This window comes from Dreissena polymorpha, chromosome 5 (assembly GCF_020536995.1).
Source record: "Dreissena polymorpha isolate Duluth1 chromosome 5, UMN_Dpol_1.0, whole genome shotgun sequence".
NCBI classification, from domain to species: Eukaryota; Metazoa; Mollusca; class Bivalvia; order Myida; family Dreissenidae; genus Dreissena; species Dreissena polymorpha.
In genome coordinates this window covers 77374660-77486013 of record NC_068359.1, presented here as the reverse complement: position 1 = coordinate 77486013, position 111354 = coordinate 77374660, and the positions used below count along the sequence as shown (strand labels likewise).

The 111354-nt window shown below is 35.8% G+C and overlaps 3 protein-coding genes and 1 long non-coding RNA gene across 5 annotated transcripts; 1 reads left to right on the top strand and 3 right to left on the bottom strand.

The window, feature by feature from the left end:
- Positions 1-22778: 22778 nt before the first annotated feature.
- LOC127882041 (PCNA-associated factor-like) lies at positions 22779-58238 on the bottom strand. Its single transcript, XM_052430433.1, has 4 exons — positions 58076-58238; positions 31457-31528; positions 27322-27490; positions 22779-24699 (listed from the first exon to the last, which is right to left on the bottom strand). Exons 1-4 carry the CDS (start codon positions 58122-58124, stop codon positions 24651-24653), a joined length of 339 nt encoding a protein of 112 aa, XP_052286393.1. The 5' UTR covers positions 58125-58238; the 3' UTR covers positions 22779-24650.
- On the bottom strand, positions 38230-40491 carry LOC127882042 (uncharacterized). Of its 2 annotated transcripts, none has more exons than XR_008050385.1 (4): positions 40074-40491; positions 39599-39691; positions 39134-39300; positions 38230-38629 (listed from the first exon to the last, which is right to left on the bottom strand). It is a non-coding gene; the product is annotated as an uncharacterized LOC127882042 (long non-coding RNA). The 2 variants fall into 2 exon arrangements; XR_008050386.1 differs by having other exon boundaries at positions 39138-39300.
- A 946-nt stretch (positions 58239-59184) lies between the features above and the next one.
- Positions 59185-80829, bottom strand: LOC127882039 (type-1 angiotensin II receptor-associated protein-like). Its single transcript, XM_052430431.1, has 7 exons — positions 80714-80829; positions 74939-74973; positions 74465-74576; positions 70619-70718; positions 68547-68580; positions 66429-66559; positions 59185-65724 (listed from the first exon to the last, which is right to left on the bottom strand). Exons 1-7 carry the CDS (start codon positions 80738-80740, stop codon positions 65618-65620), a joined length of 546 nt encoding a protein of 181 aa, XP_052286391.1. The 5' UTR covers positions 80741-80829; the 3' UTR covers positions 59185-65617.
- A 570-nt stretch (positions 80830-81399) lies between these two features.
- Positions 81400-106995, top strand: LOC127882037 (uncharacterized). The gene is made up of 3 exons (XM_052430428.1): positions 81400-81418; positions 91119-91193; positions 105995-106995. Exons 2-3 carry the CDS (start codon positions 91121-91123, stop codon positions 106690-106692), a joined length of 771 nt encoding a protein of 256 aa, XP_052286388.1. The 5' UTR covers positions 81400-81418; positions 91119-91120; the 3' UTR covers positions 106693-106995.
- The last annotated feature ends 4359 nt before the right edge of the window (positions 106996-111354 follow it).

The following is a 111354-nucleotide window of genomic DNA, read 5'->3' as shown; positions in this document are numbered from 1 at the left end:
GAGAAGATTTTTTTGTAGCCGGTTGTAAGGCTCTTGGCCTTGCTTCAAAGCTTATAATCACTCCATTTTGGAATGTTATTGAGAACAGCGAAATAAATATTACAATGTTTAATTACCGCTTGAATGTACTGGCTGAATATCTTGAATATGTCTCGACACACGTTGAGGACTTTATATGTGGAAAAATTAAGCTATATGATGATGTTGCAGTGAAAGAAGACAAAATTTATAAATACCTCTTGGAAAGTTCTGCAATAGACAATCATGTTATCGTTATCCTGAGTATTATGTTGCCTGCATTTGCTAAATTAATTAAAACTCATTATAAAGACCATCTTCCTGGTGGAGAATTAACAAATCTTAATCTGATTCAAACAAAGAGTGTCGATAAACACAACACATTTCCTGAACGCGTTTTTTCATATGTTGACCATCTGCTATCAATGAAACCAAATATAAATACAATAACATTAGAATCGCACATAACATTTTCACTCAACAAAACGTCAGAATGGCTTTTTGAACAGAAAAATGCACATAAAATAATAAAACAAAGTCGCAAAGAAGTAAAAAATGAAAAATTTAAATTTAAACAAAGAGAAGAAACAATACATTATCAACGGATTGAAAAGCAGCGAGAGGATTTCAAGAAGAAAGAAGATTAGGAACGGAGAAGAATTGAACGACTAGAAAAGAAAACACTGGACATTACATTTTATGGATTGTGGCAGAACGAACTTCAGATGAATGACGCACTTAGTAAAATTAAATCCAAAACAGAACAAGAAGAAGCTTTAAGAGTACAACTAAGATTAAGGAAGAACGTATTCCAACAACAATGGCAGACGAATAATGTTATCTGTAGATGAACTAAATAAAAATGTAATATTACTTATGAATAAGGCACATGAAATTCCTGTATCTGATAAAACCCATGACTTGGTTGGTAGAAATGTTATGCACAAGTTCATTGAAGAAAGTGGAGAATACAGATGGTACAATGGAACAGTAATATCACAGGTATTCCTTAAAAACAAAACAACAACATTTGTCTGTGCTTTAAATAAAAATATTTGGACTGACAACTAACTGTTGCAACATAGATAACATAACATATAACATTACAGCACAAGTTTGTTCATAATAAATAAAGTTCATGTAATAAAATAATAATTATTAGTTTAGTTTAAACCTACTTATTTAAGCTCGATTGCATCCAAAGCCTATGGCTTAAAAAATGCTCTCAAGTTCGTTTCATTTATTATTTATCACTAGACAACATGTTTTTTTAATCATAACATCATAATACTAATTTCAAAAATCAAAATGTGTGTTTTATCTTTGCTATGTATTTAAATGACATAGAAGATAAATTTTTCTTAAAAGGTGCTGAAGGTATTGATATCGGTACTCTTAAGATTCTTCTGTTAATGTATGCAGATGACAGTGTGATTTTCGCAAATTCAGCGGAAGAACTGCAAAAAAAAACTAGATATTTTATCGACTACTGTAACAGATGGAAATTAAATGTTAATAAATATATAACCAAAGTACTTATATGTAGAAAAGGTGGAAGACTTCCAAATAATCTAAACTTTTATTTTGATGGAAACCACATAGAAATTGTGAATAAGTATTTTTATCTTGGTATAATATTAACATCAGGAGGTTCATTCACAGAATCACATGAGACATTGTCTGGTCAGGCTCTTTAAGCGATATTTAAACTCAGAAAATATTTGTATAGTTACGTTAATATTACTGTTGAACATATGTTAGATCTTTTTCAAAAAATAGTTAAACCAATACTGTTTTATAGTGCTGAGGTTTGGGGGTTGATTGAAAGAGTGCATACACAGTTTTGCAAGTCTGTATTAGGTGTTAAATGTAACACTCAAAACGATTGTATTTATGGTGATCTTGGCTGAATGGATTTACATTCCCAGAGGCTTGTTTGTATTGTTAAATTGTGGTTGAAGATCACTGGCTGTTGTGATAGAAAATATGTGTCATGTATTTACAATACTATGTTAAATGATGTTGATTATAACCCACATAAGCAAAACTGGGCTTCACTTGTTAAAGATACGTTGCGTAGATTGGGTTTTTATCATGTATGGCTGCAACATAGTGTTGGAAATAATAACCAGTTTATTATAATAATTATATTTAAATAATAATATAAATATCGTATGCAGTATTACTGTCATAGACCAAATATGTTTAAAACTGTCGAGCTGATTACAAATGATAAGTGTGAAATATTACGAAACCTAGCTGTATATGTAAGCAAAGCCTTCGAACTGAGAAAAGCACATTATACAATGCATTAATATTTATATCGTTATTGTATAGTATAAACTATAATTCACCATCAGTTACCTGATTCACCTGTCCGTATATCAAAATTGCAATCGTTGTCGGTGTTACTGAGGTCTCTGCATTGCAAATATATGCATAAATAATTATCCGACACCATAAAGCCAAATTATTAAGAGTCATACGTGTATTACATGACTACAGATAAATTTTAAATTTTGTATACAGTGATTCATAAAATAAGAATCGTTTTAACCCATGTCCCATGGTGATATATACATATGGTATAATATTAGTGTGGTAGGATCATATGCATGTTAAAAAAAAGATCCATTATTGGATATAGATGAAACAAGTTCAATTATTTCAGTAAAGTATATTGCATCAAGAGGATACAATCGGTGATTAAGATTTTAAATTTTTATCCCCACGCTTTTTGAAAAGCGTGGGGATATTGTGGTTATCTCCGCCGTCTGTCTGTCCGTCCGTCCGTCCGTCCGTCCTGGCCACTATTATCTCCTACACTATTAGCACTAGAACCTTGAAATTTACAAACATGGTAACTATGAGCATATGTGCGACGGTGCACTATTCGGAATTTTGATCTGACCCCTGGGTCAAAAGTAATGGGGGTTGGGTGGGGCTTGTAAAACGAGTAAAACGAGATTGGCCAGTCTGGTGTTTATCATTGAAATCTGTACATATTGGCTGCTTTCAGGGAAAACGGGGCTTAATGCATGTCAAATAAGATTAGCCTGTGCATACTGATTAGCCTGTGCAATGCGCACAAGCTAATCAAGGACGACATTTTACAACAGCGAACACCTACAGTGCTTTAAGCGCTTTGATTATAATAATCGCCATATTTCGATGATAACAGGGTCATTGATGAAATAGTTTATTCAAGTCTCATCACCTTAGAATTATTGTACTTATGTTATCGTAATATAATAGGAATATTACATCATGCTTATGTGAATATTACATCATTATATGTGATATAATATAATATGAATATTACATATATTAATAATTAAGTGATGTTAAGAAAATGTGATGTTAGTTGATATCAGGAAATAAGTTCCTGCAAATATTTGCATGTTTCATGACCGGCGCTCTGAGTATTTGTATTGAAGTACATACAGTTTGTTTGAAATTTGATATTTTGAACTTGATGTTAGATGTACAGTGAGATGTTTGTTTACGTTCTACGTAAAACGAATTTGTGATAATTATTTTGAAAGTGTTATTTTTTTATTATCACTATTTGTAGAACATGTTCTCAAATAGAAATATTGAAATATCAAATTAATATATGCTGTGTAAATGCTGTATGTTCCTTTAGAAAATTGATTTTGTATTTCCTCTGGATGCGAGATGTAGGATTTGTATCAGAAAATTATTGTTTATTCAACCATAACGTTTTTTATGCATCACCATGTTTTATGAATATATGAATGGTATGATATGTGTTGAACAAGGACCATAACGGTCTATCTTAACTGTGTAAATATGTACATGTATTTGTATTTGTCGAAATAAAGTTCTTTCTGTACTTGTTATGGCATTGCCTTCAAAATTATATATAACATCAATGGGTTATTGTCATTATAATTATTTCACAACTCAAAATGTGTTTTTTAGCAGAAAAATCACATATTTTGAAACTTTACAAGGGGGATAACTCCACTTATGTCCAACTGATTTTTAAAATGTTTTCAGTTTTGTACTTGTTGTGTGATTCCCTTCAAAATTGTATACAACATCAATGGGTTATCATCATAATACTAATTTCAAAAATCAAAATGTGTTTTGTATCAGAAAAATCACATTTTTTTTTAATTTTCGAATGGGGATAACTCCACTTGTGTTCAACCGATTTTCATTTTTTTCAGTTTTGTACTTGTTATGTCATTCCCTTCAAAATGATATATAACATCAATGGGTTATCATCATTATATTAATTTCAAAAATCAAAATGTGTTTTGTATAAAAAAAATCACATTTTTTGAAATTTTCCAAGTGGGATAACTCCACTTGTGTTCAACCGATTTTCATTTTTTTTTCAGTTTTGTAGTTGTTGTGTGATTCCCTTTAAAAGTATATATAAAATCAATGGGTAATCAAAAAATAATAATTTTTCGCTGCCTGAAGTCGCTATTTAAAGCACTTGATGTAAGCAGGCAATTCTGTGTGGTTACCGTTAGACATTCTTTGATTGACGGACAAAGGAACGACTTATTCATCAAAGAAATTACCCATTAATTCAACATCGATTTCCTTCGAACAGTTAAAGAACAATTCACTTACACTTTTCTTAAATCTAATCAATCAATTATTCAACAAAACATCGCGTTATTTGACATTTTAACGAAATCGAAAATGCAGTCTCACCAGTTTCATTCCAGTTTTATATCCCAACACTGTTATTCACATTCATAATATTGTAATAATCCATCGTAAACACACACACACTAATCGTTCAACGCTTAAAAAATATTTAACTGTTAAATAAAAACACTATAAGTCCGATTTGTTGTTGTCCTTTAATCCAAAGCGTCTAGCTAGTTTCGTCATTTAAATTACGTCACATGAGATACGTCATAAATTACGTAATCAATTCAATGAAAATATAAGTACGGAAAGCTGGTTCTTCATAAATTTTAGTGAAGGACCAAAATAGTATGATTTTATGACTCAAAACCTGTGCCCATCTTTAATTTAGTATAAAAGTAAGATATATATTATAGACGTTAATTCACGGCTGAGCCGGGCCGGGCAGTGATAATCGGCCCCAGGTCGCAAACGGCCCTCGGGCCGTTATGCTCCCTGCGGGCCGATTATCACTGCCCGGCCCGGCTCAGCCATGTATTATCCTCTAAATAATTATCAGATAAAACTTAAATGGTAGGTTTTTTCGTATTTTATTATTACCTTAGTATCGTTGATTCAATTGTTGTTTATGCTTTATTTCGATTTTATTTTGTTTAAAGGGACTGTCAACCGCGATTGACGAAAAAAGAAAAGTTCTAAAATACAGTATTTTTTTACAATTATTAGTTTATATTGATTTCATTTTATTCGGTAATAAATTTTACTGGGTATGTCTACCAGGTAACTACCAGTTAACTATAAATAATGCAAGTAGATTGATCATCATCGCCACGTGGTAAACCCAGGAATGCAAATTGTGCATGCGTAGTGAATCGTATATATTTTATATATAAAATTATCAATCTACTTGCGTTATTTATAGTGTGTATATCGTTATGTCACCTATTTTCGCGATGTACTTTCGATTTCACATCGCGAAATTTTATTACCGAATATACTGAAAATATGGACTTTTTTCAAGTAATGTAATATACCAGTCGTGATATTTTAACCAATATAAACTAATAATTCTAAAATAATACGGTATTTTATAACTTTTCTTTTTTCGTCAATCGCGGTTGACAGTCCCTGTTTAAAGTAGGTAACAACAAAACATTTCAAAAGCGGGTGGGGTATGGAAAAATATCTTATGTTTTAAGCTTGGGCAAATAAGAAGTTTGATGACATTCGTTTAAACACTTTTCTTTAAAAAGAACAATTATTTTAAAACAGATAACTTTGATGTCTTTAAATGTTATTGGATGGTTTATTGTTATAGAAACCCTTTTTTCATCACATGCAACGTTAACAGAACCTGGGATATTGTATCTCATTCTGCATGAAGCTAAAGACGTCTACACCAGGAAATTTATTGACTCTTGCAATAAATATTATACATCACCACAGTGACATAACTATGTTCTTTGAAAAAAATAAAATAAAGATACTTCAGATGTGTGTCTACTTCATACCCTTACATTAAGAAATATACAAATCATAGAATAGATAGTATTTTATAGGTCTTTGTACAAATTCAGAAATATAATAAAATGGATGGTGTTTTAAGTTGCTACACAACCAATGTTTAACATAACATGTGATGTGTTGACATGACTATTAACACTGCTAAGAAAACATTTACTTCGAATTAATATTAGTGTCCCCAGTCGATGGGTGAAACTTTCACCTGCATCACAGTCACCCATTAACTGGTTGGGCTATCCCAATTAACTACCTGTTAATGGCAGATTTGTTCAAAACAAGACAAGTATCAATGTTGGAAGTATTTCTATTGCTGTTACAGTCTTGACGCTAAACCCTAGCCCGACGGCCCGGGGCTAGTGATACGTATTAAATTTGGACTATTAAAATTTCCAGATTCATATAGTCGGGATAGTGGGTATTTTAATCTGTTCTATTAATGCATAAAGATTCGAGCTAGTTGTTCAAAAATGCTTAATTGAAGACTGCTTGTATATGCTGATTAGTCTGAGACATTCCAACAAGCAATAACTGTGACAGTCCAACAAGCAATAACTGTGACAGTCCAACAAGCAATAACTGTGACAGTCCAAATACTTGCTCATTAAAGTGTGTGTATGTGCAGGAACTTGTGTGCCTTGTGTACTGTTTGGTACCAGCTAATCTCAAAAACTGATTCACTATTAAGTTTTTAACCTAATAGAAATAAAACCTGAATGTAAAATGGATACTATCATTGTTAAGATTTTCTTTGTGGGATGAAATATTATAAATTGTAATCCCTATGATTAACACAGATAATATTAACCGAACGCTAATTCCTGTTGATGTAGCAGAGCAAAAAGACCTGGTAGTAGAGATGGTTAATGGTTGATGTTCCTTATGAGTAGGTTCCATTTGGTATGTCTTTTTGATACATCTAATATTTTATTTATAATTTTCATTTATAAAATGGGGTTGACTTAGTTATCCTGCTCAGTGGTTGAATCTACAGGAAATATTAACATAAGCACATACATTGTATTTGAAAAATGTATGCTGGTGACCCTCAACTGCAATTTGGGTTACAGACAGGGTAGCTAGGTGTTATTATTTCTAAGAGATGAACCCGAGTTGAGGCTCAAACTTACCAACCCATGAGTGAGTCAGAGATCAGCACTCAATCGGTTAAGCTGGCCGGGGTAGCTTGGAATCGGGGACTTACTTTTGCTTAATAATGATCTGAAATAATATCTTAGTTGTCAACACTATGTTTTTTTAAATCGCAACAAGTAAGGCTTGCAACAGAACTAATAAAAATAGTAAGATTATTATACAATTTACAAATCAAATATATTTGACTATAAAGTAGTCTTATGTTTACTGAAATGTGCAAATACCAATTGGTTTTCATTTCTGCAAATTTAGAAAACTGAGCTAATATAATAAAAATATGTTTATTTTTATTAAGTGGGTGGGTTTAAATTAACTTGCACTTAAACATTATAGTCTGGGGTTGTTTTAATCTCTGAAAGTTTTCTGCATACAGTACAGTCAGTTATTGTCTTTCTCATTAGTTAATTACAAGGTTCTGAACTGGTATCGAGCAGATGGTCATTGGACGTTATAATGAAAATTGTCTTTATTAGTTATAAATCGGCAGTTTATCGCTTTTATTTTATTTATAAAGTCATTATTTAACTACATTAGCGGATAGGGAGTGTGTGTACTGTAGAGCGAATACTGGCAGAACGCCCCCCCCCCCCCCCCCGAACCGTTAATCTCGGGTTATCTCGGCAGTCTCGTTACGCGTGATTTGACAATGACGAAATCGTAAATCATTTAGACAAACATTTTGACAAAGTTACATGAAGATTGGGCATCAAATGTGACATCTACAGTGTTCACAAGGTTTTGAGGGTTTTTTTACCTAGTGACCTAGTTTTTGACCCAGCATGCCCCAGTTTCGAACTCAGTCGAGGTATCAATGGGACAAATGTTCTGACCAAGTTTCATGAAGATCGGACAATAAATGTGGCCTCTAGAGTGTTCACAAGACAAAATGTTGACGCCGCACGACGGACGACGCACGACGGACAAGAGGCGATCACAAAAGCTCAACATAAGCACATTGTGCTCAGGTGAGCTAAAAATCGACTGCATTCATGGTTCGTTTGGTATGTGAGTGGTTACTCATGGTTGATTTACATGTATTAAGATTGCGAATCAGAAAAATAAATAAAAAGACTGGACACTTTTATGGAAAAACTGGAGGCGAGGTCTCATTAAAGACAAGAAATAACAATCACAATTGAAATATATATTTTATGTCATTCGGAGTATTTACCTCGTCATTAGACAATTCTAAAGAATATACAAAAAAACGGAAAATAAGGAAAATAACTTAGATGAATTTCGTTCTCAGGCACATTGTCAAGAACACATCACAGAAGTGTGATTGGCGTTTCAAATTCAAACAGCTAGGTCAACATTATAAATATTAATGATTTCCCACAAACGCCATTGCGACCAGTGTAACCATCATCGAAATCACGTGAATCCATTGCGAGGCGATCACGTGATCAGCAGAGTTCCCTGCAAAGATTGACAGATACAATAGAAAAAGCAAACGCGCATCGTTTATTTGAACGCTTATTGACTCAATAAACAAGAAACCGTCGGAGACAAGTGATGCTCCCCAAAGGTTTTTTTGTCACAATATTGCACTATATATTCAGATAAAAGGAAACGTCTTGAGGTCACAGTAGTTGGGGGGATAAGAACGTTTTAATAGAAAATTTCAAAGGTCCATAACTCTGTGAAAAATCATCCGACCAGAACCCGCTGATAATATGCACATCTCCTCTTGGTAGTGAAGCTTCCCATAAAGTTTCATTGAATTCCGGTCATTAGTTGCTGAGAAATAGCCTGGACAAAAATTGTGCACGGACGGACAGACAGACGCACACAAACACGCACGGACAGACGTAGCGGCGACTATATGCTCCCCCCAAAATAAATTTTGGGGGAGCATAAAAACTGTGCTGACATAAAATGCCTGTCAAGAAAAAATATATGGTAAAGCATAATGATACTTTATCACTGAAACAATTCGCACTTATTTAATGAGGGGTAAAAATGTTCATCAGCATGAATCAAAGGTGTTCAATTACCAGCGTCAGTCGTGGACGCGCTGTCGTTCCCAGTACCAGAGACATCTGTCGTGGGGTTGGATCCGGCGGAGCTGGCGGCGGTTACGGTGGTGCTGCTGGCGGCTTGTGCTGCAATTACGAATGATGTGAGGAAAATGTTTGTGAAATATATATGAGCCTTGTTCTGAGAAAAATGAGCTTAATGCATGTGCGTAAAGTGTCATCCCAGATTAGCCTGTTCAGTCCGCACAGGCTAATCAGGGACAACACTTTCCGCCTAAACTTGATTTTGTGTAAGGAGGGACTTCTTTGAATCTAAAAATACCATAAAAGCGGAAAGTGTCGTCGCTGATTAGCTTGTGCGGACTGCACAGGCTAATCTGGGACAACACTTTACGCACATGAATGATGCCCAGTTTTCTCAGAACGCGATCATATATATTTCTGACAAACGCATTTAGCTTATAAGATGATGCCATGTTTACAATATGTGTCGTTACGTATGCATACTTATAACAAGAGGGATAAAAACAACTCTACTTAAAACATGGATGCGAGATAAAATTGACTACAACATGCCAAAACACACATATTATAAATAAATATATATAAATAAATAAATAAATATATATATATATATTGTATTTTCATCAACGAACATCTGTTGTGGCCTCATGTGCTTCTTTATTTTTGTTATTACGACGTGTTAATTATCGTGTACGAAATAGGATGACCGTCAAGGGTTAATTGCAAAAAATATTAAATTGATCTTGTGTATATGAAATAGCATAATGTTTAAACGAACGCACGTTCTTTATTTTCGAAATAACGTGTGTTTGAATATTATTTAAAAACATTTTATATCGAAATTTTACATCTTATAAAAGAGAAACGCGATTTGTGGTCAGGGACATATATAAATTATCAGACAAAGGATTACTACATCTTTTTTGTGATTTTTACCTACGTCTTCGTTGAATCTTAATACATATTTGATTGAAATATAGAGTTAGTGCTATTTTCCTTTACTAATGCTATGGGGTTTTAACAAAATTACTCACCCACACAGCACGTAAAAATGAACAGGACAAAAAACTGAAAAGAAAAGAAACATGTTTATCTGCAAATGACATTTTAAGCTGCGAAACATGAAGGTTTCCATGGGAAAATGAGATATTATTATAGAAATTTATTTTACAAGTGGCATTTTAATTTTCAGAAAATTCTTTGACAGCCATATTCAAAATTGTATTTAAGTTATTTACATACACATATCAACTCTTGGACGATTATGAATATTGCTCTGTACTGCCATCATATGTGTATAAAAACGATTACACATTGCAGAATATTCTGATATTGCGTGTTCTTCTCCAGAAAACCTCCGAGACATATATGATTACGACAGGACTCACATTAACAAGCTCATCGAAGACTTTCAAAAGTAGGCCACGCCCGCCAAAAATCATATCTAGCCCTCGATTTGCATTACTTTACTGTAAATGACCATTCCCAAAGTGAAGTTAGGCAACTTTGGAAAAAGATTTTTATGTGCATTCTTAATAATTGCTTTCAAGAAAATTACTGCGAGATATGGATGGTTCGATATAAATTTCTACACAATAACACAGAGGATGTAACCGGCATGTTAAGGCGAAATTTACTATAATAAACAGTAATGTATATACTAATGTCATAGCATCTATTGTTGGAAACTGGTAAATGTGTCTCAATGTAAATATTACCATCCACACAAGTAGACTGAGCCATCCAATTATTCACTATTGCCCATATAACAACATGCCAAAATATTATAACAAGAAAGTTTGTAATAGTAACTGTCCTGGCTGTGCGTCGGTACAAACAGTATGATGCATATATAAGAAAGAGAACATTATAATACAAAGTTCTTCAGTTCTTACTGACCTTCTTAGCATAATACATCGACAACTAGAGGTTTTCATATCTCCAAAGAAAAATTCCTCGCAAAAAGACAAAACAACACACCAGATGCTACCATGTTGATAAATATATGTAAAATTGGAAATGGAAAGAAAGTCAAACTAGATCTACTATATCAACATTTTGGGTCTTAAAAGATATCTACTATGTAAACATTTTGGGTCTTAAAAGATGTTTCCATTCTAAATCTAATTAGTTGAAACTATCACTCTAGCCAACGTTTCTAAGGCAATAGTGTTAAAAAGATTCATGTAGTTTAGTTCATAAACGTCTTTCTTTCATTGGGCCTTTTTGTGGGCATGGCTAATCAGCCGTTTGCTGTCCATCGTATACACAGTGTTAATAGAACTATGACTTACGAATGACAGCATATGGATGACCATACTACCAGCAAAAGAAAGAACATGAGAATGCATGGCTGGTCTTCAAGAAAAGCCGAAAGCATAGTTATCCCAAACTTGTATTACATACAATTAAAAGAAGAAGAAAACCACATCAGAACATGATAATAGAAATAGAAAGTCCCATTGTCGGATACCCACGGCTGCTGATTACGCTCCGTCCATCTAGGAATGGAGAGTAACGTAACGAATAGACCGGGGGTGTTCGACGATGAGCAAGTCCTACCTTCGTGACAATATTTTATTTTTGAAGGTTTTGGTGCAACTCCGTGTTTCACATTCCAAGGACACTAGATATAGAAATGGAGCTGGTTTAATCGGACATGTTCGACGTCAGATAAAAGGAACATGCTTTGTTTCAGATGACATGCATGGTAATCGCTTTGTTTTCTTAAATAGGCCTTTTCTCGTTTCTGATATCACAGTATGTAGGAGTTGCCTCCCTTGAAGGAGGCTGACGATTTAGAATCCGTTAGTGTCTATAGAGACATTATAGTGTCCAGTGTATACCATGGTTAAAAAATTGTTCTTGAATGTGTCGTTAGACATTTTATTATCGGAATTATTCTACTTGTTTCCGATTCTGAGATTAAAATAAAAAGTTTATTTATAATCGAAACATAGTCTCTTTCAATAACGTAACTGATATGTGCATAATAAGTATTAAAATAAATTGACCACGACTTATTTGAAGTTATTTTATTGAAGTGAACATAATTATAGGGTTAAATAAACGTAAAATAGCCGAAGGCATACATTCATACATGATTTATCAATATAGCACTTTATAGTATGAGCGTCTATTTGGTTTCATCAATAAATTATTGCGTCGTTATCGTCAATAAAATTTGGAATGTGAAACCGGTCTTTTGGGAAAACAAGAAATCTGACTGCTACATGATTCGAAAATGTCATTTTAGTAATCAAAGTTTTGCACATCATCATATATACCAAACTGAGTTTAAAAGACAAATAAAACTGGCTTTTCAATAGTATGTTAACATGGAACAGTGTTATCATATTTTCACATTAATTTTCTATCAATGGTTTATCTGATTTTATTTAACTTACATTGAAATGTTACATTTTTATTCTGCTGAAAAAGCTTTTCAGGAAAATGTCCGTTTATGTCGTTACTTATTTAAGTTTCCAAGGAATCGTAATTCATATAAATATTTTTTTAAATACTCGTAATTGTGAAGAAATATTGATTTATTATAATCAAAGCATGATTTTTGGTAAAAATCTAAACTTCGGGGCCAGTTTTTTTCCATGGTTTTTAAACAAGATGTTGATCCCTTAGGACATTTAACCCCCAATTTATGTAATGCAATAATATAAGAAAAGTTAGAAATCACAAAAATAATAGTTATACAGTCACTAAATGGCGTAAATACTAAGGTACTGACGAACGAGTCTTAAACGTTAATGATTGAAAGAAAAACAAAACAATTACGCGTTCATTGTTTTTGACACAAATTATTATATTTAAGTACAACAAGAAAATGGCACTTAAACCAATCCAGATAATGTTTTGAACATAGTATATACCTTCGTCATCTTTCTTGTAAATGATCCAAACACCTGTTCCAAACTGGCAAGCTTGACGCAAAACTACGCACTTTGAATCCTCTATATGGATCTTGTTGTAGGCCGTTCATGAAGTTTTGATTCGGTTACAAATGTGAATGTGTCTTTGTTGTAGGTTATGTCAGGCTCAATGTCAGACTGAGCATGTCATGCAACCGGTTAATGCCCACATAGTTTTTCCTCGATGACTGTTAAATACTTTTCGTTTATGTAAATTTAGTGGGAACTTTCTTTTTTGAATATGTACGTCTGCTCGTACGTGATTATTGCCAATTAAATGTAACGATTGGCATGCCTTTTATCTGGTTTAAACCGTAAACGATTTGCACTGACCGTTTCAAGCCGGTGACCCCAGATTTAATCACGTTTTAAATTGTATTGCATGAATGTTTTATATAAAACAAGAGATGTGTTCGTCAGAAACACAATGCCCCCTACTGCGCCGCTTTGAAATTAAATTTCTATTTATCATTTGGCAGGTATAGAAATCATCTACCTTTAAAGCTTATTACTTCCCTTTGGTTTTGTCCAATCAAACCGGGTGGGGGGGGGGGGGGGGGGCTCTGTACACAGTCAAATATGACCAAGTCAGACATCACTGACAACCAAGGTCTGTGGTTTATCAAAGAGATCATAGCAAGAGTTCATCATGTATCTATGGACATAAGTCCACAGGTATGTAATGGACCCTATCATTCACAAATTAGTACAGGAAAGAAATGATAATTATATCATTTAAAAAAAAACTTTGACAAATCAATCATTTGAGTTATAAATAATCAAAAAAAAGTACAGTTACTGTGAAAAGAACTTAAATTCTTGGTAAGGAAATATATAATCTGAGATTTATAATTATATAAATTACTTCCATTGAAAATAATTGTCTCTAACAAATCTCTATTTTAGTAGCAACTAATTCAAAGCCACTACCGTGACTGTAGATTCACCAAGTGCTCAAAATGTGCAGCTCACTGAGATAAACATGCATGCCAAATATCAAGTTGCTATGTTAAATATTGAATAATTATCTCCCTTTAAAGCTTATTACTTCACTTGGATTTGTTTTTTTACCTTAGACCTTGAGGGATGACCTTGACCTTGACCTATTACCACGATGTGTTTGTCAGAAACACAATGCCGCCTACTGCGCCGCTTTGATTTATTTAACAAAAATATATAATTTGGCAGGTCAGATAATTGTGTCCATTTAAAGCTTATTAATTCCCTTGGATTTGTTTTTTCGACCCCGTGACCTAGTTTTTGACCTGGCATGATCCATATTCGAACCTGACCTAAATATCGTCTAGATACAACTTCTGACCAAGATTCGTAAAGATCGGATGAAAACTATTTGAATTAGAGAGCGGACACGAGAAAAGTGTGACAGACCGACAGACAGACTGACGGACAGTGCGAAAACTATATACCCCCTTTTCTTCGAAAGGGGGCATAAAAAATGGTCACTGACAGTAAAAACAACAACAGATTAAAGCAATGTAACATGACTTACTTCAATAGTTAATCATTATTATTTATCAGGCTATTGATCAGAATGATATCACATGTGGTCTGCTGTTGTCTGTCGATCGCTAGTACTGTTTCATCGCTTTATAAATCCCAAATATTTATGGAAAATTTCGAGCACACTTCTTCGCGCCAATTTAAAGGTCGCAAAATTCTATGATGTTCTTCGGATATAGACCTACATGTATTAGAAATTGTATGAAAATGTTGTGCTAATTACATATGCAAGAGTCGTCCTGAACTTATTTAGCCCCGTACTAGGTGTTTATGCCATGGACAAGAGTATAAACATTTTTAGTAGTTTCCAATTATTCAAAGTCCAACGATGAGGTTAATTGAGAATTTCTACATATTGTGTCCTATAATCGGTAGTTTTTCTGGCTGTATGATTATTCTATCAAAACTGTAGTATTGGTTTCAAATGACCAAATAGGATACAATTAATTCGAGTGCAATTAACCGATTACATTGCGAGTTCACATTGCTCACGATGCTTTTTATACACCCCTTATTTATCTGCGTATGGAAGAACTATCCTTTAGCGGGACATGCCCAAGCAAAAAATGTCGTGAAACGTGGGTGGTGTGCATTGCGTCATTCGTCTAGAAATTAGCTTTTCCTATTTTCCCATTAGTAGCATACGACACGTCACAATTTCAAGTTAATACATTTTGCTGTCCTTTAATCAAAAAAGTATGTGATCGGGGACCATGCAGATTAAAATTGTTGATTTCGCTATTTTCTCTACATGATATCTTTCAAAACAACAGGTCACTGTCATAATTTTGCATTGAAAATATCCTTTATAGAGTTCGTATAAAATATTTGAACCGTGCTCTGTGAAAAGGGAGTGTAATGCATGTGCGTAAAGTGTCGTCCCAGATTAGTCTGTGCAGTCCGCACAGGCTAATCAGGGACGACACTTTCCGTTTTTATGACTTTTCTGTTTAAATAAATTCTCTTCTTGGCAAAAATCCAGTTTCGGCGAAAAGTGTCGTCCCTGATTAGCCTGTGTCGACCGCACAGGCTAATCTGGGACGACACTTAACCTACATGCATTAAATCCCCTTTTCACAGAGCGCGACCCATTTATATTCGCTTATGATGCAGATACTACAACATATGAGTACAGTATGCGCATCAATGTTGTGTGAAATGTGTGCCCTTTAATTGGTTATTACGAAACAATTGTTGGATATATACATTCTAATCGGTTTATGGATCAAAGCGACACGTCCGAGATTTTATGTTGAAGAATTATACTTTATACTTTAATTAACCTCTTGCTGTTTATTAATTTGTGAATCTGTTTTCAGGCGATGTATAAGACATTTTTTTACGCAATTAATACTATAAATAGGAGCCTGCGTTCAAGTACACGCGATGACAACGTGTGGTGGCTTTTCCTTTAATGTAGACGCGAGAAAAAAAACGCCAACGTAGTCGTTGTTTTCGTAAAGAACAAAAGACCTATCATCTCAAGCAGCAAAACATTCGCACGAGCCATTTGAGTAAACAACACGTGATATTTAAAAGCAAGCGTCTGTAAGTTCAATGGAAGTGGTGACTAATATCATCGAAATGAAGGGCGCTGCACAATCTGAGAATGGTGAACGATGCAAAACAATAACAATTTGACATGTGTTTTATTTAGTGTATTGTGCATTTGTATTGACAGGAATATACTTCGAGATTCGAGAACACACACACACACACACACACACACACACACACACACACACACACACACACACACACACACACACACACACACACACACACACACACACACACACACACACACACACACACACACACACACACACACACACACACACACACACACACACACACACACACACACACACACACACACACACACACACACACACACACACACACACACACACACACACACACACACACACACACACACACACACACACACACACACACACACACACACACACACACACACACACACACACACACACACACACACACACACACACACACACACACACACACACACACACACACACACACACACACACACACACACACACTAATCCATCGTTAAAAACAATTTAAGACCATGGTAGCCATGGTAGTTGCATTCAAATATCGTCGGTTGATATTGTATATGTGACCTTTGAATATTATTACGTGGATCAGTTGCGATTGCAACAGCAGATAAGAGGGTTTTTCCAATATTTAGGTAACTCGGGATATGAATATGAAAAGATAAAAGCTTTCATAAAATTGACGTTCACATACAAACAGACACAGATCAGCTGTTTTCGAATCCACGGTGTGCTAAATATCTACACCCATCACGATTAGAAAGCGAAAAGAAGAAAAAAAATATAGTAGATGGGACTTTACTTAATGCCCCGTCATGTTCCGTAAATAAAGTGTTAACAAAGATCTATTTATACCACGTGCTGATATATCGTGAGTGTTTCATATACTTATCTTAATAACCCATAACAATAACAGGAACAGTCAAAACAGGAAGTGGTGACAAAAAAATGCTATCAATTGTTAATGCTTGTTATCTAAGAATGTGTTCAATTGGTTGTAATTATATAGGCCCAATTTACACGTATGATATTTAATGTTCAGATATATAATATGTATATATAATAGTTTAAGCAGTGTCTCCTCAAGCCCCATTTCTATCGCCATAGCAACTTTAATTTCGTACGCAATTAATTGAGAAGCGTTCTGTGAAAAAAGGTCATAATACATGCGCGTAAAGTGTATTTCCAAATTACCCTCTGCTAATAAAGGAAGAAAATTTCCGCCTTTATATAATTTTTCGTGTAAATTAAGGCTTTCCGACGAAGGTGGAATTTATCGTTGCTGGGTAACCTGTGCGAACGGCTCTGGATAATCTTGGATGACACTTTGCATAATCTTGGATGACACTTTTCGCACATGCATTAAACTCGGTTTTCCCAGAACGCGGCTCAATTTAAGAAAACGTGTCACACTTTCTGAACATGATACGGATCCACAACATAATTGAGTACGACGTCAATAAGAATATACTAGTCGCGTTCTGAGAAAACTGGGCATAATGCATTTGCGTAAAGTGTCGTACCAGATTAGCCTGTGCAGTCCGCACACTTTCCGCCTTAATTGGCTTTTTGCTAAGAGGATACTTCATTTTAACGAAAAATGTCATAAAGCGGAAAGTGTGCGGACTGCACAGGCTAATCTGGGACGACACTTAACGCACATGCATTATGCCCATTATTCTCAGAACACGACTTATACTAAGAATCTTAACCAATGAGCCTCGCTCAGAGGAAACGGGGTAAACTGCATTTGCGAAAAGTATCATATCCGATTAGCCTTCGCAGTCCTCACAAACTAATCAAGAATCTCACTTTCCGCTTTTATTGAAAGTTTCGTTTAAAGGAAGTAAATTCCAAGCGAAAATGCAGTTTACGCGGAAAGAGTCGTCGGTGATTAGCATTTGCGGACCACACAGGCTACTCTGTGACAACACTTTAGGCACATGCGCTCAGTCCAGGTTTTCAAGATCCAGGCTCAAATGCATGTACTTTCAGCGATCATGTACTTTCAGCGATTCAATCTATACACTTACAGATTACAAATGTTGTCAGGTTTTAAATAAATGTTTATGAATGAACCAATCCATGTCATTTTAAAATGCGTTATACTACTCGAAAATTACAATTACAAAATTAATATTATTTCTTTTTAGATTTAAGTCTAATAGCTGTTGGCGAGGACGAGCCCGGTTCACTTTTTGCAAAAATGTGGCATTCTTTTTTGTGAAGACATACACATGCAAACACATCTGCTATGTGGCATACGTATTCATTTACACTAGTCGACATGCGCATTTAAAAGGGTACAAATCTCAACGTCTACTTAACTTTTCTTATGCAATGGTCGGTGTGAGTAATAAACAACTATCAATTTTCCTAAATTACCTCATTACAGCGGCATCAAACAGCATACGTAGGCTAATTACAGCGGCATCAAACAGCATACGTAGGCTAATTACAGCGGCATCAAACAGCATACGTAGGCTAATTACAGCGGCATCAAACAGCATACGTAGGCTAATTACAGCGGCATCAAACAGCATACGTAGGCTAATTTAAAAAGATGTATCTAACTAGACATTAATCAACCATGGTTTTAATGAACAAAAGTGAAACCTTTTAATTTTATCATTATATAATTCAATGTTATACCCTAAATTGAGTTTTAAATCCGCCCATTTTAATCAAGACATGTTCACATAACAGAATAATCCTCATTTGACAAATTACTCCATTAAGTAAATTGGGCTTCAAAGAAACCGCTTTCTGACATATATTTATTTTGAAATTAAGGGCCTTCCCCAACCCAGAATTAAAATAATTCTGTAATCGCATGCAACAAAGCCTCCTTTGAAACCAAGTCTAACAAATTGTGGGATGGAAATTAAATGCATTGAACGCGAAAATGGAGAAATGGCATCAATTACATGATGCCTAGTTTATTAAAAAATCGGTAATCCACCCTTCAATATCGAGCATGGATGTTGAACTTACGTATCTATTCTAACAAAAGACCTGCATTTGAAAGCCTAGATAAGGCACGAAGAACGAAGTTCTCGAAGGCATAGCTATGATCATCTAATAGCGGATTCATTATTAACGTTGGCAAGAGCTACAAATATACTTACCAGGGTAGTAACGAAACCCCATAAGTGTATCGTACTTAAAGCGCCAAGCTCAAGTATACTTATATTTTCTTACTTCATTCGTTATAAGAAAAAAGTTTTCTTTAGTATTCATACAGCTGGCAATGAACACGAACTTGTATGTGGACCGAATATTAAAACTTACAAGACAATACATGCATGTATCTTTAGTAATACGACGCTATTTTTGCGAATCACCAGTGGCTGCGTTTTTAGCTGCCAGAACATGTTGCCTGTATTCTCGACACTACAGCACTTTTTTCGGAGGTTTGTATAAGCTACTGGTGGCTATGCTTCTGAACGGTGGAGCCAAAAAACAAAATAAGTCTAAAATTTGAGATCGAGTAGGAGAAAGTACCAGACGATGGAATTTTTTTTCCTGATTTGGGGAAAGGGCCTGGCCTTTCATTTTGGGGAAAACATTATAAAAACTGAAAAGGAGGAAGACATTTCCCAAATTAAGATAGAAATATTTGGGGGAAAATGTATTATTTTAAAGAAATTCTCTTAAGGGAAGGGGCCTATATGAGGCCCTTGCTAAAGAAGGAAAAAAGCCATGTGACGGGTTAATACAATAATCCTGTTTTTGATCATTTATTAACATCGCTCCTCGTAAGAAGACATCAACGTTAATGTTGTTTTTTCTTTACTGTGTAACGTGACAATAAAACAAACATGTGCTTTTAGCGCCATAGTGATCAAACGGCTCGCCTGGGTAAGAGAAAAGATGAAAAACAATTAAATATGCTTTGAGACAGGAATGTGGTGGTCATCTCTGTATATCAGTGTGAATTCTATGTATAATGTGGATATACTTCGAAACGCGGGCCGCGTTCTGAGAAAACTGGGCATAATGTGTGTGCGTAAAGTGTCGTCCCAGATTAGCCTGTGCAGTCCGCACAGGCTATTCAAGGACGACACTTTCCGCATAAATTGGATTTTAGCTAAGAAGAGACTTCATTTAAACGAAAAGTGTCGTAAAAGCGGAAAGTGTCGTCCCTAATCAGCCTGTGCGAACTACACAGGCTAATCTGGGACGACACTTTACGCACATGCATTATGCCCAGGTTTCTCAGAACGCGACTCAGGCCTGAGGCTGGCAGAGAACCTCGAGGAAGCCGTACCTGTTTAGGATGGTGTTCACCAACAACACGCACATGCTCAGTGAATCCGAGTCGCTGATTGAGAAGCCCGTGAACTCACCGAGGCGCGAAACGGTTAGCACTAACATTTATTTTACGCCCGTATCGACAAATATGTTCATGCGTCATGGACACCCAACATGTATGACAAAACCAACTGCAACAATATATTATATAAAACGTTATCCCTTAGACGCGGTCAGTTTGAAATACACCGGCATGGTTAAACAACACTTTATAGAGATCTCAAAGGTGTTGGCAGTTTGTAACCAATAGGGCATTATGTCAGAAAACTTTGTACTCGACTACTATACAATCTTGCATACACAATCCTAAATATGTCGACCTAGTGGTGTCATATTTTGTTATGGTAACTGCACAAATGGATTATCATGAGTTCGTTGGATCTCTATGTTGAAAGGGCGCATAGATTTGGCGCTTTTTAAATGAAGGACGACAACAAGCACACCAATCTCCCGAAGGAGATTTCGGTATATGTTTTCACAAACAATTTAATGTCACCATCTTGGAAGATATTGCAATCGAACATCCACAACTTCAAATCATGAGGATCAATGGCAGCAAGTTTGAATGCTGTACGTTGGAAACCGTAGGAGAACGCGTCCCGACAAGAATCGATATATTGCGATATCTGTAAACCCCCTTTACTACGTTACGAGGGTATGAAGTTCACTTATTGATACGTCATCATGGTCGTTAAACAACTGACACATGCAGCGCGCGCCATGCAGTCTCTTAAAAATTAAGTGTCAAATTACTTTTAATTTTTCCAGGAACACTAACAACATTCCAACGCAGACAATTTGTATTATCTCCTTATCTGACCTATGTGATCTTCACCTTAGGGGTGTTACATACGGCACGCCGACTTAAATAACAAGAAACCGTCGGAGACGGGTGATGCTCCCCAAAGGTTTTTTTGACACAATATTGCACTATATATTCAGATAAATGGAAACGTCTTGAGGGGCACAACTTTGGACAAAATAATACGATGGACGGTTTAGCAACTTAAAAATTTCAAAGGGCCATAACTCTCTAAATAAATCATCTAACCAGAACCCACTAATAACATGCGCATCCCCTCAATGTAGTTAAGCTTCCCATAAAGCTTCATTGAAGTCCAGTCAGTAGTTTGGGAGAAATAGGCCGGACAAGAATTGCACTATATGTACAGTAAAAATTTCAAAGGGCCATAATTCTGTGAAAAATCATCCGACCATAACCGGCTGATAATATGCACATCTCCTGTTGGTAGTGAAGCATCCCATAAAGTTTCATTTAATTCCCGTGATAAGTTGCTGAGAAATAGCCCGGGCAAGAATTGCACTATATGTACAATGGAAAATTTCAAAGGGCAATAACTCTGTGAAAAATCATCCGACCATAACCGGCTGATAATATGCACATCTCCTGTTGGTAGTGAAGCTTCCCATAAAGTTTCATTTAATTCCCGTGATAAGTTGCTGAGAAATAGCCCGGACAAGAATTGCACTATATGTACAATGGAAAATTTCAAAGGGCCATAACTCTGTGAAAAATCATCCGACCATAATCGGCTGATAATATGCACATCTCCTGTTGGTAGTGAAGCTTCCCATAAAGTTTCATTGAATTCCCGTAATAAGTTGCTGAGAAATAGCTCGGACAAGAATTGCACTATGTGTACAATGGAAAATTTCAAAGGGCCATAACTCTGTGAAAAATCATCCGACCAGAACCGGCTGATAATATGCACATCTCCTCTTGGTAGTGAAGTTCCCATAATGTTTCATTGAATTCCGGCCATTAGTTGCTGAGAAATAGCCCGGACAAAAATTGTGCATGGACGGAAGGACGCACTGACAGACGAAGCGGAGACTATATGCTCCCCCCCCCCCCAAAAAAAAAAATACTTTGGGGAGCATAATAAATAGTGACAAGCTTTTTGTAAATTCCCTGATACATTGAGGTTCCCCTTCTGTGAAGCTGTATATTGATAGGACGGATGCACGCACACGTGAGCGAACGAACGTAGAGCCGGACAAACTCGATAAGCTGCCTACCGTTTTAGTGAGGACATAGCATCATACATAACAAGAGATTAACGATTAAACACCGTGAATAGTATTTTAAAATTTTATTTCAATATGCATAATACATGTACTACACACAGAATACATAGTGGCCTTATTACAAAAATTACAAGACACATATATTTTCTATCACTATAAAGAGGAAATTGTCTGCAACGTTTTTTTTTCACACTTGCTATTTGAATTCAAAACTATGACTTCAAATAAATCTGAATACGCCCTAAACAATCTAGCATTTGAAGTACAAATGTTACATAGTATGACAAAGATCCAAAAATCTATACAAGAAGCATTGAAAACATGAATAACCTGACAAATCAGAAAAAAACGAGTTTTGGTATTTCATATTTGACATGTTTATATTAAATCTGAAATATTTCTACCATTATGTGAAATTCGAAATCCACCTTTCATACAAAACACAGGTAAATACAAACGTAAGAGAAACTAACAGCCAATGCATCACATGAGAAATAAATGTCAAAGAAACTGAACTAACTTGTAATTACTCTAAGTTTTCGGACACCCCCTTTTTCAGCCAAAATAATTTTTTTTTGTGACTCTAAATTTTCGGACATACTGGTTTTCGTCCATAATTAATGACTCCAATTTTTGGGACAGTATATTTTACAGCGCTATATAACTAGATTTTTGCCGTTTTGCTTATCTGGGACTATCATAGAGATTTACAAGGCAATAAAACCTGGCATAGAATGCCCCGAGCGCTATGGACCAGTACAATTGCATTATTGGGTAGATTACCATGTTATCCAATAATACACAATTGTTTAACCCAACAGCATTTGAAAGTATATGTATTAAGAAAGCAGAATGGTTGTTTTTTCTAACGTTTTTATATACCATTTCAGGGTAAGAGATTGCAAATAAGTGACGTTATACTTTATTTAAAGCAGAGAAAGGAGAGTTAAACACAATAAAACTATTGCACAGTTATTAATTGGTTTTATTTCAATATAATAATAGAAAAACAAACATAACATATATGTCTCTTAATTTTTGGACACTCGTACTATTTGAATATTTTTAGTATATAAATTTTCGGACACGAAAAAAAAGTATCATTTTTAAGTGTCCGAACACTTGAGAGTAATTATGGTAGGTGACGATTTTTGTAACACGGCCTTCTAGCATTGCCCTTAATTTACTTTCAGGGGAATCACAAAATGTACAAACTCAATACAATCATCTTCACACTAGCCCTTTAACTCTGCCACCAATTTATTTTTCGACCAAGTGAAATGAGTACACAAATTTATTACATATTTAAGGACTTATGTGAATTAATGACAAAAATAGTGAATGGATATCACTGTCATGAATTGATTTGGTGTAAAGCACTAAACAAGTGAGTAACATTTACGAAAACATATACATGTATACACAATTCAACCTAAGATAATTTCTAAGTGATCAATTGATAATTAATGTAAATGAGCAATATTATAATTATTAGCAAAAGACCACATAAAATAGATATCAAACTCTTGGCACAAAAACATGCCATATGGTGTGTTTGTTTGACATCTAGATGAAAAGCGACAAATGAAAAATTTTAAATCGCAATATCTACAATCATCAGCTGCCATTGTCTCATAATATACTTCTCATATAACATTTCTAAATGATACTAGCAGTGTGTCATTCAAAGCACAGGAATTTGTAAGAAAACTCAAATGTCAAATACACCATACCAGATTCATGAATATCAGAAACATCATATGAGAACATCTGTACCACACAAACATCATATACATTACAATTCATGATTTTTTCAACTCTTAAATAGGAAGTTATAATCCAAATAATTATATACACTTTCTCTCTTTCCAGCACATATATACTATTCACAAAGGTCCAGACTGTCCAGTCATGCACTCCCCTTAGTTGTCATCATCTTTACTGGATCCTGCAGCTACATCTTTGCTGGAACTGACAAAATATGGTCGATAGATATAAGTATTGTGCAATAGTGAAATACTTCAGCAAAAATTATCTCTATTCATGTTGTAAGAGAAACTCGAATCAATGCTCGACACTATCATACATGTATCAATGCTTGACACTATCATACACATATCAATGTTTGACACTATCATACACTTATCAATGCTTGACACTATCATACACTTATCAATGCTTTACACTATCATACACTTATCAATGCTTGACACGATCATACACTTATCAATGCTTGACACTATCATACACTTATCAATGTCTGGCACAACCAACTGAATCCCGGACAATCGCTCCTACGGACAATTGCTCCTACGCTAAATTTGACAGGATGAACAGTCGCTCCTATGCTGTTTTGACAGGGCGTACAGTCGCTCCTATTATGTTTTAACAGGGCGGACAGTCGCTCCTATTATGTTTTGACATGGCGGACAGTCGCTCCTACATTATATTGCCACTTGAGTCCACTACCGATGTGAGGACGTCTGGTGCGGACTGCTTCACATATGCCATCCAGCTGGCGACTTCGTCCACGGGTAGGAATGCAAGGCCTTCTTACATGCCACCAAAGTGACAGATTTCCTCATCCTGTCAAAACAGCGTAAGAGCGACTGTCTGCCCTGTCAAATTTAGCGTTGTCCGTATACCCAACCAACTTAGTCTAGACAGTCTTACAGATGAATTTGCAAGTCTTATGGGAAAACTGTAATTTCTCTGTTTCTGTTATGGACTAAGTTATGTTCTGAGAAAAAGCTTGAGGCAATTATTTCTTACATATAACATTGACATGTGACCTTGACATCTGACCTAGGGGGCTGGATTTTTTGTGCAACACGTTTTCTCATGTTTATCACTTCTGACAATTTGGTTGAAAATCTATGAATCAATCGGTTTCCTACATGTTTGCATATGCTTATAACTTGTTTAGGTTCAATGATAACAAAAAATAATTATTCCAATGAAATGAGTTGCAAAAAGTACATTAGATATTCAAATTTCATTGTAAAATGATAACAAATAAAAACAAACTGTGCACAATATAAATCTAAAACATGCAAAAAAGGTTCTGCTCTGCCTCGACATAATACTGTGACATGGATCAGAATTCTGAAAATTACCATAAAATTGTATGCTTCAAAGTGCCATAACTTTGGTTGTAATAAGATGTTTTAAAAAAGTAAAAAGTTCTTGGAAAGTCTTGTAAATGGCTCAATGGTTGTGGTTTTATTGTTATTGCAATACAATTCTATAAGAGCACAATAACAGGTGCCACACTCTGCTGTGGGTGCAGTTTTGAATAAATGAAAGCTTGTAAGAATTTTTTATTTATTCTTTTTAGAGGTCACAGTGACCTTGACCTTTGACCTAGTGACCCAAAACTAGGCAGTGCTTCAGCTAGGATTTGAAAAGGGCATGGGGCTTTGTTGTCAAAAGGGCACTTTCGACGCGCAGTATTTTGTGAAAAGGGCACTTTCGACGCGCAGTATTTTGTGAAAAGGGCACGTTCGAGCGTGCGGGTGTTTCTGGAATGCTTTCTATTGCATGTTCATTTATATGTTATAAATAATTGTATTAATCCCATTATTATTAAACCATTCAAATATAATGTCTACAATGAGGATTAAACTAATTACAATGTAATAAGAGATTTATGAATTATCATATGTAAAAAAAGGGGGGGGGGGGGGGCAGGGCGGAGGTTCGGGGGGGGGGGGGGCAGGGCGGAGGTTCGGGAGGGCAGGGCGCGACGCCCTTCGATTTAGGCCTAGCTGGAGAACTGTTAGGTGTGGCATGTAGAGCTAGTTTAGGTGCAGTTACATACAAAGTTTCAAAGTTGTAGGTTGAAGTACTTTGATTTTAGAGGCAATGTTCAAAACCTTGACAAAATGTAAAGATTTAGCACGAAGCTGACAACACGACGACAGACACGACGAGCTGGCTATGAAAATACCTCGGGTTTTCTCCGAAAACAGCTCTGAAAATGATCTGCGGTTGCTAATCTATCCCAAGTGGATAAAGCTATGCTTCAGACAAAAGCTTCAAATGTTTCTTATTTTTCACCCTGAATATTGAACTTCAGCTAGGTCCATGGGTCTTAGGCTTGACTTTGATTCTGTCTGATCTTGCTTACCATTCCTGCCATCTTTGATTCTGTCTGATCTTGCTTACCATTCCTTCCAAGTTATTTGAAAATCTACCTGACAAAACAATGTCCTGATAAAGACCTGTTAACCCATATGTCTGTCCCAGGCATTCGCACAATATAACTCATCTTTCAAAAAGGCAAATTTCTGAAATTTCACAATTTATTATTGGATATAGACAAGATAGTGTATTCAAAATAAATGTAGAAACCTCCTGTGGAAGCCTTTTCTGTATTGATTTATTAGCCCATTAGAAAAAGATCATAAGTAGGTCTTAAACACAAAATGAATGTCAGACGTCAGGCAATTTGGGTAAGTTGAGAGTGTTAAAAAAGAACACCCATGGCATAAGCCATTATCAAAGCTTTGTGGATTGTTTCATGACAATATTTGTACAAACGGACCGACCAATCACTCTATTAAGATCTGGTGCAAAAAAATTCTTCCTCACCCTGCGCTATCTGTTTCCATTACTTCTATGCCGTCCGTGTTGGGTTCAGAGTTCTCCTTGTCCTTTTTAGACTTGCCGGGTGAGAGAAATGTGCCGATGCCCTTCTGCCAATCTGGCGTAGGTCGTGGACACACTGGATTACCACCTGCATACTTCCCTGCTCCTTTACCTGTCAGGTATTTGAGCAAACAATATACAGCATGATCACAGGGAGGATAAAATTTCTTGTCTAAAAATGAAACATAATGTCCCCCTATATGATGTTTGACCTTGAAGGATGACCTTGACCTTGTGAAGGATGACCTTGACCTTTCACCACTCAAAATGTGCAGCTCCATGAGATACACATGCATGCCAAATATCAAGTTGCTATCTTCAATATTGCAAAAGAATACATAAAATAAGCGATTTAGGCCACATATATTTGACCTCTGACCTTGAAGGATGACCTTGACCTTTCACCACTCAAAATGTGCAGCTCCATGAGATGCACATGCATGCCAAATATCAAGTTGCTATCTTCAATATTGCAAAAGTATTTATAAAATAAGCGATTTGGGCCACATATATTTGACCTCTGACCTTGAAGGATAACCTTGACCTTTCACCACTCAAAATGTGCAGCTCCATGAGATACAAATGCATGCCAAATATCAAGTTGCTATCTTCAATATTGCAAAAGTATTCATAAAATGAGCGATTTTGGCCACATATATTTGACCTCTGACCTTGAAGGATGACCTTGACCTTTCACCACTCAAAATGTGCAGCTTCATGAGATACATATGCATGCCAAATATGAAGTTGCTATCTTCAATATAGCAAAAGTTATTGCAAAATGTTAAAGTTGGCGCAAACAGACCAACGGACCAACAGACAGACAGGGCAAAAACAATATGTCCCCCACTACTATAGTGGGGGACATAATAAAAATAAATTCGGATACAACCATTTCTACATTATTAAAAAAAAATAATCCCAAATTGAGCATTATTGTTATAAGAACATTATCCTTAGCAAAAGTGTTCTTTTGCATGCCAACAGTAAAGTAACAAGAAACCGTCGGAGAATGGTGATGCTCCCCAATTGTTTTTTTGTCACAATATTGCACTATATATTCAGATTAAAGGAAACGTCTTGAGGTATATAACTTTGGACAAAATAATACAATGGATGGTTTCGCAACTTAAAAATTTCAAAGGGCCATAACTCATCTAACCAGAACCCACTAATAACATGCGCATCTCCTCAAGGTAGTTCAGCTTCCCATAAAGCTTCATTGAAGTCCAGTCAGTAGTTGGGGAGAAATAGCCCAGACAAGAATTGCACTATACATATGTATGTACAGTTTATAGAAAATTTCAAAGGGCCATAACTCTGTGAAAAATCATCCGACCATAACCGGCTGATAATATGCACATCTCCTGTTGGAAGTGAAGCTTCCCATAAAGTTTCATTGAAATCCTGTGATAAATTGCTGAGAAATACAGTCAAATCCAAACTAGGCAAATATTTACTGGACATTAGGTCCTGTAAAATGGGAAAAAATACAGGACCTCCTCTTTTTTTAATAGGACCTACTGGCTACAGAATATAATAGTAAAATAACTTGGTTTCATTGCTGGGATCAAGGTGTTTATGATATAAAACAATAAAATTATTGAATAGCTATTAATTTCAAGGTCACGCATTTGCATCTGACTTTAAATAATAATACATGCCTTACATGGTACTAGTCTTGTTTAGTTAAAACTTTTTTTTTTTAATGCTGAACGCCTGTTAACAGTAAAGATCAACGGGAAAATCATCCGACCAGAACCAGCTGATAATATGCACATCTCCTCTTGGTAGTGAAGCTTCCCATAAAGTTTCATTGAATTTCGGTCATTAGTTGCTGAGAAATAGCCCGGACAAGAATTGCACTACATGTACAGTTAATGGAAAATTTCAAAGGGCCATAACTCTGTGAAAAATCATCCAACCATAACCGGCTCTACACATCTCTTGGTAGTGAAGCTTCCCATAAAGTTTCATTGAGTTCCGGTCATTAGTTGCTGAGAAATAGCCCGGACAAGAATTGCACTATATGTACAGTTAATGGAAATTTCAAAGGGCCATAACTCTGTGAATAATCATCCGACCAGAACCGGCTGATAACATGCACATCTCCTCTTGGTAGTGAAGCTTCCCATACAGTTTAATTGAATTCCGGTCATTAGTTGCTGAGAAATAGCCCGGACAAAAATTGTGCACGGACGGACACACGGATAGACGAAGCGGTGACTATATGCTCCCCCCAAAAAATTTTTGGGGGGGAGCATTATATAAATATTACATGGCTGACAGGGTGACAGTAATTTTGTCAACTTGAGGAAATACTGTCCGCCGAGGCGAAGCCAAGGTTGACAGTATTTTTCCGAAAGTTGACAAATTTACTGTCACCCTGTCAGACATGTAATATTTATTTTATTATACCGAATAAACTATTTAAAAATGAACAATTTATATGAACCATGAACAATTTTAATATTCAATAATTGAATTTAATTTCAGCAATGAACAACCATTAATATGTTGAGTGGTTCAGATTTACGGGCAGAGCAATATGAACTTCGCTTTATTCGGCACCGACCTAGTAATCAATTTATCCCATCAATTTTCTTAGTCGTCACTTATTTGTTTAAAAATATATTACAGAACCAGCTTTCCGTATTTTATTTTCATCACTTGATTACGCAATTTATGACGTACTTGTGTGACGTCATTTCGGTGACGAAACATTTTGGGACAACAATATGGACGTGGTGGGGTTTTTTTAACAGTAAAATATTTGTTTAAAGCATCAAACGAATCCAAAACGTATTTCGGATTGTGTGTTTGTCATGCATAACACCTTAAGAACAGGCACTGGAAGTGTATATCGTTGTAACTTTATTGTTATTAGCATTGGATTAGCTAAAGTTGCCTTTGAGGTAAGCGTGTCGTTTATACTAAATTGATTTTCTTTTTGACTCCTGTCAAAGCTTAAATAATGGCATTAATCTATTCTACAGCACAGTTTCAGCTGCAATCGATATTTTAATTATCCAAATAAAACGGACACGCAAAACTGCGTACTGCGCATGCGCGAATGGGACAGTATAATTTTCTAACATTCCGCACGTGATTGCTAAGGCAGCGGGATACAGTATTTTTTTGTCAGTAAATGTTTTCCCGCTGGTGGCACGTGATTGCTATGGCAGCGGGATACAGTATATTTTGGACAGTAAATTTATTCCCGCTGGGTCTGACAGTATTTCTATGTCACGATGGCCTATGGGAGTTTAGCATTGTAAATAAAAGTGAGGTATAATAAAATAAACTGTACAATACTGTGCGCACTATTTACATATTTATGTACATAAAGTCAAAAGAAGAGAGAAATAATGACTAGGTATATTTGATATTGATCAGGGATAAAAACAAGTGGTTGCCCTTTCGCAAAGAGCAAGATGATTAAGGTCTTAACAAGTAAATGATTAAATCACGACATAAATTGTATAAAAATGTCCGATTTTGTTCTGTAGCAATTAAGTTCAAGATAACTAGGCATAAGCGTTCTTGAGTTATCATCCGGAAACCAATTTACTATTTCGGGTCACCGTGACCTTGACCTTTGACCTAGTGACCTGAAAATCAATAGCGGTCATCTGCTAGTCATGATCAATCTACCTATCAAGTTTCATGATCCTAGGCATAAGCGTTCTTGAATTATCATCCGGAAACCATTTTACTCTTTCGGGTCACCGTGACCTTGACCTTTGACCTAGTGACCTGAAAATCAATTGGGATCATCTGCGAGTCATGATCAATGTACCTATGAAGTTTCATGATTCTAGGCCTAAGCGTTCTTGAGTTATCGTCTGACAACCACCTGGTGGACGGACCAACAGATCGACCGACAGACCGACATGAGCAAAGCAATATACCCCCTCTTCTTCGAAGGGGGGCATAATAAATATGACATGAACTTGGTTTTGGGCTGCTTACCATTTGGCTTAGCAGCCAAGAACTAGAGATAGTTGTATGTCCCGGAAAGCAACCAGTTACCTTAAAGAAAGTTTCAATTCCTGTTTTGTCTACTTTAGTACTGTACCTGAAGGTGATGCATCTGACGAACTGGAACTTGCCCCACCAAATGCCTTGCGAGGAGCATTGCCTCCAATCGCTGAAACACACGCACAAAATTGCAAATACACTTTGGCATTTTACATAGCAAGCCAGAGTAAACACCATAATAAACAAGAGCTGTCTTCATAGGATTACATATGCCCTCGAAAAATGCTCTGATAGAAGTTATGAGCATTTTTCGAAACCTAAAAGCAGATTTTGAAACCTAAACACGGACCTGTCGATAATACCCGAAAGGGGAGTTAGACAGTATATATAATCAGATAGATAGAAGTTCAAGGTCGCAGGGGTCAAAATGTGTGTTCCTATGAAAAGGCCTTGTCCATATACCTTATTTTCCCTTGTATAGCGCGCACTTTTTTACCTTCTAATTTCAAAATAAAAATTTGGTGCGCGTAATACATTGACACATTGCTTTCCTAATTGCTAAATTGCAAAAAATCCTTTTCGTAATTGTAAATCTTCACAATTGCCGCCATTTTGTTTATTGCAGAAAACTACACCCTATAATGTTATAGACTGAAGGGGCTATTGTCGAAACAACAAATAGCGGGAAAGGCAGGGGTTAACGTAAGAAATTGACACTCACTTGCACGGGGGGGCAAGTTACTTTGAACATCTACTTGCCCTCATTTAAATCTGGTTGCCCTATTTTGAAGTCAATTTTTATTGTCATTTAATCTTTAAAGCATTGATTCACATGCATTATTATGCTAGATTTAATTTCAGCTATATTCAATGTATCAAAAATAAAATAAGAATCATTTTTATAATATAAAGTTGTCAACAAAAACAAAATACGACAGTTTTATTTTATTGAATTTGTTTTGTCACTATTATTTTGAGCCTCATCCTTTTTTACATTCATGTATTGTGACTGTGAATCCTCATGTGCTTTAACAGAATCTTTTCGAAAAAAAATTGGAACCTGTTACGAAACTACATTTTTTTTCAAATTTGATACAAATCTTGCATTTCATCAATCGCGACTCTTTATCAAATTCAAGCCATGGAAATTCATCAAGCCACCATGTTTGAAAGTTACGCTTTCATGATTTTGTCACGTAATTACGTATCGTTCGTGGAAAAGACACATTAACCAACAAAGTTCATTTCTGATTTCTTTGCGTTTTATTTCTGCTTATTAACACAACACAACGTTTCCAAAATGTTTGTCAAATACAAGATACATGCGAAGCCCGCAATGGGCCCATCCAGCGAAAGCCAGCAATAATGCGACTTGTATGTTCGGCCGTTTAAGTAAGACTGTCTTTCATACAACGCAGATGCCAATTTATACAATAATGGACAAATAAATTGGGTGACGGCTGTCTGGATGATTGACTTTAACATGAGTTGAATTACCTGATACGGGATGGCTTTATGTGTGACTTACATATCTTGTGCATATATATGCCAATAATTAAGCGAGACCACGTTTTTTTAACTGTCACCTGTCATTTAACATGAAAATATACACAAATTAACAGTGCTGCATGTGTTTACAATAGACATAACAAATTAGTGAACCCAGCCATGGGCCATAACTTGGTGCATTTTTTCTCGTCTAATTTGACGATGACATATGATGCCCATTTATGCATTTCTTCATGAAGACAGATATTATGTTTCAGTTACACCGATCAAGGAATATACATGAAATACACCAATTATGCGACACACCTCATTTTCATTAAAGAAAGATTTTATATTTTATGATTTAAAATCTTTAGAAAGATCAAATCCTGAATGACAAGTGTCTTACAATATCATGTATCAATGTTAAATGACGTTGATCGATTGTCCACGTAACACTACAGGCGTTGTTTGACTAGTGACCTCCTGTGCTGTCCATTCGAAGTAGGTATTGCCCGGGTTGAATATGTACCTGTTGCGGTCATGTAGATGTCTTGGTTTGTTGTTTTCTGTCTATGTTGATTCATGGGTGATGTTATCTACCATTGCTGTCGTGAAGAAGCTCTATCTATCGCCAAACTGTGTAGGCAAATCGCACGTGGTCGGTTGCACTCATCTGCGTATCAAGGTTCACATCGAGGCTGGATATGTCATCGTGGTTTCTGTTGTTTTTGTCGCTGAACCAGCCGTCATCACGTCGTTGTTTCTGTTGTTGAATCCATCGTGATATTGTCTCTGGATATGGTGTTGATGCGTACCGCGTAGCTTATCAATTGTGACGTATGTTAAAACCTTTGTGATCGCATTGTTGTTTCTGTTGTTGTTGATTGTACTTTTGTTCTTGGTTCCAGCGTCTTCATTTCTCTTGGGACATTAAGATCTTCTATTGGCCATAATGCTCACGAGGTATTAACTATAGCAGTATTCTCCTTGATGTCTTAGGCCTCGGAAGTATCATTCCAAATGCGTTATCTACGCACGTCAAACAGTTGAACGGCTGCATCTACTCTATAGTGTTTAACGTCACAAGTATTGTGTCCAGTGTTGCGTCACTTGTTGTCCTTCGAAATCTTCTGGCGTTGGTCTTCTTTTAGTGATAGAACCAGGTATTCACTTTGAGAGTAAACGCCGTGATGTTCCATTCTAATTATGTTGTTTGTTTCTTCTATTCGTTGTGGAAGGCGTTGTCTCGCGAAGTCGCTCTTCTTCGGCGTTGTCTTCAAATCTCGATATTTTTATCTGCGTCGTGGTGATACAAGTATCAGTTGTTCAAAATCATGGCAAACATTTATAAATATCCCCTTAGTTATTGTTAAATATCGTCATGACAACTTACTGTGATATCTTATTCAAAAAAATAAATTCTTTACAACGAAAAAATATTAGTCAATTCCTCAAAACAAACTTCGGATAAGTACATGACAGTTTGACATCTGACAAGCCATTTACTTAATATGACTTGTGTACCTCCTTAGGCATAATCATTTTACGCACGTGCGGCCGGTAAATTTTTGACAGGCGCGCGCCACTTTATTGACCTAGAGTAATGGGTAATGATAGACGTACCTGTTCATATCATGGTTTCATAAACCTCATCTTTATCACTATAGTTTTGCCGTTGGGCATAGATTTATTGACATGTTTGACCTGTGCACTTGTAAAAATGCGCAAATATGACAAGGCAGACTTTTATATATATGCATTCATAATATAAGAACACGTATCGGTATACTTCAAAATTCAGGTCTTTGCTCCTAATCGAACTACTCAAATAATTCTTATGCGACATCGCATCTTCTGTCCATAGCGTAATTTGCTTCGATGGCACAGGGATAAATTCTCTTACTCATGAGGACGCTAAGGTTATCACAACCTCGGGCTCGGTATGTCCGAACGCTGATCAGTCAGCCGTGCTCATAAAATATAATTGTAACCCTTAAACAATTATATTAGAAATTTAATGCGTACATATCGTTATATTTTCACTGCGCTATACGCGTCAGATCGCATTAAATTCTTACTTAAAATTACTCAAGACCTTCAATATTACCGATATCCTACATATATTTGCAATCAACACAATGACGTATATACATATTTACATAATATTTTTTTTAAGTGTCTGCCCTATTCATATTCGCAATTACCATTACTGTTCTTATTTCCTATTTCTTTTACAATTCTGAAACTATTTTTAAATTTTCCAATAATTTTATCTATTCGTCCTCTTTAATTTTCTTTATCATTCTTATAAACAAAACCCGCCTTATTTTCTTTATTAAAATAATAAACGAAACTGTCTTAAATAATCTAAATTCCTAAATTCTTAATTCTGCCAATGTAAAATACTAGGTAAATTCTTTGAATATTTGTATCATCTCCGAGTTTTTTCTACTATATTAATAAATAAAACCACCGCCAAAGTTTCTTTATTAAAATAATAAACAAAACTATATAAGATATTATTATTTCCTTGTACGTTTTAATTAAATGGAACTTTACAAAAAATACCAACAATTTAAAATGGATTTGTGCGCAAAAAAAACGCACGTTCGTATACAATCTATATTATAATCATACACAATTTATTCAAAATTCTTTAAATATTCTCAATGATTTGTTCGCCTCTAATTTCATTATTTCTATAACTCAGAAAATTCTGTAAATTTAAATTACTTTCTTTTTTATTTATTTTATTCTTAATTACCCGATATTTTAGAAAAACTACAGATCAATGAAAAACTGTATGATTTTGATATTTGCATAATTTCTCCGTACATGATTAATTATTTCTTTAACACTTAACTACGTAAAATTCTTTAAAACAATTCTGAAAAATTTCGTTGTCATGACGCTTTTTACTTTCATTTTCTACTTTATAAATTTTGAAATTCCCTCTCCAAGTTTGCCATAATTTTTTTTAAACAACTGACCTGAATTCATGTCGCGTTGTGGTTGTGATGTTTTCATTTTTTCGGCACGTGATCGCACTTGTGATCGTACTTCGGTCGTATCCATGGTACACGGCTCCATAAAATGTCCTGTGTAGCGTAATTGCGTATTGTTCGTTGATATCACACAGTAATAACCAACAAAGTTCATTTCTGATTTCTTTGCGTTTTATTTCTGCTTATTAACACAACACAACGTTTCCAAAATGTTTGTCAAATACAAGATACATGCGAAGCCCGCAATGGGCCCATCCAGCGAAAGCCAGCAATAATGCGACTTGTATGTTCGGCCGTTTAAGTAAGACTGTCTTTCATACAACGCAGATGCCAATTTATACAATAATGGACAAATAAATTGGGTGACGGCTGTCTGGATGATTGACTTTAACATGAGTTGAATTACCTGATACGGGATGGCTTTATGTGTGACTTACATATCTTGTGCATATATATGCCAATAATTAAGCGAGACCACGTTTTTTTAACTGTCACCTGTCATTTAACATGAAAATATACACAAATTAACAGTGCTGCATGTGTTTACAATAGACATAACAAATTAGTGAACCCAGCCATGGGCCATAACTTGGTGCATTTTTTCTCGTCTAATTTGACGATGACATATGATGCCCATTTATGCATTTCTTCATGAAGACAGACATTATGTTTCAGTTACACCGATCAAGGAATATACATGAAATACACCAATTATGCGACAATTTATTTTCATATTTTCTTTTCCTTTCTTTTTCGGTTGTTTTGGTTTGTTCCTTTGAGTGTTTCGAGTTACTTTTATTAAATATAGAAAAGTTCGGCTGGACGCTACCGTCCGCCATGTTGAAACGTCTGCCGAGTAGAACTTGTTTTTAGCGTTTAGATTGGCTTATACAACGCGAGCAACCAATCAAATCTCGTTTTACTTGTACTTGATAAAAAATATATTGACCCAAAGAAAATAAATAGATACAAGGGGAAAAGTCAAAAAAATACCGCAATTATGCTAATACGAAACAGACTTGCCCGGCTTTGGAAAATCACTTGCCCGCGACGATTTTAACCCGGCACGGGCAAGCGAGTGTCCGCTTAAAAAAAGCCCTGGAAAGAGTAGGAATGAACGGGGTAGTAACAATTTTGACAAAAATTGAAAGATGAAAAAAATGTCTTTGTTGGTGTTTTCACACCAGCTTTCTGTTAGCTTTTTAAAAGTTGGAAGTCCTGACTTCCAAGCCTAAAATTTTGGACGTCCCAGACATAAATTTTGAAGTCCCACTTTTATTTTAGAATTTTAATATATGTACATGTTCCAACTCTATCAATTAACCGATAATCCAGTATTATTACGATTTCTATTTTCAAAACCAAAATACGGACAATATTGACGTCGGCTACCTTCCCTTCCCAAATAAGTGTGTAAAACTCGAGTTAAACACGAGTTTTATCCGTGTTAAACCAAGCGGTATTGGCAGTTGGTTTTTAGTGGGTTTTGGTATGTTGGTTTTTGTGAGTTTTGGTAAGTTGGTTTTTTCTGTGTTTAAAGTGGGTATTTTTACCAACTTGGTTAAAACTGAGTTAAACACAGAAAAAACTCACTTGTTACATAAATGTGGGCTTTGGTAAGTTGGTTTTTTGTGAGTTTTGGTAAGTTGGTTTTTTGTGAGTTTCGGTATGTTGGTTTTTTGCGAGTTTTGGTAAGTTGGTTTTTTCTGTGTTTAAAGTGGGTATTTTTACCAACTTGGTTAAAACTGAGTTAAACACAGAAAAAACTCACTTGTTACATAAATGTGGGCTTTGGTAAGTTGGTTTTTTGTGAGTTTTGGTATGTTGGTTTTTTGTGAGTTTCGGTATGTTGGTTTTTTGTGAGTTTTGGTATGTTGGTTTTTTCTGTGTTTAAAGTGGTTTTTTTACCAACTTGGTTAAAACTGAGTTAAACACAGAAAAAACTCACAAAAACCAACATACCAAAACTCACAAAAAACCAACATACCAAAACCCACAAAAAAACCAACATACCAAAACTCACAAAAAACCAACATACCAAAACTCACAAAAAACCAACTTAAACACACTTCTGTCTACAATAGTGTGTTTAAGTTGGTTTTTGTGAGTCTTTTGTTCGCTTAAGGGATCATAAAATTTTGCTTGTTTGACCTGTAACCTTTGTAAAAAAAAATATTTACACCTTAATGGTAAAAAGGTTATTTGAGACAAAATCACAACAGATCATTACAAGCCCCATGTGATTATAAATAAAAGACACACACAATTTGCAAAAAACAATGTTTATATTAAAAAAAACAAATAATGTGAACATTTTTACAGTGCATTTTTAACAAAACCAGGAAAACATCTACCCACGAAGGCCACGATACATTATCACAATATGCGAGCACATTTAACATAATAAATTAAAATAAATAACATTCTCCTCTTTGGGCTACCACAGGTAAAAATGGGAGGAAGGGTATGAACCATGATTATATACAGTTTCAGTTAGTGAGGGGTGATACAGAGGATAAATTTAATAATAATTGTTTTTAACTGTGTTGGTGGTACCGGATTTATAAAATGACAACATTAAGGAATCCTTCATCCTATCTTTTCTGGAATAGCCCTTTACACATATTTACACCTATGAACAAAGGAACATATTGCTCAGCACTAAACAGTTTATATATTCTCCCCGCAGTACATGACACGAAGCCTCCTCAAGGCCCATCTCATGTTCTCTTCCACTGTTGATATGGGCAGGGCAAACTTTTTGGAGATGACAACTGAAATGCATATGAACAATCAATGCAGGATTTTACTGTACATTACAGTATTAAAAAAACATGTAGAAGTTTATTCCACCCAAATCAAGTCTGATCTGAATGACTTGATTTTGGTGGAATAAACTTTTACATCAATATCATCAGTTCAGATATCCCATTTTAACATCATCTACATTAGAAGGATTTCAAAAGAGGTTTTTGAAACAAGGAGGCAAATTACTGTTGCTTGAATTTTTTATATCGTTCAAAATTAGAGCTTGATCGTTAACTTTATACTGGGGTTATTTTTGTCTGCCTATGTGTTAAATTCTCAAAACTTTTATACACAAACACAATTTTTAGTAACTCTTAAATTTTAGCAGTTGTATTAAATTAACGCAAGACAGATTATGTGCTGGAGTCAAATTTGAATCAATTGCATTATGTTTGTTTCAAAATGAATATGGAGGCAGTAGAACACCTATATATTTAAATCCCCTTTTTCCCTATAAAAAAGAATCATACCAACCATGGCGTAGTGTTCAGCAATCAGGAGACCCTCTCGAATCTCCCCCTTAGGGGAGGTTGAACAGCACTTCATAGAGCAGTCACCAGCTGATCAGGTCTGAAAACTATACTGTCATGGCCTTTGCGAGGTGCGTCTTGTGAATGATCTCATTTGAGATCAGGTCCTGAAAGATATTTTATAATGTAAGTGATAAATATTGCTGTTATGGTATATCTTGTTACTATAAATATTATTTATTTAAATCAAAACAAGTTTGTTTGCTTGTTGTTTTTGTTTGTTTATTTTTGCAATTTAAATCCTGTGATCACATGTGACTTAACGCTTGTCATAAATAATTAAAAGAAATTACGTGTGGTAGAAAATACTGTTTGAAAATGTACCAAGATATGTGGTCTCATTTGGCTGTGTGGACTGGTCGGAAGTGTGACGCCTTTCAAATGCTAAAACCTGTATAGTTTTACCTCTCAACAAATCCAACTTTCCTTGGTCAAGGACAGGGCTCGGTTTTCCCACTCCTGATCTACTCAAGTTGGGCTGCTCGTGCAGGGTAAAATCTGGTGTCAAAATCCATACATCTGTTAGTCCCCCTTCTGCTGTCTTTTGGCAGGAATATTCTATCCAAAGAATCTTCCAATCAATGTAAATTTCACCTTGGGAGTTTAACCTTCAAATTTAAAATATAAAAGTTTTCATTGAATATGTGGGAAAGAAATCTGTTCATTTATGACCAGAAATAGGTATAAATAACATTTAAGATGACAATAATCATAAAATACAGCCATAATTATTCAAATGGTGTTGTTTTTCCTTATAATTGCATTACATTTATACTTATCCATTTACATTTCCCAGTGACAATACATAAATATGATAATGATCATAATTAATTCAATATAAAACTAAATAAAAAAGTGATGTAAAAATGAAAATACAAACCTAAAACAACTGTTCTTCAGTATTCCAAGATAACAGGCAGTTGATGAATTATGAGACCATATCACTTTAACCATCCACTTTGAATCTCCTTTGCAACAAACTTATTGTTGATTTACACATTGTAGTACATACACATTGTTTTCACCACACAATACTTCATGCTGAAAGTTATTCAAGACATTTTAAACTAGAATTATAAGTCTTAATGTTACTCAATTATACCTTAAAGCTCAAAGTCAGTTGATGAAAACCCCCTTTGTTTTCAAAACATAACTTCCTGTCTCCAGCCAATCAAAGTCGCTTGTTTTCAAATAGATGGTGGCTCAGCCAATCAAAAGTCTATCAACACCCCTTTGTTAGGCCTATAGATGGAGCACTGATACTGTGATAAGAATTAATGTTTATGATTTAATTGGGGGGGGGGGGGGGGGGGGAGGGCTAATCTCTTATGTGTGTCAGCCAATTACTAAATCTGAGAAATATCTACTGATTTCAACACCAACATATATGTATTTATTGAATAATACACAGCACCCTTAGCATATTATATTTAATTGTGAATATTTAAAAAAAAACATGCTGAATGGTGTTAGCAAATAATATTAATAGTATAAATATTATTTATTTTTATTGCCTTTTAAATTGTATGTTCAAGGTCAATTTGGTAGGCATTAATTGTATTGGGGTTAAATATCAGTATAAGAAAGTTAAAATAGTTATTGTTTTTATGTTGAGGAGATATAATTGATGCTGGCAAGCCCACATAAGTTTCCATATATTAATCAACACTTTCACACTGAAACTAGTTTTATTTATTATAGAAACAGTGTCACTCTCCCCCTCAAAAAATGAATAAAAAACACACTGTAAGTCTTTTGAATTCTCCAAAGAACATGAATTAAATGGAAGTATACACATTTTTATAGATGTGTGATTGTTCTTATAATATATTTAATATTTATGTATTGATTCAAAGTGAAAGACAAACAATTTCATATTCAGGTATAAAAATAAGTTTGAACATTTTAACATTTGTATAGTATCTGTGAATCTGTGATGTTCTGAAAGAGCAATTTTTATCCAATGTTTCCTTAAAATTATGGGGAGCCCATAAATGTACAAAAGGTGCAATGGCAAACAAGCTGTAAAAAAGCCCTTTTACAATTCACCTTGATAATATATGGCTATAAACATGAAACAAAGACCTAGTTGAAGAATTATTGTTTTATTGTTGAGTTATGTTAATAAACAAAAGACCAACTTATTGATAAGTGTGTTAAAGTGAGTCTTTTAGCCTTGTTGCGGCTTTCAAATTATTTATAAAAAGACCAACTTAAACTCGCTTTAACCCACTTCTGTTTATAAAAAGACCCACTTCTGTTGTAAAAGACTCGCTTATGAAACAAAAAGACACACTTAAACACACATAAACCAACTCATAAATAAAAAGACTCACTTTTGACACATAAAAAACCAACTTCTTACAGCAAAAAAACTCGCTTTAACACACATCTACTTTAAAAAACCAACTTTAAACTCAGTTAAGCACAGTTTAGCTCACATAAAACTCGCTTTTATTAGCAAAAACCAACTTCCGCTCAGAAAAACTTAGAAAAAACACAGTTTTATGTTGGTTTAAGTGTGTTTTGGTATGAAAGTGGGTTAACTTTTTGCAAGGGTTCCGCCATTTACGCAAGTTGAATTGTGGGATGGGGGAATTCCCATTGAACATGCGTTAATCACGTGACATGATTTGAGAGCATAGAGCACTGTTCATATTTAGTAATTATGACAAATCAACGACTGAATTTAAAATGTATCATGTAAATTATGATCGACGACAAATACTGTATCCGAAAACAACTGTCCGAAAAAAATGTACGTTGTTTTGCACATAAAATAATATGTGCATATTGTTTGACTGCAGAAAATGAAAACCAATTACTCATTAAATACGTAATCAATATATAATTTGGTTAACATATTGCTTTACAATATGCTTTTGCACTACTTTACTTTGCTAATCGACACTTAAATATTTCAAGATGGCGGACATTTGACTTTTAAGATTTTTGGAAACTAGCAAAGATATTTCGTCAATTGCAGTTCATGTCCGTACCATCTGCTAACAAATCAGAAATAAATAAATAAAATACCTGGGAAAATCGGTACCGAACGAACATTTCCAATATGCGGAATTCGTTCTCAAATGATCGCGCTCCTGAATGAATTTTCGTAAATTGATAATTTGTTGGTTTATTTCCAAACTGTCTTTTCAGATTTTTGCTATCGCCAAAGCCGAGCCTGGCGATCAGGCGATGGGTTAATTTTGCAGACTGCTTATTTTCAAATGCGTAAAATCGTGTTATCCGAAAAATTCAGGATTTTATTATTTACGTAAATTACGAAAATTCTAGCAACAAATAAACATTTCTCATGTATTTCGTGTACAAATGAAAATAATGCGAAAATTAGAATTCATGTACAACGTCACGTCATTCTTCCTAGAGGAAAGCGTGGTCTCACATATTTGATTGCTGAATAAAAACTTCGTAATGCAGAGGTCGCTAATATTATTGTATACAGCTTCACGTGGACGGCGTGTATTCGACTGCTTGAGCGCTGATTGGCTTACCAAGAAGACTTTGATTGACAGCTGGAAAAATCAAAATTGGCCACTCGCTGAGAAATTCATTGAAAACATTAGCACTTGGGCGGAGTTAACGTTCTGAATAATCCAATTTACTGTTGACATGTGTACGTGTTGTGTATTAGAAAATAGTGTACATGCGGTTTATCGGACGTCCAAGGGACTTCCATCATTTGCATAATGGACGTACAACTGCCGTTTTCAGGCGTAATTTATGTCCGGACGTCCACTAACGGAAGCGCTGTTTCACACTTCTTCATGGATTGTTCATGAAAAAAAATCGAGGAATATCGATCCCCGCGGCGTCGCAGTATTTTTTTAAAAGTTTTTGTTGTCATGAAAACTCGTTGATTTACAACGCAAAACATTTTATTTGAACTGACGCTTATTATTTTAATCATATTTATCAACTTCGCTTTTACTTTATTTTGATCATTTAATCCAAAGTTTAATGTTAGCAAGTGTTGTTATTTTACTGGAATTGTAAAACCAAGAGTCGGTTAGTCTTCCGAAAATTTGCACGTATGTGAATTGACAGTTTGACGTCATCAAAGGAAAGCCACTTCCTGTCTGAAGCAATAACAAGTTTCTTGCCAATAAAATTGGCTTCCTTTGTCTAGCAATCAACATGCCGAACCAATCATGCGTTTGATCCTCGATGGCAATCGTCCAATTAAATAATAGCACATGAAAAAGCTCCGCCTTCAAACCTTTTGCAGAGAACGGAGGTGGAGTTTAACGGTTAATTGAGCAAGTGTTTTACGTAAGTTGAGTTCCGATTTGCTGAAATTACTCGGACCTAAGCATTGAAATGACGAATACAATTTATCAATGATTTTCCGATCTCTGCGTAAATATGCTACTGTACGAGTATACTACGTAGGCTACAAACCAACAATAGAGATATTGACTCGTTTTTTTTTCTTTCAATAGAGACAAACGAATGATATTTGTCTAATAGCTTTACGCCAATAACGCCAACTGTATGGTAATGAGCGTTCAGGTGTATTGTTTGTCTCACTATAAATACTTATCAACTAGATGCAGTGAAGGCGCAAAATACCGGGTCAAACTGGATTTAATGGTGAGCGTCTCTTAATGGGGAAATATTTAAGTCTATGAAAAATAAAATGGGATCTACGGACGATTTGCGTAAAATTGGACATTGCGATGTTGCGGGTCTGCAGAAGACTATGTCAGTCGTCGAAATTCGCACTAGTCCGACAGCAAAAAACTAGTATTTTTTCTTTCGCGCCTGTAGAAATTCCAATATAACAAGCCCGACATGCTTGTACAATTCATTAAACAGAAAACCAGTTCCACTTTCATTTTCAATATTTGTAAACAAAGTTTTGAGCCGCTTAAATCAACAGCGGCTTATGTTTTAACACACTGCGCACACGTGCTGGGCAATTAGCCGATAATTGGATTACTGCGCATAAAGCGCATGGTTTTGTGGTTCCCGGATTACTTTTATGTAAAATAAATGTTTTTCGTTGCGTTCGGAACACAGAGAGTAATGGCCGAACAGTTGTCATTCAAGTACATCGTTGAGGAATGCGAATCTGAGGTAACTGTGATTGACGCATTTGTCAACTGGCTTTTTGTATAATAACCTGGCACTCAATTTCTTATATATTTTCTGGTGGTTCAGGCTTGCTCTCTCTTTCACATGGATATATGGGATACATTTCTGCTAATTTTTTAGCTAAACTTTATGTATATATTTATAATTATGATTTGATTGAAATCCGTGTGTGAAATTAATTTCTTCTTATTTCAGGATCCGAAAGAGGCTGGCTCAGATGACGAGGAAGCTAACTTGGATGAGGATGAAATTAATATGAGTTTTGTTTTGTATTCTAAAGATTGAATAAATGAATGCTTCTTTGGATGTTTTATGTTATGTTTATCTGCATTTTTAACAAAAATGTTTGGGCTAGTAAAATCTGACTCGGGCTTGTTCAAATTCCCATAGTACTAGCCCAACTTGCTTGTAGATTCAAATCTGAATTTCAATGACTGCTATGTCATACAATGTTGTGAGCGGCAGGTAATGAAAATGTTTACAATGTTCAAATGTGAGGAATAGGTAATAATGGTTCTTGAAAAAACACGCGCATGGCAATAAGGACATATACGGTATTCTCGAGAGAATAATCTTAACAAGGGACAAAATTGTCACAAAACCAGGTTTTCATTGTGAAAAAAAAATCTGATAAAGGGACAAAACTCAAACTGAACTTTTGAAATGAGCAAACAAAATTAACCCCCTTTGTAAGTTTGTTTTAAAAAAAAATCTATTTTTAGTCGTGGCGACCTTGACATTGGAGATATTGACGTGATTCTTTCGTGCCACACACCGTCCCATGATGGTGAACAAATGTGCCAAATGATTTTAAAATCTCACAATGAATGACATAGTTATGGCCAGGACAAGCTCATTTATGGCCATTTTTGACCTTTGAACTCAAAGTGTGACCTTACCTTGGAGAAATCGACGTAACTATTTCGCGCAACACACCGTCCAATGATGGTGAACAAATGTGCCAAATGATTTTAAAATCTGACAATGAATGACATAGTTATGGCCCGGACAAGCTTGTTCCGCCCGCCTGCCAGCCAGCCAGCCCGCCCCCATTCGCCGATCTAATAACCAGTTTTTTCCTTCGAAAAACCTGGTTAAAAATTGTCAAAAATATAGCGCTATGCAACCCATGCTCCTGATCGTATTTTGCTCCCTACTTTAAAACAAAAAATTAAGCGCCCGAAAAACTCGGATTAAATGATTGCGCAATATAAGAATGGCAGCCATTTTCGCCCAATTTTCCGGTTTTTGGTCTTGAATTATTGTTTGTCTCCATTTTGGTTTTAAAAAATCGCATGCGCGTTATACATGGGAGCGCGCTATACATGATAAAATACGGTACACATGCATACCGAATATAAAGGTTACATCTGAAGCAACATAGAAGTTATGAGCATTTTTCTAAACCTAAACGAAAAGTGTGACAGACAGACCAACGGACAGTGCGATCACTATATGCCCTCCATTGGGGCATTAAAACAAAATAATTTGGTTGTGCTCTGTGAAAAGAGGGTTTTATTCATGTGAGTAAAGTGTTGTCCCAGAACAGCGTTTTTTTTCCTTCTTTAACTAATACCGGGGAACGGTACCTTTCCCAAAGCCTACCGGAGGCTTCCCAATTTTAGCACCGGACCTTTCCCAATCTCGATATCTACCGTTCCAAACGATTCTAGGTGCCGTTCCCAATCACCAGTGCCTGTTATTTTCGTTGGAAATATTTTTTTAAATCGTTGAGCCTTTCATTTTTGGCCATTTATTTTCACCGGACATTGTTGCGTAGAAAGTAAACAAAAATTTTCAAAGGGGCGCAACTCTAACCCCTGTCTAAAATGTGACTGGATTAAATAACCGCGACGAGTGATCAATTTTTCCAGTGAAAGAATTCCATCGTAAAGACCAGTCTTCCTTACATCAATAAACTTTCTCAACACTAATTTTTGTTGACACTATATAAAAACGTTACCGTATTGAGTTAATGCGCATATTACTTAAGATCTATGTAGTTTTTTTAATTGTCAAATCCCGACAGAAACTATTCGGATACGGATATAAACAAATAAAAGTTTAACATAAAATTAAACAAGATGTGTTTGTGAAACACAATGTCCCCCTATATGATGTTTGACCTCGAAGTGACCTTGACCCCTATATGATGTTTGACCTTGAAGGATGACCTTGACCTTTCACCACTCAAAATGTGCAGCTCCATGAGATACACATGCATTTCAAATATAAAATTGCTAGCTTCAATATTGCAGAAGTGACATTACATGAGCAATTTTGACCCATATATTTGACCTTGAAGGATGACCTTGACCTTTTACCACTTAAATGTGCAGCTCCATGAGATACACATGCATGCCAAATATCATGCTATCTTCAATATTGCAAAAGTCTTCATAAAATAAGTGATTTGGGCCACATATATTTGACCTCTGACCTTGAAGGATGACCTTGACCTTGACCTTTCACCACTCAAAATGTGCAGCTCCATAAGATACACATGCATGCCAAATATCAAGTTGCTTTCTTCAATATTGCAAAAGTACTCATAAAATGAGCGATTTTGGCAACATATATTTGACATCTGACCTTGAAGGATGACCTTGAACTTGACCTTTCACCACTCAAAATGTGCAGCTCCATGAGATACACATGCATGCCAAATATCAAGTTGCTATCTTGAATATTGAAATACTGCAAAAGTGTACATTAAATGAGCGATTTTGACCCATATATTTGACCTTTGACCTTGAAGGATGACCTTGACCTTTCACCACTCAAAATGTGCAGCTCCATGAGATACATATGCATGCCAAATATCAAGTTGCTATCTTCAATATTGCAAAAGTTATTGCAAATGTTAAAGTTGGCGCAAACCAACCAACCAACCAACAGACCAACAGACAGGGCAAAAACAATATTTCCCCCACTACTATAGTGGGGGACATAAAAAATTGAGGCATGGGTGTAAAATACTACAGTTATTTACAACATATACATTAGCATTTTATGGCAGATGATCTTAATATCTTATTTGATGATTTGAAAAAAAATCAAAACAAATTATAAAACTTACCTTTGAAAATAGTTGTTAAAGCAATTGCACTCTAAAAACTCATTTTGGTTATGTGTAACTATTCTCACTGTCTATTGTAATAAGATTTCAAACCGGTACAAGTTCCATTGTTGTTGTTTTTGTTTTGTTTTTAAGTTGTTAATTTAAATCACATGAAACATTGCAGGGCTTGTAAGACTTTTAAGGGCTAAAACAAAATTATTAATATTATTTTTTATGCAACCTCAGTGCTTATGCCTATCACTGGAAGATATTTTTTTCAATTGACAGACACAATCATACTGAAGTGGCAATAACACAATTTTCACATGACATGATAGTCAAAATATCATCACTAGTAGTTTGTCTGTTAAAACCTAGAGCTTAAAATGCTTTGTGATGCATAATATAGCCCCTAATGATAGATAACATGCATTTTAAAGGTTCCCAATTCATCAATTTTGCAAGACGAATTTTTCCCAATTTATTGATTTTGCGACTCGTTTTTTCCCAATTTGAAGATTTCACGACTCGAAAATTCCTAATTGTAGGGGTACAGGTACCTTTCCCCTTTGGGGAAAAAAAACGCTGAGGAAACCTACCTGGAAATTCTAACGCTTAATCGGTCGCTGCCGACTTTATTTTTTTAAGTTAATTATGCAGGGCTTGGCTGTGAGGGCGACGTGGACAATAACTTCGTCTTCATTTAATACAAGTTCAACCTTTTTTCTAAAAAATTCTCTATTTTCACATGTCATTAAGTCATGGATGACTAGGGCTGTATTGATACATTCGAATATTCGAATTACTCGAATACGGCTGTGGACTAATCGTATTCGTTGTTCGTCACCTCCCGAACCGAATATTTTACGAATACAAACAACATGGTTTCGAGTTTGAAAGTTTAATTATCCTATCTTACCTTACAAATGAAGGTTCATACAATAAACGCTTATATTTAAATGTTCTCCTTATTCCGGCGTTTTTCATCATGTTTACCCCACCCACTATGTTACAACTTACACAGTGAGATTATCAACGAAAATAGCGGGCACTGGTTGAATATTTACGACATTAAATTGAAAAATATTTCGGTGGTTGTTTAATGTTTATTTGGGTAAATACGAGTGATTTGATGCTCAAACATACACACAAAGGATTAGCAGATGGAATTTCTTATTTGTTTATCTTTACAACAATGATTAACTAGGTTGGCGCTAAGGAAAATAAATTAGTAGCCAAATTTTAGCACTACGATAACGACCCACATTATAACCTTATTTGCTCAATGAACGAAATAATCATTATCATGAATCTATAGGTATCAACAATGACTGTATTAAATTATCAATGAAGTCACATTTAAATAAATTATTTGTTACCTGAAATCAAATATTTTTTATTTTTCATTTATATTTATTTTTATGCACTGGCATAAACAGTATACAATGTTAGAACTTTCGATATGCCCCAATCTTTGATTGGGTGGGTCTTGCGTAACTCTTATTCGCCACCCCCTTCTCCCAATAATTTTTGCCGTAGTTTGGTGCTTCTTGATTCTTTAAAAATACATTTACTGCAATGTATTCTTGAATTGACATATTTTTCCATAGTTGCAATATATAATTTATTGAAACGTACCGGTAAATTTGTAAGTCTTAAATACTGCATGTACTGAGTGGCTAGGCTATATTCAGTTACACATCGTCTGTTTTAAAAAAAGCATGCTTTGCATGCGTAGAACTTGGCATTGCAGATGACAGCAATAATTTCGCGCTCTTTCTTATAACACGGGTTTTAAATGGGATACCAGTATTAATGCATGGTGAATAGTTATTATCACGTGGCTGAAGAAAAAGGGTGTAAATCAGTTCTATAAATAGACATGATAAAATATACATGGCACTGGATTTAATTTGTTACCGCATCAAATTATTAACGTGTTTTGTTTTTCACAACTTACTCGCCGTAAGTAATTTTACACTGCTCACCAATTGCAATTAACTTCTCATAATTAATAATTGTTTACAGTACAGTAAATAGGTGATGATGATGATGCCTGAAACCGCCTTTAATGTACTGCTTTATTTACCGGTTTTATATCACGTATTAATGCTACAACTGTGATTCATTGTTAATAAACCTGAAATAAACGCTTACTCTGTGACCGACGTCAATCAAAAATAATAATCGCTATATAACTCCGCCTCCATAAACAATCTCGTAACCGAGTGGACGTTAAATATCACAGTTTGGCGACTGGAAAGTTACCCGAAAATTTCCAGTGATGCATCTGTCAGCATACATGACTGTGTTATGTGGCTTGAATATACGATACGGGCATCCGGTTATCTCTTATCAATGGACTATCTATTACCACCTGGAGCTTTTATGGCGATTACATGTGGAAATCGGTACCGAGGTCTCTTTAAAAGTAGGGAATATTATATACTTATAGAGAAATATCAGGGTTTTTTGCAATCGCCATTTTCATTCACATTTTAAACTTTAATCGCCAGCTGAAAGATTCAATCGCCTATGGCAATTTTGGCGATCGGAAACGCTAACATAGGATTAAGCAACTTATCAACAAACATGGAGCTTAGCAAAGGGAATGCTATTGATATCGTTGATCCGCCTGCCAAATACACGTCGTTTATCTGGCACTACTTTGGTTTCAAAACTGTGTTCAGAGTTTAAGCAGTTTTAGTCAGTGTTTTGTTATTTCAAAGTGTTATACAGTCGATTGGTGTATAGCGGACTTAAGTAACGGATAGGTTAAACGTTTTTTGCAAAATACTTTTATTTATGTTAAGATTTTTTCTGAATTGAATACAAAAAGCCTATCATTGTTAAGTCCATTCATGTTTTTGTTGACATGTGTCAATGTTTACAACTGTTTCTTTTTTCAAAAGCAAAACAAGGTTACGTTATGTACGTACCGTTTTTGTGACAACAGAAAAAGTGCAGACGAATGGTTTCTTGAATTTTGCAGATTTTGTTAGGTAAACATAATGTTCATTGATGTAATATTTTAGTATTATGTGTCCTTTACAAAAGTTAGAATGCTCAGAAACAAAATTTATGCGTACCATATAAAATAAGCATGAAAGCTGCAACTCGGGATTTAGTGAATAACGGACATGTGGTGACCCATATTCAGGAATGTGGAGATTGTCTCAAAATAAATATAAACTCAATTGAAGTTGTCCAATACACATGTGGTTAGCGTGTAGCTATGATATTAATTAGTGGAAACATCATTTTTAATGAAAAATAATCAAATTATAAGGAACAATTGATTTCTTTGAAAACATATTTTTCACTATCAAATCTATATATATAACAAGGTATTCAACTCAAAATGACCCGAATATAGGGTGCATCGCTTTGAACAGCCATTACTTCATCAATTGTGCAGCGATTTCCATGAACTTGGTCTTATTAAACGCAGAAATGAATTTCTTTTCTGGAAATGTACATATATTGCAATTATTTTTTACAAATGCTGTGTCAAACAGAGCTCCAGATTAGGGCCATACAGACTTTAATACGGCTTTTTCATGAAGGTTTACGCATTTATTTTTATAAACTGGACGTACAATTACGACTTTAATATCCCTTTTACGCATTTACGAAAAAAATCTGGCCGTACTGATACGTCGGTGTCAGCGCGGCATATTTGTTGGTCTCTAACCTAACGGCCCTTTTCATTAAGTTGTAGACTGGGTTCCAGTATTATTATCTATTCTGTGGCGTGATTTCCGGTAACTTGTAAGCCCGTCAAAAACAATATGTCTGCGCACATGGAAGGCCGGCTTAACCGAAAGCGGTTCAAATAAACACTTTATTGTCATATAATGGCTACATACGGTCGTCTAACCATTCTGGCATTCAATCTGTAAGCCCAATTGAAGTGTTGGCTTGAGCGTTTAACTGTCATAGTTGGCATAGTCTATGCCAACTTTGACAGTTGACTGCTAAAGCAATGATTCTTTTGAGATGAGACAGTGACATTGGTGTTCATTTACTTAGCTTACAAGTTGGCTTGTGTTTTCTTGTCAAGCAAAATAAAGTTATAGTATTTAGTCATGAGTTTTAATGTGTAGTTGTATTTGCATCAAAATTCAGAATGGAAAACCTAATAAAGTAACTGTTTAAGAAGCAAAATATATTTATTATAATTGCTGCAAATGTTTCTGTAAAGTAAGATATACACCCATCAATATCCAAGAACACGGGTAGTACAGTACTACCTGTATTTTTGGATATGGTAGTACAGGTACTAATTGATTTTCAGTGTTACTCCTTTTCTTTCTGTCAGTGGCAGTACTGTAACTAATTTCACAAATCCTTATCTAGAGCTCTAATCAAAGTTCAAGAAATAACACGATACACATGTAATCCGATAAAGACCTAAGCGATCCGGTAATGGCTGAATCAGCGTACCATGAAATTCGTGCTTTAAACAAATAATATTTATGGAAATATAAAACCGCTGGCATGTTTCAATAGCAAAGACATGTGTCTATCTAGGTTTAATGGTTTAATTACTGAATGCATGGTGTTTATGTTGAAATGAGACCCGAAGTCCTTAGCTATCCGTTATACACCAATCGACTGTATTTCATGTTTTCAGTATGCAATGATACTAAATTAATAAAATTGACAAATACCCATAGTATTAGTTTCATACTATATATTGTCATGTGAAGTTGTCAGTATTACATTTGTTCATTGAAATTCATATTCGCGATTAAATATTCGTATTCGTCACCCTGTTTTTGTGATACTATCGTATTCGTCACCTAGTGTATTTGTTACAGCCCCACTGATGACGCCTGTTATGTTATGCTAAAGAAAAATATATGTAGGGCATAAGTAGGAAGGGGAGGGGGGAGGGGGGGGGGGGGGTAAGTGGGAAGTCAGGGTTTTTTTTTCCTTCTTTGTGACCCGCCGATCATCGGCCCTTTCCCCTCCGATTTTTTGTTCCCCTCAGCTGGTAAATTTTCCCCTAGATTTCATTTTCCCCTCCAAAAAAAAAAAAAAAAAAATTTTTTTTTTTTTAAACCTTTAAATATACAAGTTCACCTGATCCAGTGTAGAAAAAAGAAAAATATTGCATAATAAAATTTTCTGTTTCCTTGAATTTGTTACAAAAACAGTAAAATATGCTTAATTGATTATTTAAGACTTTCCTTATTTTCCCTAGTCTCATTTAATATAAAGACGCGCAAAGAATTTAGAGATACTTTTTATATGGGCTAAATTCTTTGGAACGTCTCATCGTTGAAGGACCTTTTTAGTGGTGGAAACCAGAAAGTTTAAATTTTCATCAATTTGCGTAAAATTGCAAAATAACATTACCAACTCATTCAGTTTTAATTCAGAAGTTCATTTTTACATCAAATATCGTCGATTTGAAGTTAGAAAGGCATAAATTCTTCAGTTAAACTTCTGCTTAAATCGCAAAACAATCACTGACCTGTAGCCATGTCATGAAACTGATTTAAATATGAACCAATCAGAAGAAGGCATTACGGTGTAACGTGTACGCGTAATTTAATTTAACATGAGCTTTCAACTAGATCTAGTATGCTAATCTTTGTCGATTTAATAAGCATATGTTCAAAACAGATATGGTGCAGTTTCTATTCACTGTTCTAAGTTTCAGGAAGTGTTTAGGCCAAAAAAAAAAATAGTCTTGGTTCAGGGAACCCGACCGACCCTATTTTTTGCCCCCGACCCTAACGATTTTTTTGGTCCATGGAAAAAAATCTGATGAAGAAAATGCTAAAATCTCGTAAAATTTCATTGAAAACAGCCACCAATTAAACCTGGATTGGTTTTCTATATTTTTCTCTTTGTTTCAATGAAAATGTTCGCAATTTGAACAGTGAACAATAACCGGTCTGCACGTGTATACGAGACATCGCTTGACCTTATTGTTATTGAAGTGCGCATGCTAGCTGGCCAATCAACATTGAGCTCGCTTACACATGAAATGACGTTGTTAAATGAAATGTAAAAATGGGTGGAGCTATGGAGTAATATTCGGTCATTAATGCGCAGACACTGTGCACTTTGAATACACAGTTAATATTGTCGTCTGCAAACAAAATAGCGGCCGGTCACAAATGTCGTATTATTATAGATTAAAAATGAAAAGAAGCGTGACAATATTTTAATTATTTCCAAGCTGTCTATTGATCTGAATTAAAAGTGATAATTAAATAATTAGTTCTATGTCGATGATGTTACAACTTTCTGCCAATTTCCGATCGAAATGAAAAGATGATAATTAATTAATTTGTTTGTTTTACTCGCACACTATGCTAACTGACAGCAGCGTATTTTAATCAAATAAAAATGTGAAAAACACGCGCGGTTTAATTTTAATTAACATTTCAAATTTTTAACACATAGGAAGAGTCCTTCATCTACACTACTATAAAAATGGAAGTAACCACTTTGTCTCTAAAGTCGCTAACATGGCGTCTTTAACCTTAAAGCGTTGTTGGACGAAAAAGAGTCATAACAAAAAAAAAAAATTAAAACACAAAACACTAGAACATTCAAAGAGTCATAGAAACTTGACAACAGTTGGCTTCGCTTTGATAATGAATCAAAATCAATGTACTGTGACGCCCTTAGCCTGTACAAACCAATAGCAACATTCAAATTTATGTACACTGCTCACTTCCTGTGCGATGCGCTCAAACCCATTGCCATTTTATCAAAAAATGTACCAGAAGAAACCCTTGTGCTATTCTGAGGTTACCCTCCTTTTGACAGCCACTATTCAGACTCTTGAGCACCTGTCGGAGACTAGGTCAGGTCTCATGATGAAAAAAATTCTGAAGGTCACACCCCAAACACCAGAGACTCATAAAGATGGCTTGTTCACTTTTGAATATGAAGGTCACACTATCACAGACAGACAAAGAAAAAATGGTTGGCTAAAAGAAATTTTGGGCCAGCGCTAGCCCTGAAGAAGTGCATAAAGAGCTAGGAATATTGAATAATATACAACGACTAAATACCACATGTGCAATATTAATCATTTGGTCAGTGTTTAAACAATCATGGGTGCATTAACTGACCCTTTTTCACCCTGAAATCAGTCGACTGGTAAAAAAAAAAAAAAAAAAAAAAAAAAAGAAAAAACCTACCTACCCTCCTACATTTTTCTGGCCATGTTTCCTGAACCAAGACTATTTTTTTTTTTGGCCTTATGCATGTCTTTTTCGCACCTCTGTCTGTGTTGTTTTATGTACTTACATTCTACGTTACAAAGGACGGTATACTGTACGATCTGTACGATCTGTATCAATATTATTTATGTACAGTCATACATGCCATACGTCCCGATCTCGGCGGGACAGTCCCGCTTTTGGGCCCTTTGTCCCGCCGTCCCGATATGAGACGATTTGTCCCGACATTTGTAAAAAACGATGTAAGGTCTATAGGTTCCCAATAAAATTCGCTATTCAAGCTCTGTTTCGCTAACACTTACCCCCGCTAATCCCTTTATTGCCCCCAATTAACAATCCGATTCTACTTATCGTGTGTACCAGTGTTGTTTATGACACCTTATCAGCGATTTATCGGCTAATTATTGATTTCATCAGGCATTCACACCATGGTGGTCTTCAAGATAGTGGTCGCTTCTTGCTATCGATAGTTGTATTAAAATGAAATAAATGTTGAAAATGTGTTTATTTTTGTATTTGTTTGAAACGGTTTACAAAACAATTGTTTTGTAAAATTAACTCTACGTCATTAATGAGTCTTTTACATTCAATGTTTAGTTCATAAATAGCGGGATAATCCGAATGTGCAATATACCAAAATCGCAACAAACAGTCCAATAAGTGATACCCATCCTGTCTAGTGTAATTGGGTGTAATTGTAATAAAAACAACGAGGTGCTATGCATGACAGTTTGACCCTACTCCAATTAAGCTAAAAACCACGAGGTGCTTTGCATAACAGTTTGACCTTTCTCCAATTAAGCCGCGACAATTGACAAGTAACAAACTGCGCATGGATACATGCTAAAAAAAACATCGCAACAAACAGTAAAAGTGGTACCCATCTTGTCTTGTGTTATTGTAATAAAAACAACGTGTTGTAATTCATGACAGTTTGACACTACCCCAATACAGCGCCTGACAATTCACAATTCAGTTTAATCTGTGTATATAAGAAGAAAACAAAATATGATTTATAAGAAGAAAACAAAATATGATTATTAACATTAAAGAAAAATAATTCGAGTAAAGCATCCATAGACTTCTTTTGTCCTTTTGTTTTTGTTGGTGTAAAAACGGTTGAGGCGTTGTTGAGAGTTAAAATGAACACAAAGACGGTTTGCTTCCACCAAAAACCTACCTCTGAAATGTGTACGGCCGCGCATTCCGTGTGTAACTGATGTAACTGTTCGGTAGATAGTTTACTGTAACCCGTACTTTCAGTGTACTGGATAGCCTCCCCTGCGTTAATGTTTGTCATTGAAATTAATACAATGAGTATTGTTGTCTTAATGTTCTAGATTTTGTACTCTAAAAAGATGAATATTATCCTCGTTGTTTGCTATTGTCTTATTTTATAAAACTGTTATTGTTATGTTTTAGATTCCATGCTTCATATCAGATGTTTTATGTCTTGAATAAAAGTATCAAGAGTATTTGTTAGTACTATACTGACTACAGTAAAGGTGGAATGATAAATCGTTTTAGGTGTCCCGCTTTTGGGTCAAATGTCCCGACAATTTTTTATGGAATGTCCCGCTTTGGGCCTAAAAAATTATGGCATGTATGGTACAGTATAAAAATAAAAGATGTACTTTATTTCAGAACTTTTTAATTGTCAATTTAGAAAAAAAAAACAATGCTAAATTAATCCGGCAGGGTTTTTTTTTAGAAAAAGGGGAAGACGCTGGGTAAAAGGGGAAAATGGAGCGCGAAAGAGACATATTTGGGGAAAAAATAAAAACTGTTCATTTCAATGTCTATAACTCACCTACAGACTTCAGGGTTTTTTTTAGGAAAAGAGGCATGTCTCTGACCTTTTTGTTCTTAAACACATGAACAAGTTAGTCCAAATAATTAGACGTAAGCTACCCCGCTTACCTCGATGTAAATCGACCTCATATTTATAGGAGTAATGAACAAGTATGATATTAAAGTCAAAGTCCTAAATAAAGATGCAGGTGTAGATCTAATAAAGGGAAATGTTTTCAACTGGGGCCGGGGAACGATGTCAATTTCATGATGAATGGGTTGACGATCTAGATCTGCTACAGTATTGGAAGGGAAAGGTGCGGCAGCTGCCGATTGTCTACTTTCACTTTCACAATAATCCGACAGTATTAATCGATGTTGATTACATGTACCTCCGAATCATGCTGGATTTCAACAGTTTTTGATGATTAATTCCTAAAAAATGCGTCAACGCAATTAATATTTTCCGAGTCCGAACGTTTTATTGTGTTCGTGTATGAACGCCAATTGTGAGACTTTATTCTGTTTTAACGTTTCTATCTTGGCTTTCACATAACCCGGATGAAAATTCGACTGGTTTCCGGTAATTAATTGACGAAACACCCTTCTTGTGCAAGACCGGAATCCAGTAAAATAGTCATATGATTAATACGATTAGTTGCCCGGTTTCAATGACGTAATTTAAGAGCTATATATAGAATCACTGGGATTCCCAGATTTGAGTAAGGACCTGTAAATAAACTCTGAAACACACCCAGATTTGAGTGTTCGTCGGGAGAGAGAGAGAGAGCGAGATCGTTTTACATGGTACAAATTGGATAAGTGTCGACTTCCCAAAAGAAAAAAAACATTTCTTTGAGGGTAAAATATTATATTTTGGTGAAAAATTATATTTTTGGAGGGGAAATGGTATTTTTAGGGGAAAAATTCTGGTAGGGGAAGACGCCGAATATCGGCGTCACTTTCTTAGTAAAAAAAACCCCTGTCCAGAAAAGTAGAACATCGGTTTACTATGTAACGCGCTGCATCACAACAGACGAACGCAAACTGTATTTTACGCTGTTTATTCTTCCACTTTTAACCAGATGCTTTACATCGAGGTCGTGTTATCGATTAATATCTACACAGCGAGCGAATCGAGAGATATTGAAAAATTGAATAGTGGTTGGATTTAAATTGCTCAGGCGTGCAAAATTCAAAGTGTCATTACATAATTTTTAAGGAACATTATCGAGAAATGAATTATCTACACAGGTATGTAAATATTATTGCAATCCGTTGTTATTAAGTGTCTTATATCGGGGCTTGAATGTTGCGCACAAAATCCTTGCTCAACAATATAGACAAAGAACAAAAAATTCCCACCACATAATTGGTCTTTCCCCCTTTGTACGCTCCAAATATTACCCATATAAAAAGTAGCTTAATATTTAAGAGCGTCAAAAATTTGGACTATATTTTCCCCAAAATCCGTCGTTTCGTGTGATTTTTCCCCCAAAATCTGGCGTTTCGCGCGATTTTTTCCCCTCAAAAAAAGGTCAGGCCCTTTCCCCAAAATCAGATAAAAACCCCTGGAAGTAGTGAGGAATTAGCAGGCAGCGCATGTCGACAGCCTGTGCGACAAGCTACGGAGGGGGACATCAATTTATAGGCTGATATAGCACTGATACAGCTGCTAAATTAACATTCACATAGATTTACCTTTCCTTGAGCCTGATGAGCCACCTGCGTCTGCTTTCGTGCGCACCATTTTCTTCAAATAAAGAAGACAATGTAAACAACACTTCTTTCTCCCCTTGTTTACAACTTCCCGCGTTTTCAACGGTCTTGATATTTCATTGCGTCATACAAATAACCACGAACGTCTCACGGGCTAACACCCACTAATAAGAGTGCCAGACGATTCGCCCCGACGCACTATCGCCCCATGCTAAAAATACCGACTCGCCCACCGATCCGCCCCGTCCGATATGTCAAATCGCCCCAGATCCCTATCAGATCGCCCCATTATAAATTTATGTGCGTGTATTATGTATACGTAATTGTGCATACTTTTAATCATTTCTTTATTTATCTTAACTTGTTATATGGTTGCAGAGAATTGGAGAGTGGCAGTACTCTGTCAGAAACAAAACGGTGTACTGCAAGGCTACTGTGAAGGAGCATAAAGGTGTATTCGTCTTTTGGGGTGTATCTCATGGTCATGAAAACAAACAGGGAGTGGCGACGGCAAAGCGTGTAAATGCAAAGATAAATAACATTTTACAATCATACCTGTACAATCTAGGAGTGTCGTCGGCATCAATTTTCAACAATACATTTTTAGTTTGTGTAATATCTTGCTGAAAAGGGTGGACTCTTAATTTTGATTTCAGGCCAAGAGCGAAGCCATGGCTCGGGACACAAAAGTGCCGGCCGAACTGACGGACGGACAAGGCCAAAACAATATCCCTCTGCCTATGGCAGGGGATAATAATCTACCATGTAGTTACCATCACTCCTATATAATCTTTTTGTTCCTGTCGACCACCGATCCATACTCAGCAGTAACCATTGCTGTAACACATACACACTATAGGCCATCTAATATTAATGGTGTACACCAACAAACTGAATTGCAATAGCAATGTTACACTACAATATGATTACGCTTTACTGCGTTGTCTAAAACAACACAAATCTCACAAAATTTTATGAAATGAACCTCTTGTCCTCAATATACTCTAGTTTTGAAAGTACCTGTTCAAGATATGAAAGCTTTAGCTCATAATCAAAGATTATTTAATAAAATACAACGTACAGCAAATGTAAGAGATAAATAGTTTATTAGAATTTCATCCCAATAATATATGACACATTATTATGACACATAATTGCACTGAAAACCATATAAGGAAAATCTGGCTAGAAATGATAGTTTTGATAAAGAAAAAAAGAAATGTATGGACATTTTCCAACAAGTAGTTTCAATAGTTTTCAGATAACAACCTGTCATCATTAATAAAAATGAAGATTATTTTTTTTTTTTATTATAAGCAAAAGATTGAGATTTGCCATGTTCTTGTTGTTGTTTTTTCACATTCAAATTCACCTTAACACAAGAAGATGCCCAAATGATAGATTTACTGTATCTGAAGACACATGAAGAAGTTTAAACATATGAAAAAGTTTATTTTACTGAAATTCACATTATAACTGAAGATTATCAACAAACAAGATATGTGTTTGCCAAAAACACAATGCCCCCAAATGCACCGCTTTGATTTGTTTGACCTTTGACCTTGAAGGATGACCTTGACCTTTCACCACTCAAAATCTGCAGCTCCATGAGATACACATGCATGCCAAATATTAAGTTGCTATCATCAATATTGCAAAAGTTATGACCAAGGTTAAAGTTTTGGGACACACAGACAGACACATACAATGACAGACAGGCCAAAAACAATATACCCCCGATCATTCGATCCGGGGGCATAAAGCCATTAAAATGCATAATATTGCAATGCGTTAAGAGAGAGCTACAAAGTGATCTAATTGAAAATGCTCACTTTTTGTTGTAAATTAGACGAAAGGGCTTACTTTAAGTACAGACTGTAAAGATAGGCCAGATTTCCATTCTCAAGAACATTTGCTAAGATAATACACTAGACAATTTATGGCATTATAACATTAAACATAAAACAGTTCACAAAACCTTTCACATCTAGAAAACAATTCAAATGACATGATACATTTTGAATACAGCATATGACAAAAATATTGCCAACGGCCTGATAATCAATTATTCTATTATTATAAATGTTCCACATAATAATTATGCAGTTTAAAATTTGCTTGCAATTATTGTTCACTGGTGAGTTGTAATTTTCATTACAAATTACACAAAATATTGCACAACTGTGACATGCCAAACCTGTTACAAGAAAGTCCCACAATAGTAAATACAAAACTAACCATCACCTCTTTATATTCCATTAATGCACAACACATAACTATTGTATTGAATATCCGTAAAAATCCGTTGTGTAGGCAGGCATATGGATTTCCTCAGCCTCTACAGTACATATCAGCCACTTAATTAATAAAAATATCACTATTTATATATCAACTATGTCATGTAATAAGTTATGCTTTCATTTTACTTTCCTTAACACTTAAAATGATAACTGGTTGCAAAAAATAACAAAGTTTTTTTTATGAAAAATGCTAACTTATAATGATATGAAATTGAATCACAACACATTAGACACTGGTTGAATATTCTGTACATGTTATTATGCCTTGACAGGAACCTTGTTTCTTATAAAACGCTTTTTTGTTTGTTATGCATCTTAAATTGTCAATACATTCATTCAGTCTTTACCATCAATATCTACAGATACTCCATTATAGAAGTGTTTGCAATAAATAAAATCGATTTAGTGGACATATAAACTCCTTCAACTTTAAAAGAGCATCAATACATTTAAATTATAAGGATTAAGACAATTCATAGGTTACACGCTGATTGTCTCATTTTTTTAAGTCATGCAGTTATAGATACATAACTAAACAACACTTTTCATGATAATGGTCAGACATTTGGAATAAGTATGCACAAGATATATATCACATACCTACAGCGTGAATGATATTCAAAGTAATGTTAATTACAGAAGACTTACTTACAACTAGAATAAACTGTGTCTGAAGGACATTGATGTCCCCACTTTACTTCATTGGGTACAGAAAAACAAGTGATGTGTGATAGTATACTATAAACACTTGTCTAGATATGATGATCATTTATACCTTGTTCTGAGAAAGCTGGGCATAATGCTTGTGCGTTAAGTGTCATCCCAGATTAGCCTTTGCAGTCGGCACAAGCAAATCAGGGAAGACACTTTCCGCTTTTATGACATTTTTGATTAAAATGAAGTCTCTTCTAAGCAAAAATCCAATTAAGGCGGAAAGTGTCGTCCCTGATTAGCCTGTGCAGACTGCACAGACTAATCTGGGACAACACTTTACGAACATGCATTATGCCCAGTTTTCTCAGAACAGGACTCATTAATGCTAATTCAATTTGAAATCCCATCATTCACAACTAATTATATTAGGCAAGACATGAAAATGTACTTTCACTATAGAAATGTTAGGAATATGCATAAGTGTCTACTGTGGGCTTGGCCTTAAGGCCAAATAGAAAACATAATGAAAAATAAGATACTCTAGCACATAATATATAATATTGGAATGTGACTTCATTAGTCTGAGCAACAAGACAATAAGTACGAAAAATGCTTGCAGATTACACGGTTAAATGGTCACATGATCTTAGTATGATACAAGTCTAGTGTCATATAAAAATCATATTTAAGTTATGTGTTTACTTGTTTGAATTGTTCACCATTTTGAAACGTTTTTCAGTGATTTAATGGGGATAAGTTAAGTTTCTTTTTTTTTATCTGGAATAATTGGTTTAATCAGTGCACATGCTTTTGCCAGTTATTGACAACTGCACTACTATGAAAGATAATTGTATAATGGTGAGATAAATAATTTGACTAATAACCACACATATCAACAAAAACAGACTCTCAAATAGCATAAAAAATATACACACATACCTTTAACCATGTAAAGCTAGCTTGTACTTAGAGACCCATGGTATGGAATATTCTGCATTGTATACCTTACTAACACAAAAAAGCAACAGAAGTTCAAATATGATTAAACAAAACAATAGCTTGCAACATTATGCCATCAACCTGTTATAAAATAAAAATATTGCACATTATTTTCACATAAAATAACCAGTAAATAAAGTTATAAACTGTAAACATATATTAACACAGGTTCATCCCTCAGGGCTTTATAACTGCCAATATTTAAAGTGCAATTGCTAAGCAATTGTCACAGTTAACATATGAGTTTGTTTAACTAACATGTATTATTCTTGTTTCTTTCAAACAAGAGGGCTATATAATGGTAACAAAGTGCTCAAAAAATAATATTGCATAAACCTTACAGTAATAAAATACACTTTAAACTGACATACAACATTTTAAAAGTTCTTTTTTTACTAACTATTTGGTAATCATATTTTTTCAAAAGATAATTAATGAAAATCATTTATTTGATCACTATCACGATAATTACTAACAATACAATGATTCTGTTTAATAGCATAATTTTAACCAAATATATCTGATAGGTCATAAAAAATGAGAATCTTAAACAGAACTATTCTTTATCCACACAACTATGGCCCCAAGAAATGTAAACAAGGTACACTTATGGGAAAACCCTCTGGAGAAAGAAAATTGCTTTGCACTTGGCATGACTATTACCCTGATCTAAGCATCAATCTTCCGTTTAACCCATTTATGCCTAGTGGACTCTCCCATCCTTCTAAATTGGATCAATTTATTTCCAAAATTAGGGATGTCTAGTATATTTATTTCTATATTTAGAATATTTCTTACAGAAATTCCTTTAAGCAAACAGCGCAGACCCAGATGAGACGCCGCATCATGCGGCGTCTCATCTGGGTCTACGCTGTTTGCCAAGGCCTTTTTTCTTGACGCTAGGCATACATGGGTTAATCAATACTCATTGTTCTTAACGAGTAATATTGATAATCAATGCTGAAGAAATCAACAATAAATATTGGCTAAATCAATGCCTGAAATTTGATGTCTTTGTAGGAAATATTTTCCATGCACAAACGAAAAAATTTTAAAACCATACATGTAAAATAAATCAAAGGAGAGTCCCATTATGAAGGCCCTGTGTTCAGTCTTAATATAAATATGGTCCCTATAATGCAAATGAGATATTTGAAAAATTGAAACCACCCACTACACTAGGCAACAATTAATACCGTTACTGTAAATGATATGTATATATTAACAAGAATATCAGTGAAACTCATGGATGCTCCTTGATGATGCGCTTTGTCAATCTATGTGTTAATCACCACCTAAAAAATCTATTATTAGCCTCAGTGACCTTGACCTTGACCCCAGTGACCTCAAACCTCATCAAAATGTAGAGGTCCATGCAAGGTACCTACATGCCAAATATGAAAGCGATCGGTAAACTATTGAAGGTGCTATGAAAAACTGTAACAAAAGTGTGACGGAAAAATCTATTATTAGCCTCTGTGACCTTGACCCCAGTGACCTCAAGCCTCATCAAAAGGTAGAGGTCCATGCAAGGAACCTACATGCCAAATATGAAAGAGAATGGTTAAGTATTGAAGTTGCTATGAGAAACTGTAACAAAAGTATGACAGAAAAATCTATTATTAGCCTCCGTGATCTTGTGCCCAGTGACCTCAAACCTCATCAAAAGGTAGAGGTCCATGCAAGGTACCTACATGCCAAATATGGAAGAGATAGGTAAAGTATTGAAGGTGGTATGAGAAACTGGAACAAAAGTGTGACAGAAAAATATATTATTAGCCTCGGTGACCTTGACCTTGACCCCAGTGACCTCAAACTTCATTAAAAGGTAGAGGTCCATGCAAGGTACCTACATGCCAAATATGAAAAAAATCGGTAAAGTATTGAAGGTGCTATGAGAAACTGTAACAAAAGTGTGACGGAAGGAAGTAAGGAAGTAAGGACAAACTGGCAACTATATGCTCCCCGAAAATGTTTGGGGAGCATAATAAAATACAACACAGTATACGTTGCATGATCCAAACACACAAATTAACCAAAGCAGACAGTCAGATGAGGAACAGAGAGAGGACTAGACCATAATTTAAGTACTGTATTAACTTGTGAAAATTTTGTTATATTTGAAATGTCTATACAGTACAATATGTTTCCTTTTAATCATTTGTACACCACATTATACTCAGCTATACAATTCTTGAACAAAATAATTTTCTTAATTACACCCAAGAATATCAGCCCGTATACAAGAACTTGACACAAAACTCTTCACTCTTAATGATACTGAACAACCTATTTAAGACAAAATCAACTTGATGACCATAACACACCTTGAGTTCAACTACAACATTTTTAAAAATCTTATGCAAAGAAATTTACAGAGAACTGAAAACACTTGTTTGTTCAATAAAGTGAACCCTTCTTAAACTTCTCAAATCATAAGAATCTAAATTATAATGATCACAAATTACAGCCTTATTCTCTGAAATACTTTCAAAACAATTAACCCTTTGCATGCTGGGAAATTTGTCGTCTGCTAAAATGTTGTGTGCTGAATTTCTAAAATTAGCTTTTTCTTTGATTTTTTTTTCAAAGAATATTATCAGAATAGCAAACAGTTTGGATCCTGATGAGACGCCACGTTCTGTGGCGTCTCATCTGGATCCAAACTGTTTGCAAAGGCCTTCAAAATTCGGTTCCCGCACTGAAAGGGTTAACTTAGCAGAAAGTATTTATAATGGAATATTTTCCAATATACATGTATATAGAAATAAGTCAAATAATCATACAAATTTGGTAATAAACAATCACATAGTTCCTATGACCAGGGAATTCAATATGCATAAGCAACCATCGCGTTTATTCTTTTGAACATCACCATTTTTATTATCACAGATTTTATAGGAATGAACCATGTTATCAAGAGTAATCTGCATAACAAGGAATGTGATAATATCTCCCCATCACAGGTGTTCACATCACAGGTGTTGGGCACATGGCCAATTCACTATGTTCATATATATTATATCAGAAATTGTTTGTGTCCAAGTGATGGAAAATGGTGATTTATGACATTGACATATTGAGTGTTTCAGTGAGTTGTTTACTAAAATGAATTATATAAGTCATTTTGATGCATAAAATTTACAATAAAACAAATACAATGAAGTCTAATAAAATTGTAAAACTTGGTGTGCTAAATTAAATATATATTACGATACACAGCAGCAATAACAATTCGAAAATAAAATCTATAAAGAGTGAAACATGTATATAAATGCCATGACCATTTTGAACTCACAAAAATGTTCGTGCCAAATAGTGTTATTTTCAAAACTTCAAGCAAACCTAAAGATCGCCTATTCAATTATAACATTATGTTAAATAACAATATATCAGTAACTATACCTACTTAACCGTAAACACCCTTCGATCTGTCCTTTATACAATTTTATGGAGAAAAAAGTACAATACAATAATACATCCATATGGAAAAAAAGTATCAATACACACAATCATACCAATAATGGCAAAAAATGCACAGTTAAAAAACAAAAAAGGCTCCCATTGGACACTAGTGTTTTTCAGGCGAGTTATACTGGTCGTTAAAGTTGGGTTCGTCTGCACTGGGGGCACTTGGGGGCGTGTCAATGTCTTCATAGGCACCACGTGTTGGACTACCTGAAATGAAACCAAGGTGACCCTTGTAATTTGTTAGCTTGAAACCATGTTGAGCACCATCATTTGTTGAAAGCATCTTTTAATTTGCAATTAACAAGTAAAGCCCACTAAGTCTGATGTGCAATATACAAGGCCCTGAATCCTTTAGCAGGATACCTTTACACTTTACTTAACCGAATGTTAATCCAAAGTATGAACTGTATCGAGCATTGACAGAATTCCGGTTTAGAGAGGACTCCAGTTTAGAGAAGATCCGGTTAAGATATCCACAGTACTTTTATTTACCAGACTTCACCTCTTTGATAGTTGAAATACTTTCAAATGAAAATTAAGATTATGATTAAGGCAATATTTTTTTAACTCCGTGATAAGAAAAGTTGTTGTTTTTCAACGGAAATTAACACTTTCATGAAGAATCTACTTGTTAACATGAAAATAAGAAAATAGTATAAAATGAAAATAAAATGTATTGTTTTGGGTGGAAAATTCGATGTTCTTACATTGTATTTCATAATTCTAAGCAATAGAGGTAGATATTATTCACCAGTGATTCCGCACATGGACATTTAAATGTCTAAAGCCACTCATGAAATAAAATTCATGTTTTATAAAATTATAATTGATAATTAACACAAGTTGAGGTAATGGAGGAGCCAATAATAGGTGCACTTATTTGGAGATCAAATCAATGAACCAAATCTTACCAGGGTTAAATGAAGGCAGGTTTCCCACCCCTGGAATGTGGAAATCACCATAGCTACCTCCCCGCTCTCCGTATATCCGGTAGATAAGAAAGGCTGTGACTGGCTTGATTATCAGGTTCACTATGCTCATGCTAGAGGTCACTGGGTCAAGGTCATAGTGCACACAAGGTCATAGTTCATACTTGATGGAATGTTTTGTTACACCCTTTCACCCAAAAGAATCAAAGTGAAAATGACTTTTGCATCCAGCATAAAACCAGAACAGTCTGCAAGTAACTCGCAGTCTGTTCAGGTTTTATTCTGTTTGCTGCTCATCAGTATCTAAGGTTTGGAAATGAAGCCTTTAAAATTTTAATCTAGTAAGAAAGGTCTTTAATTAAATTTAATTTGATTAGGGACTACAAAGGCGTGAAAATATGTATCTGAGTAGTAAAGGTTTAACTTTGACATTGTATGCAGGTAGGTGACAAGGTATATGTAAAAAGTTAGACAACTGTCAACACATGTTTATATTTGCAAGGTCATTAGGTCAAGACCATAGTTCTAATTTAAACAAGGCTATTGTCAAGCAATATGGTCCCCTACCGGATCCACCATTGTCAGAAATTCCACCATTTTCAGATTATTATTATTTTGGTTGCCATAGCAACCACAATTTTTTGACGTGGGAACAAAATGAAATGACATGCATAATGTCCATATTGCCATCTATGCATGTTGCAAGTTTAATACTTTTTAAGTTATCGCAGGATCCAAAAAAAACATCATTTTCAGCAGTATTTCTAGTCTATTTGTTGCCATAGCAACCAGAATTTTTGAAGCAGGAACCAAAATGAAATGAAGTGCATTATGTCCATATTACCATCTATCCATGTTTCATGTTTTATGAAAAAATATGAAGAACTTTTAAAGTTATCGCAGGATCCAGAAAATTGTGACAGACACACAAACTCACAGACAGACAGACAGACACACAGAGTGCAAACCATAATTCCCCTCCGGTGAAACCTGTAGGGGACATTTAATTGCAGGGCTGTTTCTAGCCATTTTGGGAATTCAATAATTGCCTTTGTGAGTGCATACATTTTCTTCACAAAAGGGAAAAAGGTATTGCTTGATTTATTTCTGGCTTTGGGCAGCGTCAGAAGAAGGATGTTTACATGAGAACTAAGTCATGCTTCCGAAGCTGCCAGAAGCCAATCTCTCATTCACTCCTAAATTTTTGGATATCGCAGTCGGAAATTCACAAGGAATATATTGTGACACAACAAAATAAAATCAAGCGTTTTGTATCGCGTTGAATCTGTTTTTAGACCACATCTAGAGTTGAAATTTTGCATATTGCTGTAAGGAACATTGATTCTTTATGTGTTAACTTTATTTTTGAAAATATTGTATGAAAAATTTGTTGATTTTGAGTGTTTATCAGCTTTTGAAATTCTGCAAACATCTTTAAGTGAAACCATCAATTGAGAATTTTGAAGCTGGGTTTTGGGGAAAATTTTTACTGTTTGCCATTGGTTTAATGACCACAAAACAAAACAAAAATCGCTAAAAAGCCCCAGATTGTAAATCTGAAATGATGAAGGCATGTAGATGATAATGTAAAGGTTACAAAGTCCCGAATTGGCAACATATGTAAACATTAACAAAAGGAAATCAAGGATTTTGTTTCTTCATGTAATTCATTTTCATGACAAGGCAAAACAGGGTTTTGTCACGACTCCCATAACCATTCCAAACCTAAACCAATGGCTTTAAATAAGCACTTTTGAGTTTTTCTTTATAAATGCCAAAGAGCAGCCAAAATTATGAAGAAATTGCATGCAGTTTGGTTTATTTAGATAAGAACATTTTCTTCGCTCCAAGTATTGCAATGATGCACATTGCTATGCAAAAAGAAGATGCTCCAATGATCAGGAATGTGAAAAGTTTGAAAAAGAAATTTATGATTAGTTAAATTTTTCTTCTGCTCTTTCCAAAATATCTCAATCCTTTATAAATGGTATTTTCTGATATTGGAGAATTATTATTTTAAACAAAACACTCGATACTAAAAGCACCCTGCGTCAAAGTTTAATTATTTTGATATGGCTTGTGTTCTGATTAAAAGGATACCCAAGTGAAAATCTGTACTCATTTCTTGCTGTTGCTGAAAATAGAGAATCAAAGCAAATGAAAAAGAAGGATCAACATATTGTTAGATTCAAACAATTAAACAACAGATATGCATTGCGTGTGTATTTACAAATGAACACACCTGAACTACTGAACCCACCTCATGAGATAATGGGGATTATGTCACATGCAGCCAGTGTAGCTCCAGCCCACCTGAACTACTGCACCCACCTCATGAGATAATGGGGATCATGTCACATGCAGCCAGTGTAGCTCCAGCCCACCTGAACTACTGAACCCACCTCATGAGATAATGGGGATTATGTCACATGCAGCCAGTGTAGCTCCAGCCCACCTGAACTACTGAACCCACCTCATGAGATAATGGGGATCATGTCACATGCAGCCAGTGTAGCTCCAGACCACTTGAACTACTGCACCCACCTCATGAGATAATGGGGATCATGTCACATGCAGCCAGTGTAGCTCCAGACCACTTGAACTACTGCACCCACCTCATGAGATAATGGGGATCATGTCACATGCAGCCAGTGTAGCTCCAGCCCACCTGAACTACTGAACCCACCTCATGAGATAATGGGGATCATGTCACATGCAGCCAGTGTAGCTCCAGCCCACCTGAACTACTGAACCCACCTCATGAGATAATGGGGATCATGTCACATGCAGCCAGTGTAGCTCCAGACCACTTGAACTACTGCACCCACCTCATGAGATAATGGGGATCATGTCACATGCAGCCAGTGTAGCTCCAGACCACTTGAACTACTGCACCCACCTCATGAGATAATGGGGATTATGTCACATGCAGCCAGTGTAGCTCCAGACCACCTGAACTACTGAACCCACCTCATGAGATAATGGGGATTATGTCACATGCAGCCAGTGTAGCTCCAGCCCACCTGAACTACTGAACCCACCTCATGAGATAATGGGGATCATGTCACATGCAGCCAGTGTAGCTCCAGACCACTTGAACTACTGCACCCACCTCATGAGATAATGGGGATCATGTCACATGCAGCCAGTGTAGCTCCAGACCACTTGAACTACTGCACCCACCTCATGAGATAATGGGGATCATGTCACATGCAGCCAGTGTAGCTCCAGCCCACCTGAACTACTGAACCCACCTCATGAGATAATGGGGATCATGTCACATGCAGCCAGTGTAGCTCCAGCCCACCTGAACTACTGAACCCACCTCATGAGATAATGGGGATCATGTCACATGCAGCCAGTGTAGCTCCAGACCACTTGAACTACTGCACCCACCTCATGAGATAATGGGGATCATGTCACATGCAGCCAGTGTAGCTCCAGACCACTTGAACTACTGCACCCACCTCATGAGATAATGGGGATTATGTCACATGCAGCCAGTGTAGCTCCAGACCACTTGAACTACTGCACCCACCTCATGAGATAATGGGGATTATGTCACATGCAGCCAGTGTAGCTCCAGACCACTTGAACTACTGCACCCACCTCATGAGATAATGGGGATTATGTCACATGCAGCCAGTGTAGCTCCAGACCACTCTGCTGATTGCACATTCTGGTCAGGAGCTACCATATTGGCCAAAGAGATCATGCAACATTGCTTGACTTTATAGCAGACAGCGTACATGTGTAGCTCATTACAAGGCTGTGCAATTAGTTTAAATCTATTTATTTTAGCTCAATTGCATAAAAAAATTCAGGCTTATTGAAATGCTCTCGAGTTTGTTTCCTGGGCCTAGAACCAGTACTTGGTGTCTTAGGGGTGATCTAAAGAACGCTCCCACAGTGGGGATCAAACCCGTGACCTCCCGATGGCTAGGCGGACACCATATCCATCAAACCACAGCAACCTGCCATTGGTCAGGCAGCCAGGCTTTGCTTTAGCTATGCCTGCAGAATATGGCATAAAACCCATGCTTGCATGTCACGGGTAATTACAGTCTTAAACCTGCTTTGCTTAGCACTGATGTATTAGATCTGATGTGACACTCTATCCATTATATACACATGTATCCAGTTTTGAAAATTCAGTTCCGTACAAAACCCACCATCTACACCATCACGCTCGTAGATATTGTAGGCCCTGGGTTCATAGATTCCAAGCAAGATGATGTCTTGAAGTATGGAGAACAGGTGACACAACAGGAACTGAAATGATCACAATACATATATTTTCTTAAGACCTAAAAAAACTGAAAAAAATCAATTGTTTCACTTTCTGTAGGATTTTTTGTTACATTTTCAGAATAACTGCTACATTTGTGTTTGCAGGCAAAATGTTTTAGTAATGTTATTGTTTTGTTAAATAACTACACTTGGAGGCTTTTCTAATTTATGCATCACTTAATCATATCAATATAGCTCCCTTATTTTTGAGTGGCTTGTGTTGAAATTTGGACCATGAATACCGGGTAATTAAACACGTATCTGATAATTCCTGAAAATTTAATTGAGATTGAAAAACAACAAAATATAAAACTTAACAAATCAAAATGGTCACTTTAAAAGTCAAATTTGCAAACTTGTACAACCTTAAATAATAACAATGTGAAAAGTTAAACGCATAAACTTACACGTCTTAATAAATAACCGGCTTGCAACATGCAGATTGAGCCCTTTCTCTCCTGAATATTCATACGAGCCATATTGTTTTTCTATAATTAATGTTATGTTTTTCTTGTGTAAAAACTTACCTAGAATTATGAAATTGAAATTAAATTGGAATAACATGTATATTGCCTTATACTACACTTGGTGATTTTTCTACATATATGTTTTCTAACGCACCACTTTTAAAACTTACATACATGTATCTCAATAATTAGTAAATATTCTTATTTAAAATTGCACATGTGATCATTTGACTACAATACGTGCAAGTTCACGATAAAATCATTCATCCGTGATGATCGGACGCTTGAGCAAGTGGGAAAGGTAGCCTGTAAAATGCAAAGTGCGCGATTGCGCCCCTAAATATTCATACGAGCTATATTGTTTTGTAAATTAATTTTATGCTTCCCTGGTGTAAGAACCCACCTTTAATAATTAAATTGAAATAAAACAAGAATTAAATCGTGTTTCAACATTTCCACGTGCAAAAATATGGAACCACACCTACCCCACGTGCTTAAGTTTCCAATCATCACGGATGAATGATTTTATCGTGAGCTTGCATAGAATGTAGTGAAATGATCATGTGCAAAATTTTAAAACAATATCTTTACTCATAACTGAGATATTCAAGTTTGAAAAGTGATGTGTTAGAAAAGTCCCCAAGTGTAAAGTGTTGTTATTAAATAAATAACGTGTTTTTTCCACAAAAGTTTACTTGCTAAGACAAAAGATGACTGTGATTTTAAGGGTTCTGAAAATCATTTGCACAACATGTTTAGTATTTTATAGTAGTCACTGGGGAGTCAATGCAGTATTTTATAGTAGTCACTGGGGAGTCAATGCATTCCTATTTCTAGGACTATAGGTGGTCATTTTAGTTCTTACAATATAATTGTGTGTAATGATGTACCAGCACCCACACGCTCTGCCCTGCCCCATTGTGTGACATTGACCTTGAAGCATAACCAACCACCTTTATTTGTACATTTACATGTATGCAAAACACTGAATAATGAATGATGAAGTTACACTCTGGACCAGCCTCATTACCTGTACATATGTTCTAAATTAGACCTTCAGCCACTAAGTGTGACCTTTACCTCTGAGCTTAGGACAAGTGCCTTACAAATGACATGCAAAGACTCAAAATGGTGAACATTAAAATCAAATAAACACCACAAAAGATATTTATGAGCAAACAACATAAAACCAGAACAGCCTGTGAGTTACTTGCAGTCTTTTCAGGTTTTATGCTGTTTGCTGCTCATCAGTATCTAAGGGTTGGAAATGAAGCCTTAAAAACTTGATTCTAGTAAGAAAAGTCCTAAATTAAAAATAACTTTCTAAGTGACATCAAATGCGTGAAAATACGTTTGTAATCCTAGGCTTGGTCTGCATGTTAGCTATCTACACACAACATTTCAGCCTAACATACCCTCATTGTAGGAAAAACATAAATGGTGCAGTTTTGACAATTTTACTGATGACCGTGACCCAACATGCCTAAAATACAATCCCAATGAATGGCTCAATGCAAGATTGATATATTTAAAGTTTCATCATGATCTGTCATGGTAAAATAAAGTTATCAACTAGAAACCAAATTCTTGATGTTGCCAGCCCACACGCCATATTCTATTTTAATAATCAGGATTTTCAACTTTGTCTGAAACCTGGCTAAAAACATTGTTAATCATAAAATACTAGTTCATGCAAGTTATGTTATTTCAAATTTGACCTCTAAGTGTGAACTCAATCCTTTAAGCTAAGGACTTAGGTCACTCATAATGGACTGTCTTCATTTAAGCATTTATTGCAAGTTATTTTAATATTGATGAATGATCAAGTAACAAGTTGGGCCCACACTGCAAGGATTTTATTTGCCTAATAAGGAAAAGTACCAGTACCCTACGAATGTGGAACAAGAGCTCCGCATAGCGGGTGCCAACCCTCGGCTGTGGGTGCAGTTTTGAATAAATGAAAGTTTGTCAGAAGTTTTATATTAGAGGTCATAGTGACCTTGACCTTTGACCTAGTGACCCAAAAATGGGTGTGGCGTTTAGAACTAATCAAGGTGCATCTACATATAAAGTTTCAAAGTTGTAGGTGGAAGCACTTTGATTTTAGAGCCAATGTTAATTTTTTAGCACGACGTGGACGGCGGACAGCAGAAGCCGGACAGCGGACGACAAGCTGGCTATGTCAATACTGTACCTCTGGTTTTCTAAAAATTAGCACATGAAAACCTGAAAACCAATTTAAATATTCATTTACATGACTTTGGGCTTGAAATGTTCAATTTCAGTGCTCATTTGATTTATTCACTCGCAGATCATGCATTTGTGGAAAATTTCCCTTCTTTTGGAATTTTTTTTTACTACATTTCAGATTTGTAGTTTTTCCTCCAATGGAAAAGTACGCTTTACGGGTACTTTATAAAAGATAGGAAAAGATCACTGACTCAACCATTGTTGGATCAATCTGGCTAAACAAGGAATTAAAGCATCCTTTGAAATGCCTGCACACTTTCACAGCAAAAAATAAAATCCTAGCAAATTTAGAAAATGTGGTTTGGTGGTTAAGTTGAACTTCAAGCAGTTTTCAACAGTATTTCAGTCATATTGTGTCTGTCAGTGTACCCTTTTCGTAGGATAGATGCTAAGTGCATATACTGTTCCAGTAACTGACAACTGACCTACCTGAATGAGAGGTAGGAGAAAAATATTCAAAGAAATGATTTCATGAACCTACACAAGTTAAGTGGCTGGGCCAGATGTCAAACTCTGAAGGTTGTCTGGCGAAGTGGATATGGTGTCCGCTTAGCAACCGGGAGGTCATGGGTTAAATCCCACTGTGGGAGCTTTCTTTAGATCTCCACCAGAGACATCAAGTACTGTTTCTAGTCCCAGGAAACACACTAGAGAATTTTTCAAATAAGCCTTAACCCTTTCAGTGCGGGAACCGAATTTTAAAGGCCTTTGCAAACAGTTTGGATCCAGATGAAACGCCACAGAACATGGCGTCTCATCTGGATCCAAACTGTTTGCTATTCTGATAGTATTCTTTGAAAAAAAATGAAGAAAATGCTTATTTTACAAATTCAGAAGACGACATTTTAGCAGACGACAAATTTCCCAGCATGCAAAGGGTTAAGTAGACTTTTGATGCAATCGAGCTTATATACCAGTAGATAGATTTTAACTTAACCCTGATCTTTGGATTGATAGTCCAATTGAGCTTATCATCCAATCATGGACTGTGGTAATATTCATAATGTTTACCATAAAGATTGGCTCAGCAGATTCGTGGTGCACGATGCTCCAAACCCCCAGTGACATTGTAAACAGGTTCATGTATACATATGATGGACCAAGAAATCCAATCTGGCTTGCCCTGCAAGATAAAACAACACAAAGTTTGATCATTACATATACCGGTACTTTGACAAAATTGGTGACAAACCTAAAGACCATAAGTGCAAGCACTTGAAAGCTCAAGCTTTGTGATTCGGGAACAGTATTGCATGTCACTTAAAATGAATGATTAATAATCAAAAATGCACCTTTGACAATTAACACATAAAAACAAGTTTTAGTAAGCATTAACATGCTATAACTTTACTTCCTATAAAATACACTATACCTAACTATTATGTAAAATATTGATGTTGATTGTTAGTTAATTTATTTAATGACATGTTTCACAAGCAATCTATTAACAAGTACCTTTAAAACATTCCATTAAATCTGACTTACCATACTGTAAAGATGAAGTGGAAGAACACAATCAACTGAAAACATAGCAATTGAAGTATTTCAAAGCAATTTATAGAAATAAAGCGTAGCCTGGTATGGATCATAAGCAATTATTACAGGATCAAATATGTTTTAATTTTTCCCCAAGTTCCTATAACCAAGCTTACTTGTTCACTATTTTAGTAATAGTGCCTTTTACACTCTGCAGTAATGTGAGGTATTAACCCTTTACCACTTTAATAGATACGTATTTTGATGGGTATCCGGACAATTGCTCCTACGGACAATCGCTCCTACGCTAAATTTTACAGAGCGGGCAGTCGCTCCTACGATGTTTTGACAGGGCGGACAGTCGCTCCTACATTATTTTGTCAACCCGGACAGTCACTCCTACATTATTTTGACTCCACGGCAAAACGTATTATACGCTGATCAAAGGCTAACACCTATAATTAACCGACATATAAATTTGCCAACTTGTTAACAGTAAGCAGATTCACAATGAGCCGATCAATGTGATTTTTATTAATTAATTTACTTATTAAGAAACTATATTACAGTTTGTCGATTCTTTATATGTAATTTAGCAGACTGTGAAGTCGAAAATGTCTGTACAGTCGAATTCGCCAGCACGTTGCATTTTATGGATTTCGTCTTCAATTTATCATTTTTCTTGTCTATTTTGTGTTATTGTAACGTATACATGAAGCATTTTATCAATATATAACAATTTAACACATATAAAAATCGTGCAGTATCACTTTAACACACTATTTTAATAATCATAGACATGCTGATTAAGAAATCGTCAAAATAATGTAGGAGCGGTTGTCCGGGTTGGCAAAATAATGTAGGAGCGACTGTCCGCCCTGTCAAAACATCGTAGGAGCGACTGTCCGCCCTGTCTAATTAAGCATGAAGTGATTGTCCGTAGCAGCGATTGTCCGGGATTCATTTTGATGCATTTGTTGTCCTTTAGAAACTTAAATTTAATTAAAGACCTTTACTACTAGATTCCAGTTTTAAAGGCTGCAATTCCAACCCTTAGATGCTGATGAGCAGCAAACAGCATAAACCTGAACAGGCTGCGAGTTTTATGCTGTTTTCACATAACCATTTTCACTTTGCTTCTGAGTGGAAAAGGGTTTGAAACCTAATATGTAGTTAGCTAACCAACTGGCCAACAAGTTGCTGTGCAGAGGTGTACAATTAAACCTGTCTGCTAAAATCGACATTTTAACTTTGCTCTAAATATAATAAAAATCGGACACACTCCCTTGTTCCAAAAATCCTATTTCAGATCATCCGTTTCTTTATTATGTATCAGGTGATTACTTTTAAATGACATGATTGTGTAGTGTGCATAAAAAACATCAATAATACTTGTGGTTAAATAAACAAGTGTGTGTTGGGGTAATTATGACATTACTTTAAAGTAGTAATCATGTGCAAAAATATACATAAATTAACAATATTAAATGGTTCAAAAGGAAGTGAGGTTTAAGAAGAGGTACATGTACCTATATAAAAATGCAAAATTCTTATAAATTTAAAGATGACTGCAGACCAGCTTATCACTTTCCACTTTGTGATTAAATCAGATTAAAACAAGGGCTGTTTGTAAAACATGCATGCGCCCCATATGGGCTGTCAGTTCTAGTGGCAGCCATTGTGTGAATACGTTTTTTGGCACTGTGACCTTGACCTTTGACCTAGTGACCTGAAAATCTATGGGGGTCATCTGCCAGTCATGATCAATGTACCTATGAAGTTTCATGATCCTAGGCCTAAGCTTTCTTGATTTATCATCCGGAAACCATTTTACTGTGTCAAGTCACCATGACCTTGACCTTTGACCTAGTGACCTTAAAATCAATAGGGTTCATCTGCGAGTCATGATCAATGTATGGTACCTATGAAGTTTCATGATCCTAGGCATAAGCGTTCTTGAGTTATCATCCAGAAACCATTTTACTATTTCGGGTCACCGTGACCTTGACCTTTGACCTAGTGACCTGAAAATCAATAGGGGTCATCTGCGAGTCATGATCAATGTACCTATGAAGTTTCATGATCCTAGGCCTAAGCGTTCTTGAGTTATCATCCGGAAACCATCTGGTGGACGGACATACGGACAGACCGACATGAGCAAAACAATATACCCCCTCTTCTTCGAAGGGGGGCATAAATATTTAAATTTGTCATAAATAATGACCGGTTAATAATAATTTGGAAACAAATGGTAATAAGAATAACCCAGTAATATCAGAGACATACGTCTCTGGTAATATGAGTCGCGTTCTGAGAAAACTGGTCATAATGCATGTGCGTAGTGTCATCCCAGATTAGCCTGTGCAATTTGCACAGGCTAATCAGGGACAACACTTTCCGCTTTTATGACATTTTTTGTTTAATTGAAGCCTCTTCTAAGCAAAAAGCCAATTTAGACAGAAAGTGTCATCCCTGATTAGCCTGTTCGGACTGCACAGGCTAATCTGGGACGACACTTTATGCACATGCATTATGCCCAGTTTTCTCAGGACACAACTTATATGTATAATTGAGTACAAAGAGCTTTATAAGGTGCCTCTTAACTTAACAAACCAGCAAGCAGCTTTTATAGTACAATATACTAATCACTTGACCTGTTCTCTGAAGCTATAAAAAGTCTACCAGACGTTACATACTTGTCAGGGTGCAGGATCACATGACTTTGATCCTGCACCCTCATTATGTCATGTTTTAAATCAATCGTGTTGACCTTTATGGGTTATCAATGTGTGTGCAGGTCGGATAAATTCTTGAAATGCAGTAGTAGGTTTTTCAAATAAAAAAAGTAAAATCATCAAATACCGTAAATTCACTACTCTGACTCAAAGTACAATATGCCTTCCATTGTGAAGTGATTAAAGGTCACTTTGGACAGCCTTGCTATTGGGCTAGCTCTTTAAGGACACGGTTAGAGTGTCTGCCTACCACTCTGGAAGTCACACGTTTACACCAAAGACCTATAGATAACACAGATTGGAAACTCTCGTCTTCGCGATAGCGATATGCGATAATATCTAACAGCGGACGCGGGTTACGTGACATCGATTTTGGAGATGCCGGTGTACCTGTAGATTCTTCTCTGTTCCAGCTACTGTCGGCCATTTTGTTTTAAAGCAATCAATTATGGGCAAAGTCGGTCGCCGCAAACAGACATATTGAATATTTTTTTTTTTTAATAAAAATAAGTTTTTATTTTCTTTGTTAATAATGCTTCAGGTTTTGGTAGTTATTATTCTTATGTATTCAGGGGACAAAAATTCCACTCGTCCGCTCGTATTGACGAGTGAAATCTTGAAAGGACGAGTGAATTTCCCTAAAGCTCTCGTCCTACAGGACGAGTAAACAAAAACTGATGTTAAAATATATATTTTCTGACCAGTAAGACTCTTTTTCATTAGATAAAATCATTTCTTAAAGCATATCTATTCCGAAAGTAGAAAGATAATGAACCAGAAATCGTAATTGAAAATTTCATATAGCAGGTGCGCGTTGTTATGCGAGACTGTGTCCCGAGTAAATATTGGCTTTTTGGTGTAAACTTTGCGCGTCCATGTTGACAGGGAACCATCTGACTTCATTCACTGTAAGTATTGATTTTTTTAAAGAATTAGTTTACTGCGAAGTACGGTTTTAGACCAGTCTGAATTTCATCTGAAAAATGTTTGACATACGAGCGTTCTTTAAAGGGGGCACAAGCGATGTTCAACCATCCGAAATGGAAAGCACGCAAGCATTAGAAAAAGGAAAAAACAAATTTGTCTTCATTTATTTATTTTGTGTTCCTCATAAATAAAGTAAGTTAACATTTCTTCTGTGATCAGCTGGCATGAATAACTAAGTAAGCAGCATTTTAGCAGTGATATAGGAAACATTGTTAGTCATATCAGTCCTTTGCAATCTTTCTTTCACACATATTTGAAGGACAGGTGCATGTGTTTGAAGGACGAGTGAAAATTTTAATGCACTTGTCCTGCAGGACGAGTGCAATTTATAAATATTTTTGTCCCCTGGTATTATAAATTTATCTGACTTTGAAAGAGAACAATTGATTTGTTCATTTATAATAATTGTTGAAAAATTGAAAGGCCCAAACGATTTTTTTCAAAAACTTCTTCATTTCTCATCACAGATTGATTAAGTAAGATGGTTATGCTAGGTGAGATGTTTATCTAGGTATGATTTATAATAAGTAGTCGAAAATAAGGCATTTTAAAGGATTTTGCCTTTGTACAATTTTATACTGTTATTTCATTCAATCATTTTCACACCTGTCGCCAAAGTGGTTTGTTTCTTTATTTAAAACTTTTCTATTTCTCATCCAAAATCGTTGAAGTATGATTTTTATGCTAGGAGAGATGTTAATCTAAGTATAAATTACAAAAACGTAGAAGAAAATTTTCAATTTAAAGGATTTGGCTTTTTACAATGTTGGTACAATTTTAAGCTCTTTTCCTCTGTTGTACACGATTGCTGTCAAACGTGTTTTAGTTCTTTTTGATAAACTTTTTCATTTTTCCTCCCAAATAGATACAAACATAACATCTCCTTCAGTTCACTAATTGATCCGACAATTATCACGCGCGTGAAATGTTTGTTTTTTTTTCTTTTTCGCGAAATCCTAGTCCATGACACTTATAGCTTTTATTAATTACCAATAGAAAAAAAAACTTGGTTACAAACAAAACTTTAATAACCTATAACTCATGAATAAGATCTCAATGTAAAATAGAGAATTAAAAAATTGAAAAAATCCACAGAATCAATATTGAAATAAGACTAACTGAAACCGTTTTTGGATCGAACGATCATACTATTAGCATTTATTATACTGTAATGTTGTTTTTATCAGAGACCTAGATCTATGTGTCCACATATATCTATCCGTTTTGAAATAATATTATTTTATATGGTTTTAAATGTTTGAATTAAAAATGTATACAAGAAAATTTTATCAGCAAAAGCCTTTCAAATAAATTATTCAATCGCATTCTCGCCATGATTTGGAAATTCTTATAGCGCTATTACTTCAACGATCGCGGTATTATAATTTCTTATTTTAGGTTAATAGAATTGAGATTTTGTAAAAGCATAATTACTCATGTTTCTATGAAACTTTATTTTATAAAAATCGGATCATTATTGACCAAGTTACAGCTGCCTTTCTATAGCGCCGTAACATTTTCGCATAACTTTGCTCAATAATTGTAGCCGTTGCTACTGGACACGTCGCTATCTTATCGCAATCATGATACATCGGATATCTTCGGACTCCTCCGATTGATTTTTGGAATAAATCGTCTGCTGATCCATAGTGTTCTTATCAGTTTCTCGACCACGTGAGATAGCCGATAAGGCGCGAAGTTTTCAATCTGTGTATTCTATAGGTCTTTGGTTCACACTGATCCCCAGTCGGAGCTCAGGATGTTTTGCTTTAGTTGTTATTTGCTCACATGACAATACTTTCATTCGAATATTTTTATTGTATCATAGTATGTATACAGTGAACTTTTTTTTCCATAAAACCAGAACAATCGAGTTTAAACTTCATAGAATGCATTTGTTACGTTATACCGATATATATACATGTACATGTAGGTAGCCAAAACAATAATCATGACAAGAGGCTATTTTAGTAATTGCTTCAATTACAACTCTAAAATATCAGCACAAACAGTTTAAATAACGTTACATGCAGGAAGGACAATGTTTAATCTTAACACTTACTTTAAGAGTGATTTGTGGGGGATTCATCTTTACTTCCTAGCTGAAATCGTTGAGAATTGATTTTATAGGTACGATTACGCAGCATCACAAGTTTCAGTTCAAAGGTCAAGGATGGAATGATAGTCTCAAAACTGAAAATGTTTAAGAGACTAATATTGTTCAAATTGAGTAAACAGTAATAGTGAACAGATACAAATTATCTGTGTTAACATTATAGCCTAGATAAACCAAAACACTATTCTAAAATATCATGACTGCGTTTTTATTTCTAGTATTATGTTTTGTTAGAGAGTATCAAGATGTCAGCCTCCATGTGAAAAAGTACAATTCTCCAAATCTCCAAGGAGTATTGCCTTTCAAAGTAAACTTTTGTCGCTGGTAAAATCCACATAATATTAACTTATTTCATACTTAGATTGCATAATCGCATGCAGCCATATATGTCATTTTATAAGGTATTTAATTGTGTCACAACAAGGTCAAGTTTTAGAATAGGGGGCCGTCCATAAAGTATGTCAAGCTCCAGGTGGTTTGTGACATGGTGAAGGGGGGGGGGTCAGGCCATGTGTGATGTCACACATTTATTTAAAAAAAAACATTTCTAATTTATTTATTATCTTTAGTATCGTCAGTAAGAGTTACGTGCCCATTGACGACGGTGAAAACAAAAGCGCTGCCGCCATTTTGTTTGCATTGAGAAATACAGTGTGATCATAAACCATCGTGATCGTTTTTTATTTAAACAATTATATTACGATTTTATTTTTCAACATGCCAACAAGTTGTTCTATTTTACTGAAACAAATAAGATTGAAAACAAGCAATAAATAGATCAATTTCAAATATACAACATAAAAAAAGACATAATTAATGGTATTTGTCTGGGAAAACAAACACGTTGATACCTTAAATAAACATTTAACTAAATTAAATGCAATATTTTAATTTGATTGTTTGCATCAATCTTAGAATCGTGTAAGCCTTTGTATTTCGGTGTTTAATTGCCCCTTTGTTCTGCATAAACCTATTATCTCGTCTTGATCAGATATTGTCCAGACTTAACTAACAACATGGTGTCATAAACCACACTGGGTGGCAGATGACAGTGCCTTGAAACACGATTGATGATGCCACATCTTCTCTTTCTATTTGTATTAAGCAGTCATTTGGTTGAATAACAGGATTCGCACAGGGCTTGAAAAGTGCTTGAAAACGAGTCCTAGGCTTGAAAAGCCCTTGAACAAAGGTTGGCCTTGAAAAAGTGCTTGAAAAGTGCTTATTTCATGTTAAAAAACCTTGAAAATGTTTATTTCTGCTCAAAATTACTTTTATCATCGCTTTAATTATAAACTTCAATTGTTCTTTAGGGAAATATTACGAAAATTTATCATAAATTCCTTTGCGCAAAAAGTTGAGTACGAAACATAAGTTTCGTACACTATTGAGAACGAAACGTTATGCATACACGTCACAGATTATGTGTACTACGTCAGAGGTTCTCCATTGTGATAAATTTTCGCGAGCGATGGGGAAGTGTCGTTTCAAACCAGGGTGGTTAACTGAATATTACTGGGTACAGAAAAACAAAGGACATTCGAAAAGCACATTGTCGGGTCTGTATGAAGACCATTGGTGTCGGGGGATGGGGGAAAGTGCTTTGTAAAGCCACGAGAAAGAGGAAACCCACAAAGAAAACATGAAATTGAGAAGCAATGTGTTTGCTTGTAATAACTTTAAAAAGTAAATACATACAGTCATTTAACCAGTTAAGAATCACCCGGCAAAAACGTTTATTCTTTTGACCACAATAATTTCTTTCGGGATTTAGTGTCAATGTGAGAAGATGTAAAAATAAAGGGTAACATTTATTTTGTATGATAACAGGGTAGGCCAGACGGCATATGCAGTTTTTTGTCAAAAATAGCCAATTCAATTCACCCTTCGGAAAATTATTAAAAATCATTCAACGTACAGATTTAGTATTTCAAAACATTGTCATAGCATTTGTTTTCAATCAGCAAAAAGTTTCTTTGAAAATAATAAAGCCTTCTATATCCATATGCACATTTCAAAACATAACTCCTTCAATCAGTTCTGGTTAACTTTTTGCTGCATTTTTCCACTCTGTAAGCTATTTACAAAAGATTTCTTGCTAAAACTGTGTTAATTTATTCCTTTACCTAATGTATATCTTAGACACTTATCATTTTGTTTTTATTGGGGCATTATGGAAAATTAAATTCAAATTAATCGGAACTGCTGATAATCCGGAACTGGTTGACAAACTGAATGTGAGACTCGTTGAGTTAAGGATGAAAAACATGTATGCAAAAACTAAAAATAGCATGTATGAGTTATTGTGGAATAATTTTAATTTGTTTGAGCAAATAAATGATATTTACTGTGTTAAACTTGCTTGAAAATGCATTTTTTTAAGGAAACTAACGAACGGTTCTTGGCCTTGAAAATGAAAATTTGGCCTTGAAAAGTCCTTGAAAAGTGCTAGAATTTAGGTTTGAGATTTCTGTTTGAACCATGAATAATTAACGCCAACATACTCAACAGTTGCTTAAATTATATATGTAACATATTGTACAAATTAAATGTCATGTCCAATAGAGATTATCAGAAATTGTACTAGCCCGATTAATTTGTAAAAAAAAATGAAGTATTTAATAATTATAAAATTTACGTAAAAAACAAGTAACATATTTAGCGTGTATCAGTCTATTAAAACGACGTCATTCCGTATGAAGATTTAATGTTAATACAAATACAAATACATAGCATTAACATAGCGCAAAAATTATTTACATATTCTATTGCGCTTCACAATATTACATTTTCAGCATTAAAACCAAAACGTATTAACCAGTGCTCCAGCTAGGCCTTAATCGAAGGGCGCCGCGCCCTGCCCTCCCGAACCTCCGCCCTGCCCCCCCGAACCTCCGCCCTGCCCCCCCCCCCCCCCCCCCCTCAAAAAAAAAAAAAAAAAATTTTTTTTTTTTTTTTTTTACATCAAATCTCTTATTACATTGTAATTAGTTTAATCCTCATTGTAGACATTATATTTGAATGGTTTGATAATAATGGGAATAATACAATTATTTATAACATATAAATTAACATGCAATAGAAAGCATTCCAGAAACACCCGCGCGCTCGAACGTGCCCTTTTCACAAAATACTGCGCGTCGAAAGTGCCCTTTTCACAAAATACTGCGCGTCGAAAGTGCCCTTTTGACAAAAAAGCCACCTGCCCTTTTCAAATTCTAGCTGGAGCACTGTTAACGATATACATTTATGTTCAAGAACGTTAATACAATCAACAAACAATTACTATTTTGGTTAGTAAAAATGCAGATTTCATATTAATCCTACAAGTACACTCATTGTTTGTAAAATTGTCCAAAGAGATGTGTTTTCAGCCTTGATCTAAAACTGGCTTCAGATTGACAAGCTTTAAGATACTCAGGTAGATTGTTCCACCATTTTGGACCGACGATGGCAAGAGATCTGTCAGCAAGTTTTGTTCGTCTTCTAGGGATGTTGAATTTTGTGTCATTGTTTGACCTTAATTTGTATTGTCCTCGAGCAGGTACAAACAATTCTCTTATTTAAATTGGAGCTGTGCCATTGATTACTCGATATACTACAACTAAAACTTTGAACATCATCCTGGCCTCTACAGGGAGCCAGTGTAACTTTTTTAGGAGATAAGTGATGGGTTCTTCACAAGATGCGTTCAGGAATACTTTTGCGGCATGATTTTGAACTTGCTGTAGCTTCTTGATTTGGTAAGCGGGAATTTCCGTAAAAAGACCATTGCAAAAGTCAATATGCGAATGAACTAATCCATGTGCTAATGATGCATTAGACTCTTTTGTAAGATGTTTTCGTATAGCTTTGATATTGCGTAGTTGTGCATGTGCGATCTGACACTTCTTCTGGATGTGTTTGTCAAAGTTAAGTGTGTTGGTCATGATTACACCAAGATCTCTTACATGATTGACAAATTTCACTTCGCAACCACCGACAACCGCGCTTAAGGAACTCAATTTCGCCAACTGTTGCCTGGTTCCATATACAATAATTTCAGTTTTTGATTCATTCATTTTTAGTTTGAAGGTTGACATCCACTTAATTACGTCATCCAGGCAACTATTAAGTTGCTGAAAAACAGTCGACTCAATTTCGGAATTTCCTGTTTAAATTTTGAAAGCTAGCTTATTGTCATCCGCATATCCATAAAGATCAGCTGGGTATTTTCGAACCACTCTGTTAAGAGCCGATATATACAAGGTAAATATAACCGGTCCGGCACAGGAACCCTGAGGAACACCGAAAAGTAATTGCTCAGTTTCAGATGTTGACTGTTCGACTAATACTTTCATAGTTCTGTTGGTGAGATAGGAGTTTATCCATTTTAAGGGAATGCCATGAATACCAAACTCGTCTTGAAGAATACGAATAAGTATTGGGATGTCAATGGTGTCGAACGCTGCACTCAAGTCAAGCATGACCACGATGGCAACTTTACCTTCATCAATATTGTCTAGAAGGTCATTATACATCCTGAGCATTGCCGTTTCGACTCCGTGATATTTTCTATAGGCACTTTGGTAAGGTGGAAGGAGATTATTAGCCTCAATGTGATCATTTATTTGGTTTAATGCAGCTTTTTCAAGAATTTTGGAAAGAAATGTCAAATTTGAAACCGGATGATAGTTCGGTAATTCCAAAGGGAGACCTTTCTTCTTCAACAATTGTTTAATCACAGCGCTTTTCCATGTGTCAGGGAATACACCAGATAGCAACAATCTATTTACTATTTCTGTCAATACAGGTGTCAATTCTGAAAGATGTTCTTTTAGTCTCACAGTCGGGATTGCATCAAGTTCACATGTTGTAGGTTTGAATGCATTTACAAGTTTAAGAATATCTCTGTTGGAGAGTGGTTTAAAAACAGTAAGTGGATTTCTGATCACAGGTGGGCATGAGCAGAACAAATTACTGTTGCATGTTGTTTCAATTGGCAAATTGTCAAGTTCATTTCTTATTTTAATAATCTTATCTGAAAAGTATCGCATGAAGTCATTAGCTAAGGATACTGCACTTGTATGTAATTGGAGTGGGTTTTCCTTCGATCTACCCAGTAAATCTGATGTTATAGCGTATAACTTCCTTGTATTCCCTTCTGCGTCCCCAATTTTGTCTTTGTAGTATTCATCCTTGACTGTGGAAAGTTCCGCACTATAAATGTTTGTCACATCTTTGTAGACTTTTCTAGACAGGTCAGATTTGTTACGAATAAAGATTTTTTCTATTGATCGTTTATACTGCTTCAGCTGTTTAAGATACCCAGAATACCTCGATACACTTGGCCTACATAGAATGGTTCTTTCTTTCAGAGGTGCATGCTTCTGAACAATTTCTGTAATGTGTATGGTGAATTCACACACAAGGGCATTAACATCAGATGATCTTTCAACAATTGTGTTTAATTTTTGAAAATCTGCTTGTAAGATGTCTCTTGGCACGTATTTCCAATTGCATGATTTAATTTTTTTTCTGGTTAGGGGAGGACGACATTGTTCAATATTGCAGCTGACAAAGCAATGGTCAGATATGTAAAAGTCTGATACCGGATTTGAAACTTTGACATGTTTGTCTTCAATTTTTGTGATGATCAAATCAAGAATATGGCCTCCAGAATGAGTAGGTGCATTGCCATGTTGAACAAGTCCAAAAGATTTCAAACAATGCATAAATTGTTTGGTGTAGCAATCTGATTTATTGTCAATGTGGATGTTAAAATCACCTAACAAGATCCGAGACTCGGATCTGGTTGATATTTGTTCAAGAAACTCCGTGAATTCTGTTATGAACATAGCCTGCATCACAGGATGTCTCTCTGGGTATGGTGGTCTATATATTCCAACAATGTAGAGAATGAATGAATTACTACATACTTTCCATTCAGCACATTCAAAGGATGTAAATTGTTTTGCAAAACTTTTTGAAACTTTCAGATTGCTTCTGTATAGAAGAGCCAATCCTCCTCCTTCACGGTCTGGCCTCGGGACATCATCGAAACAGTACCCATCTGGAGATAGTTCTCCCCGGACTACATCATCAGCCTCGGGCTGTAACCAAGTTTCAGTGATTACACAGAGATCAATACTTTCTTCATAGATGTGTTGGAGAACATCAGAAGTTTTTCCCCGCAGAGATCTGGTGTTACTGTAGAAAGTTTCAATTGTTTTATTCTATGAGCATTTATCAAAAGCGTTGGATACAGCTTAATCCGTATTATATTTGTTAGATGGACACCTGCATTAGATTTGCCCTTGGGCAGCCTGCTCCTTTACCTCTGTATTTCAAAAGATTGTGTTTTTTCAATGAAGCTAGAGTTTCTTCACTTGGTATTATAAACCTTCTAGGTATATGTCTATAATCCAATAATTGGTCTCTATTGTACTGTATAACAGTACATGGGTTAGCCATAAATCCAGGTAAGCTGTTGTTCACACATAATGGTGAAATCACTGAACCGTTTCTCCAAAAAGTGTCAATATTTAAATGTTTTTCATCAAAGTTACTCATTAAAGCAAAGAAAATTCCACAAAATAATTTCTGTAGCATGTTAATCACAACTTCATGAACAACTATTCCAAATATCCTTATCCCAGAATGTTTAGTTTCTGAGAAATAATCCAAAGACAGCAGAGCTGAGAAATATTGCAGCCTACACCAGGCGCATACATTGATAATATTACTGCAATAAACGAACGACATCATAAAAAACACAAGAAAAACAAGAAATTACGTTTGACAGCAACGGGGGTAATTAATGTTTAATTAAGAATATTTATATAGATTAGTGTGTTTACATTGTTAGATATTCGTCACTCATACTCAAAACAATGAACTGGTTTATACAACACATGTCAGGGACAAGAAGTGATATCTAACAGGGCTGAGTACTGCAGTTTTAGTATTGGTTTCCTATATACTTACAGCTCTCTTGCATGACATTTAAGTCAATTTACAATCATTAGGACTGTGTATATTTTTCAGCTGTCACACATGCAGGGGTGTGAAATGCCATTTGAGTAACTGCTAACTTAGAGGTTGACATTTTTTTATTTATTGAAATATTAATTAGATCTATTTATTGGTTTCATTTTGATTTATTCACAAAAGTAAAAGCGATAGACAAGTAGTAATTAAAGTAAGTCACGTTTATTAAACCAATCATGGGTCTTAATGAATGGCATGTAAATCACAATGTAAACGGATAATGCACCAAAATAACAGAAATACTATAAATGAGATCTGTATAAAGTAAATACTTCTTGATTGTTATTTTATAACACAACTAAGTAAGTCGTGTACCAGCATTCCCTACTTATTTTACAGCTTCAGGTTATTATTATAAATTGACATAGTAGAAATATACAATGTACCAAGATGAATGAACCCTAAAAAGAACGACAATATTCATGTACCTGGTGTCTCAATGAGAAAGTTATGAATGTCGCCGTACTCGAACATCGGCCATTTGGTTGGGTCATTTTTCCAACATCCAACAAGCAATATGTATGGACATTCATTTAGTCAAATTAGTTTTATTTTCTGGTCATATCGGGCTTTCTAAGTGCAATCTAACCCTTCATAATATTCAAAATACATTTTAAACATCAATTATTATAATAGTCAAAAGACATTTTAAACATCAATTACAACACATTTAACTAACTATCAACTTCCAAATAGGAATGCAATTGTCAGCAGAGGTACATGTAGCTCAATCAGCGTAGTTAATCGACCGTATCTAGGGCATTGTTTTCACCGTCGCTAAGGTACTGCCCCTTTTGTGACGTCAGCGCGATAACAAGAATTGAATTAGTTTTATGTCAAAATAAGACAAATTGCATATCTCCTGTTCCTGTATGTGTTGTTCGAATATTTAATAGGCACATTGGCTGCATGGGCTGGCTTATTCAATAGTCACAACCTTCACGCAGATTTCATTAGTAAATGACGAAATAATTAATTGGACTGTTCCATTTTTAGTTAGTTAAGGGTTGAAAGAAAATCCAACTATTCTAGTACAATCCCTTTCCCACTCAGAAGCAAAGTGAAAATGGCTATGTGCAAACAGCATTAAACCAGAACAGCCTGCAAGTAACTCGCAGTCTGTTCTGGTTTTATGCTGTTTGCTGCTTATCAGTTTCTTAGGATTGGAAATGAAGCCTTAAAAAAACTTAAATCTAGTTACTACTAAGTAAGAAAGGTCTTAAATTAAATAAAACTTTCTAAGGCACAAAAATTCATGAAAATAAATATCTAAGTGGTAAAGCTTAGGGTTAAAGTCATTTTAATAATGTGAAAGATCTTTTAAGTAATATGCAGGTTTTTTTTCACACTTTTTGGGAAGATAGCCCATGGATTTGGAATTGGGAATTTTATCGGCATTTTCATGTAATTGGGAAAATAAATTCATTAGCCTTTTTTTCCACACGAAAAGTCCAGTGATTAGGGAAATGCTAATTTTAATATAACTCTTTATAATCATTCAAATTAAAAGAACAAAATCATATAATACTTTGTTAGATGTAATTGATTCAAAATTGAGATAAAATACGCATTAGACACTTCTTTCTAAAAAAAATAAAATATTTTTTATTTTTTTTTGGAAATTGGGAATTTTTTGCCACATTTTGGGAAAAAAGTATCTTTTTTGGGATTGGGAACATAACCGAATTTCGGCTATAAAATCGGGCCAAAAAAAAATATTTAATAGTGATTTGTGTTTTAGATTAAATATTAGATAAAAAATATGTTGGAAAGTGTGAGTTTGTGACTTAAGAGGGGGGGGGGGGGGGGGGGTCCAAGATTATGTGACAGGGGGTGAAGAGGGGGGTTAAAAATGGTAAAAAAAGCGTGACATACTGTATGGACGGCCCCATTAGGTACCATATGGACCATTACCAAGTCCATACTCCAAAAGCCTTTGATAAATTTTACTGTGTCAGCTGTGGGAGATCGATGCATTCATTAATAAACTTTAAAAACAATATAAATTTACCAAAATCAAATAATCAAGGTAGGTATACAAACTGACATCATTATTATGGATTTTTTTCTAAACATGTGATATAGTACCCTACCATCACCTCTAATACAAACTAAGATGCAATGGAATTAATTCAAATGCTTTCTTCTGGATATATCTGACTTTCTAACAAATTGACCTCAGACTGTTGCCTTGGAGCTAACCATGTGAGACAACTTGAGACGAGGTACCTGTAACCTCCGGAGTCCCACAGGGCACTGTCTTGGGACCAATCTTATTTCTATCTAGATATAAATTGCTTTGCTGATTATATAAAACATAGCACTCTAAGACTTTTTGCAGATAATCATGGACCGAATTTAACCTATTAAGGCACTTGCATTTTTTTGCTAGTTGATTTGTTTATGCCCCCGGATCGGCCTGTCTGTCTGTCATTCATTCATTCATTGTGTGTGTCCCAAAACTCTAACCTTGGTTAAAGTTTGATAACTTTTGCAATATTGAAGATAGCAACTTCATATTTGGCATGCATGTGTATCTCACGGAGCTGCACATATTGAGAAGTGAAAAGTCAAGGTCAAGGTCATCCTTCAAGGTCAAAGGTCAAATATCATTGTATTTTTCTTTCTTAAAACTTTACCCTTCGTTAATTAAAGTTTGGTTTAACTTTTTGAATATTGAAGATAGCAACTTGATATTTGGCATGCATGTGAATCTCATGGAGCTGCACATTTTGAGTGATAAAAGGTCAAAGTCATCCTTCAAGGTCAAAGGTCAAATATATGGCTTCAAAGCGGCGCAGAAGGGGGCATTGTGTTTCTGACAAACACATCTCTTGTTGTTTTTTTAAACACATTTATATAGCACCCTTTTCATACAGAATGTGCGTTCAGAGGCGCTTTGCATTTACCCGGGTCCCCCCAATCACTGGATCATAAGTTGTCCATTAACATTCGGCAAAGTATGCAGCCACGGCACATTGGTTTATTTTCCTCACAGGTACCCATATATACACCTGGGTGGAGAGGAGCAACTGTGGGATAAATTTCTTGCTCAAGAAAATTCCAGTTGTCAGGGCAGGATTCGAACCAGGGACCTCTCGATCTCTAAGCCAGCGTCCTACCATTAGACCACTGCTCTTTTGTGTAACTTGAAATCTGGGGAGCGTTTCTGGGTCATCATATCTTATTCAAACTCAAATCATCTAGGAATCATGACAAGAAACTTATTTTTGAAATATTAATTTGAATGGACAGTTGCGCATGCTGTATAGTGTATATATGATTGAGACCTTTGTCATTCAACTTTATTGAAATGTTTCAGATATGGCTGCGCTATCCAGAAAGAGGGCACAGCTTCTGTCACTCTTTCATAAATTTGAGATATTCTCAATTGGAGGTTAGTTACTTCATTTATTTTAAATGAATTACTTAATAAGCCTTGGGCTTATAAAGGCAGTAGAGAGTCATATTTCTGGCAAGACTGAAGAGTGAGAACTTTATGTCTTTGAAAAGATCCTTACAAGGCTCTCAGAATGGGGATTCAACCAAGGATCTTCTGGGTCATATTCATCAACCAGTTGCAAGTCCAAGGATAAAGAATAGTCGTTAAACTATAATGTTCTATATGAATACTCGTTAAATTATAATTTTCTATATGAATATTCGTTAAACTGTAATGTTCTGTATGAATATTTGTTAAGCTTTAATGTTCTATATGAATATTTGTTAAACTATAATGTTCTATATAAATGTACAGTTACCTTTCATTAACCAGCTATAATCACAGGTGTTGGGCGCGTGGCCAATTCACTGAAACACTATCAATATGTCATAAAACAACTTTTTTTATCACTTTGACAAAAAAATAAATTCTGATATAATATATCATATAATATTATATCAGAATTTTTTTGGGGTCAAAATTATGAAGACTGTTGTTTTAATTACGCTATTAACTTTATAGAACAATATGTAAATGGCATGATAGAGCATCATATGTAACAAGTCTTGAAACTCTGAAGTAAGGTCTCAGTGTTTTTAGCTCACCTGAGCTTTTGTGACTGGTCTTTGTCCGTCGTATGTTCGTCCGTCCGTCCGTTAACATTTGCTCGTAAACACTCTAGAGGCTACATTTCTTGTCCCTTCTTCATGAAACTTGGTCAGAAGCTTTGTCCCAATGAAATCTCGGCCGAGTTCCAAACTGGGTTGTGCCGGTCAAAAACTAGGTAAAAAAAAAGAGAAACCTTGTAAACACTGTAGAAGTCACATTTTATGCCCAATCTTCATGTAACTTTGTCAAAATCTTTGTCTTAATGATATCTTGGTTGAGTTCAAAAGTGGTACCGATCCGTTGAAAAACATGGCTGCCAGTGGGCTGGGCAGTTTTCCTTATTTGGCTATAGAGAAACCTTGTAAACAATCTAGAAGTCACAATTTTTGCCCAATCATCATGAAAGTTGGTCAAAACATTGGTTCAATTGATGACTCGGACGAGTTCAAAAATTGTCGAGATCGGTGAAAAAACATGGCCGCCAGTGGACGGGGCAGTTTTCTCTATATGTATATAGTGGCAGTTTTCCCTATTTGGCTATAGAGAAACCTTGTAAACACTCTAGAAGTGACAATTTTTTGCCCAATCATCATGAAAGTTGGTCAAAACATTGGTTTTATTGATATCTCAGACGAGTTTGAAAATGGCTGGGATCGGTGAAAAAACATGGCCTCCAGTGGGGGGGGGGGGCATTTTTCTCTATATGTATTTAGTGAAAACATGTGAACACAGTAGAAGTCACATTTTTGGCCCAATTTTCATGAAATTTGCTTAGAACATGTTTCCTTGATACGAGAGTTGAGTTCAAAAATGGTTCCTGTCAGTTGAATAACATGGTTGCTGGGAGGGGGGCAGTTTTCTCATTATGCACCCCCCCCCCCTTTCGAAGAAGAGGGGGTATATTGTTTTTCTCATGTCTGTCCGTCCGTCCACCAGATGGTTTCTGGATGATAACTCAAGAGCGCTTATGCCAAGGATCATGAAACTTCATAGGTACATTGATCATGACTCGCAGATGACTCCTATTGATTTTCAGGTCACTAGGTCAAAGGTCAAGGTCACGATGACCCGAAATAGTAAGATGGTTTCCGGCTGATAACTCAAAGAACATTTATGCCTAGGATCATGAAACTTCATAGATACATTAATCATGACTTGCAGATGACCCCTATTGATTTTCAGGTCACTAGGTCAAAGGCCAAGGGCAGGGTGACCCAAAGCAGTAAATGGTTTCTGGATGATAACTCAAGAACGCTTATGCCTAGAATCATGAAACTTCATAGATACATTGATCATGACTCGCAGATAACCCCTATTGATTTTCAGTTCACTAGGTCAAAGGTCAAGGTCACGATGACCCGAAATAGTAAAATGGTTTCTGGATGATAACTCAAGAACGCTTAGGCCTAGGATCATGAAACTTCATAGGTACATTGATCATGACTCGTAGATGACCCCTATTGATTTTCAGGTCACTAGGTCAAAGGTCAAGGTCACGATGACCCGAAATAGTAAAATGGTTTCCGGATGATAACTCAAGAACACTTAGGCCTAGGATCATGAAACTTCATAGGTACATTGATCATGACTTGTAGATGACACCTATTGATTTTCAGGTCACTAGGTCAAAGGTCACAGTGACCCGAAATAGTAAAATGGTTTCTGGATGATAACTCAAATGGCTTAGGCCTAGTATCATGAAACTTCATAGGTACATTGATCATGACTCAAAGATGAACCCTATTGATTTTCAGGTCACTAGGTCAAAGGTCAAGGTCATGTTGACCTGAAATAGTAAAATGGTTTCTGGATGATAATTCAAGAACGCTTATGCCTAGGATCATGAAACTTCATAGGTACAATGATCATGACTCGCAGATTACCCCTATTGATTTTCAAGTCACTAGGTCAAAGGTCAAGGTCAAAGTGACCTGAAATAATAAAATGGTTTCTGGATGATAACTCAAGAACGCTTATGCCTAGGTTCATGAAACTTCATAGGTATATTGACCATGACTCGCAGATGAAATAATGATGAAACTTGACCAGGATGTTTGTCTAGACAATATCTAGGTCAAGTTTGACATTTGGTAAAGATTGAATGAACCGACTCCTCTCAGGTGAGCGAACTAGGGCCATCTTGGCCCTCTTGTTTTTCAGTTCTGGCGGAAAGGGGTCGGGCTGCCTATGGGTGGGGGGTATTTTCGCTTAAAAAGGGAAAAAAAAGTGGAAATTTCAATGCTTAGCAAGTAACAGTACAAAATCAAATTTTACCACTATAATTCACCATACATAGACAGAAAAACATTACTCCAACTCTTTTTTTCATCAACATGTTATGTTCATGTTCAAAGTTTAACATTTCTTGGCTTTTCTGCCAATTTGTCGATTATTCTGGTGACCTCCTCTTCACCAAGTCTCTAACTCAGATTGAAAACTGTCTTTGGATTAGAATATGGTAATAAACTACTGTTACAGAAATAATTGTTAGAAGTAGAATTTATTTTTAGCTCACCTGAGCACAATGTGCTCATGGTGAGCTTTTGTGGTCACCTTTTGTCCGTCTTGTGTTGTGCGTCCGTCATCAACATTTGCCTTGTGAACAATCTAGAGGTCACATTAATTGTCTGATCTTCATGAAACAAGGGTCAGGACATTTGTCCCAATAGTACCTCCACCGAGACCGAAACTGGGTCATGCTGGGTCAAAAACTAGTTCACTAGGTCAAAAAAAAGAAAAACCTTGTGAACACTGTAGAAGTCACATTTGATGCCCAATCTTCATGTAACTTTGTCAAAATGTTTGTCTTAATGATATATTGGTTGAGTTCAAAAATGGTTTCGGTCCTTTGAAAAACATGGCCTCCAGTGGGCTGGGCAGTATTCCTTATATGGCTATAGAGAAACCTTGTGAACATTCTAGAAGGCACAATTTTTGCCCAATCATCATGAAACTTAATCAAAACATTGGCTTTATTGATATCTCGGACGAGTTCGAAAATGGTCAAGATCGGTGAAAAAAACATGGCCGCCAGGGGGGCCGGGCAGTTTTCTCTATACACATATGTATATAGTGAAAACATGTGAACACTCTAGAAGTCACATTTTTGGTCCAATCTTCATGAAATTTGGTCAGAACTTGTTTCTTGGATACGACGGTTGACTTTATAAATGGTTTGGATCGGTAAAAAAACATGACCGCCAGGGGGCAGGGCAGTTTTGCTTATATGGCTATAGTTAAACCTTGTTAACACTCTAGGAGTCACATTTATTGTCCAATCTTCATGAAACTTTGTCTATACATTTCTTTTTATGATAGCTAGGCTGAGTTTGAAAATGGTTTTGGTCTGTTGAAAAATATGGCCTTAGGAGGCGGGGCAGCTTTGCTTTTATGGCTATTGTGAAACCTTGTTAACACTCTAGAAGTAAGATTTTTAGCCCAATCTTCATGGAATTTGGTCCGAAGATTTGTTGTATTGTAAGCTTGGCTGAGTTTGAAAATGGTTAAGGTTTGTTGAAAAACATGGCTGCCAGGGTAGGGCAGTTAATATGACTATATTAAAACCATGTTAACACTCTAGTTGTAATGCGGATGTTGGTGCACAATGATGATGATGATGATGATGATAATGATGATTATGATGCTACTGGTAATGGATTCAAAAACATTAACCACAACCCAATTATCTAATTATAATTATTGCATTACTCAAATTAATTACAGTCTAAACTGTCTAACGACCGCCTGAATTTACCGGTCACATGCAGAGAACGGTCAGTCTGGAATCCCCCCGACGAAAAACACTCTATATTACACTTAAATTCAATGGCCACCTGTACATATCGGCCAACGGCCACTATATTCCACTCCGAAATTCATGTTTGACCTGAAATCGACGGTCACGCGTCAGTCGTCTCGAGTCATGAAAATTTAAAACTCAGCACATCATTTGTCCGTCTGTTTTGCGGTTAAAGCGTCTGATAGCGGTAATTGTCTTTGATATTATAAAAGCGGCCCGCTGCGAGTAAACAAATAATAAGGTGTTGAGACAGTTTGTTTTCCGTAGATAATTGTGAGGGTATCTTCAAAAGAAAATATGTCAGAGTTTGTGACACGTTTAACGTAATTATCACTTATTAAATGACCGCTAATTAGTACATTGTACTTACAACATTGAGTATTGATTTGAAAATAACATTTTTGGATCATTCTTTAAAAGAGCTTTCAAGCGTACACATCACTTTTAAAAGCAATTGGAATAATAGATCATGGAATAATAATGAGTGGTAAACATAAGTTCCTCACATAAGAGTAGCGAGTCAAGTGTTGAAACTGTTTGAATATGGAAAAAGTTCGCATGTTACATGTATATAAGATATTATTCTGTATTATTCAATGTACACACGTCAGTTATTTATTGTGCTTAGTTAACGGCAATGAGCCTTTGTTATCCCCACGTTTTTCGGAGAAAAAGTGGGGATATTGTATTGATGTGCGTCTGTCCGTCCGTCCGCCGTCCTGGCCACCTGCTCCTCCTACACTATTAGCACTAGAACCTTGGAACTTACAAACATGGTAGCTATGAGCATACGTGCGACGGTGACAGTGACGGAATTTTGATCTTACCCCTGGGTCAAAAGTTATGGGGGTTGGGGCGGGGCCTGGTCAGAGATTTTCACTCATTTTTTATGTTATTTTACATTAACTTCTTCATTTCTGCACCGATTTACTTCAAATTGATACTGAGCCTCTCTTATGACACTAAGGTCAATCTCATCTATGCATGGCCCCTTTACCAAGGCTGGGGCGCCCGGTCAACAAAGGCCACGCCCACCCAAAATTGCCTTTTACTATAATTTCTTCATTTCTACACCGATTCACTTCAAATTGGTAATGAACCTCTCTTATGACAATACGGTTAATCTAAGCTATGCATGGCCCCCGTGATTACCAACCCTAGGGCACCCCGCCCACATAGGCCACGCCCACCCAAAATTGCCTTTTACTATAATTTCTTCATTTCTACACCGATTCACTTCAAATTGATACTGAACCTCTCTTATGACAATACATATAATCTCAACTATGCATGGCACCATTACCAACCCTGGGGCGCCCCGCCCACATAGGCCACGCCCACCCAAAATTTCCTTTTACTATAATTTCTTCATTTCTAAATCGATTCACTTCAGATTGATACTGAACCTCTTTAATGACAATACGGTCAATCTCAACTATGCATGGCGCCATTACCAACCCTGGGGCAACCCGCCCGCATAGGCCACACCCACCCAAAATGGCCTTTTACTATAATTTCTTCATTTCTACACCAATTCACTTCAAATTGATACTGGACCTCTCTAATGACAATACCATCAATCTCAGCTATGCATGGCCCCATTACCAACCCTGGGGCGCCCCGCCCACATAGGCCAGGCCCACCAAAACTTGCCTTTTAATATAATTTCTTCATTTCTACACCGATTCACTTCAAATTGATACTGAACCTCTCTTATGACAATACAGTTAATTTCAACTATGCATGGCCCCATTACCAACCCTGGGGCGCCCTGCCCACATAGGCCACGCCAACCCAAAATTGTCTTTTACTATAATTTCTTCATTTCTACACTGATTAACTTCAAATTGATACTGAACCTCTTTTATGACAATACGGTTAATCTCAATTAAATGAAATTAAATGAAGGGAGATAATTCAAACACTAAGGTAGATAGAGTTATGGTTCTTAGTTACAGCACTTCTCCCACTTGCCATCTGTTTATATTTCAAGTTTCAAGTAAATCCCTTCAGTAGATTTAGAATTATGCTCTGGACAAAAATTTACTTTAAAATTATATAAAAGTGGAGATAATTCCAAAACTAAGGTAAATAGAGTTATGGTTCTTGGTCACTGCACTTCTCGTAGTTGACATCTGTTTATATTTCAAGTTTCAAGTAAATCCCTTTAGTAGATTTAGAGTTATGCTCCGGACAAAAATTTACTTTAAAGTTACATAAAAGGGGAGATGATTAAAAAACTAAGGTAGATAGAGATATGGTCCTTAATCACTGCACTTTTCCTGTTTGCAATCTGTTTATATTTCAAGTTTCAAGTAAATCCCTTCAGTAGATTTAGAGTAATGCTCCGGACAAAAATTTACTTAAAAATTATTTAAAAGGGGAGATAATTCCAAAACTAAGGTAGATAGAGTTATGGTTCTTGGTCACTGCACTTTTTGTAGTTGCCATCTGTTTATATTTCAAGTTTCAAGTAAATCCCTATAGTAGATTTAGAGTTATGCTCCGGACAAAAATTTACTTTAAAGTTACATAAAAGGGGAGATGATTAAAAAACTAAGGTAGATAGAGATATGGTCCTTAATCACTGCACTTTTCCTTCTTGCAATCTGTTTATATTTCAAGTTTCAAGTAAATCCCTTCAGTAGATTTAGAGTTATGCTCCGGACTAAAATTTACTTAAAAATTATTTAAAAGGGGAGATAATTCCAAAACTAAGGTAGATAGAGTTATGGTTCTTTGTCACTGCACTTTTTGTAGTTGCCATCTGTTTATATTTCAAGTTTCAAGTAAATCCCTATAGTAGATTTAGAGTTATGCTCCGGACAAAAATTTACTTTAAAGTTATATAAAAGGGGAGATAATTCAAAAACTAAGGTAGATAGAGTTATGGTTCTTGGTCACTGCACTTCTCCTAGTTGCCATCTGTTTATATTCTAAGTTTTAAGTAAATCAATTAAATACAGTCAATCTTGTGGATGCGACCACTTGTATTAAGCGACCTTTGTCTTATGCGACCATTTTGAAATCCCACGGAGCTTTTTCGCTAAATAATGATATTGTATTCAGCGACTTTTGTCTTACGCGACCAGCGACCGCTGATTTCTATGTATTTTGATGTCCAAATCTTGAATTAAGCGACCACTAGGAGGTAAAAGTGGTTAATGTATTGATCTTTCAGGGACAAATCCGTGTTAATTGTTTATCTAAGCCGATAAGATGTACTGTTACACCGCTGCTTTGTTTTCACATCAACCATTATGATTATGCTTTGTCTCGTTGACCGGTTCTGACCGGTATTGTTGTAGACTGCATATCAATTTATTGAGTTCAATAATAGAGGAACGTTTTACGCACAGTCTGCAGCTTAAAAAGTTTACTATGTGGAACGTTAAGAGACAACACCGATTTTTCTCGAGTATAGATAACAGGTGCAGAAACAATGCACTGTACGCGACAAACATTTCCTGAGAAGTGCGGAAAATAAACTATTAATTGGCAACATCTGTCGAAATCCGTACATTACCAATTTGTAATTATGCTAATTAGTAGGTATTTGTTAGCCAATCACATTGTTATTTACTTAATAAATTTTCCAATCAGGTCTGTTTGTTTGTTTTCAATTGACGTGTTTTAATTTTTTCAGCTCATTATGTATCATAATCGAGTCAGATTTCCTTAAGCGTACATGCAGAAATTAAAATGTCAAGACGAAAAGTTTTAACGTTGAACGAGAAAATTCCTGTTTTGGAATTGTCAAAGAGTAAAAGTGCATGTAAAATTGCAGATGAGTTTGGAGTCGGTAAAACTCAAATTCAGAACATTCTTAAGCGTAAAGCCGAGGTGCTTGAAAACTTGGAAAATTATGTGTCAGGTGAGAAAAAACGCGAAAAATATTTTCTTGTCTATGTTGTTTTTGCAAATAAATATGTACACACAATTCATTTATAATATATGATAATTTATAATAAGTGAAAAAATAAAACACATTATTAGTAAAATATTGTTTATGTATTGTGTTTATGTTTATTTTATTATAAAAGTTAAAATCATTGTTGACAAAAGAGATTATCCTTTATATAGAAATGAGGGTAAGCATTCTTCCAGAATGGCCTTTTTTATTTAAAGACCATTTTATTAAGAGACCACTTTTGATTACTCCCTTGAGTGGCCTCTTAATACAAGATTGACTGTAGATTTGGAGTTATGCTCCGGACAAAGTTTCAGCCGGACGGTGGAAAGACGGACAGGACCAATTACTATATCCCCTCCGAAAAAAAATTTGGCGGGGATAATAATTTCTGAAGAGTTTTAATCTTTGTTTCTTTCCATCTAAGTCTCTCAGGTGAGTGACCCAGGGCCCTTTGGGGCCTCTTGTTTTTGTTTTTACTCACTCTCTGACCTGACTTCGAAGTTTCTGGCGTTTCACTGCCGGCATTTGAAGAAGACTGACTTTTTAAATGAGGTATTGATGAAAATTGAATCACACTTCCGAGAGGGGAATTCTTCAAATATTTGGGGGAAAAATATATACTCTAGAGATGGGGGAATGAGGCCGAACAACGCCGAATATTTCATTAAAAAAAAACACTGGGTCTCTTGGATCTTAGTGGAAATGTACTTTATTCTTCTTATATGGGCCTTGGTAGCAAGGCAACCACCATATTCTTTAAACTTATTTGACTTGTTGTTTGTTAGTTAGTTATTTTTGAAGGCTTTAAAGTTGATAATACCTGAAGTTGTTATCTAAAGTTCCAAGGGTACTCCAAATGACCTTAATCAAAAATGAACATTAAGAAACTATGCTAATACAGTTCAGTACAAAATTCTGTAGTCATAAATGTTGAAAAACAATTGTGAACTCAGAAATTAAGAAATGGTTTCGTTCAATTATTAGAACATAAGGATCTTGATAATTATACCCCCATTACTGGTAATGGGGGTATATAGGAGTCACATTGTCGGTCTGTCTGTCTGTCCCGAAAATTCATCCGATCTTCACCAAATTTGGTCAGAAGTTGTATCTAGATGATGTCTAGGTCAAGTTTGAATATGGGTCATGCCGGGTCAAAAACTAGGTCACAGGGTCACGTAGTGCGTCTTAAACAGAAAGTTTGTCCGGACCATAACTGTAATTTAGCGTAAGATTTTAAAATGACTTGGTACATTTGTTCACCATCATGGGTCAGGGTCACACTTTGAGTTCAAAGGTCAAAAATGGCTATAAATTAGCTGGCACATTTGTTCACCATCATTTGAGGGTGTGTCGTGCGAAAGAATTACCTCGATATCTCAAAGGTCAAGGTCACACTTTGAGTTCAAAGGTCAAAAATGGACAAAAATGAGCTTGTCTGGGCCATAACTATGTCGTTCATTGTGAGATTTTAAAATCATTGGGCACATTTGTTCACCATCCTTGGACGGTGTGTGGCGCGAAAGAATTACGTCGATTTCTCCAAGGTCAAGGTCACACTTTTAGTTCAAAGGTCGAAAAAGGCCATAAATGAGCTTGACCGGGCCATAACTATGTCATTCATTGTGAGATTTAATCCTTTGGCACATTTGTTCGCCATCATTAAACAGTGTGTCGCGCGAAAGAATTATGTCAAAATCTCCAAGGTCAAGGTCACACTTTGAGTTCAAAGGTCAAAAATGGCCATAAATTTGCTTGTCCGGGCCATAACTATGTCGTTTGTTGTGAGGTTTTAAAATTATTAGTTCACCATCATTACACACCAAATGATTAATTCACCATCATAGGACGGTGTGTCGCACGAAAGAATTATGTCAATATCTCCAAGGTCAAGGTCACACTTGGAGTTCAATGATCAAAAATGGCCATAAAAGATCCTGTTTTGGCCATAACTATGTCATTCATCGTGAGATTTTAAAATGAATCCGTACATTAATTTTGTTCACAGTCATTTGATGGCGTGTCAAGTGAAAGAATTAAAGAGTTCAAAGGTCAAAATGGCCATAAAATGATAATGGCATAATAATTCTTAAAAATAGCCATAAATTAGCTTCTCTTGTTTTGTAAAGACAGTATGCAAAATAGTCTGTGTCAATGCGGCATGTGGGGGTATACATCACGTCTGTGACAAAGCTCTAGTTGTGCTATTCAGTCCAGAGAATCATGCAAGGACAAGTGCTCATTATTCCCACGTTTTTCAGAGAAAAAGTGGGGATATTGTGGTGATATGCGTCTGTCCGTCTGTCCTGGCCACCTGCTTCTTCTACACTATTAGCACTAGAACTTTGAAACTTACATACATGGTAGCTATGCGCATATGTGCGATGGTGACAGTGATGGAACTTTGATCTGACCCCTGGGTCAAAAGTTATGGGGATTGGAGCGGGGCCGGGTCAAAGATTTTTGTATGTTATTTTACATTAACTTCTTCATTTCTGCACCAATTTACTTCAAATTGATACTGAGCCTCTCTAATGACAATACGGTCAATCTCAACTATGCATGGCCCCATTACCAACCCTGGGGCGCCCCGGCCACATAGGCCACGCCCACCCAAAATTGCCTTTTACTATTATTTCTTCATTTCTACACCGATTTACTTCAAATTGATACTGAACCTCTTTTATGACAATACGGTCAATCTCAGCTATGCATGGCCCCATTGCCAACCCTAGGGCAACCCCCCCCCCCCCACATAGGCAGTGCCCACATAGGCCACGCCCACCCAAAATGGCCTTTTACCGGTACTTTAATTTCATCATTTCTACACCAATTCACTTCAAATTGATACTGAACCTCTCTTATGACAATACGGTAAATCTCAGCCATGCATGGCCCCATTACCAACCCTGGGGCGCCCTGCTCACATAGGCCACGCCCACCTCAAATTGCCTTTTACTATAATTTCTTCATTTCTACACCGATTCACTTCAAATTGATACTGAACCTCTCTTAAGACAATACAGTTAATCTCAACTATGCATGGCCCCATTACCAACCCTGGGGCGCCCTGCCCACATAGGCCAAGCCCACCCAAAATGGCCTTTTACTATATTTTTTTCATTTCTTACCGATTCACATAAAATTGATACTGAACCTCTTTTATGACAATACAGTTAATCTCAACTATGCATGGCGCCATTACCAACCCTGCTGCGCCCCCCCCCCCCCCCCCCACATAGGCTACGCCCACCCAAAATTGCCTTTTACTATAATTTCTTCATTTCTACACAGATTTACTTCAAATTGATACTGAACATCTCTTATGAAATACAGTCAATCTCAACTATGTATGGCCCCATTACCAACCCTGGGGCCCCCTTATAATAGGCCACACCCACCCAAAATTGTCTTTTACTATAATTTCTTCATTTCTACAACGATTCACTTCAAATTGATACTGAACTTCTCTTATGACAATACGGTCAATCTCAACTATGCATGGCCCCATTACCAACCCTGGGGCCCCGCTGGGTCAAACATGCAGCGTGGGGATACGCGTCAGCCTCTGCCGCGCCATTTCTAGTTTAGGCTGGCTTGGCTGAAGCATATTTATGCCCCCCTTCGAAGAAGAGGGGGTATATTGCTTTGCTCATGTCGGTCTGTCTGTTGGTCGGTCCGTCCGTCCACCAGGTGGTTGTCAGATGATAACTCAAGAACGCTTGGGCCTAGAATCATAAAACTTCATAGGTATATTGATCATGACTTGCAGATGACCCCTTTTGATTTTGAGGTCACTAGGTCAAAGGTCAAGGTCACGGTGATCCGAAATAGTAAAATGGTTTCCGGATGATAACTCAAGAACGCATATGCCTAGGATCATGAAACTTCATGGGTAGATTGAACATGACTCGCAGATGACCCCTATTGATTTTGAGGTTACTAGGTCAAAGGTCAAGGTTACGGTGACCCGAAATAGTAAAATGGTTTCCGGATGATAACTCAAGAACGCATATGCCTAGGATCATGAAACTTCATGGGTAGATTGATCATGACTCGCAGATGACCCCTAATGATTTTGAGGTCACTAGGTCAAAGGTCAAGGTCACGGTGACCCGAAATAGTAAAATGATTTTCGGATGATAATTCAAGAACGCATATGCCTAGGATCATGAAACTTTATTGGTAGAATGATCATGACTCGCAGATGACCCCTATTGATTTTGAGGTCACAAGGTCAAAGGTCAAGGTCACGTAGACCCGAAATAGTAAAATGATTTTCGAATGATAACTCAAGAACGCTTTTGCCTAGGATCATGACACTTCATAGTTACATTGATCGTGACTTGCAGATGACCCCGATTGATTTTGAGGTCACTAGGTCAAAGGTCAAGGTCACAGTGACAAAAGTCGTATTCACACAATGGCTGCCAGTACAACGGACAGCCCATATGGGGGGCATGCATGTTTTACAAACAGCCCTTGTTACAGTTACTGCTGATGGGCCACATGTGGGCTGTGGTCAGTCTCTCAGCATGGTAGGGTGATTAGGGGCCATAAAACTGCACTGGGCTGGTGTGGTTTCAAGTTGCTTCCAAGTACTGTTTAACCATGTATTCTAATAATTCTTCTTGTAATAAAAACCTTGAACAGTTTTGCATGTTTTCACGATATATGTTTATACTTATAAGTTAATTAAAAAACAGTAAAATATATAATTTAAGATATTTAAAATACATGAAATATTTCAAAATTCAGAATTCATATTCATAAAAAATAGGTACATGTATAAACAATATGTACTGGAGTAATAACATTTGAGACATTTTGATACATTATTAATTTCAAAATGTATTGTTGTCAATAAAATCAAAACAAAATATCCAGACAAAAACGATGTCACACAAGTTTATTCACAGATCAATGCAGTAATTAAGCTCACAGTGTGCATTGTTTTGCTAACCATGCTAAAAGGTCACATTTTAAGATATTTTATTCGAAGTTAACACTTACATAACACTTATCTATGGGAGTTAACTACATTTTTGCCAAGGGACTGACAACAAATGCTCAATATTGACACAGTGCATCCTTTGATTTTGTGTGCACAAGATTTTAAACATAAAATCTTATATCTATAAAATTTAAAAATATTAATTTAAGTGACATGTTGAAAAATTTCTAAACACTATGAGTACAATAAAATGTACAAACAAGAAGAGTAAAAATTGTCCTCAATCATTTATAACTTAAGCTTAAATCTGTTCTAGACTCTCCAAAAGATACAACACTTTGTGTACAACGGAAAGCTCATTGAATGGCTCTTTTAATTGTTTCTCAGGTTCTACTTAACGTTAATATTTTCTAATACACATATGTAAAGGTATAATAATGTATTGCTTTAAATGAGTCCTCAATAATATTGATAAAGACCACGCTTATTCTATTTAAGAGATAATTTCCAGGCCAAGTAAACAACTTACAAATTAAACTATTACAGTTATAGTACTAAGCAAATTCAGTCCTTATGACGCCTTGAACCACTATTGCAAAATAAGTATACTCTGATTAGACAGCTCCTACAGGATGTACATGATTAGGTTAAACAACATTAAATAACATTAAAAAAAAAGAAAAAAGATAACCCTCAGCAGGGCTCGAACCACTGACCCCTGGAGTTCTGGAGTAAAATGTCTACCACTTAAACAACTTGGCCAGCGTTCCTGATACAATGTTTGATGTTTTATATACCTTATCTAAGCAATCCTCTCATTTTCATTTGTCTGTAGAAATAAAAAAACTCAAACAATTGCCTCGCAATTTTATTATGCACAAGGTATAAAATCTAGATTTCCAACAATTTTTGCATGTGCTTCCAGGATTTTGTAGTGAATAAAATACTGTGTTAATGTGAAATACTAGAAAGGCAGAAGGTACCTCAGAAGTGATACCAGCCAACTTTTTATCAACTTTTATGGTCCCTCAATTACTCTAATCATGCAGGGATGCTGACCGCAGCGCACATTAATTGGCATCTTGCCATTATCTGTAACTGTAAATATGGGTGGAACTGACCAGCTTGAATGAGCGCTTCTCATGGTATAATTCTCTGGACTGTATTGTGCTAGTTAACCCTTTGCATGCTGGGAAATTTGTCGTCTGCTTAAATGTGGTCTGCTGAATTTCTAAAATTAGCATTTTCTTCGATTTTTTTCAAAGAATATTATCAGAATAGCAAACAGTTTGGATCCTGATGAGACGCCACGTTCTGTGGCGTCTCATCTGGATCCAAACTGTTTGCAAGGGCCTTCAAAATTCGGTTCCCGCACTGAAAGGGTTAATACCACTATTTTAATTGTACATGTATAATATTCCAATGAATGTCTTGCTATATAATATTGAAACAAATGATTAAGTTAATTTGCCTTTTTCCAGGATACAAGTGCGCCACCACCTTGCCTCAATATGGAATGCACGGACAGACAGGGCTACCAGGGTACATGTATCATCATAATCTTGGTATGCATGGACAGACTGGGCCAACTGTGTATCAACCCTTTCCTATAACAACCTCTCCACCAACAATGCCCCACCAAACATTGGCACTTGATAAAACTCTACAATTATGGGATCTAAGGCTTCCAATTGTTTATTATCAACACAATTTACAGAGTGTTGGTATACCAGTGGAGAAAATAGATATTGTACACCCAACGTTCTCTTATGACTGCCCAAAGAACATAAACCAATCCTCCATAGTCGAAACTCCTGCATATAGGAAAGATATTGTGCCGATTGATACCCCTGGAGCAAGACAGATAGTGATTGAATCCCCGGGAACAGCTGTGGAAAAGCTGGCTATAGTTATGGTGAACCTGCGGCGCAAGAAGATGCGTAAACATAGGTTGAAAAAGCAGCGCAAACGCGTTTGGCCCCTAATGAGAAAGCAACGATTCCAGTTGATTTTAAAAAAGAAGAAGAAGCTGCAGCGGCGAGTGAATTTGTTTCAGGCCAAGGCAGAGAGGTTTAATGCAATGGATTATATCAAGAAAAATTTGCAACATGCCAAATCAAAGGGTTTCCATGTGAACATATTGGGTGAAAAGTCCCAATCATTTGGATTTCACAAATAGAATACATACATTGTATTTCTGTGTTGAAATAGTTATTTGTTTTGAAAATGTAAGCAAGTTGTTAAATAGGCAGATATCTAACTAAAAAATGCAAAGCATTTTTTAGTGATATTAACTTGCTACATAAGTATACATAAATATTAAATATCCTATATTTCTTTAAAGAAAACAATTCAATAATGTTTGTTAAAATTAACATGTATCCATTTGCATTTAAATTTACTTATCTTCCATCTATGCTTGTGAATTTGTAAGGAAGTGACAATAAAAATTTGAATGAATAAATAACTTGCATTACCTGTCTATATATTGTTATTATGTATTTTGAAAAAAATGTTTAAAATACTGTCTTGTGTATGGAAAGTCACTGTAACACTTAAAATCAATATGTGTATGCCCCCGAATCGAATGATTGGGCCCGCGCCGCAGGGATCATATTTTTTTCGGTTTTGTCGGTCCTAGACCGATTGGGGTCATGAAAGACCGATTGAAAATCCCAAACAGTCGGTCCGATTCTGTTTGCTATTAAAATTCCCATGTCATGAAATCGATTACACAGTGTACATGCTAACACACCCTAATGACATTCTTATCTCGATTAGGTGTGATAAACCATTCGCTGCAGTCTCTAAACCGGTCATGACCGGTTTATTGCACGTCAGACCAAGAATCAAAAACTTGTGAACAGCGGATTAAAGACGCATCCGAAAAGACGCGTCTGAATGCACGCGCCGTAACTAAAGAAAACATGCCGATACATTTTCCACCAGCGTAATAATCCGGTAATATAATTATGAATGAAAGTCGCGGATCTGATCGACAGAACAGCCGAAAGTTATTTTATGGGCGGATCTTCACATAAAATAGTGCACAAGCAAAATAATATACATTGAATAAATCTTTAGTAAAACCGTGTTAGAACCGAAACAATTCGTGTACTTTATACTTTGTTGTTGAATAACTCACGACCGGAAAATTAGATGCATAGTTTCAAATGCTTCGCTCTCGTGATTAAATCCCTACGCATCTAAACTATCGGCCGTGGGTTATTTGACAACAAATTATTTATTAAATATTTAGTTGTTGTTGTCAGTAGCCAACCTACGCACAGACATTTGTTTGGTTCAGTGCATGTTTGTAAGCTATTGAGAAAACTCGTTCCGTTTTAAAAAAAATGCCTAAGGGAATTTTACTTGTACATGTATTATACCACCTTCATGAATGGCAAAATCAATGGTATATATTTTAACGTAATTTGTCATGATTTCGGATATACATTTTCGGATAATTTTCCCCATTTATATCCGGACCGATTGATGTTGCGGGAAAATATGATCCCTGGATTGGGGTATATTGTTTTTGGCCTGTCTGTCTGTCATTGTATATGTCTGTCTGTCATTGTATGTGTCTGTCTGTCATTGTATGTGTGTGCCTGTCCCAAAACTTTAACATTGGGCATAACTTTTGCAATGTTGAAGATAACAACTTGATATTTGGCATGCATGTGTATCTCATGGAGCTGCACATTTTGAGTGGTGAAAGGTGAAGATTATCCTTCAAGGTCAAACGTCAAATATATGGCTTTAAAGCAGCGCAGTAGGGGGCATTGTGTTTCGCAAACACAGCTCTTGTTAGCTCACCTGAGCGATAGCTCGAGGTGAGCTATTGTGATCACTCAGCGTCCGGCGTCCGTCCGTCCGTCCGTCCGTCTGTCTGTCTGTAAACAATTTGTAAACATCTTCTTCTACTAAACCATTGAGCCAATTTCAACTAAATTTCATGTGGAGCATCCCTAGGTCATGGGACAAAAGAATTGTTAAAAAAAATTTGATCGCATAACCAAGATGGCCGCCATGACCATATATGGTAAAAACCTTAAAAAATCTTCTTGTCAGAAACCGCTCATCAGATTTTCAAAAAATTTCACAGGGATGACCTTTGAAGGCTCCCCTGAAAAAGTTGTTCAAAGAAATTTGATTCGTCAAAAAACATGGCCGCAGGAGCTCGTTGAACTTTGCATGTTTATTCGTTTTTTTGCCTATTTTGTGAAAACTTTAAAAAATCTTCCATATTTTTTGTCCGATCCTTTCCAAATTTGCACAGTGTCTTTATATCAATGAGGACACAAACCCTACAAAAAATGAGCATTATTGGTCCATGAAGTACAGAATTACCTCCCCTTGAATTGAGAAAATGGTGTTTATGCAATAAAGTCCAAATTTTTCATCCAATTCTTTCCAAACTTGTAAGAATTTAGCATGGTTCAAACAAGGGAAACAACTACGGTTTATGCATGTTCTTTTTATTACAGAATTGCCTCCCTTTAATTCATTCAAAATCTCATTTTACAGCAGAGATTCCAAATCTGACCTATAAATGAGCCCCATATTTACTGCCAGTGCTAGGTTACCTTTTCCCATTTGATCATTCTTAAGTATTGGTCTTGTAATGCTGCTACTGCTTCTGCTACTGCTACTGCTACTATTACTACTACTACTACTACTACTACTACTACTACTACTACTACTACTACGACTACTACTTCTTCTACGACTACTACTACTACTACTACTTCTACTTCTACTACTACGACCACTACTACTACTACTACTACTACTACTACTACTACTACTACTACTACTACTACTACTACTACTACTACTAGTACTACTACTACTACGGCCACCACCACCACCACCACCACCACCATCCCCACCACAACCACCACCACCACCACCACCTTCTACGACTACGGCCACGACTACGACGACGGGGACCACGACTACGACTACGACGACTACTACGACTACCACTACTACTACGACGACGACTACGACGACTACTACTACTACTACTACTACTACTACTACTACTACTACTACTACTACTACTACTACTACTACTACTACTACTACTACTACTACTACTACTACTACTACTACTACTACTACTACTACTACTACTACTACTACAACTACTATTACTACTACTACTACTACTACTACTACTACTACTACTACTACTACTACTATTACTACTACTACTACGCCACCACCACCACCACAACCACCAACCACCACCACCATCACAGTGACAACAAACGTATTCACACAATGGCTGCTACTACAACTTAAAGCCCATATAGGGGGGCATGCATGTTTTACAAACAGCCCTTGTTTCTATGGGATTTTAACCACAACTGTTCATGTTTATCTCCGACACATATTTTTAGGTCACCTGTCATGAAGTGACACGGTGAGCTTATGTGATCGTGTGATGTCCGGCGTCCGTTGTGCGTGCCTGCGTGTGTACGTGCGTCCGTCCGTCAACAATTTGTTTGTGTAGACAGTAGAGGTCACAGTTTGCATCCAATCTTGATGAAATTTGGTCAAAATGTTTATCTTGATGATATCCGGTTTGGGATTGTATTTGGGTCATCTGGGGTCAAAAACAAGGTCACTAGGTCAAATAATAGAACAACCTTCTGTAGACAATAGAGGTCACAGTTTTCATCCAATCTTTATGAAATTTGGTCAGAATGTTTACCTTGATGAAATCTGGGTTGGGATTTTATTTGGGTCATCTGGGGTCAAAAACTAGGTCACTAGGTCAAATAATAGAAAAACCTTGTGTAGACATTAGAGATCACAGTTTTCATCCAACCTTTATGAAATTTGGTCAGAATTCTTGATGAAATCTGGGTGGGATTGTATTTGGGTCATCTGGGGTAAAAATCTAGGTCAAATAAATAGAAAAACCTTGTGTTGACAATAGAGGTCACAGTTTTCATCCAATATTTATGAACTGTTGTCAGAATGTTTATCTTGATGAAATCTGGATTGGGACTGTATTTGGGTCATCTAGAGTCAGGAACTAGGTCACTAGGTCAAATCATAGAAAAACATTGTGTAGACAATAGAGGTCATAGTTTTCATCTGATCTTAATGAGTCAGGTGAGCGATTCAGGGCCATCATGGCCCTCTTGTTTTAAATATCTGTATTAGTAGCATGGTTTTTGAATATGCAAGTATTGTCACAAGACTAAGAAATGTTGTGATCGCTCATTAGACTGTAGTTTAGAGGTTAAGGTTCAAAGTCCCAGGGAATGCAATATTTTTTATTAAACCATTTTTTTAAATTGTATGTTATATTCCAACTTTAATAGTTTTGTGGGTAAATACATTTAATGACATCTTAAAAACAATAGGTAAAATATGTGAAAAAGTCCCTTAGGTTTTTATGCAACAAGGATGATTATATCTGCTACTTTTTCCATCGTGTTCAGCAGGCGAGTGAATGGAAAGATGTACATTACACTAATAAAGTGGAATAAACAAAAAGCATTGTTTCTTAGGACTAGCTTAACTGTTGCGCAGATGTTTAATAAATTTCACACTGATTACCCTTGGTAGACCCATTTTAATGTTTAAAGTACTTCAATTTCTTTCGGCCTGATGCATTTCCGTCACCAGACCTGACATGAGTTCTGAAAGTTTAAACTACAAACTCTCAGACTTCAATTATCATAGTTTCAAGGTTCGGTATGCAACATAAAATTAAAATCCTCTACAAATTATGCGAATGATAAATCCCATAGCCAGTAGATATAGGTCGCCTTTTTATTTTGACATAATGAACATCAAAAACACGCCTGTCAGTTGT

Coding starts and splice junctions, on each gene's coding strand:
- LOC127882041 (XM_052430433.1), bottom strand. CDS start 58,124: ATGGTGCGCACGAAAGCAGACGCAGGTGGCTCATCAGGCTCAAGGAAA. Junction 27,491..31,456: donor GTCAGATGCATCACCTTCAG/GTACAGTACTAA, acceptor AATACCTGACAG/GTAAAGGAGCAGGGAAGTAT. Junction 24,700..27,321: donor ATGGAAACAGATAGCGCAGG/GTGAGGAAGAAT, acceptor ATATTTTGTCAG/TTCCAGCAAAGATGTAGCTG.
- LOC127882039 (XM_052430431.1), bottom strand. CDS start 80,740: ATGAATCCCCCACAAATCACTCTTAAA. Junction 68,581..70,618: donor CGAGCGTGATGGTGTAGATG/GTGGGTTTTGTA, acceptor CTCTATTTTCAG/CAACAGCAAGAAATGAGTAC. Junction 66,560..68,546: donor GAGTACAGATTTTCACTTGG/GTATCCTTTTAA, acceptor AGTGACCTCTAG/CATGAGCATAGTGAACCTGA.
- LOC127882037 (XM_052430428.1), top strand. CDS start 91,121: ATGGCTGCGCTATCCAGAAAGAGGGCACAGCTTCTGTCACTCTTTCAT. Junction 91,194..105,994: donor TGAGATATTCTCAATTGGAG/GTTAGTTACTTC, acceptor GCCTTTTTCCAG/GATACAAGTGCGCCACCACC.